The 144,179-nt window shown below is 38.7% G+C and overlaps 3 protein-coding genes across 10 annotated transcripts in view; 1 reads left to right on the plus strand and 2 right to left on the minus strand.

Moving 5' to 3' along the window:
* Nucleotides 1-39,000: 39,000 nt before the first annotated feature.
* On the plus strand, nucleotides 39,001-94,160 carry PKN2 (protein kinase N2). 3 transcript variants are annotated; one of them, XM_075759855.1, is made up of 22 exons: nucleotides 39,001-39,395; nucleotides 63,146-63,446; nucleotides 71,693-71,844; nucleotides 76,436-76,553; nucleotides 77,655-77,800; nucleotides 77,901-78,114; nucleotides 80,917-81,102; nucleotides 81,402-81,511; nucleotides 83,131-83,274; nucleotides 83,413-83,488; nucleotides 83,810-83,984; nucleotides 84,258-84,387; nucleotides 84,837-84,973; nucleotides 85,073-85,148; nucleotides 85,236-85,327; nucleotides 86,400-86,576; nucleotides 87,165-87,227; nucleotides 87,330-87,406; nucleotides 88,455-88,597; nucleotides 89,913-90,020; nucleotides 91,609-91,689; nucleotides 91,770-94,160. In XM_075759855.1, the coding sequence occupies exons 1-22, from the start codon at nucleotides 39,348-39,350 to the stop codon at nucleotides 91,971-91,973; spliced, it is 2,958 nt and encodes a 985-aa protein (XP_075615970.1). In that variant the 5' UTR covers nucleotides 39,001-39,347; the 3' UTR covers nucleotides 91,974-94,160. The 3 variants fall into 3 exon arrangements, with proteins under 3 accessions (XP_075615970.1, XP_075615972.1, XP_075615971.1); XM_075759857.1 differs by lacking the exons at nucleotides 39,001-39,395; nucleotides 63,146-63,446 and adding an exon at nucleotides 71,452-71,525; XM_075759856.1 differs by lacking the exons at nucleotides 39,001-39,395; nucleotides 63,146-63,446 and adding an exon at nucleotides 71,479-71,543.
* Nucleotides 94,161-96,904: 2,744 nt separating this feature from the next.
* On the minus strand, nucleotides 96,905-123,465 carry GTF2B (general transcription factor IIB). 2 transcript variants are annotated; one of them, XM_075759865.1, is made up of 7 exons: nucleotides 123,367-123,465; nucleotides 120,623-120,729; nucleotides 110,185-110,318; nucleotides 100,215-100,361; nucleotides 99,949-100,078; nucleotides 99,030-99,311; nucleotides 96,905-97,395 (listed from the first exon to the last, which is right to left on the minus strand). In XM_075759865.1, exons 1-7 carry the CDS (start codon nucleotides 123,381-123,383, stop codon nucleotides 97,262-97,264), a joined length of 951 nt encoding a protein of 316 aa, XP_075615980.1. In that variant the 5' UTR covers nucleotides 123,384-123,465; the 3' UTR covers nucleotides 96,905-97,261. The 2 variants fall into 2 exon arrangements, with proteins under 2 accessions (XP_075615980.1, XP_075615979.1); XM_075759864.1 differs by lacking the exon at nucleotides 123,367-123,465 and adding an exon at nucleotides 123,000-123,271.
* Nucleotides 123,466-127,249: 3,784 nt separating this feature from the next.
* Nucleotides 127,250-144,179, minus strand: part of KYAT3 (kynurenine aminotransferase 3) — a 29,648-nt gene continuing 12,718 nt past the window's right edge. For 4 of the 5 annotated variants that reach the window (XM_075759858.1, XM_075759860.1, XM_075759861.1 and 1 more), the window contains 10 exons: nucleotides 141,947-142,096; nucleotides 140,634-140,720; nucleotides 139,117-139,239; nucleotides 138,906-139,026; nucleotides 134,847-134,923; nucleotides 133,861-133,950; nucleotides 133,035-133,221; nucleotides 132,149-132,222; nucleotides 131,618-131,704; nucleotides 127,327-129,235 (listed from right to left, as the gene is read on the minus strand). In XM_075759858.1, the coding sequence (XP_075615973.1) occupies nucleotides 129,173-129,235; nucleotides 131,618-131,704; nucleotides 132,149-132,222; nucleotides 133,035-133,221; nucleotides 133,861-133,950; nucleotides 134,847-134,923; nucleotides 138,906-139,026; nucleotides 139,117-139,239; nucleotides 140,634-140,720; nucleotides 141,947-142,096 (1,059 nt within the window). In that variant the 3' untranslated portion in view covers nucleotides 127,327-129,172. Of the gene's footprint in view, nucleotides 129,236-131,617; nucleotides 131,705-132,148; nucleotides 132,223-133,034; nucleotides 133,222-133,860; nucleotides 133,951-134,846; nucleotides 134,924-138,905; nucleotides 139,027-139,116; nucleotides 139,240-140,633; nucleotides 140,721-141,946; nucleotides 142,097-144,179 lie in introns of all 5 variants that reach the window. The other variant, XM_075759862.1, reaches the window with a different exon arrangement.

The following is a 144,179-nucleotide window of genomic DNA, read 5'->3' on the forward strand; positions in this document are numbered from 1 at the left end:
AGAGCCCAAACCAGCATTATATTAAATAGCAAACAACCTACTATCTTCCTCTCCAAGTCCTCTAGCCATAGGCAGGATTCAGTGGTAGTTATAGGTAGGCAAGGAAGGATCCAGATACCAGATGCCACACTGCACATTTCTTTTCTCTCGCCCTTTTCCTCTGCAGGAGTCCCCCACCCAAGAATAAAACAAAAATTCACATTCCTACTTCATCTCAAACACAAGCACAGAAGCCCTGGGGGTGAAGAAGGAAGTGAAGGGGAATGGTATAAGAAGTCCTTCTATAGGCATTTCTAGCTGAGATCTCAGCCTCCAACCATCATATTTTTTGCCCCTGTCAGAACCACACTTTGCTACTTTGATTAGTTTAAACTTGCAGTCTCCCATTCTCAGATTTACACAGCCAGTGCATTCTTCAGTTAAATCTACTATATCTTGGAATCCTTCTGTTTCACAGGAATATGTATGTACCAGTGGAATAAATATGACATAATACGGCATATATTCTGAGTGTTGTCTACATTTCTGTAGTTAACCATGTTTATGTCACAGAATTTCTCATGTAAATAATCAGCTGCTTTACACACACACACACACACACAGAGTTCTTAGTCTAACTAGTGAATCCCCCAATTTAGAATACAAACACCACTACTAAATGAAAGAAGGTCTGCCGAATAAAGATGTACATAATATTCAGAGTAAATCCCATTTAAGCTAGGATACTTCTATTTCTGAGTAGACAGAAAAATGGGTTCCAAACACTCAAGTCTGGTCAGAGGTCTAAGCCACTTACCAGAATGCACTCCTACCAGTTCCCATCCTAACCACTGAACTTCAAAGACTCTTCGAAAGTACAAAATTGAGGGTTTTTTTTCCTGCTAATACTTCCATTAAACCGCTTCATATGAAAGAAATTCAAGTTACTTTTCAAGTGTGCCTGTTGAAGAGTGTCAATTTTCAATCCAATGGGAATTTTAAAACAAAACATAAACTTAGTATTCATTCTTATCTAAAAAGCGTCTCTCCCCTCCCCAAATCTTGCTTATGTACATACATGCATGATTTACCTGAGGTAGAAGGACAGTGGGAAATGTAGAAGAATCCTCTCCAAAAAAAAACAACCTTGAAAGTATAAAAAGAGGAAAGCAAAAGAGTTATGTAAAGTGTTAAAGGGAAATAAAGATTTATACATATCTTAACTGTTAGCATGAGTAATACACAAAATGGATTTGGTTTAGGTTACTAGCTTTTATCCAGATTATCCAGACAATCAGCATCTGGTTTAAGTCCCCTATGAACCATCTGTAGTAATGTCACATGAAGGATTAGCCTTATCTGACATTTGTAATGAATATATGGAAGGAAGAAGAGGAAGGAGTGTGAAATGGGGTACAGGTGTTAAAACTCAAAATCAGGCAAAACCACATCTTTATTTGCTGATTCTGATAACAACTGTGGAGTTTTTTAACTTTTCAAACATTACTATATGTGTTAAAAACCCAACATATCCTCATTAATTTTTTAAAGAAAAGTAGGCAAATTGAGAAAAAAATTATTTTTATATTTGACCTTTTAAACATAACTAGAACATTAAATATAAATAAAGCCTAATTCTACATGTTCGGTTACGACAGATGCATGTGATCACAAAAACATCAAAGGCAGGCTTATCCTAATCCTGTAAAATGGTAAGTGCCTCCTGAAAGGTCCTGAGTGCCTTCTAATCCTACTGAGGATAGGCTGCAAGTGCATCAAGAGGTAATGGGAGTAAGTAACAAGGGTAATAGCGGGCTTTCCTGTCCATAGGAGGAACCATAGGTATCAAAAAGATCTGATATGTTAGGAAATAACCTGATTTATCTAAACACAGAGATCAGAAAGTGGGAAGACGTGTGTTTATTTTCCACTCTCTGTGAGCTTATATTGTATGTATAGCATGGCCTTAGGCACAGAGCATGCGGCTCTAACTGACAAAATCTGGCTTCTCTTCCAGGTTCTGTTATTTGCACAATATTGCACAGTGCCCCAGGCCAGTATCTTTAACTCTTGGCATCAGCATCTTCTTTCCACAAATGGTGAAATTGAAATGACTTACTCTCAATAGATAATGAGGTTGTGCAGAAGTGACAAGACATAAGAATCTATTACCATGATTAGTTTTAATGCATCGGACTGTATGATGAAAAAGCTAATTTTTGAAGCAGAAAGAGAAACTCAAATTAATTCCTAAGAAATGTTTTGATTTGGAGTTTTTCCCTTTGGGTGCAATCAAATATTTAGGAGAGAGAAAATGAGAATAAAGGATCCTATAAACTTGAGGCAGGTAGCACTACCTTTGGAATAACAACTGAATTGGAACGACTTTCAATCAGGTCAAGTTCACCAAGAAAAATCTTTTCATCATAAGATGGCCATGTGAAAGGTTTAAATGAAGATTGGGCTGAGCGTTTTGAGGCTAGGTGATAAGAGAACATAGTAAATAGTACTGCAGTGGAGTGTAGCAGCTAAACAAACAAGGTATATTGTGACAATGCCAACCACTCCTCCTCAGTTTAAAACAAGCCTGCTAAGTCACGCAGCAAAAGTACCTTGTCCAAAGACACAGATGATATCTAGGGTCGCTTAAGAACTAAGCCTCAGCCAGTTTTATCTCATCTCAGTGAAAATCTAGGATGATTCCTACTGGTCATATAAGACATGGATATCTCATTTCCTTTGGTGAATGGCCACAATTAATAGCTGATATTAAAAACAGTCTTCTTCATACATGTATTATTAGATGTCACATGTCCATGAGGTAGCTCAATGCTTTTTTCCCCCCAGACACCCAGATAATGCTGTTACCAGGCAGAATGTCACTAATGACTACATTTTATAAATTTGTGTGAGACATTTTTATAGCACATGCTGTATTGGCACCATTGCCCAATACTGCATGCAATTACTTTGCTGTTGCTGTTGTTGCTGAGGGCCAAGCTCTAACAAATTAAATTTAGAGAAGGGAAATAGGCTTATATGCAAATGGAATTAAATGCTGACATAAGGATAAAACAGCACTGGATTTAGACAGGGCTCTCCCCATGACTTTTTAACCAATCATTAGATTTAAATTGAGCAGACAGATTCATCTTTGATTTAACTCCACTGTAATCAATAGAACTGCAGCAGGGATGAACCCGGAGCAATATACTTTTGACAGTTTTTATGCAATGGCTACCCAGAACAAAGCAGATGAAACAGATTTTTAGATTATTTTTTTTTTGCTTATAATTTATGAAATTATTTCCCCATCCCCAAATCCCTACATCAAGGAAATTAGTTAGTGCATAAAAATGGATAAAGTAGGCAGCTGCATGCCAAACACCAACTGCTGACCACAGGCTCTGTACCGATAAACCCAGAGCCAAAATATTTATCTGATTTACCTGTGATCCAGAAAGAACTCCCTAATGGTGTAAGTACAACTGGATAATTGCATGGTTTCTCCTCAATATCAGTTGCACTGTATAAAAACAATGAAGTACATTTAGTGTTTCTATAATATTAGTATCACATATAAATAATTGCTGAATTTAGAAAATTATGTTCTTTGGTAATCTATACAAGACCTAGGAAGAATAATGATTGTTGGTCTGATCATTGCATTAAATGAGATCCATATTTCAGTAAACTTTTAGAACCTCTGGTTGCATTTTGTGCCTTTATTACATGACTGCTCTTATACATGGCTTCTCCCTTACCTGTCTCCACTGGCATTTCTTGTGGAATTAATACATTGTTTATCAAAATATTTTGTAAATTAATGTAGGACCAAAGGAGTCTGGCAACATGCACTGTATACGGAACTAATGAGGAACTAGGGATCATTGCTCGTACCAGTCTGACAGACCCTGATTTTTTTGGCACCTTGTTTTTTGGCACTTAATCCTCTTCATTTTTCTCCCTCTTTCTAGTTTTTCATTGCTTCTTTTCAGCTGACAGCTTATTGCTTATTCATTTATTCATAGGTCTTTTTTTTTTTTTTTTTTTTTTGGTTTTGAGGATTCTTTATTCAATGGTAAGTTCAGAGGAAATACAGTTTGTTATTCCACACAGCCACTTCTCTGTATTAAAGCCATCAAATGATACAGAGAACTTCTGTACAGGCATGAAGTTTTACCCTTATTGTGTCACAGTTTTCACTCTTACATTACTTTCTCCCACACAAAGTTCTAGCTTCTTTTTCAATGTAGATATATAATACTATTTTAGGTAACTGCTAATGGTTAACCACCTATATTTGAGGGAAGCATAACAGACCTCCTGACATGGTCACCATCAGCCAGAGTTTGCAGATGATCTGGCTGAAATATTAGAGTAGTACAGTGCTTTTTTACTTTGAGGCCCACGGAGCCCCTGGGTCCACAACAGGTAATTAAGACAAGTCTGTTGTCAAGAAATAAGTCCATGCATCAAAAACATTTGTTAACTGCTACAGTAGAGTTATCCTCAGCTGGCAGAGTTGCCTTGGGGCTATAGGTTCTCTAGGCAAAGACAGCAAAGAAGACAAATTTCAAAAAAGCAGAACTAATTTCAAAGCAAGACTGACTTCAGATCAAATAGCCTTAGCAAAACATCTATTTCCTTTGTACGCCTTGTCTTACATACATAAAAACAAGAGGTAAGAATCAAACCAGACAATTACCTTGCATTGCACTTAAATTGGTGGGATTACTGATCTTTGTTTACATTTGCTGTTCTGTAGCAAATCACTAGGGACATAGCAAAACAGTGCTTATCAGTACTATTACACTAAACAAAGGTGCTAGAATCAGGTCTGAGGCACACACAAACTTTCTTCCTTTCCTCGAACACATGTATTTGCTTGTTCCTCACCCATCAAAAACATACACAGATATTTGCTACCAATGCATTTTGCTTACTGGAGATTTTTGAAAGCATAATCAGAATTACTTTGGCAACATGCAGTCCTGTCAAAATATGAACGACCAAGAGAATTACTGTGGTATCATGTATTTTAATGAAAAGCTAGCTCCAAAAAAGAAAGTTTAGCTAAGTTATGAAGACATAAGCCAATAAAAAGTGAGGAAACCAACTGCTTTCATAATACACATCCAGCTTTAAAGAGAAAGAGAAAATACTACCTTTCCTAGTACATAACTGTATAGTTTACAGGAAAATTAAGATTTTACAGTTCAGCTACTAGTACTTTCCAGAACATGAAGCATGAAAGCCTGAGTATTCCCCTTTTTTCAAGCAGTAAAGGTTTCAAGTTTTTACCCCATTCATATTTGTTACCACCTTCCTAGCATTTATATTTCATTGATTTCAAAACACAGAAAATGGTCCATCAAAATAAAACATTTTATAGATGTTACAAACTGTATTACAATCCTTCTACATTTTCACCATGGAAGCTACAGTAATTTTCAAGTAATACAACTTTATGCTTACTTTCTGGAGTTCTAGTTCTAAACATTTTGTTCTGTTTAGTGATTCAGTATGATCTGGTAGTAGTATACTCTAGACTATTTGTTCTTATGTGAAGAAAGCAGAGTTAGAGATGGTAACTAAGATTAGCATGAATTTAAGGGACTAAGCAAAACTAAGATACACGAAAGAAGTCAAATCTGCACTAACCTTACCCTTTGAATATTACTAATACTAGTGAGAAAGTTTTCAACTCAAGCATTATAAGGTTTTTTTTTTTAAATATTTCAGTAGATGAAAAACAAAGATCATTTCAGGGAGAGAAACTTGCATCAGGTCTTACACCCAGGAAGAAAACCTGCTGGATTACTATCAGCCTCATAGAGTAACATTAACAGCTTGCTTTGAAACTTAAAGGTAAGTGGTCCATTAATTTTAGATCTTTCTTCTACTCTAGGTTTGAGTTTCTTCTTTTTGTCTACCAAAATACCCAAATTGATTTGTGGTTGCAAGAATGTTATTCTCCATGTGTTTCTTAGGTCTGCAAAGAATCAGTTTCAAAACCAGTTAGGGCATTCAAATGGAAAAGATGCTGTCCATATAATGAGTTAATCAATTCACAGACATATTACAGGGCTTTAAGTTGAAATAATAAATAAGATGAATCTATTTAGTACTCTTTAAAATGCCTTTTAGTTCAGCAGGGTGACTGGCTGCTGCTCAGTGAAATCTCTCTGCTGCTCTGGAGCCCCCTGCCGTAATGTGAATACATACTTTGCCAATGCCAAGGCGACAGGGGTGGCTGCCTTTGCCTGGCCCCTTCATCTGGAAGAGCTAGCTAATTAAATCCACAGCTGCGAACAGTGCACAGCTCTCAGATGGATGCAATATCTTCTATTCTTCATTTTCTCCCAATGCTAGAACCTTATCTGAGTCTCTCACCCAAACTAAATGATGTTCCTAAAGAAAGTTTTATATTCCTTTGGGAAGAAAGTAGTAAAATGGAGAGTCAGCAAGAGTCTTTTATAAAAATGAAAGAAAGGAAAAAAAAAGGATTTGAAATATTCAAGTATGTAATCATAATAATTAATAAATATTCAAAGTAGAATCCGGAAATGGGTTTATTGTGAGAAACTGCCCCATTAATTGGTGAGCAGCCACAACAAAGATAGAAAAAGTACAAGTAACAGGAATCATCCAAACACAGAATCTGAGACCTACAGTGAAAGCATCATCATCTAGTATGATGAAACATCCAGCTTGCAAATACATAGTCCAAATAGTGGGGGGAACAGGTTAGTTACATTTTCAACTCAAGTTAAAATGAACCGTTAGATGACACTCAACTGTGAAACAGGAGAAACTGGATTCTGTTTGCAGTGCTGTGTCTGACTTGTTATGAAATCTGAAGGGGTCACTACTTGACTCTGCCTCAGCATCTTTCATTCTTATTCCTGACTCTGGTGAGCTACAGAAGGTATAGATCAGTTCTCACAGTGGGCATGTCTATGCTAAAATCAGAAGAGTAAGAGAGAGGTGTCAGTGAAAACAGTCCCAGACTAGCTTTACTCTCGCTGGCCTGCTCAACTCTCCTAAGTGAGATTTTAGTCACCCCAAAAAGCACTCAGGGTATCTGGCAGATTTTTGCTCCCTGTGCTGTAGCCCATGTTTCCTGTCAAAGTCCTTTGATAAAGTTCCTTTCAGTGCCTACCAGTCCTTCATTCCCACCACTTAATCACAGTATGCAAATGCCACTTTGTATAGGTGGCACCTGGATCTCAACCGGATCTCTTAAGTACCTCTTTACAATACATAAAACTAGGTGCTGCTGAAATACAAGCAACTTTCCTGCACCGATGGTTTGTTGATGAACTAGCCCTGCTTTTCTTCAAATTCGGTGTTTAGAAGCATTTTCTGCAATTCTGAACAATTCATACCCCATCTGCCCAGAGTGTACATCCCTGCAGTTAGTGTACTGAGCAGTCAGGGAGGCAGTCCATGTCCTCTACACCAGTCCCTGCAGCACATACACGTAACGTGCCAGGTAGCAGATGTATTGCCTCCTTGCGCAAGCACTGCAATAGCCACTGCACAGGTGGTTGGTTAATGCCAACAATATGATGCATATTTCCTGTGCTGAGGGGAACGACATCTTTCAGGAATTGTATCAGGCTCTGGCAAAAAAAATAATACAGCCAGGGAGAACATATTTCAATATGAGTGAGCTAATTATAATTTTGGCTCCTAAAGCTTTCTAACAGCCAAAATATAAAGTCCAGCTGGCATGTCCTTCCGCCTGCCTGAAGGAAATAATCCCAATTTATAGCATAATCAAAAATCATGTTTCCATATTTTTGGGGTTTTATAAGTTACTGCCAATACATCAGCCTATGGAAAAGCCTCAGATTGCTTTCCAGGTGATGGAGTGCCAGGAAGAAAAAGTTTCAATGTATACACATTTTACTGCCTCTACAGTGGTTTAAAAAGCAGAGAGGATTGCCAGGCTGGAAGTAAGGGGAAAAGAAATATCAGTCAAGTAAGGACTTTGTGAATCACATAGCCTTGTGCAATTAAGGAGCCATTGTTAATTTTCAGATTGTCATAAATCCACTGGAGAATTTGACACAATTCAAAACCCAATTACAATAGAATGAAGAGGGGATTGGGCAATCAGTTGAAATGAAATCCAGCCCACAGAAACAAAATGTTGCAAGAAACTACCCTGAAATATGCTGGGAGAATAAAAGGCACATGGAACTGAGCAACTGCACACATATAGTCTTTTAAAGACCAAGGTTATTTGGCATGAAGGCAGAGGGTGTTGCATAGCACTGAACACAGTTTTGCCAAGTACATTGGGTCTTCTTTATTTCAGTCAATTATACGCTAAAAACGTTGATACTAGCACAGATGTACAGGGAAGCAGCTGTATAGTTTTCACTCACTATGCCTATAGTAATAAATAAATAAATAAATAAATTTCAGAAAAATACTATCTTACTACTTGCCCTGAAATAGCATTTTGAGTACACACCTGCAAGGGCAGATAAGTTTTTCTACATGTCATAACCAAAACACTGCACCACAAATAGCAGTTTGCAGTGATCAAAACAGCATTCATATGTCTATTTTTAAGTGATGTTTCTTTAGAGATATAATTATGATTTTGATTACTTGTGCACTGATGTAAACTAAATGAAATATATTCTAGGTTTTATTGAAAAAATGTAAGGGACCAATCCTACAAACTTTATTAAAATGAGCAAGTCTTAAATAATAAACAACACAGACTTCAGCATGGCTCTTTATGTATGTGAGAAGTTTATGTAGTAACCCTAAGTGACTTAAAGCCTCAACATGTGATCTTGATTAGTGATCTCGCAAACCAAGGATAGGAAACCACATTTACTCTTTGGCTGATAGTCATCTTTTGGGATCTGTAGTATCTAAAGTGTTGTAAAGCTTAATATGAGTTCAGGTTCTGAGACTGGAAGTCGAATAGGGTACACCTCCTGCCTTCTATGGTGCATTGTGACTTGAATGCAATTTTCTTCGCCACACTCATCCACTTTACATTTGTATGCTCAGGTATTCAAATACCTTCAGTCTAAGTCAGTGCTTTTCCAAGCCATCCTGTCTGACACCAGAATCTAGATGGAGAGGGCTTTGCAAATAGAGCAAAGTACAGTGCCTGAAGAAACTGCTAGTTTCAGCAATTTCTGCAATTGCAGAAATTCTGTAACATTCTTTCAGTAGTTAAAAATTGTGCAAACTTAAAGCATGCTCTGGATGGCAATAAAGACAGAATGGAAACCTGCCTCTACACGCTGCCTGCTACTTCAGCCTTTGGCCTTTATATCAACAAACCTTCCAACTGTTCCCTGTGCCTCTCCTCAGTGTGCATTACATAATTACACTATAAAGGGTGTAGATTGAAGTACCAGTATTTTTTTACCTCTTAGTTCAATCTATTGCTATATTATCATGACATATATACCTCTTATAACAGTGAAAAACCTATCAGTCCCCAGTACTAATACCTAGTTATTTACTAGCAACTACAGCCAGAACTCTGATTTTCTCTCAGGATCCCAGAGGATTTTCTCTTTTATCAGTTAAATACAAAATTCCATACATCTTTATACCTCGACTGTCTGGGTATCTTAACTGCATGTCCTTTTGAGATAACATTTCCTTGGTAGGGATCAAGTTTGTGGCCAACCAAAGCTAAGGAATAGCAAGCATTCAGGGACAGTAATCATATAGCAAATTTACTGATAAGATTATACAGGTCTAGCAACACCATGTAGCAGTGAAAATAGCCTCCTGCATCCAGAGAAAGAGAATACCAGGCCACTGAGTCACACGTTTGGGGGTAATGGTGAGAATAGGGGAAGACAGAATCTTCAAAAAGCCATCACTGTAGGAAAGAATGGACTGGTTTCCATATGGACAACAGCACCGACTGGAGCAACCACCAGAGGTCTTAACTCAGATGAGCTCCTGAGGAAGGATGCAGTTCTCCAGGTGTGGGGCTGCAGGGATTGCCAGGGTCCTCTCCCTGGGGCTGAGGCAGGTGGAAGCAGTGTCCTTGCCTGGAGCAGTGAGCAAGCACTGTGTCAGCCCACAGTGAAGAGAGCCCACATCATCCTGGACTGTATTACCAGCATAATCAACAGATTGAGGGAAGGGAATAGAGACTCATCACTTGTTAGACCACTTCTGTAATACTGTATTTGGGCTTGGGATCTTTACCACTAGAAAGACACTGGTAAACTGATGAGCCACCAACATGGTCAGGGACAGAAAAAACCAAAAACAAACAACCCCCCCAAAAAAAACCTGTTGATTTTATATTTTATAAATATATATATATTTATTCTTTATATATACATATATATAAAAGAATTCCACAGAGGGTAACTAACTGCATAGAAATTACCATAGACATTTCTTGACTCACAAGTGGCTGTAGGCTAGAAAAACATACAGGTGATATATTTGATGTATATTTTCATATTTTTCTCTAGATGGGGTTTGGGGGGGGCAAGTTGCTACTGTTAGAACTAGGATACTGGGCTAGACAGACATTTAATGTGATTTAATGTGAAAGCTTTTATAAAGATCATTTTCAACTGTTTCAGTAACATGCTAAGTTAACTATCTCAAAGAATCCGAATAATTTAGAGGGGTTTGGATTAGCTCCTGTTTCCCATGAGGAAAGTATGAGGTTGAGGAGACTGAAAGACAAGATCAGCCATAAGAGAATCAATCTTCAGACATGGTCCTCGAAAGTCTGAGAACTACCAAATCACTAAGTACTCAAAATTGTGTGCAAAATATGAATAAAATATTGATTTCATTAAAAATGTTAAGGACTACTTAATTCAACAACATTTTATATGTTTGCATATTTATTTCCAAATTTGCATATCTGTTTGCATATATCTTGTAAAGCTGAACGTTAATTATACTTTAAAATCATGTATAAATTGTAACCAAGAATGTTGTATGAATTTTTGAAATAAGAGACACACTCAAGTACCATTAATTATAAACTGCCATTTAAAGCACACTGAAGCAGACCTCATATTGAAAAAATATTGAGCCCTTGACAAATAAAAAAGGCAGCAAGAGTTATTAACTGGTCCAGCTGATTAAATGGCATCTCCTACAAGCATAGCACAGATTATTTTTTTCCTCTTTCTCCCTCCAGAGCATGGCTCACTTTTACTCAGAAGAGACACATGACAATTTGCAGGCCAAGATAAATACTGTTGTATACTGCTGGCATGATACACTGGTTTATAATTTCTGTTTAGGGCGATTCTCTTTTTGAAGTTCTCCTCATATAGTAATGACAGTCAGTAATAAGTAACAACAGACAAATAAAACTTTGTGGGTTACTTTAATGGACTAGTGTCAAATGAGGTGACTTGAAGTGATTTTATCACATGCTAATGAGATTTGTGAAATGATTCTGAGTAATTTAAAAAGCATTTACACAAGGTCAAATCTCAAGCAGGTTCCAAAAACACAGACTTGCTAAATATAAAAGATATGATGATCTATCACTTAAAGTGGCTGTGCTGGTTTTGGCTGAGACAGAGTTAATTTTCTTCATAGTAGCTAGTACTGTGCTATGTTTTGGATTTGCGCTGAAAACAGTGTTGATAATATAGAACCGTTTCGTTACTGTTAAGCAGTGCTTACACAGAGTCAAGGCCTTTTCTGCTCCTCACACCACTCCACAAACGAGTCAGCTGAGGGTGCCCAAGAAGTTGGGAGGGGACAGAGCCAGGACAGCTGAGCGCAACTGACCAAAGGGATATGCCATACCATATGACACCATGCTCAGTATATAACTGGGGAGGCTAGCCGAGAGGTGGGATCACTGCTCAGAAATAGACTGGGTATTGGTTTTTTTCTCTCCATAGGCGGTGAGTAATTACCTATGTCCAACATGGCTCTGTGTGGCTAGTGAATATTAATTAAACTGTTTAGATCCTGAGGTCAGCTATATTTTTATATATATGTGTTCAAAAAAAAGCAAGATAGTAACATGTAGAGCTTAGAGAACTTAGTTCTTAACATTAGCAACCAGCACAGCATTAAGCATAGCTGAATAGAGCAAAAAACTTCCACTGTGGTTAAAAACGTAATGACTGAGTTACCAGCCATGTGATACTTTTCTTCCAATGCCTATGTCCTTCACCTACAACTGTGGAACATTTATTTTGAAAATAGGGAAAAGGAAAAGGGTGCTTCAGCTTCTGTGACATTCTGAAACTAAAACATTGCTACAGATAGGAGAGAAGAGAAGAACCTGACAGGATCCTGTAAATTTCATGGCTGTAATTTTCCATTCTAATGAGGATCTATGGAGAATGAATTACTACAGCACTGGACAGACAATAGTACTTCCTCCTGATAGATTACACTCTAATGGCAACAAAATGTCATGGTTGAAGCACTAATGAGTATTAGATAACCGATCTGTTTGTAATAGGAACATTCTGCAGTTCCTATAATAGAAGGTCTCGTATTGCTATGTTGTTACAGAAGGGTCTACAACTAGATTTTTGGAAGAAACGTGATCCAAACACAGGTCTTCATTGTAACAAAGTCCCAATTGCATGGATAAGCCAAAATCCTGATTCAGTGCTATGGCACTCCTCAAACTCTGGTATGACTTTAGGTATCTAAGTACAGAATCCATTTCTTTCACTAAGTTTCCATTACTATAGTTATCTACTTAGGTAAACGTGGAAGTAATATGGCAGAATGATTTTAAAAGATTGCAATGCATGCTAAACTAAAAAAGCTCAACATTTAATTTCCTCTGTTCCTTCATTACGGTTTGCTACTTTGACACAAAACAGCAATTGTATAAAATTTGGGACTAATAAGTAGGTGGTAGTGTATTAGTTAATAATGGTGCAGAAATGTTAATACAGCAATTCACAGTTTGTGTCATCTTTGTTTAATTTTAGTGTAGGTAGGTAATTTTTTAAGGTCTGATAATAATCATTTTAGTTTGACATATCCAAGGCTTGCAAGACTAACAGAGGTAAGCTTATGTCTAAATAAAATCTTCTTGATTTTTCAAGACTAGTTATCCTCAGATGCTTTAGCAGCAAGTAAGTTTCTTAGCTGAAAGTACGAAATCTGCAAGCTCTCTGAACATAACAGTGATCCACAAAGGAAAACACAGGAGTTGTGCTCTTTTGCTGGCTTTGGATATTTTACAGAATGCCAAGAAGACATTGTTTCACAAGATGCTTAAAATCTTATTTTTTGCTTTTTGAAATACAAAGGGAGACCAGGTTTTGCTCAGCACTACTCTGAGGGGATAGAAGTGCTGAACCTTTGTCTTTTTTTTTTTTTTTTTTCCTCACAACTGTTGTTGCTTAGCATTTGAGGCATACTAAATATACTTTTGTTACACTTGTTACAAACTTGAAGTCAGCATTTATGTAGTGTATTATCAATTACTCCTGCTCAGCTCTGTGAATTCTGCCTGGACAAATATAAGGATATAATATATAGAAAGTCTGTGGTGGCAGTCTACCTTTTCATGCACTCTCACATGCAGAGAAAGCACTAAAACAACAAGAATTCATCCAATGATGTCAGGAAAGTCCCTAATCTTCAAAAGCTTGATTTTTGCAACTACCAGGTGAAGCTAAATGTGGTAATACTACTTCATCCTCAAACACCCTGTTCTGTAACGTGTAAGCAGTGATGCCAGCATTGCAAAGGAAGGGCTGTATGACCATTGTAGTGATCCTATCACCTGCTTTCTAGCTAAGTGTTACTTTTTCAATGGTCATAGAAACACTCACAGCAGAGCCTGTCCAAAACTCAGTAGGAATCACCTGATACATTTAACCCTGTGTAGCTTTGGGGTTTTTTTAAAGTGACCATGTATTTCATTCTAACATGAAATTAAAATTAGGCTTATGAAGAGAATGAGAATATGGGCAATAGGAACCATTCATAAGTTGGATATGATAAAACTTTTGCTCAATGTATGGAGGGTTGGCAGACTCTGAGAAACTCCTGTGGACAGATCTACTCTGAGCAATCTGATCAAGGAAGGGGCAGAATCAATGTCATTGTGTATATACAATAGAACAAAGTCTTAACTACATAGAAATAGGTTTTCCCTCTTTTCTTCCCCGATGTTGAAATGTCCAGTTTGATGAAGATAAAACCAATGCTACTGGCTTATTCAAAGATCAGTCAGTTGTACTAATAGAAAAGGCAGAGTTCTCTTGCTTTGAGAAGTGCTTGTGCAACATACAACACCAGCAAAAGCACAGAGTTCAATGCCACTTGCTTTTGCAGGATCGCTTAATTTGGCTCTGAAATATGAATGCATTTATGGCTTTGTAATCTAGTTTTCAGATGAGTATTGCAAGTTAACTGCACACACAGCCTCATACATCTAAATGGTGTACCGATCTAATTAAAAGGAACAGAAAATGAAGGTTGCTGCCTTAATGCAAGATACTTTTCTAAAAGGATCAGTATATGATCATAAATGTATCCATAGATACACAGATATCCAAATATATCCAACAGAGTAACTGTTTGGCCGACTTGAAACCAACAAACTGGGAACTCTGAATGTGGGATTTCCCCCAGTTGTATATTGGAATCGCCTGGAAACCTGTGTCTTAGTCATGTTCTGAAAATTATTTCAGCTAGGGGGCGTTCAACTAACATTTTTTACATGGCTGCACTTTTGACATTAACTTGTTAACAGCAGATGTGAAAAGTCTCTTGATGAGAGCTATAAGAGAAAACTGCTAATACGCTGTGCTGATGTTAAATTTTTCCATTACTCTGTATTCAAGGGCCTCCAAATTCCCCATGAAGTTGTAGCAACACAAGTAAATAAGTATTAGAATCTCATACAGAAATCTTCCTGCTATTTGTTCATGCTATAGCCATACTATAAGCACTCTTATACAGAGTTCTCCTATTGTGAATGTGACAGTGATGTGCATTATACCAAAACAACAAAGCCATAATGCACAGAACAGATTACAGCAGCAACAATTTTGCCAGTATAACTTCATGCACACAAAACTTCTACTGGCATAAAACAGAGATCATATCTCATGTTACCCCTGCTTTTCTACTTGTTAGAAGTGACAGCAGTAGTATAACTATAACCTTAAATATTTACCAATGCAATTATTTTAATTTGAGATATTACATTTGGGGTATTTACAGGGGCAAGAGTTTCATATCAGTTCAAGCCTGGCTCCCCCAAGCACACGTCACATGTGGCTCATTGCTGCTTAAGTTTCCTTGGTGGAAGGAAGTCAGAGACAGTTTCATCACATGTCTACCCACTAGGCTCTGCAAAAGCAGAACAGTTATTCCCGCCTCTTCAGTGTAAGCAAGATGACTGCATCAGCACCTTTTAACTGGCTGAAACAAGGGACTCAGAGTTCAAAGTGTTGGATCTCTCTAAGCATGTACAACCTGGACAATCAACAAACAAGACAAATAAAGGTCTATAAGCATGGATTAGATAAGGGTACCTAGGCACTGAAGTAAGGCTAGTTAAACACTGACATTTGCCTACAGAAACTAAACTCTGACTGGCTTGTCATAGGCTTAGCTGACTCTGTGTTGGGGCAGGGGGTCTGGTTAAGAGAATGCCATGATACCCCTTTGGTCAGTATTGTAAGAGGGTTTTTGCTGCCATCTCCCCCTCCGCAGATGAAGAACACAGGACAATACACATTGCAGCAGGTGACTGATTGTATTACTAGATGCCCTGTATTAAATTTTATATATGAGAATTTCCATAATTTCATGGGTGCCACTTTAAGAAACAAAATACGCTGAACTTTCATTGTGCTGTGGGAAGCAAAGCTGAACAGCGCATCAGCAGTTATGGTATTAGATATGGACTTTTGCTTCCTCCTGGGAGTTGTTTTCCTTAGAAACAAAGCTGATTCCCATTTTCCACTTTGCTGATAGCTCTGTTCCTGCATAGTTGGTACTGTGGTAGAAACTATTGTGCACCCTTCCCTCTCCCTCCCACCTCTGCATACCCACACACTTCCTCTTTTCCAGACAAAAGCCTTTCCAATTATTTACAGAATTTCACAAAATTATATCCCATATCCTTATATAGTGATAAAAATTATTGAAGAATTAGTTCCAAAACATAATTTAAATAGGGAAAATATAATTGTTATCCAGGAGCTATGATACTATGAACTTTGTATTTAATCTTGAAAGAGTCATGAGAGAAAAGCTTTTGGGGAAGATGGGCTCCCATACCCAGTTCTGGTTGCACTACCTGGGGTGAAAACAATTTGATTTCAGAGGATCACTTATGCAACGATTCCAGAATCAAAACTTACTATGAATTCTGGTTACCTTCAGATATTCCCAGTTACTGTCTCATGGAACTACCATTTGGGATTCAGTTCACAGTCTGCACGCAGTAACGACAGAAAATCAAGACAGGGCAGGTTATTACAGCATAGCTATCAGACTCCTTGAAAATACACTATATAACCTTTAGAAAAACAAGCTTCCAGTAAACACAAGAAGCAGGTTCCAGTCTATGATCAAGAATTCTCTTATCTCTTAACCCTGGTTCACAGGCTAATGAGACTACTTTGAGAAAACTGTCTTTAAGTGTCTCCCCCTTTATCCTTTCCAGAATTCTGCAGGCTGTATGGCTCATTACATGTTTCTCGTAATGCTGACTAGCCCCTGCCATAATCTGTCTCCTTGCTGCCTGAGTGCAGGAACTCCTCACATCAAATTAAAGGGCCAGAAGCACAGGACAAGGAGGTGGCAAAGCTCACTGAGTCTACAGGGAGTAATTGTACTTTCTTAAAGGGAAGTATTTAATCTACTCGGGACATCTGGAAGACGTACTTCCTGGGAGAAGGTGGTTCAGTGCTCAGAGAGGTGCTAATATAAACTGTATATAAGACTACTGTTGTAATTTTAAAATTAAGAGATATCTGGCCAATCTTTCAGCCTTTCCACTCTCCCTAAGTCAGTAAGTATTTTATTGTTTTTAAAGCTTTGCGTAGACACAGTGCCGACCAAAGGCAAACAGTACAAAATACAAGCACAGATGCATGTCACAACAAAAATAGAATGGGGAAGAAGTGCTACAATGCCACTGAAAACATTTCCAGGCCTAACTGAAAAAGAAAAAAGAAGACAACTTTAGATGGAGTGAATTCTCCTTATCCTATAAAAAGGAATAGATTGAAACCCAGGCACTGGAAGAAAAACAGTGCCACACAGTATTACATGAAAAAAAAAGTCTTAGCTAAACTCAGGAGCATTTTGAAAATGAAGATGGAATGAAGAATTGCAAGCACCTGAACACTGAAAATTACTGACTTTTGTTACAATCGGTAAGAAAATAGCACTTGAAACCAGAGGCAGAATTTTTTTGTAACATCTTATGAACTATTAACGTGGTTTAAAACATCTACCCACACACACAGAACAGGAGTGGAGTACTTGAGATGAGGGATTCATGGGGCACTGCATTACAAGACACAGCCACAAACTGATCTGTGATTAGGACAAGGTGGTGGAGCAGCCCTTGATAATCAAGCCTCAGAACAGGATTAGGCTAAGACCAGAGAGAACTCTTCTTGCCAGTAGCAACCTTATTAGGCAAAGCACCACCATTCCCTCCATTTCTAAATTATAATAATAATAATAATAATAATAATAATAAAATAAGTATTGATTATGCCTTTCTTTTTGAAGAAAGAGTTTTCAAACAGCACGGTGGAGCTTAATCAGTGCTCACTGTAGGCCTAGGTCAACTTTCAGTGAGTTCAACAAGAGGATTTTCCTTTTACATTAATGGAGCTGTAGTAGGCCTCACTGAGGGGAGTTTACAGAGAGTGCATCCCTGTAAATGTAGTCAAGTTGAAAACAATGGCACTGCTCATACAAGTAATGATAATTTTGTGCAAGTGATGCTTATAGAAAGCATAGGAAGTGTTCAGGATACAGCCCTATTGATAGCTTTCGTGGCACAAAATCATCTTGGCAAAAAAGAATAAGGCTGCATATACTGAAGTTTAAAAAAAGAGGAAAATATAGTTTGTTATATAACAGACAAAACTAGAGAGTGTCTTTGGATACCTCCTTATCACACAAAACCCAAAATATCATGGAAAAATTCGCTCAGCAGTTTCAATCATCCATCCAGCCTGAAAATAAGTGTTATTCATTTCACAACAATTTGTGATGGTTCTGAAACAATAAAGAAAACATGCAAATTACATTGATACAATAAAGACTTCATTATGCAATTGCTTTGCCTATTTCACTGCAGCAATAAGCAAGCAAATAGAGACTGAATGGAGCACAATTTAGCAATCTTCTACTGCAAAAGAATATTCACTTGTGTTACTGGTTCAGCTACTTAAAATAAATAATTTTGATAAATTATCATTATTAGAGGATCTTATTTAATGAATTTTCACAAGCCATATCACAATGATCCCGAGACCAGTTTCATTGAATTTCTGCTCCACTTCCAGATATTCAAGACAGAGTTGTTTTGCTCTCAAAACACGGCAGAATACTTCTTACAAAACATGTTCAATAAATTTTTAAGGGGTCAGCATTCCATTTTTCAGAATTAATATTTTGAAATAATCTTGCCTAAGTACTTTCTAAGTGAGAATACTTACGCATATTAGAATTTACAAGTATATTTTAACTTCGTTAGAGCCAATGGAAGTTAAGTAGAGGCTTAAGTGTGGGGTTTTTTCCTGAATCAGGATATTCCATTGCAATTTAGATTAAGACAGAACAACACTGATAATTATATTTCAGGCAGCTTTCAGAGTGCACATACCAAGATACTCTGTACAAAACATGGCAATATAATATGCTAATAAACTCAGTTATTTCTTTTTTTCCTGCTGTGGCAAGAAAAGACACTGACAATGCTGTCTATGGGGCTGGGAGGAGGAAAAAGGTTCCTTCTATTCACCTGGATGAAATCTAAGAGAAGCTTTCTGGTTTTCTCTCTTCCCTGGTTCCTCTCCCTCAGAGCCACGAATGTTCCCACACCGCTATGGGTGAGAATCTACATTTAAAATTTGATTCATTAATGCTGCTTGAAACATCATTAACTCATCCTTCATGCTCTATGAGCTGCGTCAGAAGGGGTCACAAAGTACTGGTGCTGGCCAGCAGCCAGTGATAGCATGGCGAGCAGCCAGCCATTCTGCTATGGACTGGAGGGGGTTCCTGAGAGAATTTTAGAGTTCTTCCGTATTTCCACCTCTATTACAGCCCAAGGTCTCCTGCAGAGTTCGCATGTACAGGCTAAAGATACAAAAGGCCATGCTCCTCTTGCTGTATTTTTATGTTGTTGACTAAGTTATTTGTTCACTGAATGCTTTCATAAAGTAACCAAATCAGCAGTAAAATTTTTATACAGTTTCATGCAGCTTAAGTGTGCAAACTTTTGGCCAAACCATATCCACACATCACTTTGCAGAATCGATAATTTAAGGTAATTCCTGCTTTCCTTGCAAGCTGAGAAAAACAAATATAGGAATTAACGATACTATCTTGTCTGAGTTCCTTTCTTAGGAGGAAAATAATCATCTTTGTTACCGTTTCCTGTACTTTTTCTTACAAATGAATTACCGGATTTGGTCCTAAAGCATTCTGTAGCAAGATTTGGAAAATTTTTACATACATTATGAAATGACACCTAGTTACACATGGCTTCCAAGAAAATTAATTAATCAGAGCTTGTATAGAAGAGAAATAGGCAGTATGGGCTATGAAGAAAAACAAAATGCACCTTGTACAACAAAAGTCGGCAATATCACAAATACATCATTCTCTCATGCATATTTATAAAGATCCATATGTAGAAGCTCCCACCCACAAATGCACAAAACACAAAAATGCATAGTTCTTTCAGAAATGGACTTTGTATAATCTGATAGAAAAACTTCACTGTGGCATACTTGAAAATAGATTGAAAATTATTGCCCCACTTTGAACATTTCCTGAAATGCCCTGTAATATCAGTACAAAGCTGACAGCATCAATCAGGAATCTTCAGAGATGCTTCACTTGATTTTTCAGAGAGATGAGAAAGCAACAAAGTGACTGGAGAAAGCAACAAAGTGACTGGACCAAGCAATTCCAGATACTTACAGCACATTAATCAATTTGAAATGAACTCCTTTTGTCTGCAGCTGTAATGGTTTAGAAGACATTTCCTAAACAGATAGATAATATTTTCTTTTCTATTACAACTGATCAAACTCTGAGACTTATAAAAGAATTTTAAAAAACCACCACCAAACAATAATAGTATTTTTTTTATTAAAAAGCATGCTTACAAATGTGAAATCATAGTTACAGAAGTTCAAATAAAGCTTATTTTTTAAATTCTATCTGACCTTGGATTTGACAAAACTGTATATGCATCAAGATTATGAAAAGGCTTCCATTATGTGAAGTTATCTAAGTATTGTTCAGACTTGTTTTCAGGATGAAATACTAGCTGAAGTTTGTATTTACTTCATGCGCAATCACTTTAACCTTGCTATTTGCACAGCAGATGTCTTCTTCACAAGACTACAGAAGCTATTGACTATAAATCCTGATAAGATAAGCTGTTCATTCCTTGCTTGTCAGAGTGCTCTAAAAAGTTGCATAAAAGAAAACAATTACTGAACTGAGGCAAATACTAAATGCTGATCCTAGAGTTCTTATGGGAACTTCCATAGGACTTCTGTCCAAGTAAAGTCAGCAAAATTAGAACTATTATACAGAACTATTATATATATTATTCACTTATGAAATTTAATTCATATGAATGCCAAAACTGCAGTTACAATTTATTCTAATTGGCACCATTTCTGACAATAGTTAAAAAGAAGATGAAATGAGCATAGTAATTCAGCTATCTCCTTTATCCTTGCATCTACCCATTCAGTCATCAGTGACACAATGTGTGGCTAAAGCAGAAGTGTGAAAGCTTGTATTCCCCATCCTATGGGGGAAGAGAGTGGCCAAGACTGCCAACTCAATAGTTCAAATTAACAAAAGCCACCACTGGATGCTTTCCACTGTCTCTGGAAATAGTTTTGGAAAGCAGGTTCCATTCATCTTTCTGTGTTACTGAGTTGATTAAGGAAGTTTGTTCCACTTAGAAAAATGACACCAAATCAGCACAAGAAGATGGATTGAGGGCTCAGACATCCTGTTAAGAGCAGAAAGGTATGAAAAATACACAGCAGATGGTATTTTGCACATGTGTGTGTTCACAATAATGGTTAAAAAAAACCCTAGATGAGGTGCACTACCCTGCAGAGATGGGAAGATTGCTTCTTCATTTGGAGAGTTATTAACATGCTCAGGAAAACATTTCTAACTGATCCCAAAAAAGCTTGGCATTTTTGACTTTAAATTAGTTGCCTTCAGAGAACTCACTATAAGGAGAAAAGTCTATCTTCTTAATCTCTGTCCACAAGGTGAAACAGAAAACCACCACTCCTGTTATTTCAGTTGTCTTCTACAAATGAACTTTCTAGAAATACAAACCTGATTCTACTTTTAATTCTGTGATGCTAATGAGCTGCTCCTGAACTTTCTGAAGTTGATAAGCAGTCAGGCTATTTTCTAGGGCAAAACTGACTTTCTGTGGGATAGTAATTCACTAATGCTAAACATCAAAAGATACATTGTGATTGAAGGTCTTTTTCATAGGATTCTATGCTTTGGCCTACAATATTCTACAGCCTTTAAACATCTGGGAATCTCAGAACAAACAGAAAAGTTATCTGCAACCCCACCTTATAAGAAGGCTTAATGGATAAAATAAGCAAATAATTGGCTAATCACACGAGAATGCCGTATGATAGTACCACCTTTAAAGCGTATGTGCATAGGGACAGGCCTCAACATTAGAATTACTATACATATGCTGTTCAGCTAATCTGTGTATACCTAGTTCAATAAATTGGATTTACTCAATTCATACATGGATTCTGCACTGGCAAGACCACAGTCACCATTTGTGTGCTGCAGTTCAGTCTCCTTTGCCTGTATGCTGTTGTCAAAGCCTTCTGAAAAGCAGAGATTCCCTACTGCACTTTCTCGATTAAAAGAAACAGAAATTACAGAAGCATCCAATCTCTACTACACCCTCTTTAATACTTAATTAGCTATCCAATCAAAGAGTGAAAGCAAGCAAGATGATATGACTGACTGAACTGATCCACTTGGACTGTTATTTATCACATTGTTCTCCAAGTGACCACAGAGACTTAACACCATTAATGAAGAGAGCCATTCTTCAGTTTCTTAGAATCAATGTTTAACAGATCTGCTGGTGATTTTCCTAGCTCTCCCTCTCAGTCTTCCCAAATTTCTTTTCAGCAAACTAATTCCCATTCATTTTTGCCAAGTCTTCAAATTTTTACTAAGTTAGAAAAGCATGCCATATCTGTTCTCAGAGACCTGAGTCCACAATTTTCCATATCCTCATATGAGTGGTAGACCCTACTATTTGAGCACCATGACCCAAGTGTTCTTTCATAATTGCCGCACACAGTAAAGCAATTGTTTTGAGGCCATTTCAAAGTGACCTCTTGTGTGGAAGAGAGGAAAATAGTCATAAGATCAGATACGTAACCTTCTGAGGATGGGAGGTTACATGGTGACAGTGATGTGGGTGAGCCACAGAGTTGGGCTTGTAACTGGAAAGCATTCCTAATAGACCTAAAACCAGCAGACTGAATAAATGTGATGGTGAACGTGAAATTAAAGATACAGACCTATTTGCAGGAGAATATGTGCAGAAGTAAGTGCCTACTGTCTTATGGCAAATAAACATGACATAACATTACCATTAGAGGAGACAAATTACAAACTAAGTTAAACATGATCTTGATCTATCCATTCTTTATGGCAAAGCGTCATATCAGCCTTAGGAAACAATCTCATTGCTAGAAAGCCACAGGTCTTGTTTCTATTTCTCAGTAAGTTCCGTGCATTTCCTTTAGCCTTGTTAGACTGCTATACCACCTCCTGGTACACTTTTGTGATATATCACAAGCCTGTTACCTGTTAACAGATACAAGATCATATGATCCAGATGCATCAGCTTTCCAGACTCCTAAATTGTTCAAATACATTAATTACCAACTTTTAACTTTGGTTTGCACAAGACATACTGATACACATACAGCTGTATCCGTATGTATTTTTATCTGCCTCAGTTCCCACAAAAGCTTTTTTTGGGCCTTTAATCAGAAGTTAGATCCCATCTCTTGCATGTTGTGGGCATCATATATAGATTTTTTCCATAACACTGTTATTAAATAGGACCTGTGTGCTTTCTCTCTGTTGGAGCTTCACCTGATAAGGTTGATGACAAACCTTTCCTTTTTTTAAACACCATCTTCTCGCTCTCTTAGCACACACACATACTTGTTACAAAATAGAATCATAGAATGGTTTGGGTTGGAAGGGACCTTAAAGATCACCTAGTTCCAAGCCCCCTGCTACAGGCAGGGACACCCTCCACTAGACCACACTGCCCAAAGCCCCATCCAACCTGGCCTTAAACACTTCCAGGGAGGGGGCATCCACAACCTCTCTGGGCAACCTGTTCCAGTGCCTCACCACCCTCACAGTAAAGAATTTCTTTCCAACATCTAATCTAAATCGACCCTCCTTCAGCTTAAACCCATTACCCCTTGTCCTGTCACTACACTCCCTCATAAACAGTCCCTCACCATCTCTCCTGTAGGCCCCCTTCAGGTACTGGAAAACCACAATTAGATCTCCCTGGAGCCCCATTTTCTCCAGGCTGAACCACCCCAACTCTCTCAGCCTGTCCTCACAGGAGAGGGGCTCCAGCCCTCTGATCAGCTTCGTGGCCCTCCTCTGGACTCGCTCCAACAGCTCCATGTCTCTCCTGTACTGGGGCCCCCAGAGCTGGATGCAGTACTCCAGGTGGGGTCTCACCAGAGCGGAGTAGAGGGGCAGGATCACCTCCCTTGACCTGCTGGTCACGCCTCTCTTGATGCAGCCCAGGACACAGTTGGCTTTCTGGGCTGCGAGCACACACTGCCGGCTCATGTTGAGCTTCTCATCAATCAATACCCCCAAGTCCTTCTCCTCGGGGCTGCTTTCAATCCATTCCTCGCCCAGCCTGTAGTTGTGCTTGGGATTGCCCCGACCCACGTGCAGGACCTTGCACTTGGCCTTGTTGCACTTCATGCAGTTCGCACAGGCCCACCTCTCCAGCCTGTCAAGGTCCCTGTGGATGGCATCCCTTCCCTCCAGCGTGTTGACCACACCACACAGTTGGCAAACTTGCTGAGGGTCCACTCGATCCCACTGTCCATGTCGCCAAAAAACAGTAAATTATTTTCATGCAAGTTGGTCAGTAACTTTTTCCAGAGATTTGGATACTTCCTACAGTACATTCTGACTTCACTGACTTAATTCAGATGTTAATGCATCCATATAATACTTCTATAAAAAGGATACACCTCCATGATCTTCATGCTTAGCTCACAAATTTCCTCTTTAAAAGAGCTTCCATCAAAAAAAAGTAAATTGAGACTTCAGCTAACAAGCAGCACAAGTTTCAAAGGAAAAAGATAAAAAAACCACCAAACATTGCTACATTTCCTATGAAACTTAATCCCCCCCATGCATACTAGTTCTCAAACACATCTCTACAGTCCACGAGGAGCCATCCACAATGTCCAGTTCTACACTTTAATACACGAATCTAACGCTAAACCTGGAAAGTAGACTGAAATATGCTACTTCTGGTGGATATTTGTCTCCATTGCAATCTTTTGTTCTTTTCTATTCCATACCAACTTGCATATTGTAACCCACCTCCTACTCACAGGAGAGAAGGGAAAATTTAAACCCCACATTTCTACTTTGGGAGAATAACAGGACAAAATTCAGTTTAGAGGGAGGAAAAAAAAAAAAAAAGAGAGAGAAGCAATTGAAAAAGATAAGAGTCCTTAAACACCTACATTTTTTCCTACTATGCCTGGTTCATATCTCCAGCTGCCAGTCTGTCAAGTCTGACAACAACTGCTGTGATAGAAATCTGCTAAAGAAAATAGGATGCCGCGAACAGTCTGTTTAATGAAACAGTGGGAAGCTCACATTAGCAATAAACATAGGAAGTGTGAGAAGTTTTGGCAAAAGCCAAGGAAAGTGCCACTTTTCTGCTCTATACTTGAGTAGTCCGTTTTATTGGTTATCTTTACAATGGAGCCGAGAAATTCAGGACTTCTACATGTGGATTCATAGGTATGTTAATGTAATATCATGTGATTCTACCTGTTCCAGAATAAGAATCCTTTATTCTGATTCAGTTGTTCTGCTTCTAAAGCTTTGATTCATTATTTCATGGAAACGAATGCAGACATGGAGAGCTTGCTGGACTCCAAATACACCTTTCAATGTGGACTTCTGTTTTGGTAGCAATAAATCTGGAAAGGAGCACCAAAATAGCCCATGATCTGTTCTGCAGTCACAGGAGAGATGTAATGGAAATAATTTCAGATTAGCTATAACAACAATTGAGTAGAACACTTTTTCTCTGTCAGTAGAGAAATATGTATAAGACAAGAAGGCACATACGGGTTTTCTTTGTTCACAGTACACATCAGTGAAAAGGACATAGTTCATTTCTGGTTAGAGGTGGATCTGAAAATCAGTCATTTTCAGTTAGCTTAGGGAAGGCAACTATGGAAACACCACAGCAGTTGGAATGTCGTACTCAGTGAGAAACATATGAAAGAAGGTTTGGGAGGGAGTTAAACCTGATTGAACTAGAAAAATGCATCTCTGGTAAGAATACACTGAAAACAAAAAAATGCCAAAAATGTTTGCATTTGTTTCATCTGTGGAGTTAGCATCTATGTGATGAAAAAGGGCTAAATTATCAGTAAGATTAGATTTTATTACAATCCAAAATGAAAACCTTTAGAGTTTAGCCATGCTAGAAGACCTAGAATCACCTTCTGATGAAGCAGAAACATAGTTATTTGTCCAATTAAGTCACACAATCCAGCATTAAGCTTATGAAATAAGCAACTTGATATGGTCAAAGATTTAAAATCCAAAATGCCATAGGACAGATTGACAACATCAAAACTTCATGGCCTTGGTCTCATCAAGATGGTGCATGAGATCAAACCCTTTAGAAATTTGGGAGAAGTGCAAGCTCTTCAAGTCCAGAATAAAGCTAAAAAAACCCAACCACCCTGCAAGTCATGAACTGTCCTAATGCAGCTGTTCAGAGAAAAGGCTCAGATGTATATGGATCAGCAGATAGGTACTCCCAGTAACTTGCAAAAAAATAAAAAGCCTGCCACTTCTATATACACCCATAACACTTTTAAAAAGACATTTTCTGCTAGAAACCAGGGAAGCATTATAGGAGCGAGGATGAAGAATAAAGAAAAACTAGTCAAAACCAAATATTTATTTACGCTACATGTGGGTAACAGCAACGTTCTGATAAGTACATTTTGGGGGGAAAAAAAAAAAAAAGATCATCATACATTAAATATCCTTTCCCTCAATGTACACTTTGAGAGACTGTTTCTTGAGACTTCTGTTGATTGGCTCAGGCTTGAAACAAATATGTTTCCTCAGAAAAATAAGGCATTTTGGATGGGATGAGGAATACAATGGTTTAGACATTTTTTTTAAGATCAAAATCAGTAGAAAAGCACAATAAAGCGACTCTAGAGAAGAACAGAATCACACCAGTACAAATCATCGTAAGGCATACTTGGACAATGTATCTGCTTCAGGAAACAAGAAAGAGTACAAAGATTTCATAAATACATTTTTCATTCATTCAAAGGAAGTTCCTACTGTTTTAAGATAAAGAAATCTCAAAACCTTGGAGTGTTCAGTAGCATAGTATACACTTAAAGTTGGAAATCTAAATAATTTAAAAACATCCCCTCACAACTGAGGATCTCACCAACAGGAAAAAGTGAAGTTGTCCCCAGCCACCTCCAAGAAGATACTTTACCCATGCAACAAATGTGACCAGAACATCATTTTTTCACTAGCAAGAAATCTGTACCAGACTGAGAAAATTGGCATTGGTTAGGTGAACCATAAGCCATTTACTATTACTAACATTGCCAAGCAATCCCCTCTGGAAAATATATATCTAGGTTTGTAGCACAGAGAGACAAAAACTTGTCAATTGAATCTTGGTAACAGATTAAAGATGGGCACTTCTTAAAATGTGATGTAGATAAAATGGAGTAATCTACAGCCAGATAATACTAGGAAAAACCCTTCTTTCACAGGACAAGAACGTAACCCCTCCCAAAATTACAATAGGCATTAATTTGTTTCCAACTAGTTGTAAGAGAAGATGTGTCCTTCTAAATTAGTCTCACTTCCCAGTGAAAACTTTGTTTGGAAATATTAAAAACATGCAATTGTGTATGCCAAATGATTTTTCAATAGACAGGATACATACCTGAATTAGCAATACTTACCAAATCCGTGTAAGGTTAGTGTAAAGGCATCACAATTTCAGGTGACAACTAGATGAAAGCCACTATTCCAGACTAAACTTTCTTTGGGATGGGTATTCCAAAGTATTTCAAACAATGTAATTATTCAAGCAGCACTCTTTCTTTTTTCAGTTTTGTAAACCCTTTAGTAGCCGCATCCCTGCCTTGACCCTTGAAAGTCACCAGTTTTAAAAAAAGTCACCTCTCAGCTTCCCCAGTTCAACAGAAGGACGTGCAAAGGCCAAGGCTTTTTGTTCAGTTTTCTGTCAGTATGGCTGTAGATGCCAATACCAGAGAAGGAACTCAACCACAGCAACACTGATAAAGACTATCTGCAGGAACTACACTCTCCAGAAAGAATAGCCCAAAATCCATCAGGCATTAGGAAAAGACAAAAAGAGGGGGTACACCTAACTGGCTTTATTGCCTGAGAAGGCCTCCGCTACGCAAGAACCACAGAAGATGAAAAGCACCATTCCAATTCACGGCAATATTAATTATTTGTTTATGCACTATTATCAGGATGTGTTACCTTGTATTTCAAACACTGCAAGTTCAGCCAAAAGTAAAACAGCTGACGTTAAAACATATGCTGCAAGGAAACTTTAGTTAGCATGTAGGGAAGTTGTGCAATTGTGATATTTAAGGGGCTGATTTGCCTGGGAAAGGAAGATAGGAACAGTGATCTGCAATTTTAAGTGACCCACCTAATTGAGGAGAGGAAGTCTGGAAAAGTGCACTACAAGGTTTAGATGCCATTATTCAAGTGAATAACAACAGTAGTCTTGGAACAAAGTGCAACTCTTCTAGTGTTATAGAACAGTTTCTTAATATAAAAGGAGTGAGTATTCAGGCATAGACTAAGAAGTGAGAATTAATCTATCAGGAAATTAAAGGTGTATAAATTATTTATGTAGCAGATTAACCAAAACTGAGAAATGAATGACAAAAGTAAAGGATAGGGAGTCAGCAAGGTCAGTGCATCTGTTACATTCTCAACAACAGCCAACTTTTTTTTTTTAATCTTATACTTAAAATTTGCGTTTAAACTATTTTAGTTCTTTTTCTTGCTTTTAATTTTTAAATATTTTTGGACTTTCTTTTCCTTTTTCTTCAGCTGCTGGGTGCGCAGTTTTGGGCTCCATTCAGAAAAACAATAGCATGCAACCACTCTGAAACTGATTCATTGTTCTATGATCTTGCATTCTTAAGCGCATGAGTTCCCTTTAAAGCACAAGGGATCACAGCACAGGGAAATATGCAAGCCTCCTCAAAAGCTCCCCTCTTTTTTGTCAAAATGTGTCTTTTCAAGGTGTGCAAAGGAAGAAGGCATCAGAGACGTCTGGAAGAAACCTTTGCTTCAATTGTGTCCTTTTGAGTTTTCTCCCTATTTTCATATGACTGGGAAACACAGGGGTTTTCCACCTTGATTGGCATAAGAACTCCAATTGCTTACAAAGTATATTGACATTAACAAATCATTCAATTTGTTCATTATTATTATGAAAAGTACAGTATCAATGCCAGTTAAGGTTTGAATGAAACAATCTGCAACAGAAACTTATCTCATGTTAGAATGTAAGATGCATCTCAGTATGCTGTACTCAGTACATGATTCACTGTGTATTTTAACTCTTTGTCAAAGAATCATAGACTTCATCTTTCTTGTATTAATTACTTACACAATCCAGCTTCCCCATTTTCACTCCCAGTTCCAAGGAGAACTCAGACCAAAGGTATTAAGGCACTAAGACCAAGATCTCAAAAGCAGTTCAGACACTTGGACACATAAGGCTTGCTTCCACTGAACGAAATAGTAAAAATCCTCAGAACTAACTGGAAGAAAAATCAAGGTTTGTACCTTGTCACATGTGGACCTCCCTTGGCAGAGGACTTCCCATGGAAAAGAAGAACAACTCAGTCTTAAATTCTTGACAGGAATAATAATTACTAAAGAATAGTAACAACTAAAGAAAAGTTATCACATTTAGCAGTTTGCCACTAGATGGAGCAATTTAATATTAAAATATCTATTTATAAAGAAAATCCTCTTGAAGTTTCAGATCTTTCACTAATACAACTTTCCCATTACCATTTTTTTTTTCCTTTTTGTGCTAAGGACACTTAGAAATACTATGTCCCTGCAGATTATGCAAGTAAGAAGAGAGTTACATATCAATAAACACAAATGTTTCTATATTTTACCTGTATTACAGCAAAGACTGGAAACAGTGTGAGGTAAACTGCAATTCTAAAGTACTTCAGTTAAACTATTAATTTAATTTATCTACCAATCTACACCACATAATTTTCAGAAACATTAAGCATTAAGAAATATGAAGCAGTTTATCAGAGTATTATGCTCTCTATGGCACGAGAAAAAGAGACTCTTGACCTCATTAGCCAGAGTCCCAGTTTACATCAGTTGTACCCAAGATCCCTGTAGAACTACTGTGCCTTCTCTCAGTGCAAGACCAAAAGTTCAACCTATGTCTACCTAAATTTCAAATGTTAATTTCAAACAACAATTCACAGTTGCTGCTATCCAAAATACTTCCTACTAACATCCATCTGTACCTTGTAAAGGTGAGGTGTATGCTTAAAAAACAAATACAACAACAGTGTTATTGCTGAATGCAGCTATGAGGCACTAAAGGAAGTAAATCCTCAATGATTACATGGGTCTTACAATCCTTCTTAACTACTGGATTTGCTGGGAAAAAGAGGAAGCAATAAACAGAGTTAAGGACAGCCTGCGAATGGCAACCCCCAACTGACCTCAGCTTCACCTTTTTCTTTTAAATTACTTCTGTTGTATTATACTTATGAAATATTCATCTTTTTAAAGTTTGATTTGATAATGTGAATGTTACGAAAACAAGTTATAATATATTGTCTGTTGTATCTAAAGTTTGCATGCCTCATAATACAGTATACAACTTTATTACCCTGCCTATTATTGCACTTTTCTAATACGAAATCAACTTCTACCTGCACAGCAGGTGTAAATGACAACTGGATTTACTGTTGTGTTTAGGTCCATACTGCAAACACATGCTTTTAGTGTCTAACATGCTTTCTTCTAATAATTGTTACTATTATCTACCATGATTAATAAAAGAACAAACATTAGGCTGCTTAGGCAACTTTTAAGGTAATTATGTACTTCTGTCCTACAGAATTCAGCTGTGGTTCCTAAGATGCTGAGGGCTTATCATTGATATGTCCCCATCATCTCCATCATTATTACGACCACATTCAGCTCAGGTCCAATTAAGCTAAGCTCTCCTACCTCAATCAAATAGTCTTTAAGGACATTGCAGTTCAAGATTGGCCTACTAGATGGATGGCAGGATGGAGAGAAAGAATACAGGACAGGAGGAGGGTAAACCTTATTATTTCATTTTTAGATTATTACACTTCATTTTCATGCTTTGCTCCATCACTGCACTACTTCCAGTAAGGGGTGGGTGTGTGGAGTGCATGGTGTGTGTAGGGAACAGACAGAAGAAAGAAAGGAACAATTCAAGAGGAAAAGAATGAGAGCACACTGAATTAGGCATTCCATTAGTTAAGAGACATTTCTAACAGTTGTGTAAAAGCTCCCCTCATTAAAGCTAACATGTCAACACTGCAGCAAGCAAAGAGGTACATGAATGTAAAGAAAATCCAGGTTATCACATTTCAAATATCAACCCAGTACACTTCAGCCCTCTCCTCCATTAACTGCACTGCAGCATTTGCCTCTGGCTGACTGCTCCTTGACAGCGTAGATACAGAAAACAGATTAAGGCTCCAAAACACTTTTCTACATGTTCTTCAGTAGCTTCTAGCCTCATTTTTCTTACAAAGAAGAAACAAGTTCACTAACTGCAAACTACCTGCTAGGCAGCAAACCAACTTGAAAGTGTTTTATATTTCTATTAGAATATTTCATTATGTGATTATATAAATGATTCAAATTTGAGGCCACACTGACAGTGTGGGATTTCAGTGAATGCATTTCAAGATGCTTCAAAGCTACTTAACCCAAATTGATTCAGCTTAGTCCTTTAGACATCCAGTGTTTGCTTTATAACATAAAAACAGGCTAAACTGTAACATTAAGTCTTTACAAGAAAATGTATTACACTTAAAAAAAAAAATCACTGGCATCTAGGTATCTAAGCAAATTAAGAGAAACACAAGAATTTTATTGTTGTTGCTCTTTCAGATAGCTAATCATTTCATTTTTCAGTCAGAAGAGCCACTCCACAATTAAATTCGCAACTAGTCTCCAGTATAGAAACCTCATCTAAGCCTTTCTACATTGTGCGTATTTTCAGGCAACATGAGAATGAGAATGCAAATTTATTCACACAAGAGAAAAATGCCTTTGAACATCCTGAAGATGCATGAAAGTTTCAGTTACAGCTAGTTAAAAGGTATCCCAATTGAAATGTGTGTGATTAACTTACCTGCTCACCCCTATTATGACCATCGCACTCAAAGCAGGGGGTGGGGCGGGGAAGTAGGGAAAAAAAAAAAAAAAAAAAGAGAGAGAGAGACTATTCTAACTTCCTGGCTTATACTTAAACAACAGTCTAAGTGCAATACACTGTAACAAGCCATTTCTGAACCACAGGGTTCAAAAGCAGTGGAACTGAATCAAAGCAATGTGAAGATGCACTAAATTACATGAGAGCAAGTTTGTTTGCCATAGCATTGGAATAAGAGAATTGGAGATGGAAGAAGAGAGGGAATGAAGAAAAGGAAGAGAGAAGGGGAAGCAGTAACATATTTGGTACCAGCCCTAAAAATATTTTAATGTCTTTCTCTTGACATTGTTTGATGCAATTGCCATTTTCTCTGAAAGTTCTTAAGCTCTCTTCTGTCCTGGGGATGTCAGTCCCAGCAGAGCAAGGAGAATGCAATTAGAGCTAGCTATAAACCTGCCTGGTAACTCTCTTGTTTTAAGTGTTCATTAGATGAAGATAGATCTGCCCTTTTAATTCAGAGACATTGCATACTACGTACAAGTTAATAACTACTTAGGACTTCAATCCCTGACAGAGTTACACATGTAGGCTACAGTCTCTGAGAGGAGATAAAGACATGGAGAGAAAAAACAGCCATCGAGTTAATCATGACCAAAAATCATTACCATCTAAGAGTGAGTGTCTGATTAAGTCTGTTTCAGGATCATTTGGCATAGTTGTTTATAGTGTCCACAAACATATTAGCGCTGAAGAAAACTTTGATGTATGGACACTACATCACTATAGCCGTACATGTTTTCAGGCAAAGGACTTAGTTGCTGTTTCTGTCAGTCTTCGGTGTAGATTTCAAAACAGCAAATTAAAATTGGTTGAGAACAACCATAAGTTCACAAATCAAACTTCCACAGCACGGTGAGACCAATATGTCAGTACCATGATGCAGAGGCGAATGGACACAATCTTCTGCGTCTTGCATACCCTGCTGGGAGCTGTTAGCAAATCTGCAGTCTAGTATTGCTGGCAGCAACAAACTTTCCAATGGCAGGTCAAATCCCACCTTAGAATCACACAACAGAGAGATCCCTGCAGCAGCCTTTCAAGCACAGATCTCCTATGTAGCAAAGATTTCTCTGGGGATGCCCGTGTCTGACTCATCCTTTGCAATACATAACTCTTTCCTTCAAATGCAGACTGGGACTTCAGCTACGTTGTGACTCTCAAACTCTTTGTTTTACATTTGCAAAGGCTTTTGTAGGAATTTGATTTTCCTACAATCATGGAAAGTTGCACAACCTAAAGCTGCATGTGAAAATGCTTCAATTATCTCCAAAGCCTCAATTTTCTAATGTCTATTCATAGCAACTTCAGGTCACAGCCACCTACATTTCTTCAGAAAGTCAGTCTTCTTCATAACAGGATAACATATTTTGAATCACTCTTGAATGCATCTTGCCTTGGTTTTGTAATGAACTAAGGTACTTTAGATTAACCACCATTTGAATTAACGTGCTTGCAATTGACAGAAATAAAGCAATGAGACCAGGAACTATGCAAAGGTATAGTTACCTTGCTTGTACTGATCTATTATTTACATTCTTAGAAAATAGGGCCTTGATGTTGCCAATGTTGCATCAGACCCTATTCACTTCAGTGGATTCAATGAAAGCGCAAGAGTCCATCTGTGCAGAGCTCACTGCAGAAACAACACCGAGTATGTTAAGCTTGATCCTATAATCAAGTTTAATTAGAATCACTGGGACTTAGCATAGGTGTAAAGATCTGTCATGTTGATCTACTTCTAGGATCATAGCCTTAATGTAAAGACATAAAGCATGTTGTTATTACTTCAAATAATCCAAGTTGATCTCCTTTAAAGAAATAAGGTCTGATCTTACAAGCTGGTTCTGCACAGGTAGGGCACTTCCTCTCCACAGAGTTCCACTGACATTAACTGGCATAAGGCAGGTTTTTCCGCATAAGAGAAGGAGGGAAAAGAAGAACAGGAGGCACTAACAAGAATTAAGCTCTTTCCCCTGGAGCACTCTTTTCTCACTGACTGCAAGTCTTCCCAGGGTCCAGAATTAATAAAACAGATAGTAAGATAAGGTGGGGTTTTTTTTTGTTGCACTCCACTCCTCACAGCATCTGCTTACTTGGCTGGGTGATAATATGCCTACACCTAGCCCTGGGTAATAGTACGTAAACACAGAAGACAAATTTTAACTAGAAAGTGTGCGGCAATTGCTAGCAGGGTTATAATTACATCACAGTAATCCACTCAAAAGTTGTAAGATTAGCTATGTAATTAAAAGAGTAATAAGGAATAGTTTAAGAATATGCAAAATTTGCAAGCACCACAAGAGCTAAATAAACTTACAGTCATTTTAGCTTTCTGTTTATAACATGTCATTGTCTTGTCCTCTTCAATGTCAGTGGTACATCAGTAAGAGCCTCAGAGTCACGCTCTCTCTCAGAAGCCTTTTCATACATGGAATTCCTTTTAAGAAATCTGAGTGAAAGGTGGGTAATTTACTTCTAAGAAATACTATGGAAGCAGTGAGTTTTCAAGAAAGAAAACAACATTCTCAAGATAAACACATTAAACTTATCCACACATTTGATTTTTTTTTTTTTTCTTCCTGTTTGGCATTTTCTTTAATAAACACCAGCAAGTAGCTGGTCTAAAAAAAAAAAAAAATTATAATATTAATTTCTTTTTTATCTCAAAGTTTAACCTGATCTAGACACATTTCCTTCTAAATCTATTGCAAGACTTATTATTGGAACCTCTTTAAAGAAAAGATTTCTTCTATTCCCACAATGATTTGAGAAGCAAAACAGGAAGATGAAAAGTACTATTCTTTATTAATATACTATTTTTTTCAACATCTCCAGGCTGAAGTAAACAAAGAAGGCAAAGACGTATGCATACTCCTGTCTCATTTGTCCTGTGCCTGATAGGTCCAGGATTTCATAAGATTTTCAGAGGATTCAACACAGAAGGACAACTATGGGAACACAAGAGTAACACTGCTATGTCTAGAAGTCAGGGAGAATAAATGGTTACATTATTTAAAATCTGTTGTGGTTTGTTGGGTTTTTTTGTTGTTTTTTTAACTAATTTCTTTTAAATACTTGTCTTTATTCCTAAGCAAATGCTTAATGAAAATGCTACCTTGAAGTAGACTTGAACTGTGAATTTTAGCAGAGAGAAAGAGAGGGAATTTCCTTTAACAGATATCAATATTACTTTCAAAATTAGCTAATATTTGCCCCACCTCAAAAGGTCACTAATGCCTAGAGCTTGATCTGTGAAAAAGAAAAAAGGTGGTGGGCTGGCCTAGTATTGCTCTGCCCCCACTCACCTACAAACACAGTGCATGTAGAATGGTATCTATTTTTTTCCTTCCCAAGCGTTTCATTTAGCCCATACCCAAGCATGTCTCTACATTGTTGTCCCTCTAGAATACATCACTAATTTAAACAGGCAAGATTAACCAGAAGCTTAAATAAAAACGTTTTCCTGGTAGAGTCTTGCTGGTAGGAAGCATAATAATGTCATAATTAACACTTGTCTGGTGTTCTTCACATGCCCTCAATCCTCATTTCTACATGCATGACCAGTGAAGGCAAGCTCTTCCTTAGGTGATATATAGGACTAGTTAGACTTATTCTAAAAAATACCCTAGATGCTTACAGTATCCTGGATATTTTTCTAAAGAGTTTTGTACAATGCCCAAGGGTTCACAAGGTGTGCTTTACACCACCTGGAACACAAAGTCCCAGCTATTTACTTTTCTAGGTCTTTGGGACAATGACTTTAATAACACAACCTGAAGAAAAGAAATAATTGAAGGTATTAGCCAATGGCACTGACATCCCTTTCATTCAGTTTGTTTTTCTAGCATGTTAACTGAGTGTAGGGAATAAGCTAACAGAATAATGGCTGAAGAAATAGCATTCTGATGTTTTAAGGCAGAGGCTGAACTCAGGATTCCATATAATGCTAAATTCTTGGACTTACATACTTAACTGCCTTCTATTTTGGGACTCACTTGGAATGTTCTCTCTTGCTCAGTTATTCACTGTCACAGTACTTTAACGCAGAGTTACAATTGTCCAGCACTGCCTTGTGTTTTCCATAGTCTTGAAGAAGGAAGTTTAAGTATCAGATTTAGCTAAGATAATGTTGTTTTTTCAAATCAGTTCCTCTTTTGATTCCTGTACCACTGCACTTCTATGAAAGAATCTAGGACTTTGTCCTTTCAAGTTGTGTAAATAACATTGGAAATACAAAAAAGCTTATAGGTCCTGCCTTGACAAGGATAATGTTTCAGGCTCCACTCAATGGGCAGGCTAGGTTAAGCATGAAATAAAGTCAGCTGCCTGTTTAGACAGAATCTTCACTAATTTTGTTGACACCCACTCATATATCTACGAATTTTCTTTAGGGGCACAATCTGTGTTTCCCTCTGACCACATCTCGTAAAACATATATGCTAGCACATTGACTCCTCTTCCCTTGCAACGGGAGCAGGCTAGTAGACAAGCTGCAGTAATAGACCACATATATGCTGACAAGTATACAAAGTCACTAAATCACAGCAATCCAGCCATTTCTGATTACTTCTATATACCCTTAAACATTAAACAAAGTTTGGCATCATTCTGTCATGCTCAAAATTAGAAACAATTGTATGAATGTCTGCCTTTGTCCCCCTGCCCCCACCTTCTTCCACAATGTGCCCAAAATTGCACCATGCTCCACGAGTAAAGCCAATTCATGCCTTCTGACATGTGACTGTTAAACTGAGACTACTTCAAACGACTGACAGCAAAGCTGTGGTAGCACAATTTTTACTGGATAATGTAAAACTTTGGCTATGATGAAAATTGAGCTAGGAAGTCTGGTAAAGAATAACTAGGATTCCTCCACACAGCCTTTTCCACAATTGAGTCATATGAATGATTTCTGAAATTCTCCTTAGTTATAACTGAGGTATGAGTTATGTACCTTGTGGCTCTTGATCCCATGAAGATGTTTACCTGATGCCTACACTCAGAAAAGTGACCTACATGACCTCCCAAGTTAGCATTCTTCAGGTAGCTTAAAATTGCACAGTAGATTTAAAAAAAAAAAAAAAAATCGTTGAAGAACCCAAACTGCACTTGAGGAATTTACATTCACCACAGAACATGCATGCCTCAAAAATTTTATTCAAGTGCTAAGCCAGTTCCTGATAGAATTGAACACAATTTACACTTTAGCCTTGGATGTTGTATATTCCTTTGTGATAGCTAAGATATGTTTTCCTCACTGGTTGTGTCATATACCAATGCAGCAGTGAACTGTAATTAAAATCTTGCATTAAAACTCTGTTAACCCCAGATTTATGAACTTCTGATATTCTTTGTAAAATAGTGACTGTTAGACAACTGACAGGTAAAGTTTTCCTCCTCTCTACTTTCCCCTTTTTCTCCCAGCTTGTAATTGGCTGGCCACACAGAGCAGAAAGTCATTGGCTTCAAGCAGACTAAGTCTACATGTAGATTTATGTGCAAGATTATGAACTATATCAACACTGTTACTTAGGCATAAGTCACTGAAAAAGTCTAATTTCTGTAAAGATGTGCATTGTTACTGTAGAATTATCTTGATATTTCTTTTATTTGAAATTAACTGTGTGAATATGTCCATAAACAACTTTTGTACTGTACAATAGTACTTCATATTGTTTGGTTTGTTTGGTGCTGAACTGGGGAAGAATAAAAACACTTAAAATGTTTCAAATTTGCTAGGAATAGTACTGGTAATTTACTTCTCCCATTCCCTTTTTCCTGAAAAGGACCCCCCAAACCCACCCAAACAAACAAAAACCAAAAAAAAAACCACACACCCCCCTCCAAAATTTAACTTGCAGTTCTAGAGCAAACAGATTACTATTGACCTGTAGCCATAGAGAGATGCACTAGCATAAACAGAACAAATGCTAATACCCGCATGAAGATTAATCTATCAAAAATGCCTCAGTTTACATGAATTTGACATAAACTGCACAGCTAAAAACCGTTTTAATTGCTCCCACATAGCGTTTTGCATGAATTCAATTAGCCCAATGTAACATCCAATATTAAGGTGAAATGAGAATGCATGTGCACACTAGCCAACAGAAATTATGTGTTTCTGAACAGGTCAAAAGAAAAAAAAAACAACAAAACAAAAAACACACAACCGACACAGGGAGGAAACTGAGAATAAATGCTAGTGTCACATGCTGCCAAGAGGGAAGGGAAAGCACTTCCTCCCAGACACTCAAGTTCACTTTGAAGCTCTCAGAAGCCTATTACTCTGCAGACTAACTGAACAGTGCCAACCCTCCCCAAAACTCGCCAAGCACCACACGTACATATGTTTAGCCCTTTAATAAGAATGGCATTAACAGCCCCCACTCACCACAACCTCCTGGGCCACTGCTCCAGGTCCCCAGGGCGGCAGGTGGCTGCCCTCTTTCCAGGCACTTGAGACAAGCATGACCTCTCCCTCCTGAGCTAGCTGCTTTTGCTAAAAACGGCCAGAAGGTTTTACCCGTTTCCCTGGCCTGGCGGAGCCGAGCCCCAGCAACTCCCAACACCAGGGATGTGCCACACGCCCCCCTCCCCCCGCCACCACAGGGGGAAACGGCAGGACTCCCAGCGCTAGAGCTTTACAGAAGAGGGAAGCGCCGCCAGGGAAGTGCGGCGATGGGGGGGCTGAGGGGACCTGAGGGGCTGAGGAGACCGAGGAACGCACGCGCAGCCGCGCGCGCCTGCCTGCCTGCCTGCCTGCCTGCCTGCCTGCCCGCCTGCCCGCCCAGCCCGCGCTCCGCGTCTCGCGCCGCTCTGCCCGCGGGGGGGCGGGGGCGGACTGCCGGCCGCCTCCAGGGAGCCCGCTCTTCCTCCCCACACACACCATCACGTGTTCAGGGAGCCGCAAAGCAGCGACGCTTTTGCGACAGGGTGACAGCCAAATGGTGCGACATCCGCGGCGGCCGCAGGAGCAGCAGCCGCGGCGGCCGAGCGCTGCCAGGGCCGAGCGCCGCGCCTGGGCGGGGGAGCGCACCGCGGCCCAGCGGGCACCGCACCGTACCGCACCCCACCGCGCCCCAGTGCCCGGCGCGACCCCCCATGAGAGGAGGGGGGGTGGTGGCGGCCCCCCCCGCGTCCCCCTGCCCGCTTGAGCACGGAGCGCTCCCCCCGCCCCCGATGCGCCCTTAGTCCCGGCCCCGGACCCGCCTCCCTCGCTCCCCTCCCCGCCGGCGGCGGCGGCAGCAGCAGCAGCGTCCAGGTGCGGGCTTCAAACCCCAGCGCAATGGCGTCCAACGCGGCCGAGAGGGAGATTCTCTTCACCGAACTGCAGGTAAGCGGCGGCAGCGTCCCTGCGGGCGCCGCCCCAGCCCCGCTCCGGTCTCCTCCCTCGCGGGGAGGATGGAGGATGGAGCCGCCGCCGCGCCCCGCCGCCCCCTGCCCGCCGCTCGGCGCGGGGCGCCCACCCCACCCCGCGGCCGAGCCGGGGAGGCGGCGGAAACCCGTGCCCACCCCAGGCCTCTTCCCGCCGCTCTCCCCCGGGAGCGGAGGCGCCGCCGCCCGGTCACGGCCCCACCCCGCTGCCGGCCGCGACCCGCTTTTGTCTGCTCTCGGCTCCCTCCTTCCCCCCGCCGAGCGGCCGCGTCCCTCCGGCAGGGCCTGCCCCGGGCCGCGCCCCCCACCCCGGCCGCGGCCCCGCCGGATGGGGAGCGTCCTCCGCTGCCCCCCGGGGAGGCTGCCCGCCCCCGCCGGCGCGGCGGAGCCGCTGCGGTAGCTGGTAGCGCTCGCCCCCCCCCCCTCCCCCCGCCGCCCCGGGCACGGCGCTCGTCAGGGCCCCGGCCGGAGGGGCTCCCGGTAGCCACCCCGCCGCCTGCGTCAGGGTCAAGCAAAGAGCCTTTCCCCCGTACGTTGCACGGTGCAGGAGTCGGAGCAGTTTCCTTTATGTAGGCCTTGAACTCGGAGCCTGTGAAGAGAAGAAAACGGTCCGACCAACGTTATTTGTCACACGGCAAGGGTTCTTGTCATTACAAAAAAAACCCCAAACAACCCCCCAACCCTGTAAAAGGCCCGGAAAACTCAAGACTTGGTTGTTTCTATCCCTGCAGTTTGACCAGTTTTGGTTGCCTGTGCAACTGTTACTTTTCTGCTTGTCAGCTGCGGGGTTAGATGCAATTTGGGAGCTTCACTTTTGTGCTCTTACCTTTAAATGTCAGCTCAACATGCTAGCTCTTCAGCTTCCTTGTCCAGAAGAACGCTTGCTTTTTTTGGTTTTTTAATTTATTTTTTTTAATATACACTGCTAAATTTATGCAAGTTGTTATGGTTAACCAGGCAAAGAATGTGTCTCTGAATTTATTAGTTGGACAATTAGCCAAAGAAAGAAGTCCGTAAATGGAAAGCATTGAATTTAATGATCAAGTAGAAATTAGAAAGGCATGCTTTAAAAATGAAAAAACTTATTTCTGAAATGCTATTAAATTCTCCTGTAATTTTAAACGTTAGTGATGTGCTCACTTGAGTAACAGAGGAAAATAAGGCACAACAGAGGTGTAGCAGTCTACTTAATATTGTAGCGTATGAGATGGCTGAAGGCTAAGAATCCATCTAAAATGCTGAACTTTAATCAGTGGCTCATAAGTGTCTAGGAAGAATCGCTATGTTAATACAGACTTGATACGATGATATATAAGCTGGTAAACCTGTTTGAAGTGGTGAGCTGTGTGAATAAGTAACTATGGTAGTGTTACAGGTAAGCTAAATGGAAGCAGAATTTCTGTAGAAGTACTGAGAATGAGGTTCAGATTAATTTAAACAGAAATGGGTGGGGGTTTTATTTGGGGGGACTTTTTTGTTGGTGGGGAGGGTTGTCATTTTGTTTGTTTTTTCTTGGAAGGTGAGACTGATACTAATTAAAAAAACAAACCCAAAATAGTGTGGATTAGATCCTTTGGTTGCACTGTCTCTTCCATTATACGTGGTAACTTCTGTATCAATAAGTGCAGTTCTTTGGGCAAGACAGAAGGTTTACAAAGTTAACATGGAAATCCCAGTAGGGTTTAAGCTTTGTAAACTGCTAACTTTTAGGTATTTTTAAGAGGAACTTCCATATTAGGAAGAACCACTGTAAAGGTGGTGGTTTGTTTGCAGTGGTATATATTAACAGTGGAGTGCAAAGGCATCAGTATCCTTTTTCTTGGGAATTCTTCAAAACAAATTACTCTTCGTATACCTGTGCACAAAAGCTAGTTTAGTGGCATGTTCCTGAAGTAAAGGGAACTGCAGTGAAGTGTGAGGTACGCCATTTCACTCATGTTTCTTCAGGAGGAAACTTCCTCAATCTAAAGAGCTCTTAAGTTAAAAAGTGCTTATATGTAACATGGGCTTTTACTTGCATATTGCAATCTTGCGCAGAAGGATGAGGAAGTTCTAGAATGCATGGCTGAAGTAAAGGTTGAAAGCAGCACGTAGTTGGGTTAATCTAGATCATGAACGATGCGTGATTTAGATGTTTTGCTAATATTCATGAAAACCTACTGAAAACGAGCTAAAGCCAGTGTTAATCCCAGGCTTGATCCTGACATGGAATCTAAAGTGAGTATCAGTCAGTGCTCAATGTAAGGCATTGCCTATTGATATCGTATGTTCTCCACGTGCTTGGTTATGCTAGCCCTGCGTACTCCAGTGTGCTGTCAGTAGTTAACTGTTGTCGTGAATCGATTGAACTCTCCTGATACAAAGATTGGCAAACTTTCACAACTACTGACTAACAGGATGTGAAGTGAGTTCTGAGAAAATACAAAAAATAAAAGGGCAAAATAACTAACTGCTAAGAAGAAAGTGGTAAAACATAGATGTGGTATATGTACTTGTTTCAAAGTGTACTGGGTTTAATTAAACAGGCCTTAGATGGTACTTTTCACAGTGACAGTTTTATATTTAAAAAAAGTGACTCTGTATCTGATAGAGCAGTTTCTTAAAAGCCTTTCCTAGCAAATATCCACTAGACATTTCTGTCCTACTTTTTTTACAAAATATTTTCTCCATTCTTCTATATCTTACTTTAAACATTTCACAGACAGTTAATAGGATGTGGAAAGTCTACCTTGCTTCTAAGCAAGTTTTCACATATGTTTCTTCAAGATGAAGAATGCAACACTTATTCCTCGGTAGTTAGCAAATGCATGGTACGGAATAAACTTGGTAGTAAAAAAAATATAGCTTTACCAGCAAAATTACCTGATTACCAAAGACTGAAAGATTACATAAAGCCGGCTTACCTTTTTACTTCCTTTTATCTCCAGTACAGGTTCTTTTGTAGGACAGGGAAGGAACTTGGGTAAGAACCAGTATTGCTGATGTTGCCTTCCTTTCCAAAATTCTGCTGTCCTTCCCTGGGCTTGCATCCTTTTAGAACTTTGTGCAGCAGGTAAACTAGCCTTTCCAGTGCTTGCTTTCAGGTTAATTGCACAGCCTTTAACTCTTTGCTTCCTGGTGGAAGTGGCAACTCTGTTTTCTCATAAAATTAAACTTTAACTTATGATACTGTGGGCTGTTAAATAAGGAATCTATGAAACAAAATCTTTTAAGTTTTATATGAAAAAAGGTTTTGGATTTTTTTTAATCATTATTTAAAAAAAAAAAAACCCAAACAAAACCACGTTTTTGTGAGGTGGTGTGTATTTCTGAAGATGTGTGCTTTCTTGGCAGATGATAGACAGATGTCAGCATAGTAAGTTGATATGGCTGGGGTAACAGAAATTATTACTTAGAGTATTTAAATGAAGCTATTGTGTATGCAAAGTGATTTCACTTTTGTACTTCTAGGTGTTCTCTGCCACTTCTTTTCTACACAGTAATGTGTTTTAAACTCTAGACTTTTCTCTTTAATATTACAGGATTTATTTTAAGAAAATTTTTGGTTCATTCAAAATTGTGCTTCCAAATCAATACCCGTTTAACACCAGAAAAAACCCAGTATATTACTTGGTTTTATTTGCTTAAATGAAATTGTTTGGTCAAGATAGAGAACTTAGGCTATGCCCTAAAGTAAATAAGCACATAACAGACCCCCATTTACTTCAGTTGGAAGTGTTAAAGGCTCTACTTGCAATGAGTTCTTCAAACTCAGCCATAATACATATTTCTAAAATTACAAAACATTGGCAAAAATGTCTTTATTTCTGTATTGGTCAGAATAAAGGGATTTTTTTAAATCCATATTTTAATGGAAGTCCTCGTCATCTAATTTCCTAAGATACTTTACTCGAGGATCTTGAAGCATAAATTTCATGACAGAATTGTGTTTAAAGGCCATTGGTAACTTTCTTAAAGTAGTGATGAACGGTACTACAACTGAAATATATGTAAATTATGCTTACACAATGGCACATCCGGTATAGTTTTTAGTTTATTTTTCCATTTCATATCTGGGACAAGAATATTCGTAAAATGAATATGATTGAAAAATGCTCAGTATTTTGTTAGTCTGCATGATATAAATCGGACAGTTGAGTCTTAGATTACACAGCTGTGTTTTGTGTATAAAATCAGGCACTTGTACCTCACTGTGTTGGGTTAAACTACTAGCTGGGACTGTGAAGACCTGCATTTCATTCCTGGCTGCTCTGCTCTCAGCTAGGTGACATTAGATGACTTTGCTTACTCATGTCTCAGTTTCCTCATCTTTAGAATAGAGGTAATGATGCTTTCTTTTTTTAGAGATAAAAAGTACTGGGTATTTATTATTAGCTGTGGTCAAGTGCCTAAGGACACCTTAAAAAGGTACAAGTAACCTAATTAATCCGTTTTGAACAGACGTTGTAATTAGGCTGAACACTCAGCAGTAAGACTGCCTTCAAATACTGTTCAGCTAGGACAGATTAGCCTCAAATAATTTTGAATTACTCTTGTTTCTTCAGAACAAAAAAATGTCACATTCAAGTGAAAATATCCTGAACTAGTCTACTGCAGTTTCAACATGAATATGTGTGTACAGCTGCTTGGGACTTCTCAGGTCCCTACAAATGCTTCTAGAACTGGTGGATTTAGGGAAGTACTTCAGGTTTTTTCCATTTGTGGATATATATTACTCTTTAAACAGTACTCTGTTCAAAACTTGTATTAGTAAAATATACATCCTGTTCTCAGTGGAACATAAACAGTCCTTAAAAAACCTTTAGGTAGGTGCATGGGTGGGGGTTTTGGTTTTGTTTTGGTTTGAGGTTTTTTCCGTCTTCTGAATTCTATCAGTCTGCCTGTTAGTGTAGGAACTTATATATGATGTAGGCTTGTATACATTTGCCTGTATTTTCTCTATCAGAGCAGATATCTAAGACCCAGATCTGTTATTTTAACACAAGATAAATTATTAGTGACAGCTGGTAGAAAAGTATATTTGGTTACAGTATGTGTAATAGCTCTGCCGGAACAGTTTTATACATTGTGAATGGTCATTCTTTACAATGCAACCTAAAAGCTGTAGTAGAATAAACTAGATAAACATGTCCTTTACATTGGGAAACTGTGGTTTAAGGGCTTAATGATGGGATTAAGAATCTCTTCGTCAATGTCTCGGTGCTTTGCTGAATTAGAGACTAAGGCATTACATGGCCTCTACTTAGATTCAGAGTAACAAAGCCTTATGGTATGGTATGTGCAGCACGAAGGTCTCAGTCTGCTTTTTGGTTTTGCTTTTTCTAGAAATCACTTGTACAACAGGTACAAATTGGTTGATGGTAGGCTTTTTGTTTGTTTTGTTTTCTCTACGTGGATAAGTGAATGGATGCAAGAACAGACTGAGCTGAAGCACCTCTCATGAGATACTGCTCTATAGCGTGGGCAAGGCGTTTGTATGGTCCTTTGAAGCTTTAATTATTAATGATTATTCTGCAATTCATGGCACAACCAAAATAGCTTCTTTATTAATGTTTGCAGTGGCAGTGTGGGTGTTTTTTAAAAAAATTGAGATTTATGTTTTAGGATCCAATCCATGACTTCTGTTTTATTGAGATATTATTCAGAAGTACTACATTGAAAGTTAGTGCCACTAGTTAACAAAATGTATTTGGCCTGTCCTTGCAGTATCATCATATCTGATTAGTTTATTTGAACTGCAGCAATATAATTATGTCACACTGTCACAAGTCCACACCATTTTTGTTCCTGCCATTTTACAGTTACTGATTACTTACTGTTTGACAGCTCATCGGTGAATTGAACTACTCACATGGCATCCTGGGCATGCATCCTAGGGGGCAAAGTTCTGCTCCGTGCATTTTCTTGTGGTGCTTTGTGGGGTGCTTTCCTGAACCTTCAGGAATTCTGTGACTGGGTCGAACTAATGCAGTTTTGTGGCATCCATCAACGTTGACAGTGCAACTTCTGGCAGCTGGTGAGGAGGATATGGCTGAGTTCTGTGGAGAGCAGACACTACTATGAACAGGATAGTAGTGTGCAGATGCAGGCTTGTGTTCAGCTAAATGGACCAGCTCTGCTGGGAATTTTGCTACTGTTGTACTGTGAGTAACAGAAGAGGCTGAAATCAAGCTATTCAGGCTAATGCATTTAACTTCACAAATAGGGTGAGTTGGGACAGTTCACATGATCAGTTACTATGGCTCAGTTATGGGACTACCAGCCGTGAGTAGTGGTGATCTGATTGTGTTTTAAGAGCAGGCCACACCTATTTTTCTTCATATTAGGTATAGATGCAGTTTCCTATACTGCATATCAACATTATGCCCGCTTTGGCTGTAGTTCCTGTTAAGAGTAGGCCACAACTATTTTTCTCGATATTAGGTATAGATGCGGTTTCCTATGCTGCATTATGCCCATTTTGGCTGTAGTTCCTGTTTGCTGCTACAGTGGCGTACAGAGCACTTCCGGAGTGGATGCACCGTGATGGCAAAAGTCTGCTCTCACCAGCGTAGTTTGCCGCTTCTGCTGGGCAACCAGGGAAAAAACAGGAATATTACCATAAGTGTATTTTTCTAGGACAACTACATCTGTAGTAAAGGCTTTTGTTATTTTATTGTAGATACATAGATAGCTATCAGGTACCAAATAAGAAATGATTGGCTGGGAAGGGCTGGGCTGGGCTGTGAAAGGTTAATATGTTCAGGTTTTTCCTGTTCTTTTTTTGTGCCATAAAGAAAGGTTGATATGTGGCAGGACCCAGGGAGGGTTTGCTCAGGCCCATTATGCAAATCCGGAAAACTGGGCTATATTGGTAAAAACCTTAATGTAGACAGATTACATTAGTTAGGTTTTTCTGCCTCCAGTTCCTATGGATTTCTTGAAGCCTTGCTTTCTTCACTGGTGGTGTATTGGTTTTTAAATGACAGAGAATTTCTGACTTATTCTCTAACTAAGTACAGATCAGAGAGCTTGAATCGAAAGCCTGTAATATCTGTTTCATGTCTGTAGTATTATATATGGTAGTTTGGTGCTGAAGCAAACTGTTTTTTCTGTTGAGGTTTTTCAAACATTTGCTATCCCGTGACATGGTAGCAGGGCTCGTAGATTTGAAGTTTCCATTAAACACAAGAACATGTTAACCTGAAAATGAAAGTAGCAGAACCAGTGCTATTTCTGTTGAGGAGAACCAGGGGGACAGCTTTCCACTAACTTTCCACAATTGTTATTAGAGTGTCACAAAATAGAATCAGCAGCAGATCTACAGCCAGGAGAAGGCATAATTAAGTCTGCGATACCAAGGCACTAATAGATTGTATCAAAGTTCGGAGATAAATCACAGGAATAATGTGAGGCTCTGTCTGTTAGTGTGATAGAAACACTTGCAAGCAGTTCAGGTCAGAAAGGAGAACTTCTTATGTGCATTACTACAAGAGTATTAGTGCTGGGCCTTAAACCCGGAGAATATTGCTCAACTCTTGGAATGTAAGGGCTGATATACCTTTTTTGTTAGCTTGTAAAATTTAATATTCAAAGCATTTAAAGATTGCTATCATGTACTATTTCTTTATGCAATTTAAAAATAAGATACATGTACGTGAACTTCATAAGTGCATATGTAACGTCTTTCTACGTACTCGTGTTTGTTAGACTATTGAAATAAATAGATTATTTAAAGGAGTAAGAGCTAATAGTAAGTGTAATTTTTATTTACTTGATTTAGAAATAGTACTTCCAAATAGCTGTTCTTAAATTATTTTTCTATCTGTATCTATATAATTTTTCTCATATATAAACTTCCTGTAACTTTTGAGGAGAAATTGGGAGTCGATGATTATAAGAAGCGGAAAAAAAAGCTTTTTTTTTTTCTTCCAAGTCCCAAACATGAACTGGCTAATTAAACAGGAAATAATATCGATGATATGGTTTGGTATATCACTGGCAGTATAGTTTGCTTATGAACTTAGGAACTTTAGTATATGTATTTTTGAAATCTGTCAAAAGGTACGTTCAGTTTGGTTTCTCGTTGCGCATGACTAAGATACAAAGCAGGTCTGCAACATAAATTTGGGATGGAAGAGTTCTAGTTGGTTCATTGACTGTGCCGTGTGCTGGAACTGGAAGCTTTACCCATGCAAACTTGAGGCTCTTGTTCAAGTAAAGTGTCAGACTTTGTCAGCTGGTGCTGCTACTGAAAGTAAGTATCTGCCTGTTGTGTTGCTTTACATTTGCACAGACAGCTATACGGTGAACAGATTTAGTTGTAACGTTTTGTTTTTGTGGGTTCCCTCCCCCTGTCCACCCTCCCCAGATTAGTGTTCAGCCAGATCAGGTTCACAATCTAGTTCACTGTGTAGCCATATAAAGGTTTGTACTGGCATATATCAGCAAATGGTCTGGGGCTGGAACAAACTGCTAGGGGAAGATAGGACTGCTGGTTCTTTAGGGTGCTTTTTAGTGCCTGCAATGCTGGTTTATGGAGTAAAAAGTTTATCAGATTACAGGCTGAGATGTACTCTCATGTATGTGGCTTTGAGCTAAGGGACTGTGAAGAGAGTCCAATTCTGCTGCAGATGAAGATACAGATAGCAAACAGTCCACGCGCTGTCTATGGCAATTCTTTTCTAGCTTTGCATTCCTCAAGCAGAAGGTCTCACAATATGCTGTATGTGACAGTAAAAACCCGTTTGTCTGAAAAAGCATTGAAAATAAAATTGTTTTGGACATCATGCGTGGATGGAAGATGAAGTTTCATTTAGTTTGATGTTGAAGGTTGAGAACAGTGTTAAGGTTTTGTAGCAGAACACTAGGCAAATGTGGGGATATGACCACAACTCTATTTGCTAGCTGTCAGAAGTTGCTGTTAAACCTTTTACACACTCGAGACAAGGAGTAGTTTTAAAAAATCTTGAGTCCTTTTGTTATTTAACTTGAGTGAAGGAAAAAGTGAGTGTACAGTTGAAACAGATGGGATTGAATTTTGGAGTAAAGACAACTTACTGTGCAAATAATACTATAAAAATACTGTCCATAAAAATAATGAAGAGTGTGCAGTATTACAGTTCAGTATGAATACATTTGTCAGTTATTGAATAGTTTAATAACTGTGAGCCATTTGAATATTTAGTCAGAAAAACCCCCAAACAATTATGAGTTGAACATTTGCAATAACAGAATACCTCTTAATGGTTACATGAGCATCAACGAAAGCACCACTTAGAGGACTTTGAACTACTGTGTACAAGATTGATGCTGTGCTGCAGAGGTCTAGCCAAATTTGGGGGGAAAAAAGGCCTGAAAATATAGTGTAGAAATAACGAATTTGAGGTAACAAAGTGATTAAACCTTTTCAAAGTTCTCATGATGTTGAATTAATTTTCAAAATTACCAATTCTTTCTCCTTCTCCTTGTACATATTTACAAACTCTGGGTGTGTTGTCTTTATAACTCAGCTATGTCATTAGAATCTGGGACTTTTTTTTCTTAATTTGTGTTGTTGGGGTGAAGGATTGTCTTTAGAATAAACAAAGAGAGTGTTTTTCATTAATCTAGATGTTCCAAAACTCTCTACTAACAACTAGCTAATTTGCGTAATGTGGACAAGAAACTTTATGCCAGTCTTTAGATAAATGGAAAAAAACTTGCTTAGTTCTGTTGTTCTGCGTATCTTTCTTATTTCTCTTCTGCAGGAGAAGGAACATAACCCCTTTTATGATAGATTTTAGGATTTGCATTGTTTACATCTCTTAGGTTATTAGAGATGAGATTGAAATTGCTTTTTCATCATTGTGATGCATATTATCTTATCACTTGGATTTTTAAGTAACATAAGTCCAAAAGCCTCCAAAACTATTGTTGAGAATTTAGGAGGAATGCAAATCAGCTGTGTGGCCTGTTGCTTTTTACAAGCATAACATGTAAAACCATCCACTGCTTTTCTACTTGATGTGTTTATTTATACAGGAAGACTTTGCAAAACAGTTAAGTGGAATGTGTTTTAAGAGGATGTTTCCTTTATAGACAGATCTGCATATGACATGGCAAGATTATTTCTTCTTTAATTCTCAAATCACGTAGGCTAAAATTATAAAACAAATGATGACAAAGAAGTGTCAGCTTTTTTTAAAAATAAAAGACAAAAATACATTATTAACCTTGGAAGCTGTAAGGATGTATGCTGCTGACAACCTGTCCGGAGCACATGGGGAACTACGTGGGCATAATGGGGTGGGGAGACAGAATACAGTAAATTAGATTCTAGCAAAAGATTATCCAAGAGACAGTCAGACTGAAGGCAGGGTTTCAAAGACTTGTATTGAAAAGTACCAAAATAAGCATACTACGGAATATTTTAAAATCAGCAATGCCTTTTTGTAGAACATGTTCTAAACTTAGTGGCAGCAGTAGAAAAGTAAAAGTACTGTAAATCGTACATGCCTGACTACTAGTGTAGCATTCTTGAACTGCTGCCCATTTAGGACTCGGCAATCTCCTTTAATGGAAGCATGTTTTCTTCAATATTTGAGTTTGTTTGTTGCTTATTTATAAGCTCATATTAAGCTAGTGTTTTAGGCTAAGAACGACTGGATGTTAAAAGTTATAATTTGCAAATTATAATATATATATAATTAGACATCCTCAGGAAGATGATTTAAATGTTGTTCTTGAAACTTAACCCATTACTTAGTGATTTTTCTTCAAGTTGCTAGAATTTGTGTCTTCGGTCTCTCCTCTCCTGAAGAGAGGGAGACATGGCATTTTGAAATTTAGAACAGATAGTACTTTAACATTAGAACAAAATAAATTATTTCAGAAGGTTTTTTAATTGTTGTTCCCTACTCCTTTATTCATACCAGTTAGTCTGAGTCAAACTAAGTATTTGTCTATTGGGAGAAAAACGTAATCAGTTTTAACTATTCATCTTTATCAAGTTGGTTCAAGTATGTTTCCCCATCACATAAGCCACTTCGCAAAGTAGTATCTAAATCTGACTTTTTTCCTTTTAATTTTTTATGTGCGCTTTTCAAAAAAAATTACTATCGATGGCAAAGTACATGGCACTCAGCAACAGCTAATTTTTGGTTTTGGGGGGCAGACTCCTTTCTTGAATTCTGCCTTTTGCTGTAACATACTGCAAAATGCAGAAGCAATTTATGATTGTTAATTTAAATGTTTTAAAAATTGGTGTTCACCTGTATTAGGATTCTGTACAAGAGAGTGAGTGAATGTATTCTCAAGCTTTAATTAAACTAATTCTAGCAGATTTTTTAAAAAATTCTTAGAAGTTTCTTAAGTACAGGAGGAAAAAGGACATTCATCTGCTGTAGAGTAGTATTCAGTATCATCTATTTTTTAGGTTAGGAGCCAGCACTAATATTAAAGTGTTCTTTTTTTGAAGTGTTTTCTTTTTGATGGGAGTAACTCAGTGACACAGTCAGGGCAGCTGCTGCCATGCACACGGGAATTGGTTTCTTTAACTCCAATTTGATTCTTGAACCAGATGACCTTGGGCATGAAAGAAAGGCAAGGGAGATGCAAGTTCTGCAAGTGACCTCCCATTTTTGTAACTCTTTCCTTCCTATAATAGACTGTTTTATGGACTCAAAAGTAACATTTCATTTTGTCAGCATTTGTCTGCCTTTCCATCTGTTGCATTTACTTGAATCAATTTACCATCAATTTCAGGTTTCACAGTACTTCAAGTAAACAGAATTTTAAAACTTATCTGCAGGCATCCATATTCTGAATTTATTCACATACATTTTCTAAACTATGCAGTTGAATTATTTTCTTGTTGATTTCCATCTAGCATGTAATATTTTCTGCAGATTTCCTTCACTAATTTTTGTCTTGCTAACCATGTATGTTGAAAATGTCAGATGTTTCTAATTACTTTTATGATTTTTTCCAGTGTTATAAAGTAAGCTATCTACTGTCCTGAAGTATTCAAGTGTTTCTTTGTTGCAATGAATATACTTGAAGCTTAGTATGTAGTCAAGTACATGTACTAGGAATTTCTGCAAATCTGAGTTACAGCAGCAACGAGCAATTTGGTGGCATATACTGGGAATGGTTAGAGATGCCACTTCCTCCCTCAGGGTTAGCAAGAGGAGAAGGGAGGGGCTGGCTGTGGTTCTGCATCTTCAGAAAATGGGGAGAACCTGTGTCTAGGCAGAAGCACTGGCTGTACCCCAGAATGTTTATAATAATGTCAGATTATTGCCCCCTGGCTAGGTAAAACAGTGGGAAGGGTGTGAAAAAGAAACCAGTAATGCTCAGAGAGGTCAGAGAAGTATACAGTTGAGAGGATGCTAGCCTGAGCTAAATATAGTATCTTGTTTTGGAAGATGGTGTAGACAGATCGAGATTGTACTTTATTTTTGTGTAGTTTAATTTCTTTTTTTATTATAGACATTTCTTATTTTTCTCTTGTGACTCTTGACATTTTAATAGCAAGCTTGAGAAAGGCTCAAAACACACACAAACCACCCCCATGCCCCTTTCAAATACAGCTAGAAAACAGCTAAAATTTAAGTTTCCATCAGAATATGCTGATTTCTTTGATCAAGTAGAAGAAGTCTTCCTGCTGGTATTTTTCAGTCAAAAGTTAGTTTATGTGTTTTTGTCTCCTACAGATGACATGCTTTAGATTAGATAGCTCATTATAGAGGAATACATAGTAGATACTCTTGGGAATGCAACAGGTTAAACTTCAATCATAAATAGCTTCTGACTGCAGTAATTTCTTTCTTTAGCTTAAAGGACTTCATGAAGGTTTTGTTGAATGTCATATCTAGAGTATTTTTTTGTAGCTCTTGGTTATTAATAATGCAGAATAGTCTACTTCCGTTTAACACATTTTTCATGCTACAGTTTCAATTACTAACTAAAGGTTTTCCTCAGGCTGCTAACTAAAATCCTTCTGAACTGGAATGAAGTGGAAAACTTTTAGCCTTGAAGAAGAATGTCTTGAAAGTTATGACCATATCAAAATCAGTTACACTGAAATATTGGCAACAAATATTCCTAGAATGTTTTTTAAAATTGTGTGTGCAAAACCTACTCTGTATATGCGTCCTGTAAAATAGGGTGAGGCTTTTAATATTGAAAAATGGATCAATTTAGGATAAACAGAGGTTAAATACCACATTCAAGATTCCATTCACATGATTGGTGCCGGAAAACACGTTGAATGTATGTGTAATCTTACCCACTCTGAAAAAGGAACGGTATTGAAATCACTAACAAGTATGCCTCATTGTGGGCTTTTTGAATACTCGGCAGGATAAAAAGCAACTTATCATTCTCCTAGTTTAATGCAGTTGGAAGGTCAGAACTTTTTACCATTATTATGTAAACTTTGGTTTATAGTATATCCTTCAAGATTGACTTTTATAGGCACATATATACGTGATGCATTGAAAAACTGTAGTTTTATGCTGCTTTACTTCTGATATGTTACAGGTCTCATTGGTGCATTGGTTATTTGGAAACAGGAAATTTTCTTTTTGCTTGTGTTGTAGGTGAAGACAGGCTTCTGTTTCTTCATGAATTCTCTAATGCCTAGGGGATTCTTAAATAGAAAATGGACATTAAGAGTCAGTGAGATATTGCCTACCATATTTTAAGGGTCAGAGAAAGAAGGATTGCAAAAACACTATTCAAATGTATCACAGCATACATCAGTGATGCTCTGTAAAAGTCTCAGACAAATGGGGATGTGAAGTAATGCTTCTATAAATAACTCTGTGTTCATCCATAAACTTTTACTGGAAAGGCATGGAATGAGATGTCTGCATCTCTGCAAGCAAACTTTGGGTGTGGCAATACTTATGCCCCATAGTGAAAAGTGATTTTTTTTTTTTTTTTTCTACTTACCACCTGTAAAGATGAGGAAAGGATTTAAGGAGGCTTTTCTATCCTTTTACTGCTGGAGGTGGAAACAGGAGCAGCATTGCCAGCTGGTTGGAGGTGTGAACTTAAGTAACTTCAGCTATAATAGCCAAAACTACTGTGAAATCAATCCCAAAGTATAAAGACATAGTTCCTTGGTATAAATACAAACATACATCCCTTTCCTGTAATAACAGATTCAATTACCAAACTGGGGAACCCATGAGCTATGTTACACAGTCCTAGAAAGCAAAAAAATCTCATTCCTTCACCAAGATCTAGTATTTAGCCACTTGGCCTGTTGCCTCATAAAACAGATGTTAGTATTATCTCTGATATGTATTGCTGCATTTATAGTGTACAAAATAGTTGGCTGCTAAAGATGATGGCTTAATTAGAGTGGAATGTAGACTCTCAGCTCTTCCATTAGTTTTGCAATGGCTAAAAATAGCTCCTGTAAAATATAGTAAAGTTAAATGGACTAACGTATCAGTTGTCTGTGCTGAAAGTTGAAATTTCCGTAAACAAAGAGATTTTTTAATTTTTTTTTCCAAAAAATCTGTCCATCCCAGAAATTGAGATTCTCTTACATAGATCACTTTGTTGTGGTTTTCAGATGGAAGAAGTTAGTGTATTGTTCTCTAACAGTGTCCTGACACTTGTATGTGTTATTGAGAAATTCTTGTTTACTAGCTGAGGATTTCTTATACAGCATTTCACTGATCAAAGATTTTTAACCTGCACTGAAAGAACAGAGAAGTCCCAAATTGTACTGACTTGTTTTTGTAGTAAGGTGTTTTAGCATTCTTCTCCTGTAGTTTAGTTAGATGTGTAACTTAAGTGTAACACACCACTTACAGATGTGGCAATAGCTGATACTGTAATTTGTGGATGAGCAGAATGGTCAATCTGTTGCATTATCTGAGATAGATAATAATACCTTTTAATTAGGTAATAGTAGCTATTATCTAATTCATTTTTATAATAGAAGAAAACCACCTTACAAATGGGAGTGGGCCTGTTTGTCATTAAGTATTAATAACTGGGGTTTGGGTTCCTTGGGAGTTTTATTTTGATATTTCTGCGTAGTGATTAAAACTTCTTCACAAGCAGAAATTTAACCACACATGTTTATCTTAATGTTAACACTACAGCCATTGAAAATGTGTAGTTGCAATGTTAACTTCACACTAAGGTAAGTATATTTTCTGGATGCACGCCCAAGAAACTGTCACCTTTGAACAGTGTGCGTTGTGTTTGAGGAGGTGTTGTCAAAGTCATGAGGCGTGATTGTGACTCATGTCTGTTGACTGACCTTTTTACCTTTGAAAATCTGTTTTACCAAATGAAATATCATATTCTGTAGCTTGGATAATGTAGTAGTATTTTTTCCAACATCTTGAACTATATGTATAATATTATTCTGCTCTGAATGTTAGACAAAATTAGGGAAGTATTCTATATGAAAAAAAACCAATAAAAGTATTTATATTGGAGTGACAGAAAACAAAATTGTACTAACTTTCTGTAGCAGCAGAAATGTTTTATTTTAGGTGTTTGCTTTTACACACATTTCAACAGATACCTTACTAGTTATGTTTTATTTGGGGAAGGGGGAGAGCATTTATCACTTCTGGACAGGTTACTAGTTTCTGTATTGCTAGTACTTAGAGGCACATTCTCCACACAACGTTTGCATGACCTTAACTTTATCTGAAATATTTCTCTTTCTTCAGTAAGTTTTGTTGGACTTCAAGCATTTCAGAGCAATAGAACAACTGCTTGCACCAAACTTGAGCTTAATGTAACTACAGAGAAATCAATCACATCAAACTGAGACAAGTCTAATGATAAGAATTTCTCTCAAAAAAACTTTGGTTCAGTCTCTAGTAGTAATTCAAAATGAGTATATTAATTTGTAAAAGAAATGGATACCATGCGTACCCATATTTGGCAAGACTATTAAAATATACACTTTATTTTAAAAGTACATACTGTATCTATTCAAGAAATCACTCTAGGCCGTTAGGATGAAGTTGTTTATATATTTACATGATACAGAAAATTGCAGATATTCCCATGAAGAAAACAATAACTCCATGTTTATTTGAAAGTGTTTAACAAACAAACCCCACCAAAACCTTAGTCTCTTTCAATGTTTATTTTTGTTATCAATTTTAAAATTTAAGGTTTTTTTTCCAAAGCAACCTCAAAAGTGTCAAATACACAAAAAATAGTTGTTTCTCTATTTACCAGTCTTCACACTTTTATTTGTGTAATGGGATCTTAAGAATTTTTCCCCAAATTATGTCTCAAAAGAAGATTAAATTTTTCAGATCAGAGTTGGAAAATGCAAAACAAGTTTGTGCATGGAATTCCTGTGTTGGCGGTAGGAGATGGCACACATTCGTGTCCATTTTCACTGTCCAGTCCAGTACATTAAATGTACAGCTCCAGTTCAGAATCTGTGACTAAGGGGCTTCTTTTCTTAAAATATATTGTGCTGCTTTGAACTTGCTTCTTGTTCATTTATTGAACTGTCATTTAATCGACCCGTTTTTCCTCAGCTTTTAAATAGAAGTGTGTGTATTTATCACATGAATACATGCTATGATAATGTTACAGGAATTAGATAAGAAATTATCATTTCAGTGTTTCTACTGCATGCATCCAGGTGAGGCTGCATTTTAGGGAGATTTACTTCAGTCCTCTGGGCACAGTTCTATGATACATCATTATTGGAGATACTTCCAGCATGCAGTCTGGTATGAACAGTTCATAAATTCTTTTTCTCTGTATCTTGAAAGAGGTCGTTTATATTTTGACATTTAATAGAGCTTCTACTACTGTGTGTGGTCTGCTTGAAACCATATTAATTACGTAAAATGCAGTTTTGTTCTGAGTATGTATTCTGCTTCTTTATCTTGTTATACCTACCCAGTTACTGTAGCACCACTGGTAATCATTGGCATTTCATATGCACTTGAGAAGCTGAACTAAAACTAAGACAGCAAGATCTCATGCAGAATGGAGGAGCGGCGTTGTTACAGACATAATTTCATATGCTGAACTTGTTCCTCGACGCATGTAAATAAAAACTGTGACAGCAGGCCTCATTCACTGTAGTGGGGATTTGTGCTGTTTCTTTTGCCCATCTGAAACTGGAGAGGGGAGGGTTTGTTTCCACTGCACTGGGCTCCATTGGAATTTTTTGGCTGGGAGTAGGAACTTGAAGTTACAGATGAAAGTTCGGAAACTGCTGAAGTGTCTGTACCACGCCTGTTGCGAGAATAGCTAGTCATGGTTCTTGGATACTACAGCCATCTGCTGATTGCAGATTCAGGTGCTCATTGCTTGTGCTGTGCCATAGCTTCTGTCAAGTCCTCATGACCCTGAGAAAGGTGATGGTGGGGGTTTTCTATTAATGTCATATTTCTCTGCAAGCTTCCTTGCAGGTTGTTCTCCTAGCATAAAACCATCAGAGGCTGCTACAATGAGAAGCAGTTGAAGGCAGCATTTCTTAAAATGTTTCCTCCCCTTCTGCGGTGAGGACATGTCTCTCTCTTATGCCCCTTTCTATAATGGATGTTGGGACAGCGTTGCACAGACAGAACTTGCAGTTCTGTAAGCGAGTCTGTACTACTGTTGGAGCATCTTTTGGGGAGCATGCTTTTGGTGGTCTAATCAGGGATTGTTTGTGGCCAGAAGCCTTAATGTCAGCAAGGAATACCCAGGGAATTTTATTACCTGTTTAGGTGCAGTGTTCTGACTGAGGCGGCCACACAGCTTTTCATACAGGTGCTGTAAGACTGAGTGCTTCAGCCCAGCAGCTATCTCCTGATTAAAAGCAAACGTTCCTCCTGAAGTGTTCATCGGGGCAACAGCTGGAACTGGGAGAGAGGGGCAGAGGGGACCAGCTGCTTGAGGACTGTGGGTTGGACATCCCTATTTTAAGGAACCTTTTTTTTTAAAATCTATTTCATTTCTTATAGATGCAGCCAAGCACTCGCTGTTTGCAGAGAGGAATTGAACCCCATTTAATCAGTGTCCTGGAATTCATCCACATATAATGCAATGCACTATGGATATTTGTGCCTTAAACAGCCTCTTGTTACAAAGCAGAGAGCTGTGACTTAGATTAAATTTAAATCCTGATTTGTGACATGTTAGCACAGCAAACTAATGCCAAAATCTATTAAGCCTCCAAGGGTTTTTTTTGTTCTTGATGTTGGGTGAGTGCTGAGATCTTGACCACAATCACATTTGCTTCTGGGCAGGAGGAAATAGTCCATGTAGTTCCAGTAATCCAGACAAGCCATCACATCTGGTTTTATGAATGACTTCAGGGGGGGAAGGGAAGTTTGCAATTGATTAACATTGTTCTTAAAATCAAAGACTACTGCAGTTTCAGGAATTACTATAGAGAGCTTCAGGGACCTTGGCAGTTAGCTCAGAAAAACAACTTTGTTTTTCTTTTTTTTCTTCCCCTAAAAGATTATTCAGAAAATTATACTGAGAGACCTAATAATTCCAAATGTGTACTTCCAGCTCTTCAAAATTAAGTGAAAAATTAATAAACATTTCATCTTTCTGGATTATGGTAATTTTTTTAATCATACATAAGATGAAAATCCTGGGTTTATATTTGAATTGATTATGCTTATATTAAGTAGCCAAGCATTTTTTACTATACTTGCCATACAGGTTTTCTTATTGTTTAATTGTCTATTATCATCTGTTGGAACGGTTACTAACATTCAAGAGTATATAAAAATGAATGCTAATAGTTTTAGGAAAACCTATCACATTTTTACTCTGAGTTTTGATATGGTCTTTTTTTTTTTTCCTCTAAAGGCAGGTTGACTGTGTGCTAGTAGCAAGTCAATGTGAAGTGTAAATAATATTGCGTGTGAGTACTCATCAGCTGTTATGCATGCGGTAGTTTAAGGCTCCAGTTATCTTTCTATATCAATTCCTACCAGAAGTCAGCAATCTGAATTCTTGCCCTACTCAGTATTCTGTATGGTGAATACGTGCTAAAACGCAGTGCAGCCCAGGATTTTAGTGTTATCTTTCTCTTCTAAGAGGTGGCAATTCTCATTTTGAGAATGGAGGTGGATAATCTCATTTTGAATTGGAAGTCATTCAGTTTACACAACTTAAGCAGATTCTCTAATATGCTCAGCTTCATGGTACTCTCTTCTATTCAGCAGATTAGAAGTTTTATTCTGAAATGGGAGTTCGGGTGGTAAATGCAGTTTGGCAAGGCACCTGCTTCACCAATTATTTGGCTCAGAATTGACCTGAAGAAAAGTGGGGTTTCATAAACAACATTACTACTCTTTTTTACCACATCAGCCAGAACAGACTCTGTGTATTATTAAAAGACACGCTCAGACCACTACCCATTATTTTCAGCAACTATACTTAAAACATTTCCCAGGAGTACAGAAATTGAAGGCTGGCATCTTGAATTCATCTGTGTAAATAGATAGTCTTTGAGCCAGCAATCAAAGTGAGGTTGAGTCATGAGGCCATTGCAGTAGGAAAGCTATATACATGGGTTCCTTTTTTTTTTTTTTTTTTTTTTTTACCGTAGTATCTAATTTGTGGTCTTTGATAGTTTATTGTAGTAAACATAGCTTCAGTTTCATTCATACTGAAATGTTCCAGAAATCTCCAGTCTGGCTCATAAACATGTATTTTTCCCATTGCAGAGGGGTATGCGCCACTGCCTCTAATGACTTTCCCCACGGCCCAGAAGCAGGTTGTCCCGAGCAGCACTGGGAGCCTGCTGCCCTTCGCTGCTGCTGGGGCAAAGAACGCCATCACCAGCACTCTGCTGTGGTGCAAGGGAGAGAAGGATGCTATGCCGAGTGGCCCAGTCCTGGGACCACCTGACAAAGATTGGCTCCAGCAGTCAAAACACTACCAGAATTAAAAAAAGAAACAGAGAATCGATAACTGGGTGCCCATTCTTTTGTCTTAGATTTTAAAGCAGAGAGGCCTGTTCTCTGTTTTGCCAGCAGGAGTGGTTTAGTCATTATCCGCTTCAGAGCATTTCCAGTCTTAAGATATTGTATGTTAAATGATTCTGGGAGGGAGACTAAAGGAAGTGGCTGTGCAAAATCCATTGATGGTTTCTTGGCATAGAGAAGGTGAATGATTTCTTCTGTCCTTTCCACCCTGCCTGCTTGAGCAGCACAAAGGAAAGGACCAGGCCCCCACCTCCAACCATTGTTTCTTTTGACATACCTAATTTTCAGGTTGAGGAGACAGAACGCCTACGTCCTAATGGATGTGAGGCTCAACCTTAGAGGGAGTTTATCCAAATGGGAAAAAGAATTTTTTGAGGAATATTTAGCTCTAACAAGAGACTTATAATAGGTTGTCATCAAATAAAGCTGGAATATCCTGTGGTTAAGTCATTTCTCAGTTTAAAAGTAGAGTTTGAGTTTGGTGTTTTGGGAGGTGCTTTTCTTAAAGAAAGAATCCTCACTTCTCTTACTCAACTGTTAGACGGTCTGTCCAGTTGTGTGCATCTTGGCATTATCTCCATTTTAAAATGGAACATTGCTGAGGCTGCTCATCTCTCCGGCATGAGGATCTCTCTCAAACCTTTGTTACATCCCGGCAGCAAAACGAGTCAGCGCAGGAGCAGAGCAACTTTGCTTGCAGAACACGCTCTTGCTCTGCATTCACAGCAGCCTTCAGGGTCACCGTGTGCATGGTTACCTCCTTGGAAGACTGCTTATTTCACAGTGACCTTTGTGCCAGGTGACACATCTAGGTAACTAGGTGACAGGATACTTTTAGTTGAAAAGTATAATTAACTGTGGATGACAAGGGACAGAAGGAGCATGATCTGTGGCTTTTGGGGGGATTTAAAGATGACTGCTTAAATGCATAGGCAATGTGACCAGCTTCCAGTCTTCCACTGGAATTGGAATTCCACTGTTCTTAGCTGTCTCAGAAGCAGATTGAAAAAGACAACTCTGTATCCTGAAACCCTTAAGTCCAGGGACAAAGATGCTGCTGAGACTGCTCAAGCTGAGGAGGACTTTAATGTAATTACTGGAAATTTGGAATGCAAATTACTAATGATCACAGAGATTTAATTTAATTGAAAACTTTTTAGAGACTCTATATCTGGAACAAGGGCTCCAAAAACCTGTTTATGGAAGAGCATAACATCTCTTTAACAGGTGTGATATAGGGCTTGTAGAGGGATAAAAACCTCCCCGTAACAAAATACATTACTGTTCAATAGTAAACAATTAACTGAAGTCTCTTTGGGAAACCCTAGTCAAGAATATTTCTGAATTATTTATATTTTAATTACATTGTTCTGTTTGAGAAGTGTACATTCTTGGCATAATTTTAGCATACTTCAGGTGCTATTGGAATACAGAATAAAGGTTTTCTTTTGGGTTTGGTGTCTGTTTGGTTTGGGTTTTGGGGGTTGGGTTTTTTTACATTTACCACTTGTTTTTTTCCTGTGAACTTTGAAAAGTGTAGTATCATGCTTTGGAGGAGGTAGATGAGTTTATTTCTAGGAAGCTTGCAGAACAAGTGCAAAGGATTATGGTTTAAAAATATGTACTTTTTATTTACAAACACTGTTTTGATCTGTTTTTAAAGGCTAAATAGTAGTATGCTAATCTTAAAGCTCTTTTTTTACACCCTAAATTTTTATGTGTTAGACAAACAGGGAAATCAAAGATCTGAATCTAATTGGGATATACTTATAGCTTAAACAGTTTACTATACAGTTACTATATGAATTTATTTTCAGTTGCAGTTGTTTCTCAATCAAAACACTCAACACATGGTGGTTGGTTTCCTTCATTATTGATATGAACCTTTGTACTAGTTCCTCATCATCATTGATTATTCTTTAAAAAAGAAAGTTGATTCTTTTTATATGCCTGGATATGGAAACAATATCATGTATTTCCCAGTACAACTATTAATAGCCTCTCTACTTATGCATGATAAATTATTTATTTTAATCTGCACTAACAGAAACATAGGAATCACAAGTGCACTTGTGATTTTTTCCGCATACATTTCTTAGTTTGTCAATTCTAAATTGCTTACTTGTTGTCTCTTTCACTGATAGACAGTTTCTGTGGCAAGATGGTGATTCCAACTACTTTTAATATTTAAGAATATTTGAGTTGCTAACTTTTTGTACTAAAAGTAGCAGCTATGGGTAGGAATGTTTTAATGAGGGGTTTAAAGATGATTTAGTAAACCTGTAGATTATAGGTGAGGACTAGTAGATTGGGTCTTGCTTATGGAAGCCAGTATTGCCAGAATGTGCACAGCTTGAAATAGTTTGACCAACATTATCAGTTGACACGTATGACCCAGGCATAACCTTCGTGATCCTCATTTCCCCAAATTCTTTCAAAAACAAACAAGTCACTGTAGATTATATCTAGAGATCATGTGTTCTGGGACATTCTTACAGTTTATTAGCCTGATGCTGCTTGAACTCATTCCTGAATGTTTTCTTCTGTTGTTTTCCTCTGCTGTATTGGTGTTTCCAACAGTAAATAGTGATGACAACTAATTTTACACCCCAAACTTTTGAATTTTTAATCATTCCTTCAAATACCATACTGTCCACCCATATATTTCAGCAGTCTAGGCAATTTCTTTATTGTGTTTAAGAAAATTTACTGGAATTTTGGTGGTTTGGGTAGTTACATACAGATCAGGCCGCACATTTATTAAATACATCCTGAATTATGATTGGACCATAGTCTAAGTTCAGGAGAGCTCTTTGATCTTCACACACTTAGTTCTAGCTGAGACTTCTTGGGTAGGACCTAGTGTCTACTCATTGTACAGGGCCCATGTATAAGACACAAAGGAAGTGTTATTACATACGTAATTAATTGTATTTGTACTTTAGTGATGTAGGTTCTATACCATGTCCTTTACTTCTTAATGATATGTAAACATATACTAGGCACAAGCACTACCTCTTATGTACTAGTGGTCTGAAGACTTTTATTTCCCTGCTTCCTTACGGTACCAACTCCTATTCATCACTTGAACTTTTTTTTTCTTTTTTTTTCATTTCAGCCTAGCTTGAATGCACAAGAAAGTAAGATATTTTTATTATTATCTTTAAAGTGAAAGGTTTTACTTGAGGAATTTAAAAACAAACAAACAAAAAAAGCCCAACTAGCAATCTTATTTTCCAGTAACATCTCGACAACCTTTATAAAGATGCCAGTATTTCTTTAAATGTTTGCAAATATCATTAAGGTTTTTTTTTTTTAAACTTTTTTTTTTTACAATCTTTTTAAAAGGAATCTATTCTAATGAATGTATAAAAATTCATCATAGATAATAATTGTCAGAAGTTAGTCTTATTTCCTATATCCATTTGTTCTATTAAAACACACAATTAAATCTAGAAAATTACAAATGTGAGTCATTAGCTCTGAGGCATGTAACAGCCAGGCAAGCAGCCATGACAAATCCAGAAGTATTTAAATCTCTTGGTGTTAATAATAAGCATAGTAAAGATGTCACTAAACTTAAAATAAATCTGTTATAAAATGTAACTCCAGTTAACATGTAACATCTTGTGAGATTGTTGCTTTAGGGCAGCATGAGTGTAGACCCATGGTTAGTAAATGGTCTTACAAAGCGAGTAGTTAATATACAGAGGCCTAAAGCCTAGTTGTTTTAAGTGTGCAGCTTGCGTTGTCAAGAAACACTGTTTCCTGGTAGTTATATTTCTGTTTTTCTTTCTAGGGAGATGCCAAAAATCTTCTGGCCTCTGAGAATGTCAGCACTGGCCAAAAGTTGGACTTTTCAGATACAATGGTACAGCAGAAGCTGGATGAAATAAAGGACCAAATCAAGCGGGAAATAAGGAAGGAACTTAAAATCAAGGAGGGAGCAGAGAACCTCAGGAAGGTCACAACAGATAAAAAGAACTTGGCATATGTGGACAACATTTTGAAAAAGTCAAATAAGAAGTTGGAAGACTTGCATCATAAGCTACAGGAGTTAAATGCGCACATTGTTGTAACGGATCCAGAAGATGTTGCAGGTACCATATGTTATTGTGAATTCAGTTTTTCCTCTTAGCTTAGATAAGCTGTATCCTATTTCACTTGAAAGAATTGCACTGCCAATGAGCAAATCTGTAGCTGGCAAGTTTGTTACTTACACTTGCTTATTTGTTTTGATTCACAAGTAAGTGTCCAGTCCCTTTGAGTTTTAAATTGTTTGCTGGGGAGCGCTGTATTTCATGCACTATTTGATGATGCTCTAAAGACTAACCTAACATGTACCAGTTCTTCACTTTCAGTTATTACTATATTAAAATATTTTCTCAGTCACTGTAATATTTCCTAATAGCTTTTCGCTGTATCAAAGCAAATTTTAGTACCTCTTCCAGCGACTTTCTCTGAGTTATGCTGAAGGCATCAGCATTAATACACCTTTTTATTTTAGGGGGGAAATTATAACATTTGTACTTAAAAGTTTTGGAGGTTTGGGGGGGGTTTAAACTTAAATCTGACTTTTTAAAACTGTTTTTCTGTTATGCTGTTTATCTGACTAACCTATCAAACATTTCTTACTGTGTCAATGATTTGTTAAGTCTTCAGGGTTTTCCACAAGGAAGCTACCATTTTAAAGACAATTTGAAATTGTTTTCACAGAATGGTTGTAATTAATGGTTTTAATTAGTATTTTCTGTGGCATGGCATTGATGTATTTTTTAAAAACACTAGGCTTGGTAACTTAAGAAGGAATGTTGTGAAAGTAAACAGTCCTTTTTTAGCTTTGTGGAATGACTTGGGAGATACTGCTGGCCTGGTGATTTCACATTGCACAGACTCTTCTTGGCATAAAGGTTATTAAATGTGCATGTGCCATCGAAGGTATTTGTGAAATGAATGCCAAGCCTTAAGAAGCCTGGGCAGTAGAATAAAAGACTGCATCATCTTTGTGAAGAAAGGTTGGATACAGTGAGAATTTAGGAGAATGCTGGCAGGTGATGTCAGCAATTCATACTATCTGGCCCCGTGACATGCCACAGAAGTGTTGAAGTGTCCACAGTGGCCTGCACAGTATTCTCTGTATTCTTAGCATTTTTTGCTTTTGATCTTCACAAGATATAAGGGGCAGAGGGGGGAACAGCTGGAACTAGTGAGGCAAAGTAGTTGCTGCAGCATGATATGGGAATGAATACAGTAAAGTAGGGTTCATAGATAGCCATTGGGTTTTTAGTAGGCTTGAAGCGCTCTGTTCCATATCAGCTAAGGTTTATGAAAATCTGCTTCGGTGTTGACAGTAGTGTGGCTTTTAAAGGAACGGGAAGAGTGAACACAAAGAAAATTGTATACAGGCTGTGTATAGACAGAATATAAAAATCTGTGCAGACATAAATTTATGAAGTTAATTTAGTAGGACTTAAAAAGTGGATGAACACAGAATGCTCTTGTTGGGGTGCCCCCTTCCAGTGTAGCGTTTTAAAACTCTTACCACAATGAGTTAATGAGCTCTATTGTCCTTGTGCATGACTTGGGAAATGCAGTAGACCCTAAGAAAGCATTTACTAGTTCTAAAAAGATAGTTTGGGTACAAAGATCTAAATGTTGTTCAGATCCTTAGTACGCTTCTGAAAAGACCAGCAGTGCCCATTGCTTTTGTGAGTAGCTGTTAGCAGCCAGGCTCATCTTGCCTTGTGTTTAAATACCAGAGACTTCATGAAAGGCTCAAGGGATAAAAGATCAACGTTGATAAAAGGCTCAAGGGATAAAAGATCAACGTTGATAAACGTATGTGCTTTTACCTGCTTTTGATGCATGCTAAACTTCTTAGTACTATGTTTTTAACTTTCATTCCATTCAAAGCGTTCTTGATAGATAGCTTTTACAGTTTTAATTATTGAAATATGCAAGGAAAAACTTACTAATTCTGTTGAGATCTTTATATTCTCTTTATAGTATCAATCAGGTATTCCTATAAGACCCGTTTTAATAGAATATATTGCATCACCTTCTGGAAAAAAAAGTAGTCTTTACTTCTTTTAATATATCTTTTTAGATCAAAGATCTACACGCACCCACCCTCCAAAATTGAAATGCTTGAGGGTTTTTTTTATATTATTTGCCTTGTAATTTAGTTGCCTGTCTTCTTCCTCATTCATAGTCACTAATTCTTGGAGGGGGAGTGCTATCAGTAAACGTTCTGTGTGTCTTGAGACAAATGGGTGCAAGTCATCTTGGTGAGAATCTAATTTTTAATACTGAAGTCTTAGGTTTGACTAAAGGTATTAGTGAGCTTGGCCTTTGCAACATAAGGTTGGTAATATAAAACTTATGACATGCCAGCTGTGTAGGTGTGTTTCTGTGTGTTTGTGTATATATACATGCACACATAATATTCAGCAAATACATAGACACATAGCCCTAAAGATCACTGCCATCTGACAGAAGATGCCTCTGTGGAGAGGTCACACGTATCTCTGTTTGGGAATTCTTGCTTTTGCTCAGGATCAACAGTGAATTTAATAATCACTTACTGATGAATATCAAGCTCCCTGAATGACTGTATTGTTTCCAAAGGTTAGCTTTATTCTAAGTTACAGCTTTTCACTTTAGCTTGTGTTTGACCTTTTTCTGGTTGGTTAGTGACAAATTAAAAAAAGAGAAGGAAATACATGAGAAATGTTTAGACTGTGCAGAGTATGAATGCTGAAAATAGGGTAAAGAGGGAGTGGGAGGGCTCTGGGAGTCAAAGTCTGTATTCTCTTTATGTACTTCAATATTTTTTGGGGTGGCCCTATGTTTTTCCCTGTCTTCTAGTGTATATTGTGTAGGGTTTTGCGGGTTATAAGTAGCAAAGTCAGGACTGAGATCCATTGAAAAGTAACATTGACAGAATCAGAGAGATGATCCCTTTGACCTGTCAGGCCTCACCTCTGAAGATTTTTGGACTGTTTCTGTTGACTGGTTGAAAGGTCATTGTGGTAATTTGGAAAAGTCATTTAATCTTTCCTTGTTCCTGTATCTGAAAAGTGGGTGTGAACATATATTTGTAAAGTGCTCCAGATTTAGAACTGAAAAGTGCCATGCATGCTGTTGTGACTCTTACTGTTGCTTATGGTATCAAGCAGTAACTTATACTACAATTTAGTGGTTCGTTAAAAAGGTAATGTAACTTCTTTGTAATCAGCACAGTGTAATCGATAAATGTTAAAACTATTAAATGTAGTGTTAATTAATCTACTAGTGTGGTTTAATAACATTCCATTTCAAACAAGTTAAGATGTTTTGATGGTAGTTTGCCTAAAGCTGAAAGCTTTCCATTTCCTAATGCCATAGGAAATGATTTTCACAACTGTTTGAAGAATTGGTATTAAACCTTAACCAAAAAGTGCATTTTGCCAAGAAGCTATACTACTGAATGTGAGGGTAGATTTGGCAGCAGATACATGATTCGGAAACAGCTCTTAGCACAGGTTTACTTTACACTATGGGGTTGCTGGTGAATCTAGATTTGTCTTAAATTGGGACTTTGTACCCAGGTCTGCCCTTATCGTGCAGTATATTAGTCACACTAGGACGCAGAGTTTTAAAATTTGTATGTCAGCACTTAAAAGTGAAGCAGAACGCAGCAATAGAAAATGAGTAGGACCAGCCTAGTGACCATTACTGCTGACAATCTGATAGATTTATTTTAATGTGTAACATGGGGATGATTACTTCAGTCTTAGAGATGAAGAAATTTTGTATCTTGAAAACATGCTTCTACACAGTAGCACAGATAAAATTGATGTTCTCTTCATGTGTCAGAAAAGTAGCAGTAGAGATTGTGGGTTTTAATATGACTCAGTGAGGTGTTAAGATTGAAATAGCTTACCTATAGCAAGTCACTGATTTAATTAGCATATAATTGATATGTGGGAGATATAAAAATTGAGAAATTAGTCTGTTCTATAGAGCTGAAGTAAAGGTGGATTGATGAGTGATCTCATCATGGTGAGATGATGGAAAAACTTTCGAGGGAATTGAGGAGGCTGGATAAAACATGGAAAACATGAAATAAAAAAGACAAGTTCGTGCCTCTTCCATTCTCCGAACTTCTAAGCTATCCACTTTGCATCAAATTTGGCTGTAGGTGTCACAAGGAAAATAATTTTGTTTAAGAATGTGACTAGCTGACAGGGGAGTGAGAGACTGTTCTGGGGATTTGTCTCTACAAATGACTGGCTTAATCTGTCAGACACCAAAGCGTCCATATAAGACCAGTTGCTGGAAACTGGTAGAGGTAGCAACCAAAGTGGTGGAAGTAGTGACATTTTTAGACAGCAGACTCCACCTACAAGGCTCATATCTCTAGGAATTTCATGGTAACTTTTGAGAACCTTAATGTAGAATAACATTATTGAAACAATCTCTTGTCACTTGTTTAGTAGTTAAAATTGACTGTTTCTGAATTGAAATTCATTTGAACTTCAGAAGTTTCCAGAAGGTCAGTGCTGGATGTTCTCCGAGTGCAGAATGTCCACTGCTGCTTTGGACTTACTGATGGCTTAGTTCAAGTGCTGATGCAACCATCTGACTGCCTGAGAAAAGCCTAATGATGGCTCGCTCTTTCCCTCTCCATCAATGCCTAAACATGCATCACAGGTGTTTCTGTTGGGTATGACACTGATGAGGCTAACTGCAATTAAATATCCTCAAATAAGATTAAAATTAACTATTTACAAAAGGGCACTTGCTGCTAATGGAGTAGCTTAGCAGCATGCTACAATACCATCTGGGATCCCAAATTCAGAACGTTACATGGGATCCTAGATTTTGCACTGAGCTTACTGAAGAAACTGTACCTAGCATCTGGGGAAGAGGCCCCAAAGGAACGAGCAGCAGTCTCAGAAGAACAGAGTTGTGTCACTACTCTAATAAATGTAATTTAGACGGGAGTGCTGGTAAAAGGCAACTTAGAAGCAAGAAGTTTTTGCTGGTGAGCACTATGTGAAGACTCAAACTGAAAAGGTTTTCAGAAGAGCAAAGATCATGGTTAAGATAAACATTTTAGACTGAAAACTGCCATTGTCCTGATGCAATCCAGACATTTTTTAAAAAATCTAGTCAGTTAAAGCATCACTATTAAGTTATTTTAAGTCTTATGAGTATATTTTAATGAAAACAAGATATTGCAGGTGCTGGGAAAGCAGTACTGCAGCTCTTCCAGCAGTACACTGGATGCATGCTAACAAGCTCCACAAAGCTAATTGATGTTAAGCAACAACATTCATAGTTGTTCAGCAAAAATAACATGCTAGTTACTTGAAATGAAGTCAAGTCTACTTGAAATACATCTGTGACTTCACTTGATAGTCGCTGTCAAGAAGAAAATGCCTAGGGGCACTGATTCATACCCTAGCAAAGCTCTTGCTGTCCTATGCCAAGTTGGACTTGAATGCATCCAAAATGGTAAGTCTTGTACTGTCCTTATTGACCCAACAAACATGGCAAACTGGAGAATCTCTTATTTTCCACAGTTCCTACTATTTGAGTGAAACATCAATTTGGTATGAGTACTTAACTCTTGTTTAACTTTAAGCATATGGATAAATCTCATTGATTGCAATTATCTGAATGAATTTATTACTTGTTTGTATTATGAAGATGACTAAATGTCTCCAAATGAAATTTGAGCCCCTCTGCATAGCACTTCACACAAATAGATCAGAGATAACTAGCCATATCGAAGTGATTACAACCTCAGTAGACATTACAGAGAGAGAGGGAAACAGCTAATACAGATGTAGCTCGTAGTGCTGCTGCAAAGATTGTCAACGCTTTCCATAATAGGACCAGTTTGTCTGGGTAATTTAAAACTTTAATCTGAATTCTTCTATAAGAAGCTACCTCAGGCTGCTTACTGAATTATAATGGGGTCAGGGGAGAGGAGGAGTCACTTGGATGCCATTTCTGAAAAGCTGTTGGTAAACTTTCTTTTTTTCTTAAAAAAAAAAACCCCAAAAAAACAGCAACCTTTGTTAAGAAACCACATTGTTCCATGTTTGGGAATTTAGTGAGCAGCTATTATGCCTGAAGGCAAAAAATTACTTCTTCCTAGCAATTAGTCCATACTGCAGAAGAGTTTCCTTTGCTGATGGTTACTAGCAAAGTGTATAGTAGAACCATGTAAACTAAATGATAGAGAGGAGTTTAGGTCCACAAGTGCAGACCAACTCTTGAGATGACCCAGGTAAGTGATGTTGTTACACAGTGCAGACGTGCAAAGGGAGATAATAACAGCTGCCTGGGCAACCTGAACCCTGGTATCTCTAATTAGTCCTTGGCTTGCAACTTGAGTGTTGTTTTAATGCAAAGGAAGACTGCTTGTGTGCATCTCTAAAAGCTGTGAAAACAGTCTTCAGGAGCCCCACAGTCTTCCCAGGGATCATCAGAGGGCTGGGTTCTTTTATGTAGTAGAGGCCTGCATCATAAATTTAAAGTTGGTAAATACTAATTTATATGATTAATCTACTTTGCAAGGAGACTTTTGACACTGTGACTTCTAAGTTTCACATTTGTTCTACTTTTGAATAGACTATTAGGTGAGGATTAGTTGAATGTGAAGACATAAGTGAGAGGAAAGCCTGTTGTTAATCTTTGTTTTATTAATAACACATTTAAGGTAAAAATGTTTAAGTGCAGTTTCAAAGAGAAACCAAGCCAAAACATTGAGGAGAGGATGAATGACAAAACAGATGAGGAATAACACAGATTTTTTTTTTTTTCCCTTTAAAAAAACATCTGATATTTTCTGTACTACCTTTCAGTAGTGAGGATGCAGTAAGAGTCTTGAAGTGACTTTAAGAGTGAATTAGCAGCAGAGGAAATTAAAACTTCTTACATGAAATCTGTATGTAGCCTCAGCAAAGATTGCAATTTAGGAGGAAATTACACAGCAAACTTGAAAGTAAAATGTATTAAATCTCCAAAAGTAGTTATCAGAAGCTTCTGAAGAAGAAATATGAAACGGCAGATAAGACATCTCCTTCCAATGACACCTCTTAATTAATAATTTGTAATTTACTAGTGCAATGCCTGTGTTTTCTAATAACTGAGGATTTCAGGAACTTGATCCATCATCTTAGTTTTAATTCAAGGAAAATTAATTAAAATTGAAAAAAAAAAAAAAGACTGTACTGTTGGTATCAGGTAAACATTGTCTACCAGGAGACCAATTAATGTCATTTGCCCATAGAGAAGGTATTCTCTCAGTTGTTAGGGTAGAAGATATCAACAGCAAAAAACATCATTACAGTGGACATAACTTATCTTCTTTTACAAAAAAGTTTGAAAGACAAGCCATTGGGACTGTTAAGGAAGATAGCTAAAAGGACAGTCATGTTGGAAATAGTTAAGTCCTAGGAAGTAGTCCAGTGGTCACTTATTTTCAGTTCACTAGCAGTTCATGTTGCAGAAGCTGAAATACGAACCAGTGATTAATAGACTTGTCTGGAGGAGGATAGAAAAGTTAAGCAGTTTGACTATGTAATTTGATTGATAAAACTAACTTGCATTCCATTAAATTCATCCAGCAAGATGGAGATCTAAACACAGTAATGTTGTCAAACAAAAAAGCTTTATCTTTTCCGCATACCACAGTTGTTCAATAACTTGTCTGCCTATATATCCAGTTATCCCAGGATTCTGTTATGATTCCAGAGCAAAAATCGTTCAGATTTACAACTAAGGAAAATGTTCATTTTATCTGTGCTTAATTTTGACATAAGAGTGTCTGCAGTGTTCGCACTAGAGTTGATGAGGATCTGCTTTATATCTCTATTTAGACCATGCTCATTAGTATTGAATATTATTGTCCAGGGTTTTTTGTTTTTAAAACACTTAAATTTAAAATCAGGAGTGTAAGAAAGCTTAATGGAAAACTGCATTTTTAATTGACTCAAGACATTCCAGAAGAAATAAATCTCCTTTGAAACGAAAATAGACCTAGCTGCAAACCTGCCTACTTTACCACTCCCGGAAGTGATTCATGTGAATTAGGACGCGTGTAGGAGTCACTAGGCTTTCGTGAGGCTTTTCATGTTAAGGCGCATTTGCAGTGCTGTTGCAAAGTAGCTCTGGACAGGAGGGTCAGTCTTAGTACCTAAGTATGATGTTCCAGCTTTGTTTAATCTATAACTTAATAGAATAGAGTTTAGGGTGTTTTGGAGGGGAGGGGTGTGGGTTCTGTGGTCTTTGGGGTTTTTTTTTCCTTTTTTCTATTTTGCACGCTTTACATCTTACCTTTAATTCACAGATTGTCCTAGGACTCCAGATACTCCAAATAGCGATCCTCGTTTTCCTACTAACAACAGATTGATGGCCTTAAAGAAGCAATTGGATATAGAACTGAAGGTAAAACAGGGAGCAGAAAACATGATACAGATGTACTCAAATGGCTCTTCAAAGGTAAGGCTTTGGAATCCTTAAAAACATTAAATGACTGTGGATTTTCATATCGCTGTGGTGTGAATGTATAATGTAAAAACAGTATACAATTTCAGTATTTTTAGTTTGGGGTATATTTTTGTTAAATAGTTATGTCAAATCTGCTACAAATTACTATACCATTTTTTTTTGTTCTGGTTTGATACCCACTCAAGTAATTGTTTTATCAACTTATCCACATGCAGTTCAACCTAAATAACAAATCCGGCTTACTAAATTTAGTACATCTAGTAATCTTTGATCATGTGTGATTCACTTAGCAGCAAAGCTTGGTATGACACTGGTATCTGATGCTTTTCCTAGCTCCACTAAAAAAATAATCCATTAGTTTAAAGTCACAATGTGCATGATAATCACACAAAAGCCAGCATTGCCAAGTACGCTTCTGAAATCATCATGTAGTTGTAGTTGGCAGTAAAAAGATTTGTACCAAATATTTGTATTATAAGATGTGTATAGTATTCTGGTAGTTGTTATAGTCTGCATTAGTACACATGCACATAAAATACACATAAGAATACTTTTTTTACAGAAGTGGGGTATTCTAGAGGTAGCATCAAACTGAAATTAAAAATAAACCCATGCTTATCCCAAGATCTGAATTTTAAACACATACTTGCTTGCACTTACTCTCTCTTGATAGCACCAGAAGTTCTCCAAGGGCAGGGCAGGGGTGGTGTGTGTTTGCTAACCCCTAGATGGGTTTGACGAGTTACGTAGTCCTAACTATGTAATAAAATTCATCATACTCTTAAGAATCCCTTAACTCAAGTGAAAGACAAGCCAAACCTTTTAAATGAGGGGGAAGAAAAACCCCAACAAACCTCCATCCAAACCCAAAACCCAACAACAAAATCCCTTCCCATATTTTATGAGTGTAAGGGAGTCAGTTCTCAAATGAGAAAAAAGGGGAGCAGGAGGGGGGGATCCTCTACTTACCTGCCCCGTCACCCTTCATTAGTTACTCATTACCTGTTCTCTCCATTTACTTTTACTAAATCATTAAGGAGATGAATTTCCAAACTAAGGGGAAACACAAGCATAGATCTAAAATAGTATGTGGTAGCTTGGTTAGATGTTTCTGTATCCAGACAATAGGAAAATTGAAGTGTGTTAAATTCTTAACTGACTGAGCCAACACCTAGCTAGGTCAGCAAACTTAAGAAAAAGTAGTGTTTGACTTGAAGAGTAGACATCTGTGAATTGCGTTGCTACCCCGTCTAATTGAAACTAACCAGAAAGTGTTGGAAAGGAACTTCATGTACTGGGTGAATTTCTGCTAAGGACTGGTGGAGAGGCAGATTACTTTGCATCTGCCTACTGTATGACTTTTATACCTTGAAAAAATTACAGCAAATGCTGCTCGCTCCCAGAAAAATGAGTTTAGACTGGATGGACCATAGGTGCTATCAAGCTCATTCTGTTCCAGCAGCATTTCTGTTGAACCAGTGGTACTGTAGTAGCTGTATTGGAAAGTGACCTGTAGCCTACTGGCCTGGGCCAGATGGAAGCAATCTCTGGAGTGCACCTTGTGACTCAGGGCCTGGGAATGCTGTCCATGCACCACAGTCCCTCAGCTCCTGGAAACCCTGGAGTCTACATCCTCTGGGCCATGTACTTAACATCAGGTACACTTAAAAATAATAATAATCAGCTGACCTAAATGGATCAAAAGGCATACATGAATTATGTTCCTAATAAACCCTCAGTAAGTAACCTTATAACAGCCCAAAAAAGGTAACTAAACACTCAAGCTATAATATTAGACATTGTTAGCAGGCTTTGATCGGACTACGAAGAAAGGATAAATTCTGGCTTGCTTTGATTGAGGCATGTAATTAAAATTGATGATCAGATCTTGTATTTGCAATTGGTAAATGCTTAGATCAGCGTACCAGATTTGGTGTATATACTAACTGGGCAGGGGAGAGCAAGCTGGAAAACACAAAAGCATTGCCAGCTGCTTCAACAAACAGGATGGAAATGGTGCGTATTAATTCTCTGATGTTCTTAATGCTTAGTAGTGAGTTAGTTAATTTGGCAGGTTTAAACCGTAGGCTTGAGCATGGTGATTACAGTTTTAAAAGCAGAGCTTAAAACAACTCATGTGCCTGGATGAGGTGGGCAAAAAGGGCAGAAAATTCCCAGTTTGAATCCAACCCTGGTAATCCAGTAGTTCTTTAAAAAGTAGTCACAAGATCCTCTTTAAAACAAACTCTTTCGTTACCTTTTTTCAAGTGTACTATACAATCTAATTTCAGATCTGTTGTATTTCCAGACCTAAATTTAATGGAGGGAGGTCATTATTTGTTTCCTAAAAATGAAGCAGCAGTCTGTTAATAGTGATAAACCCATCCTCTTGTGGGGAGGTTTTCCCTTTGTACTTACTCCACATGCTTCAGTAACATTCAGCTCAACCTATTCAGACTTAAGTGTTTCTGAGATACTGATCATCTTTCCTTGGACTTGTGTGGATTCTCTGAGATCCCATGACAGCTTTGCAGATCAGTTTTAAAGGCACTGTCAGATCTTCTGTACTCAGGAGATGCCTTGAAATACTTCGTATTCAGCCTCAAACGCTAAAGGAGCTGCTTGGGTATAAGACATCCATTTTGATTCTGAAGATGGGATTTTCTGTCTCTTGAAAACGTAAGGATATCTCTATAATCCTGAATTACCTCCTTTCTACGCATTGAAGGGCTGATGTTGCCCCTGAGCAAGCAAATCCATTGCAGTAAGAGGATATGAGGGACAATCAAGAGCAGCAAGATCAAAAATAAGATAAAAGTAAAGATACAGACAAAGAAACACTTACAGCATATTTATACATCAGAATGATGCATGGATAAGGTTTAATACAGGGTTCTAGAGTTGCTTGTAATCTGTTACTTAGAGCCTATGCTCTGCTGTAGACACAGGTTGTTTCAAAAGTTGACATTTGTATTTGAGAAGGCAAATTCAGTGTACTCATTAAATAATTGGATAGCTAACATGGAATCTTAAAATATGAAAAGTAGTGGTATCCCTCTGAAATGTTGATTAATACTGAAACTTAAAACCAAGAGTTTTGAGACTATGGTATGCAGGGGTGGCACAATTTCTCCCCATGCAGCCAAAGCCTTTTTCTGTGTATGTCTTGGTGTATCTACCCTGTAGAACATAGGGCAGCATTAAAATATCTGAGTAATACATTAGGCAAAAGGTCATAGAGGAGCTCTATGAAGGTGAATTTCTCTCTTCTCAGACTACTGATTTTTCTCCCAGTATACTTCATGGTGCCAGTATTTCTAGCTCTGGATATCCATGCTACACTGCAGTTCTTTGTCTTGGTTGTGGTAAGGGGAAGAACTGAATTTCATTAGCTTCTTAAATAATTGATAACTTCAATATAAAATTAAAAATATAAGTATAAACCATATCCATGGGAATGTAACTTATCAATGAGGTTATAGAGTGGCTATAAAATGAGTTAACCAAAATACTCTTTGGACTATAACAAGCGTGATATTCATCTACACTGACTACTATTGATTACTGTCATTGGTTGGTACTGCACAGACAGGACAAACAGACTGCCTTAAATTTTCTTATACCCCTTTTTTGTTCTTACTGCAAGTCAGGTCACCTTTTAAGTTATCTGGTAATTCCCAGAACGTATAGAGCGAGCGATGCAGCAGCCATAGAAGTGCAGGCACAGTTCCACATCTGAGAACCATTTGATAATCCATTGTAAGTCAGATATCCAGTAGCTGGAGGACAAAAAATGGTATACCTGGGAAACATTTGGATGGACGGCTGTGCTCCTGGCAATGAAGTGGTATTATCAGTTAGTTTGAAAGTTCATCTTCAGAAATGTTCTCTTCTAAACTGCTGCTTGTGTTACTGCTTTTGAAAACAAAAATTGGTTAGCTTAGTTTATTTAGATGAAAAGTACTGTACTTCATTGGCTATTTCACCAGCAACTTAAAGTAACCCTCCTTTATTATGTATGTATTAATGCAAAAAATCTTCAGCTTTGATTTGTTCAGAAAAACATACTGCAGACTTATTTATAATGTGACATGTAAGCTAAGTTCATACTTCTAATTTCAAGATTGAAAATCAGCTCAAGTGAATTCATGCAATGATTTTTATATGGATTTAGTCTAGCAAATTTGTCTTTTAGAAGAGTTCTTAGCATGTTCACAGTAAATTTGAGTTGTTCTACATAGAGTGGGGGTATTTTGTGCTTAATATCTTGTCCTTTCTTTAGTATCAGCTTATAAAACATAATCTACACATGTAATGTTGCTAGATCATGCCTCCTTTATTCAGCTTTAAAAGGATAGTTTCCATGGGAGTGGCTTACAGTCTTTAATCAACCAGAATATGCGTCTGTCCTATCTTAATTTCCACTAATATCCTAACGTGGTTAGTTGAATTGGTCTGCTATACTGAACAAACTATATAGATTTAGTTCTTGTTCCTAAGGCATGTGAGTTTTGAAGCTTTCAATGTGTTTTGTCCATGCAGAGTTTATGACTTTAACTTGTTTGTTTGTTTGTTTTAATAGGATCGAAAACTTCTTGCCACAGCTCAGCAGATGCTCCAGGACAGCAAGACAAAAATAGAAGTTATAAGGATGCAGATTCTTCAGGCAGTCCAGACCAATGAATTGGCTTTTGATAATGGTGATGGAGTAGAAAGGAATTATGAATAATTAATGTCAGAATGCCATGTAGATATGTACCCATATGCACACAGAGTTACCATAAATTTCTAGAAGGAATGTCAGACAAAGCTTGTATGAACCAAAACAAAATAGGAGACTAGGTATACCATCATGTGTGTTAGGATGCCAAATACATCGGACTTAACACAGAATACCTTAAGCTTAATGAAGAGAAATACAACCTCTCTTTATCATCCTTTTTATAAATGCAGTCCATTTTACTTTGTGGTCTTTGTTCTCCCTTCATGCATGCTTTCTTTTGTCTTAACAATAACTAGTAATTTTCTTTAAAGCATATAATCTTTTCACTATCCTAAAAAAAAAAAATAATCTGATGCAGGTACAAAGCCTGCTTGTCATACTTTAAACAGATTGACCTTATTATTACTAATGGGAGCACAGATGGAGGCGAATTCTTGCTGTCTTTACGGGTATTTAGGCTAGATTAAGTAGTAAACAACTATTTTAAAGACAAAAAAAATCAGTGGTTTTAAAATGACCTGACTTGAAATACTCGTGTTGCATTTCAGAAGTAGTTTTAAACTTGCATTTCTTTAGAAATCTTTAAATAAATTTTTTAAAAAATAAATAAACCCTGCGCTATAATAGCATGAGCATACTATAAAATTGTGGGCATATCGGTACATCTCTAAGTCTTGAACTTTATTCGTATGCATTTCTGAGTATTGAAGTTGTATGACGATGCTCATAATCAGGGTCTGGATATATCCTAGATAATGAAAAACTTGTGTGTGTGTGGTTTTGTTTTGTGGGGTGTGGAGGGGTTGGGTTGGTTTTTACACTTACCACACTTCTGGCTTTTTTTTAACACCCCATCATAGCACATGGATTCCTTCAAATGCAGATGCTTAATACGTTGCTGTTGCTTTTGACATCGTCAAGCTTTTCTTTGGACTACCAAATCTGCGTCTCTCACTTTTCTTTTTTTCTTTTTTTTTTTTTTCTCCCCTCTGTTTAGATGGGGAGAGGGGTTGATATTAAAGAAATTAAACATGGGCGTGGTCTTCAATGAAGATTGTTTGTTTGTATCTCTTTGCAGCAAAACCTGTGATAAGCCCTCTTGAACTCCGAATGGAAGAATTACGGCATCATTTTAGGATAGAGTATGCTGTAGCAGAAGGTGCAAAAAATGTGATGAAATTACTTGGATCTGGGAAAGTTACTGACAGAAAGGCACTTTCAGAAGTAATTTACATCATTACAGTTTCTGATACTTTATTTTAAATGTTCTTTCAAGAAAAAAATGGAAATATTTCAATTTTTTTTTTATTATTATTTTAAAAAGGCACAAGCAAGATTTAATGAATCAAGCCAGAAGCTGGACCTCTTGAAATATTCACTGGAACAGAGATTGAATGAACTTCCTAAAAACCATCCCAAAAGCAGTATTATTATAGAGGAGCTTTCATTGGTCTCTTCACCCACATTAAGTCCTCGTCAAAGTGTAATATCTACTCAAAACCAGTATAGTACACTGTCCAAACCAGCAGCTTTAACAGGTATGATTTATGGAGCTTTTTTACTATATTTTGTTAAATGGTTTAAAACAAGCCTTTAATGCTAACTTTATTTCTTTCTGGATGTATTTCATTGTTGTTCTTTTCCTAGACAAAGGCATTTACAATTTCCAAGTGTCTATACACCAAAAAAATGCAGATAAGTTTCTTTGATTTATTTGTTGACCTTTTTATAATCCTGTTGAAAAAGTGAAGTTCTGGCCTTAAGTTAGGTCACTGTGGAATGATATTACTAGCGTTTACCTAACGCCTTTCATCTTTAGATTATCAAGCACTTTAAAAGGTGGGTAAGTATCATTATCCCCATTTTACAGATGGGGAAACTGAGGTGCAGAAGGGTTAAGTGACTTGCCCTGGTCATACAACAAGTCAGTGGCAGAGCTGGAGATAGGCACCCAGCTTTTCTCCCAGTCCCTATTTTACGCACTGGACCACACTGGCTTCCTAGAAGGTGAGATTTACGCTACCAAAACATGTGTTATATTTCTAAACCAAAGAGGGAGATCCTAACAAACACGCATGGAACTATTGAAGCCTCTGTTTATTGGTATGAATTGTTTTCCTTGCAGTTAAACGTGGAGATTTTCTGATTATTTTTTTAAGACAGCCTACTGTGAGGGAACAGTATATTCATATACATAAATGTAAGATTCAGGAACTTCTCGTAGTTTGGGTTCACCTGGAATTGTTGTCTTTCATTGGAAGTAAAGTATTTCAAGTGAGCCATACATTAACAAAGCTCTTGAACATTTGCCTCCCAGTGTTCTCAAAGAAAAGCAAACACTTTTGACTACTTGGAGGTATGTTGTTTTACTAAATTTATATAATAAGGGGTCGTATAAGAATTACTAATACAGATAGGTTTGGTTTTTTGTTTTGTTTCCTAAAACATTTTACATGTAACTATTAAACCAACTATTAACAGAGTAAGTTTACTACAAAACCAACCTGTAATTCAAATGTTACTCTGGTTATACATGTGTAACTGAAACCAGAATTTAATTTCGAAGTGCTGTGGGTTTATATTTTAAAACAAAAAGAGGAACTCTTCTGCTGAGCTGCAATAATAATAAAATGGAGCAAGTCTCCTTGCCTTCCATCTTAGTGTACTAAGACACATAGCAAAGGGTAAAAAGCATCAGGACCTCAGCCAAGAGTGCTTGTAAAGTTGCAGAGTGGTGAGGGGAAATTTTTTTTTCATCAGATGGAATATCAAATGATCAGTGACCATGGACAGGAAGTATCATGCCTTGGTTGTTTCAGAACAGCTTTTTTAAATTCTTTTCTTGTAATAAATAATCATGGGCCAGATACATTATAGTGACAAATAATTCCTCTTTAAATGTGATTTACTGATATATATGAACAGTTTCTAATAGGAATTATCAAAACAGTGCTACATGCTTGTAAAGTTCTTAATAGTTTCACTTTCACATTGGCTACACAAAGAGCTTTTGTATTGAACTGGATATAAATGAACGGTGTCTTTGTGTTTAGCCTCTAACACTTTGTGAAAAATAGATCAGTACTACTGCCATACTTTTTAAAGTGCATCAACAGAGCTTTCTGGTATGTATCCAGTCCTTATACAAGATTATAGCCTTTCTGCTTATTCATTTATTTTATTTTTTTTAAACAGAGTTTGGGACTGAAGTCGTCTTTTACCTTTTTAAACTGGTTTGGGAGCCAATAGCATCTCTTTGTCTTCGTAGCCTAATGCATAGCTGTCACTTACGGCTGTTAGTTCCCCATAGGATGGGATTTCTTCTCAGACTGGTTTCCTGGTGTATATCCTGTGGAATGTAATGTTGCCGGACCATTTTTAGGTCAAGTCTGACTTAAAAGTACTCTTGTAACAGAAACTTAAGTTCCACACTTAAGTACGTTTCCTGTCAAAAGAACACTGTATTTAGGAGCTGCATTTCTAGCTGACAGTATGATTATGACCTGGCTAATTTCACCACTTCTAATAGTTAATTTTGTTAGTGTCAGTGATGTCGCAGTTTTACAGATGCTATCTTGTGCAGGATGAGGCAAGCCTACCGTTCTTGTAACCATCTGTGGTGTTCAGATGTTTCTGTGCTGCTGGAGGAAACTCTCTTAAATTAGAACAGCAGTCTCTATACCTCATTTGGTTAAAGACATAGAAGATTTTGAAGAGTAGCTTCTTGACTCAGCTTTTATAAATCCAAATTCAGTCAATGGGCCTGAAGTTGGAACAATTCAATGATTTTAAATTATGTACTCTGATTTGACTTTAGCATGCAGCAGGCAAGTGTGATTTCTGAATGTATCTTAAACAAATCTGTAGTCTCAATAGTCAATGTGTTCATTTTAATTACCAAAGCGATCTATCCAATATTAATTGGTTATATGAAACTCATGGAAAATTGTTATTGTCCCATCTGCAAGATCCATCATTTTGATAAGAAACCTAAGATTTGTCATCTTAAAAAAATAACATCACTTACAACTTGAACCCAAGTCAGTTAGGTTACTAAGTGAAAAAAACAAAGATACTTGAGAACAGAACAAAAACTTATTTTGTGTTATTTTGGTGAACTGTTGCTCCTTCTAGAAGGTCGAGTCCTACGTGTTTGACTTTTGATGCTTATGTTCAGTATATTTGTCTGTCTTGGGTCCGTCTCTTGATTTCATCTGATAGTTCTGTTCTACCCTGCGGGGGTCAGAATGTGAGCTATTGCCGTAAATCAATCATTAGTCATTCGCTCTGTACACTTAAGAACAGCAGTCTTTGATAAATCATGGTATGTCTTGTTCTAGGTACTCTGGAAGTTAGGCTAATGGGCTGCCAAGACATTTTGGAAAACGTCCCTGGTCGATCAAAAGCCACATCGATTACGCTGCCTGGTTGGAGTCCAAATGAAGCCAGATCATCTTTCATGAGCAGAACCAGTAAAAGTAAAAGTGGGAGTACTAGAAACCTCCTGAAAACTGATGACTTGTCCAGTTCAGTATACTCTTACTTCTCTTATTTTTATGCATATCTTTTATTTACATTTTCATGTGCATGTTGCATTCTGTAATTTGAAATTCTAAATTGATTTGAAGCTTTAAACTTACCTGTTTCTTCATCTGTCAGGTTGTTTAAAAAAAAAAAACCCAAACAAAACCACAACCACACTATTATGCCATAAGAACCAATTAAATATGAGATTATATTTTTAAGGGAAACTTACTGAAGATTTTTTTTGTTTGTGGGAAATCCTCTTAAAGATTTAAGCTGAGTTTGTGTAATTTACTTACAGATGAAGTCTGTGCTGTACTGAAGTTGGATAACACTGTGGTTGGCCAAACTAGCTGGAAACCTATTTCCAATCAGTCATGGGATCAGAAATTTACACTGGAACTAGACAGGGTAAAAATGTGGTCTTGCTTCATTGACGGCTGTAATCGATTCTTCAGATTAATTTCATGTTGTTTTATTTATTTTTTCCTGTTGTGGTTATGTTCAAATTTCATATGTGTAAGTATTCCCACTCTTAAAAGAATGACCAATTCTGATCAATTCTTCAGGAACAATAAATAAATTGTCTAATAGTTCTTTCCTAGAACTTTAAATGTTACTTGGAGGACGCAAGTGTCTGAAATGATACTTGATGTTTCTTTCCTCACACCTTTTGAAGAGAATTTATGCTATATAGGTTTAATCAAGCATTGTTTTTTTAGATACCTGATAGTTGTAGTATTTTAAGGAACAAGGATTTTTTTTCCATCAGTGTTTAAAATAGACTGAAAATTAAACTATATTTTAGGAGCCTAAATGTCATCTCCAGTATGTATTTTAAGCAAATGAGAAAAAAAAAATATCAAACAACACAAAAAACAAACCCACCTTCCTGCTCTTGCTCTCTCCCCACCTTACCCCACCCCTCCAAGCCTAAAACCAGATTCCTTCCATCTAGGAAGGAAATCGTTTTAGACCTGCAGGTAGAAAAATTTAGGATCCGGTTAGGAGTAGCACAGAACAAAACGTAGCAGGGGTGGAGCCCTGAAGCCTTGATTCTTCTCAGATTAAGACTAGAACAGGTCAAAGTTTAGCAGCAGCTCCTACCAGCCTAGTATGTGTCCTGTTCGCTGTTTAAGAACTCAGTATTAGATGCTTTTTGGTGCCAGAAAAGGACCTTGCTTCTGCTGGGTGTGACCACACATCCTTCCGTATTTGAAATGCATATTCCAAACCCCATCATGTTTTTATCTGTGGCTTCTTAACTGTAACCTACTTAACTCTAGGTAGGTTACAGTTAGGTTTTAAAGCCTACAGCTGTCATATAAAGACAGTAAATTGATGCATTGTGATGGAATTTAACTATGCTAACTGAACTTAGTAACATACAATGCTGCTGTTACATTGCATTGCAGGATTCTTCATATTTTGTAACACGTTTGTAAGACACACTAAGATTATATAAATCCCACCGGCAAGATAAAGCAGTAGTTCTTGTTAGTTTAAAGTTTTTAGCCCTTCTTCACAACCATATTACAAAACCTGTATGCATTCTAGAGATACTGTGAAGTCTTGCATCATGATGTGTATGCATGTACTGAAATGTCACTATGCAGCCATGAAATATAATTGATATGTGTACATAACATGAAAAAATAGTAAAGTTGAGGTTTATAAACACATGTAAAAGTTTGTTGTCAGAGCTTGAGCTCAAATATCATGAACTAGCACTGTTGTTAGACTGACTCAAAAAGTCTGGTGACTGTGACTCTCTCATTCTACTCTTGGTGGAATTTTACACTTACACTTTTATTTGAACACAAGAGATCACATCTGAACTGAAGTAAAATGCTACGATCATCCTAGTGAGAGCTTGCTGGGTATGGCTGCTTAGCCCTGGCACTCTTTTAAAAAAAGTAACAGCTCTGCCTCTTGGTCCTTGAGTTGCTAGATCTTATGATTGTACAGAGGTAACTCTTGGAGAACAATTACTAATAAGTAATTTCCTGTGTATATGTTTCCTGTCATAGTCACGTGAGTTAGAAATCTCAGTTTATTGGCGTGACTGGAGATCTCTGTGTGCAGTAAAGTTTCTGAGGTTGGAAGACTTCCTGGATAACCAACGGCATGGCATGTGTCTCTATCTCGAACCCCAGGGCACTCTGTTTGCAGAGGTAAGAATGTTTCTTTGAAACACTTGAGCACACTTGCAAGTATTATGTTGCAGAATAGTTTAAGAAGTTTTTCTTAAACTTAGAAGAATACATTTTGTTCTGAAACTTGAATTATAACACACATTGTTTGAACTGCAGGTTACGTTTTTTAATCCAGTTATTGAAAGAAGACCAAAACTCCAGAGGCAGAAGAAAATTTTTTCAAAACAGCAAGGTAATTGTTTAATATAAACATGTAAAACTTAAAAACTGTACAGATCTGTGATACTTTTTATACAGAGACCTAATACTTGTCTGTGAATAGAGCTGTTGGTAATGAAGGATTTAGCATTGCATTTAGAAATGTTTTAGAATTCTTTATTATGTATTAGCATTTAATAGTGAATAATTAGGAATTGCTAAGGAATATGACAAATTCAGTTTGTTCTTCATAAACTATAAACTGATTAATATGAATTTTTTTTTTAATTATAGCTTTTGGTAATAAGTAAGGAAATTACTTGCATTCTATTTTCTTTTTTCACAATATCCACAGGCAAAACATTTCTCAGAGCTCCTCAAATGAATATTAATATTGCTACTTGGGGAAGGCTGGTAAGAAGAGCTATTCCAACAGTAAATCACTCTGGCACCTTCAGCCCTCAAGCACCAGTGCCTGCTACCGGGCCAGTGGTTGATGCACACATTCCTGAACTAACCCTGCCAGCCAGGTAGGCCATATCTGCAATTTTTAAGTACTTGTAAGAGCAAGAACAACAGTGAGATGCTTATGCCCTAATGTACATGGTGTATGTCAAATCTGTTTATTCTGCAAGACTGCAGACCTTTCAGTGTTTTAATTTTGGACATCCATTTTATAGACAGATATACACACACAAGATTTGGGCTGGGAGAGGTCTACCTAAGGTGCAGTTTTAAGGTATTTTTCATACTGTTAAATCAGTCTCTGCTGTGCACTGACAAGTTGCTTATTTTCTTGCCAGTGACTCTCCTGTAGCCAAATTGGACTTTGAACTTGAGCCTGAGCCTCCACCTGCTCCACCCCGTGCATCTTCCCTTGGGGAAATATGTGTATCTTCCTCTGAGATAAAGGCTCCTGATGTGACATCTCAGGCAAGTAACTTTAAGCATTTTGGGTTATACAGTTTAACAAAGTTGTGATATTGGCATCTTTATGATGGATTTCTTCCCTTATCTTCCAGCGTATGCTCCCTTAACTTATACAGAATCGTTGCAACGGAATGCTCTCGTTACTCTTAGTGGGAAACTGTTTCCATGGTTGGTGTGTTTAACTCTCCATGTCACTGGTTCTACCACAGAAAAAACAAAAGTCTGAGATCATTTGAGTATTCATGAAAAAATGGGTTTACTAACAAAGAGCAGAATGACTGGAGCAGTAGGTTTCATTAGTCTGTTAAAAGCTTATCTGTATCATGTTAAACTTAAGCCATTTTAGCTTAGATAATTCTTGTGTTAAGAATTTCACATGCTTATAGTAGATTTCCTGCATTCATTTGCCTTTGCAATCAGTTTTAAAATGTCAGACTTCTTTTTCTTCACAGGATGAAGTAACAAGTTTTGATTTTGAAAATGGCAGAAATAGTATTGTCCCAAAACTCCAGCCTGAAATAATCTGTGAGACTGATGCTCCCCATTCAGACATAAAATACACGAATGCCCGAGAGCCTGAAGATAGAAGGTAAAAGTGCAGTGGATTTGCTGTTGATCTGAATAATATTTCTTAAAGTTAACAAACTAGAAGTTTTTTGACTGGGTTTTTTTTATTTGGTTTACACAGATCACAACAAAGATTTCAATTCAGTCTGAAGGATTTCAGATGTTGTGCTGTACTGGGCAGAGGACATTTTGGAAAGGTAAATGTCAAAAGGCTACATCAAATGTCAAGGCTGTATCAAAAACTAGATATAGCTCATAAATTAATTGCTTATCTTCTGTTTTAGGTGCTGTTGGCAGAGTACAAAAACACAAATGAGATGTTTGCCATTAAAGCCTTAAAGAAAGGGGATATTGTCGCTCGTGATGAAGTAGACAGGTCAGTTTGTAAAATACAATACATGGATTCCATAAAGCAGTTGTGTTTTTCATTCTGCATGCAACACAACTGTAAGCTCTACCAAACAGTAGTTGAATTCAGTGAAAAGAGCAAAACAAGCTGTCAGCTCCTTGCGTAGTGGCCTGCTGCAGAGGTGTGGTCTTTCTTCTGGGGCAGGGAGGGAGCAGGGTAGCCCAGGAATAGTGATTCCTTTTAGTGCCCCTCTTACCATGCCTCTATTAGAGCTCTGACTTAAAGTTGATCCTGGTTTTCATTTAGATTCTCTTGCAATCATTTATTCTAATTACTTGTTTATAGACTTCCATCGCATTTCAGTAGGACAACAACTATGTTTTCTTTACTGACAGAAACACCTATGGTGGTGTTTCTCAACCTGTAACACACTGTTATACTTTGTCCCTCATATTTTCCCTTAAGTCCTGTGTATATTCCACTGTTTGTTGGGTTTTTTAAATTGTTTTGCCCCAAACCTCACATTTTTCTTTGCTTGGAAGTGAAGCAGCCGTTAGAAAACTGTCTAGTTTTAGTGCAAGAAGGTGTTTTTATAACTGTTTAATAGTGACTATGTTAATTTAACTTGCAGGAAGGAAAGATAGCTGTATTAAGATTAAGCTACAAATTAACCAATTGGCTTAAGGAGAAATAATCTGGAATTACTATAGATAGATGTCTATAATATTGTTACTGTTTTTCCACTGTATGTATTGTATACCATGAAATTAAAAATGGATTGAAGCTAATGTCCCATGGTATCAATGCATACTTAATGCAAGTCTGAATATTTGGAGGGAAAATTGGCAGGGTACAATTTTCATAGACTGCTAGGTTTCCTTTTTCATTTGTGAAAGCTAAATGCAGCTTTATTGAAATTCTGGCATGTACTTCATGTGTGTGCAAGTATTAAAAGCTGTCTCTTGAAACAAAAAACGTTCTTACCTTATCCTGAGGAATAGAGGAGGAAACATAAGGTATAAATTACCAATAGTTTCTGAGTTGAAAATTTGTGGTTCAGGATTCAGCTTTAAATTTTTACTGATTTTTCTGTTTGCAGCTTGATGTGTGAAAAGCGTATATTTGAAACTGTGAATAGTGTAAGACATCCCTTCTTGGTGAACCTTTTTGCTTGTTTCCAAACCAAAGATCACGTTTGCTTTGTAATGGAATATGCTGCTGGTGGGGATCTGATGATGCACATTCATACTGATGTCTTCTCTGAACCCAGAGCAGTGTGAGTATCCATCCCTTCTTGTGCCATGAAGGGAAGGGCATTTTGGTCAGCGGATAAGAACTAAGATCTTTATCACCACATCTCTACATTATGTTATTTCAGTAAATACTCTAAGCTTTTTAAAAGGGTCAGAGATTCTAACTGATTTTCTTAGGAAGACACATGCAGGTTTAATGTGCCTGAATCCACACTGAATTCAAAAACTATATACAAATATTTAATGTTTATAATGCTTTTTTTTAAAAAAGATTGTGTAAAAAAGCTAAATGAAAAGTTAAAATAGCAGACAAAGCTAATAAAAGGAAAGAATAAGCCAAATTAGAAATCCTTCAATGCCATGGCAGTGGCCACTACAGAAAACTTATCCTCCAGGCCAAGCAAACACACTACAGCTTGAAAGTTGCAAGTTTAAGTATTTTTGCCATCTGGCTTTAAAACTTTGACCTTGTATTAAACTAATCTGTACCCGAAAAAACAGTCGGTAATCTTTAGAGGATGCTTAATAAAACAGATCAATAATAATGGACTTCACATTCTGAAGAGCAAGGCTAAAGTCCACTGAAATTTTAACTTTAACTTTTCCAACAGATTCTATGCTGCATGTGTGGTTCTTGGACTTCAGTATTTACATGAACACAAAATCGTATATAGGTAAGTAATTATTGACCCAATTCCAACAGAGAAGTTTCAGCTATTCTGAATAGTACTGAGGAACCATCAATGATGCAATTTTATTCTCAAACATTCATTTAGAGATTTGAAGTTGGATAACTTATTGCTGGACACAGAAGGCTTTGTGAAAATTGCTGACTTTGGTCTTTGCAAAGAAGGTAATGGCCCTTACATTTTTCTTTCTCAGGAATTCCATAGTGTGTCTTACTCTTGACTGTTCGTTGAGACTTTTGGACTGCCAAATGTGTATGAAGTATACTTACCCTGTATCACCTGAAGGAAAAAGTACATCTCTGTACAAATGTGGAGATAGGAGAAAGTTCCTTAGTAGGGAAACATCAGGAGCATCTGAATATAGTCCTATTTTTCTTTTTAAATTTTTTTGTTGTTGTGAGCATCACCTATTCTGATTCTTACTTCATCATATCTCTGCTTATTAATAAGGCATACTGCTGCATTTCATAAGGCCGCAGAAAAAGCATTGGGTGGTTTTCCTCATTCTAAACATGTTGACACTGTGCAATGAAACCAAGTCCCATTATAATCCATACCTCACTCTTACTTTTTTACAAATTCATTATCTACTTTTTTAACTCTGAAGTAGTCGCAATGCTAAGTATATGGAAATGACATGCAAAGTATACTATAGTTAAAATAGAGAAACGTATCCCAAAAGGGAAGTCTAGATGCTGGAAAGTTACTTGTAGTGTCCTGTCAGTCTGTGTGGTGCTGATGGTCCAAACTGCCCCTCTTGGACCATAACAGGGCTTGTTTTGCTCACAGTTGTTTCACTACACTCCATGTTTTACTTTACTAGATACAGTTTTGCCAGTACAGAAGCATCCATAGTAGGCATGTTTGACTAAACTAGCATACCACGTTTTCTTCTACTAGCTAGTAGAAATATAGCATAGGATTGTTTGTATCTTTCCGAGCAAAGATAACTGGGTGACAGAGGTGTAACCAGAAGCTTAATTTGGCTCGTTGCATATAGCTGGGGATAGAAAAACTTAGAGTGAAGCACAGGTGGAACAAGGGTGTGGGAGGGGAGAACGGGGGCATGTTTCACCTCAGGGGCCTGAGCCTTCAGGGTAGGAACTACAGTAGTGGCTGAAGTTGCTCTAGAGAGGAGTTTTACTTGCTGGAGGAATAGGTTGTAGAGTGGCAGAAAACACTGCTTGCTTTTCACAAACTGTAACTTTTCAGGAATGGGATTTGGAGACAGAACAAGCACATTCTGTGGCACACCAGAATTTCTTGCTCCAGAGGTGCTGACAGAAACTTCCTATACAAGAGCTGTAGACTGGTGGGGTCTTGGTGTACTTATCTATGAGATGCTAGTGGGTGAGGTAAGTTCTAGTAAGATACAATAGAGTCATAAAACTAATACGTGTTTAAAAGGTTACAAAACTCGATACAAACCTGTCAACATAGAATATGCCCTTCCTTCAAAGTTGTATCAATACTTGTACACACAGTACATATAGGCATACCTAGTTTTACAGTGAACATCTTACCATGTTTCATCAAAACCCAGAAATATTAAATACAGAGCAGCTCCTTACCTGATACTAGCTGCTCTAATGCTAAGTTGATGGGTCACTTGAATCATCAGCAATTGTGGAGGCAAATGAGTTGTAGCTGGTCTAAGACTTAACCTCTAGATTTTTGTTTTATTTTGTTTTTAATTAAATCACTATGCCTTAAATCAAATTACAGTAGTGGCACGTTATTAATACCAATGTCTCTCAGCAAGAACATAGCACATCTGGGTTTGGGGAGCTCAGTTTCCAGCACACGTTTGTTATCATCAAATTTGGATGTGTACAGCTCTTCTGCTTTCAAATGCTTTTGAGGAGAAAATAAACTCCTTAATGGAGTAGCTTAAACGGCAGTGAACTTTAATGCATAAAACTGGATAGTAGTGAAAGATGATACCAAACACAGTGCTGAATTACACGTGCCCTAAAATAGAATGTAAATGAGCTAGTATAAATAAATTATTATCGAATAGTTATTTACCATTGTGTATATTGCTTTTCCTTCTGGTCCATTTTGTTATAGTGTCTCCCAGGTAGCACAGTGATGGCTTACAGGCTGAAAACCAGAGGAAAAAACTATAGATTTGCTCATCATTTTGTTCTTTTTCAAAAAAAATATGATCATTCAACTTACTTTCACTTCCTTTCAGGTAAAAAAAGGACAAAAAACTTGTTGGGTGTTGCCTACATCTGTCAGGCCACTTCAAAACCACTGGAAAACCCTTGAGCTGTAACATGCTAAAGATACTACAAAACCAAATGAGTCCTGACCATGTTACTTGTGAATGGCAGCTGTCCCAAAGAAGAGCTGATACGTACTTCCCCCATTCCCTGTATATCTTGTGTAGAGTTCAAAGATTATTCCAGTTTTAGGTGTTTGAACTTCTAAAAGCACACGTTTAAAGCATAGTCCTTCAGGAAGAATTAAGGGATAAAACAAGCTTGCCTTACTCTTCTCTTTTCCATATGGAAAACTACCATATCTGTTTCTGGGAAAAGGAAGACTTTATTTCAGGGTGTCTAATGCCAAACTGTCAGTTGAATATATGTTGGTTTCAATTCTAAGTGATTTTTTTTTTTTAAGCCTGTTTAATAGGGTTTTTTTTAATTACTTTCATTATAGTCTCCCTTTCCTGGAGATGATGAAGAGGAGGTGTTTGACAGTATTGTAAATGATGAAGTAAGATACCCACGATTTCTGTCTACAGAAGCCATCTCTATAATGAGACGGGTAAGAACATAAGAATAATCCAGTATTCCTCTCTCATCCCATTTTCTCCCCACCATTAAGGGCATTAATTACTTTTGTGCAGAAGAAAATACTTTCAGAATCTATGCTTGGTAGTTTTTTCTGCAATTAAATTTTGGACTTCATTTATACTGTGCTGCCTGTCACCTTCTATGAGAATTGTCAGTGCCATTCCACTTTAATCAGGAGCAAGTTTTTCTTTTAAAAATGTAAAACACTAGAGGCTCTGTTTTCTCCCTGAGCTAAGTAAGTTTCCTAGTCATATCTAACCAGAGAAGTTCAGCTCTTTTCCTAGCAGAACATGGCTGCATTGACCTGTTTGGTAGATTAACATTGTCACATGAATATTTTAATTCAAAGACTTCTAAATCTTTTTGGTTTCATTCCAACTGGGGCAGGGAACAATGCACACATGGTATCTGCCATCCCATTCTCAGCAAAGAACAGCTGATTTTGTATATGATTGTTATTAGTGTAATGCCTCTGCTTATCTAAGGATGCTTGAACCTAAGTTAGCAGCTTATCACAGGTGGTAGAAAGGCAGCTGCTGGAGGGGGTTCACAGCCTCTCCGCTTAGATGTCTGACACTGAGTATCAGTCTAGCACCCAATTCAGCAATGTGCTGCACCCTCTAAGTTAAAGCAGGTCACAGTAACTACTGTGACATAAGTAATAGCATAAATATTCTATAGCTTGAAATGATTACTTACTCCCAGAGAGAAACTGTGCATGTCTACAGAAAGAAGGGTATTTTTCCTGTGAAAATTACTATGCTGATGCCCACAGAAGACATCTGTGCTGCACCCAGAACGTGTGTATCGTGAACTTTGTGCTTGCAGCTTACCGGTTGCGGCTGTGTGCGCACTGTTGCCATCTGAGTTGTTCTTACATGACAGAGTAGATATTATTTTTTGATGGCTGCATCGTGAATCTCTCAGCTGTCCCTGATGTTGGGCACTCTGCCTGAACAGGGTCCGCTTGCAGCAGCACCATTCACAAGTGGGAGCATCTGACTTCCAGCGTTGGCTAGAAAACTCTTACTTGGCTGGGCGTGTAAAGCAGCACGCAGTCCTCTTGGTAAATCAACTGCTGTGAAATAGCTGGGCACAGGAAACAGCACAGTAGTCTCTCTTATGAGCCAAGCAAAAAATCCTAGCTTACGTAAATTCTGTATCTTCCCCAGCAAAAAGCAGGCTCTTCTATTGCCCTGCGCTGAACCCCTTGCCCCACAAATCACCTCAGTGACCAAGACTTGGTAGCACAGACCTGCAGAGATGCAGCTGAGCCTGCTCTCTGTGCAGTCAGAGCCATGCTGCTGGTGGAAACAGGTTGCTGGTTGTGCAAACAGGTTCAGGCACCTCTAAAAGAGCACTGCGTTCTCTCTAGCTGTGTGCATCTGAAGTTCTGTCTTTCCTTCTCTTTGAGGACCAAGAATTGCCTATAGGTCAGGCACTATGAATTTCACTTGTCCCTCCAATCTTGGTGTTGGCTCTTACACAGTAGTACTCATCCCCCCTAGTTCCTCCCCTGCCTCTCAATTTTTGCACTGAAATCTCACATGTTCTGTCAGCTGCTACGAAGAAATCCAGAGCGACGTCTTGGAGCTGGAGAGAAAGATGCTGAGGATGTGAAAAAGCATCACTTCTTCAGGGTGAGTACAGGCTGGTGTTATTTCTAAGGACACTAAGGAACAGAGACAGGAAACTAAATATCAGTTGGTTTATTTTACAGCTAATAGATTGGAATGCTTTACTGGCCAAGAAAGTGAAGCCTCCTTTTGTACCCACCATTAGAGGACGAGAAGATGTTAGTAATTTTGATGATGAATTTACCTCTGAAGCACCTATCCTCACTCCACCTCGGGAACCAAGGATACTTTCAGAAGAAGAGCAGGAAATGTTCAGAGATTTTGATTACATTGCTGATTGGTGTTAACTTCTAGACACTGTGAACCCCCAGCTGACTGGCTCACAAGAAGGCCTCTCTCTGAAGAATACCGACCCTTCGATTGCTCTCTGTGCCACCTGTAGCTTCTGGTTTTTTTAAATCACACGAAGATTCTTTTAAGTACTGTTTTAACACTCTTGTGAAGAGTGGCCTCTTTGTACATTGTTTTTTATCTGAGCACTGGAAAGCAGGTTATGGAGTTCTTAAGCTGAGTTGGTGAACCCAGGCTGTATCGAGCTTCCCACACACAGGCACACGTGGAGCTGTACTGTTTCTCTCACTCTTCCACAGCAGATAACATCACTTTTTAAAGTATCTGCCTCAAGTGGGAAAAGCAAACTTTGAGCTAGGTAATCACTTATCTCTACTCAGCCACACAGAAAGAGAGGTTTGGGATACTGATGACACTCACACAGAATATGGTTCTAGCTGGAGAAGGCAAATTATTTCAGTTAAATATTATCTTGTGCAGTCTATGAAACTACACATTTCTATGTACACCTTCATCTTGTGTTCTTAAAATAATGGTGTTGAGAACAGATATGCCTTGTTTTGTAAATTTTCTATGGTATTTATTAGGAAAACTGTTAAACGCCTTGCCTTTGAGATAACAACAGCGTAAGTGCTTCCATTACAAAGAAAAATCCAGAAAAATCCAGAAAGTTTACCAAAGCCACTTGCCAAACAGTTTTGCCTTCAAGCTTTTTAAGCATGGCTTAAAACCCTGGTTGATATGAAGCATGTAACAAGGATGTTGCTCAGTCTAACCCACAAAGAGCAAAGCATATGCATTTCCCAAGCCCATTCACTTTTGTCCTCAAACTCATGCCTTTCCCACTCACTGAGTGGACAGATAAGTTAACTGGTCTGTATCCAACCACCTAGATCATCCTCTGTCTGCTGTACAATATCATATCACTTTTAGGAAACATAAGGATTTTCAATGTATACATGCTGTGAACATGTATATTTGGAAGTTGTAATGTATTCTTATGTCCAGGCAAGTAATTTAATTATACCACTTCATTAATTTTGCACAGTGGCCAAGTGAACGAGTGAAAAAAGTATTTGTATACATACAGGCCACTGGACTCCAGAAATTAGATTGGCAGTTACTGAGGGTAAAAGCAATATGTTGTAACAGAATGTATAAATATTTTTGATAAAAACAGTGTATATTTTATAAACCCAACACTAAAAGCTGTACCTCAAAAGTTGAAAAATAATTTAGACCAGACACTGTGCATACCTGTAAACCAAGGCCTATTTTTGGCATCTAGTGTTCCATGGGCAAACATTAATTCTTGGAAAATGAATTTCCCATGTGGTCCTTAGCTCTAGCCCCATGCAGAGCTGATTGCATATGTAATCTCACAGGTTCATCCCAGCCAGGAGTTTGCTGTTGGTGGGCTAAGGCAGTAAATTCAAAACTTGTAGTTTTATTCATTCAGAGAAGAAATGCAGACCACTGGAACGTGTAACGCTGTGGTGGTGGCTTAAAAATCATGATGCTGGACAGACCTGCAGGGTCAGGCAGGGGAGAGGCTTCGGGAGAAAAGGACATGGTTAATAGGTCCAGATCAGGCACCCCCCCAAGGAACAAGGCGGGCATCTTTACTGGCTCTACCAATCGTGGGTGGCAGAGCCAGTCAACTTGCCAGCATTACTTGTTTCCAGAATCTAATTAAGGAGAAACCAATTATGTTCCTGTATCTAGGTGAAATCAATACTTTTGAGGTACAGTCAGCTCACCCGTTTTGGTTCCCAAATACATATATACGAGCATCTATAACAGGGTGCTTAACACTTACAAAAGTATCCTCAAAAATACCTTTTTGTAACTACGTCTTGTACAGAAATCTTTTTTTTAATCTAAGTAAATCACTTAAAAAAAAAAATTAGAGGGCAGGGTATGTTCACCCAGTTAAGCTGAAAGAAAGCACTAATTTTATCTCTGTAGTTTTTTAAATATTTTTAGGCAGATTAAGATTTTAAACCCTAGATTGTAAATATATTTTGCTATACTTTATCTGTATGTGGCTGCTCAAGCACTTTGTAAGGAAATTAGGATATTTTAGAATGGTACACTATGCATTAAAATGAAATGTGCCTTTAACAAATGTCATTCTAAGTGTTTTGCAGTCATTAATATCACAAATTAAAGTTTTAAATAGAGTAATTTGTAAATTGTGTCCCAACTATGATTTTGCTGCTTCTTGAAGTGACTTGTCATGTTTTCTCCACAGGTAACTTCAGAAAAGAACTTGCACTCAGGAGGGGACTTACAGAAACCCAGTCTCTTAGTGGTAGCTCAGTGTACTTCCATTTGGTTTTTTTTAAAAATCAAAATAAATAATTACCTTCTTTCAGAGGCTGAGGAAAGCAGCCTCCTCTTGCTTGGGGGAGCAGTCCTTCTGAAGGGAGCAGGAGATGACCACACCAATCTCCTGAAGTCTGGCCAGGCTGAATCAGCAGTGCCTTGCCCAGGCTTCCTCTGTGGGCAGGGGCAGACAACACTCAACTCCCCTCCTGGGTATTTTCTCATTAGTCTCCTTCCTTACCCCCAGCATATAGGAAAGCTCTGTAAACAAACAAAACCTATACCTGACCCACAACGAGCTTGTTCTTTAAGCAGAAAATGAAGCTTTCTTTTCTGAGTGCATTAGAAAAAGAAATCTTTACTCTTAAGAACAAACTAAAGTGTCACATGAAACCATTGCCTGGAGACACTACACTTCAATACTTAACTAACCAATCATTCCAGAAAGGGCTGGCTCCAAATGAAGATACAGCCAGTTTCAAATATCTGCTCTAAATTGCAGTTGAATTAACATAGGAAGTGCCTGAAGATACCATACCACTGCCTTTGTGGCATGTGGGGAACGAAGTCCTCTAGCACTCCCAGGCTCACTGCTGAACCGCCTCCCAGCAGGCCCTAAAACCTGCCCACACCCAGCCGCAGCCTCCCTCCCCAGCCTGCTTTGGGCTCTACTTGTCACACCGCCTTTGCTACTGTGTAGCTTCAGTAACACCAGGGGGTGGTAATTAGCTGAAACAGGCTGCAGAGCTGCAACAGCCTCGGCTCCAGCTCCCCGCACCTCTGGCTGCTGTACCACTGCACACAGCCATCCCCACGCTGCCCAGCAGGAACAAGGAGAGCTCATTTCTGAATTAGAACCTTCTGCAACAGAAGCCACGTTCTTTTGCTTCATCACAGCAGCTTACTAAAGGGGTCATAACTGCCTAAAAATTAATTCAGAGTTATACTTTTTCTTCCAGAATGCTTCACATTAACCATAGTCTACTGGGACCAGTAGTAACTGGTTTTCAGAATATCTGGCCCCTTCCAGTATATGCTTCATTCTGCCTCTCTGGGCCGCAGTTACCACCCTCTCCACGCCAAGGGAGGTACAGCAACTGCTTGCAGAACTGCAGGCAGAGGCAGGGCTGAGCCAGGGTAGCATGTCCCTGCCTCCATCTGCTGAGCTTCCCACAAGATGTGTTTCCATTTCAGAGCAGACAGCTTTGGCCGTACATAACAGTTTCAACTGCAAACACCCCTCACATGTCATGTGCCTAATACCTGAGAGTATTTAAAATAAGAGCATCACTGTAAGTAAGTTTCAGCCATTTTTAACCTGCATGAGTTAACATACTGATCTATGCTGGAAAGTACACTTGCAGTAAGAGAACTTTCACCTTTGCATTTCCAAACTCTAACAGTACATTAAAGGTCAGGTCCTGCCTATTCAAAGCATCATGCCTTCTCCCACAGAGAGGTAGAGAAGAGTAGCTCAGAGCACAAGACAGTGAAAGCCCAAGTAAAAGAATATGTTGCAACAAAGCTTAAGGAAATACATTAGACCTTAGAATACAATCCCTCTGAACTACCACAACCACCACCTTTAACATCTGCACCAGAATTTTTCATGACTGCAACCGAGAGCTTCAGTGGTGTAACAGAACCGTATAGCCTTTGCTACTTGTTTACAGAAGAAAATCTTGAGCTGCCACATTTCAATAGTCTCAACCGGCAGAAGAGGATTAAAACTGAACCAGCAAGAAAACAGTGAGGTCTATTGACAATGGCTGCTATTAGCACTGGACACATCACACCAGATGTGTAGCAAGCTAAGCCCTCAGCTGTTCATTTCCGCAACTGAAATCAATTTGCACCTGTGACACAAAATTAACCCGGGAACCAGAAGACTCCCAGATAACTACATTTGTTGCTCTGCACACAAAGGGACACTGTCAGGAGGCAACTAGTTTCCAAAGCTGTTAGTTTGGGGAGGGCTGAAGAACTTGTGGTCTTGGCTCCTTGGCACCTGGTGCATCATTTCAAACAAGCAAGTACTCACTTAGAACAGAACTGTGTCAAGTGCTTAACCACGGGGCAGCCAGCCTGCGGGGTGGACCGACAGGTCAGGACATTTAACAGAAACTTTTACTAGAAATACTTTTTACCTTCCTTTGTACAGTACCAAGCATCATAAAGTTGTCAGGAATTCACCTACAGTAAGTAGCAGTTCCCTTTACCTGCTTTGTCATTATGTCAAATGCACAGAAGCAAAGCAGAGAGACATCAGTGAAAATGAGGGAGATCGTGCCAAGGACGTGACTAACACTTTCACAACAAATCTGGAAATCTTCAGCAGCAGTTGTGCAAATATTCAAACCGCTTTGCAGTGACTGCTTGCATTCTGGTTTAAGTCACCCACACGCTACTGTACAGCTAACTACAAATACTAAAGCCACACTAGAGGTGAGAAATTGCCAAGAAAGCAAGCATTTAAGCAGCCTTGTGACCAAGTCCATAAGTACGAAGCTAACTACCGTTTCATAGACTGCACTCCAGTTCTCAGCATGTGGAACAGTATGTGCACCTCAAGTTGCAGTCATATTCACAAGATGGTAAGTGTTTTTGGAAAACAGTTTATTTGGGAATTACATAATATTTTAAATTTTCCAAAATACATCTTACTAGATCCCTACAAAAAAAATCTAAATAAGTACAACAATATGAAATTAAGGTTTTTTGCAACAGTCATTAAATATTTACTTCCACTAATATATACATACAAAATGCCACACAATGAGCTTGTTTACCCTTGGAATGTGTGCTGCAATCCAGCAGTTATTCTCCATCTCCTCCAGTTGCACAACATGAAGACTCAATATTAACACTTTGTACATCCTTTATTATAGGCAAAAATCAAAAGTTTGTTGTTGTTGGGGTTTTTTCTAATAGAAATTAAATGCAACCCTCCGCAATTTCACAGCTGTGGTAGTTTGTCTACTGGGGTATCAAACTTGAAGTCTGCTGGGAAGAGATCTGGAGCTCGAGGGTAGATCAGCCTGTACGATTGTCTAATCGTAACGTCAGCAACACCAGCAATATCACCAATTTCTATGACAAAAAGCAGGTAAGTGATTAGTTTTTACTTTTGCCATTTGTACTGAAGAAACCAGCAAGCATAACTTATCAAGTGCTATGCACTTAGCTTAATTCCTAGCTCTCCCACAAGCCTGGTAAAAATGGGCTTAACCATGGTGACTAATATTTTGCATACGTAAGCCTGTCTTCTCACATGCCATAGTTCAACTTATGATATCAATCTTGGAATATTATCAGTTTCAAATCGGCAGAGGGCCAAGAGTGCAAAAGTCATTAGAAACATCTACGGCAAACTCTACGTGTGCCCAGCAATATTCTAATAAATCGTCATCAACATCAGGATCTTAATTTCTGTGCTTTAATGAGATATAAGCAAAACCAGCAAAAAACTTAAGCATAGACAAAAAGCGGTATCTTCAGCTAAACATGAAATATATTTACCTTAAAATGCACAAAGACATATGTCAAAGGCACAGAGCACTGTTTAACGAGCAAAGGAAACACTTGTTTGAGATTTATTTATTCAAGATTTATTCAAAATTCAACCAAGTTTGCAATTTAAACTTTGGAATTTAAGCTCCATGAAAGCCTTCAGTGTCATCTGAGGACGCTGAAGGAGTATGGAGTCATGTCTGTATCCATGGCAAGCAGCTGTATTTTGTTTTAATGATCACTCTTAAGAGATATAATCCAATAGCTCAAGGCGAGTAAGGATGAAGGCACTGCACTGCTTGGGCTCTAGATCACTCACATGCCCAGGAAACTGCCAACGTGATGAAAGCTCCAGGGACAGAATAAACAGTGATTAATGCAGAACAAAGCACCACAACCTGACAGGTAAAGGCTATTCTTTACCTAAAAGCAGCTCTCCACTATGAAATTGCTAGATTTTTTAACATTGCTGCCCTGGACTGGACTAGACACATCAAAGGATCTTCTGCAGCCAGCTACCAGCGCTTGGATCCATTTGTCACACAAAGTTCTAACCACCACAACAGCCTCAGCTCCCTTCCTTCCCTGTGCACTGCCCCCACATAGCCCTGATTCTCCTCAGTCCCGGTGGCTAATTCATGCTGCTCTCCAGCTCAAGTACAGCCCTGGACTCCTTGCTGGCTTCCCAAGGTCTTTCCTACCAGGAGAGAGTAATGCCAAAGGTCATCTATAGCCAAGCCTGCTCTCCCACCACTCCCATCTTTATGACAGGCTCACAAGAAGTCAAGGAACATGTACAAATTTAGGCAATTCTGCGGCTGCTAGAATGATTGAAGACTCAATATAATCTAAAGACATAAAGCCCCCAAGTTTGCATGTGGAGTATTTTAGAGCAGCAGAACGTACACATGCAAATATTAGCATAGGTGATGTTAAAATTATGCTTATTTGAATGTACTGGTCTATTGCATTCAAGAATCCAACTCCTAGTGCCAGATGAAAGTGAACTCAGTTTACATCAAGCATAGCTAATTACTCAAGTTTGGTTTTGGGAAGCGGGAGATCCTGGTTTGGTCCTTGCTGTACACAACTAGAACGGCAGCTTGTCACTACTTGCACAGACCTCAGCCAAGCTTTATAACAACACTGAATTCTCTTTCAAACAGCAAGATGTGGGGAAGGAGAAGAAAAAAAAAAAAAAGGTGAAGTTTTACCTTTTTGTGTCCTTTTCTCTGCAGAAGCTTGTGATGCCATGTAAATAGCTGCAGCTGCTACAGAGATAGGGCTTCTCCCAGGAACCAAATCTAATTCCACAGCTTTACGGGCAATGTGTGTTGCTGCCATTTGTACTTGTTTGGGAAGACCCAGATTGGAACAGAATCTTGACATGAAGTCTCCAGTTGTAATCAGATCAACACTGGTTTCAAGAGCTTTCAAAATAAGTTTAAAACACCGGCCTATTTCCTTCTTTGAAATCCTGGACACTGCACATATTTCTAAACAAAGAGTAAAAATTGAACTTTAGGCTGAACAGTATTTGCCCTCCAAAATAATAAAAATTGATTCTCAGTATATTAAGACCCACAAAAAAGGCCAATCTCATGAAGGCCCTCATGAGTAAGTAACCTTTGCACATTAGTGAAACTTCCAAATCACTTCAGTCAGTGCACCATTTTCATTAGGAGCTAATTAATACAGCTTGCTTAGAAAGGGAAATTTAGTACTTAGCATCAAAAAAGTTATATTCCTGTCAGGGAGAAGTTGCACATATTTACTGCACATTATTTACTCCAGAACTGTTGGTTCAAATTCAGTTACAACAGTCCCCATCATCCTCCAACCAAAGCACTACCTTTTAAGTTTCACCAACACTCAGAATGCCTTTCAAACACTTTTTTTCTTTTTTTTTTTTTTGTAATGCATTATGAGCAAAAATCCCACCCCTGAGCACCTACTCACTTCAGGAATATAACAAACTTCCAGACTCCCTCCTGCCCTCCACCCCAAAGGTGAGCTGTAGCTGAGAACAACCAATTCAGCAAAGTCCAGGGATAAGAAAACCAACCTCCTACGGTGACAGTAACTAGACCTTTACTTCATAGCAAAATTGAATCTCTATCACTGAAAACTTACCTTTAAATGTTCTTGGAACACCCTCTTGCCTACAGGCTATGTAGAGACAAGCAGAAGCAATAGCATCATTACTCCTTCCCTTCAGGCTCTTTTGCTCATACACTTGCTTGAATAAATTATTTGTTCGATCCTTCAAAGCAAGAAGACTAAATTTAATTAACTCTAGGCCATTTAATTAGCAGCAATATCAAAAATTCATGTGCTCATTATATTATGCTAACTAAGTCAATGCCAGAACAATTTAAGGAAGGGAGACATGAACTTACAACTATATTTCTAGGGAGGTTGATTCTGTCTGCCATGTTTGTAATTTCTTTAAAGGCATTCATCATCGCACGATCAGAGCTGCTCATTGTTCTGCGATTTTGGTACTTTGAATTCCCAAATTCATCAAAACTTGCTGCACCTGTGCCCTGAAAAGAAAAATTTTTATTGTCAAAAAAACACAAGCAACTTCCTCCTCATTTCAAGAGCAAACTTCTTCCAGCTTTATACACCTTAATTCAAGGCCTTCAGTTCAAACAGTTGTGCAAATACCACTGAAGTAAATCGTACAATCAAGCATTGCTCCAAACATCAGGTTCTATACTTTGCACAAGTCTCAAATAGTGAATTGATTTCCAAGGACCACAGATTATGCAGGGATTTTTCTTTCCTAATGCAACAACATTTTAAAGAATAAAATGAGTAACATGTAGCCAATGTGTGCATCTCAATATTCCTGTCACCAATGCTGAGGTCCAAGGTTAGATTTTATGCAACCCACGTGTCATTTGGGCTGCATCTGCACTGTGGCAGACCGGTGAGTCAGAAAAACAAAACTTTATGGCCAGCTGGAGACCAGTTGTTACAATGATAACTCAAATATGAAAACGAAGGCAGGGGCAAAGAGAACATCCAAACCAATGACCTATTCAGAACCAATTTGATACTGTGGCTGCTAGCAGTACCAAGCCTTGTGGCAAAATGTAAATATCCATATATTCTGCCTTTACAGAAAAGCCACAGACCTCTTAAAAGAAAAGCTTGAGGCCTTAGGAGAAGTAAGAGCCACCAACTCAACCTGGTAACTTCAAGACAAGCTTCCAACATGCATTTTTTTTTTTTGTACCTTACAACTGATAGTACAAATTGTGTACTTCTATTAAATACGCAATCAATTTTGCCAAACTAAGAGGGTCTAAAACGTTTAAGGTCTTCAATTAGCCATCAGTTTGTAACATGTCTTTAACAAGTAATGCTGTGTCAGATTAGTAATAGCTGATGATAACAACACAACCTGTTAAGTTTAGAAGAGCAATGTCCATAATTTAAATTGTCTACTTATGTGTTTGCTGTCACAGCATGCAGGGCCATGAGTTCTCTCAAGTGGAAAATGCTTCTTCACAACAATTCCATGTCATTAGTAGAAACCAGGATTCCCCAAATCAGCAAGCATTTATTTCTTGCTGGCACCTTCAAACAATTTAGCTGCGCAGGGGCATCCAACTTTCATTACAGATCCAACTTTCATTGCAAACAGATTTCTTCATTTAAACAAGCTGATACGGTGGCTGTTGCAGACACAGACTACTACACTGTTCTGTTCTGTGCCAAAAACTGTGAGCATAAAGCAGGTCTTGATCAATGACTGACTGCTAACCTGGCTATTCACATCCAGCACTTGCACACAGGAGTTCTCAAGCTGAAGACTGAGCAATGTGTCAGGATGAGCAGGTGGTACAAAGTGGGGCCAGGAGACAGTGAACAAAGGGCAGACCACACCATGGCACCACCTTGTTCCTCTGAGCTGCCCAGATGGAGTCAGAGCTCATTTCTTCTTTGCTGATGCATGTTCTTTGGAATTGCCCTTCTATTTTAAACTCACCTCTAATTCTATAATCTCTTCTGCTGCACATCTGCATTTCTTTGGTTGACACTAGTAACACTCACTCTTGACCATTCACACTGTTCCCCTTCCCTACACCCAGGGACTCCAGTTACACCCCATTTCTGATGAGCTCAGCAGATACCTCTACTGTTGAGACCCCTATCTGTGGTGCACACACACTTCGATACTGCTGTGGAGACCACGGACTCAGCACAGAACCCACCCTCACAAGATTCCCTGGCCCCCTGAATACGCCCTCTAGGACAGATGCTAGATTCCAAGATCATTCTTGGGGTTTTTTTTCCTACTCCTTCAACGTCCTTTCGAATGAAAGAACCGCCCAGAAATCATAGAATCTTTAAGGTTGGAAAAGACCTCTAGGATCATCAAGTCCAACCATCAACCCAACACCACCACGTCTACTAGACCATGTCCCGAAGTGCCATGTCTACATGCTTTTTGAACACCTCCAGGGACGGTGACTCCACCACCTCTCTGGGCACCATGATCCCAGCACCAACACAGCAGAGGGCTGCTCCAAAGGCAATCCTACTTCCTTGACTGTATGAACACCTCCAATTATCCAAAGGTTCCCAGTAAGGTTTAAACAATGAGCCAGAATCAAAACCAACAAACTTCAGGCCACAAGGAGCATTACAAACATATCTGCAACACTAGACCTTCCTTTCAGAAATTATGCCAGAACAACTTCCCTTGGCCCAAAATATACACAAGACTGAGGTCAAAAGGCTACTTCCTGGCCATCATTCTATCCCTGTTCCCTGCAATGTGTTACAACATTCATGTGCATCATGGCCACCTAGACTAGTGCTACGCACAAATGCTTACTGGAAGTGCATGTGCTCAAAATCTTGTAGATGCCAGAAGAGTGACCACAAAGGCCTATCAAACCTGACAGCAAGTCCAGAGTCCTTGTCTATTCAGGCTTCACACCAGATAGTCCTTAACCAGGAAACACTGTTCTGTCCTGGGGCCATCAAGTATTCCCCTTCACCACAGGGATGTTCCCTGGTCCACTATACAGCACTGTGTTGGTTTTGCGTGGCAAGGTTTTGGTAGCGGGGGGGCTACAGGGGTGGCTTCTGTGAGAAGCTGCTAGAAGCTACCCCTGTGTCTGATAGAGCCAATGCCAGCCGGCTCCAAGACGGACCCGCCGCTGGCCAAGGCCAAGCCAATCAGCGCCTCTGTGATAACATATTTAAGAAAGAGAAAAACAGTTAGAGAGTGCTTTTGCAGCCAGAGAGAGGAGGGAGAAGATGTAAGAACATCTGCAGACACCAAGGTCAGTGAAGAAGGAGGGGGAGGAGGTGCTCCAGGCGCCGGAGCAAGATCCCCCTGCAGCCCGTGGTGAAGACCATGGTGAAGCAGGCTGTTCCCCTGCAGCCCATGGAGGGAGGATGAGGGGGTGTAGAGATTCCACCTGCAGCCCGTGGAGGACCCCACGCCGGAGCAGGTGGAGACACCTGAAGGAGGCTGTGACCCCGTGGGAAGCCCGCGCTGGAGCAAGCTCCTGGCAGGACCTGTGGATCCGTGGAGAGAGGAGCCCACGCCAGAGCAGGTTTGCTGACAGGACTTGTGACCCCGTGGGGGACCCATGCTGGAGCACTTTGCTCCTGAAGGTCTGCACCCCGTGGAGGAGACTCACGTTGGAGAAGGCCGTGAAGGACTGTCTCCCGTGAGAGGGACTCCATGCTGGAGCAGGGGAATGATGAGAGGAGTCCTCCCCCTGAGGATGAAGAAGCGGCAGAAACACCGCATGATGAACTGACCGTAACCCCCACTCCCCGTCCCCCTGTGCCGCTGAGGGGGGCGGAGGTTGAAGCCGGGAGTGAAGTTGAGCCCAGGAAGATGGGAGGGGTGGGGGGAGGTGTTTTAAGATTTGGTTTTATTTCTCATTCCTCTACTCTGTTTTGCTTAGTAATAAATAAGATGAATTCCCTCTCTAAGTTCGGTCTGTTTTGCTCATGATGATAATTAGAGAATGATCTCTCCCTGTCCTTATCTCGACCCGTAAGTTTTTTTTCATTGTACCTTTTCTCCCCTGTCTAATGAAAGAGGGGAGTGATAGAGCGGCTCTGGTGGGCACCTGGCCCTCAGCCAGGGTCAACCCACCACAGTCTTTTTTGGCGCCCAACGTGGGGCTCGAGGGGTTGTGATAACGGCAAGTCTGACCCAAGTGTGTTAAAACAAAGTTGTTAAAAGCATTTATGATGTTATTGAAACAGTCACTGGTCATAATGATGTTCTGTTTGCTCACATGGCTTTGTTTTGTAAACCCATGTTTACTCTGTGCAATCCCTGCGGTGCTGTTTATCACCTCTGGAAGAGGGGTTCGTGTTCTCATGTTGTTATATTGTGTGATAATGACTTATGATAAGATATCATTGACAGTCATGGGTCTGAGCTGGTATGTGTATGTAGCATTTAGGTCAGGCCCATACCTCGGTCAGTATCTTTCAGAATTGATTAATAATTGGACCCAATCTATGGGGAAGACAGGGGGGGATACCTTCTCCCACTCTTTCACCTCCTCTTTTCCCTTTTGGTTGGTTACAACAATTTTTGAGTATTTTGAATACCCTTGGAATGTTCAGGCCATTATATTCCTATTGCTAGGTCTCCTGAATGCCTTCCCACTCCTGTTCAGGGTTAGCAAAAATCTTTTCAAGAGTACCACCCAGGGATCTTCCCCAAGGCTGAATGGTCAGGGCTGGCATGGCATGTGGGAGAGTATGGGTGGGTATCTAGAGACCTTTTCACCCCCAATGGTTTGGAGCTTCACTCCTGAACAATTGCAAGACCCTGATAAAATGGTAGAATATTTGAAAGGAAAATGCTGTGGGGATTCTAAGGAGACACAACTTACTGCGCTGTGCTGGGCCCTGGCCACAATCTATCAAACACTGCTGGATAGTAGACAGCACCATCCAGAGGAAGAGAGCGGACCCACAGGCACTGCAGCTGCCCAGGCCCCTGCGACAGGCACTGCAGCTACCCAAACCCCTGCGACAGGCACTGCAGCTACCCAAACCCCCGCAACAGGCACTGTAGTCAAGCCAAAAGATCAACCCACACCAGTATCAGTTGCCCCTATACACAAAAAGAAATACACAAGGAAATCAGTTCGCTTAGTGAAAGATGATGATGAACCAGGGCCATCACGAGAACAAGAAGAAGAGCCAGAACCAGAAGTGATTACTCGATCCCTGTCCCTGAGTGAGCAGTAGCAGGACCTGTGGATCCGTGGAGAGAGGAGCCCACGCCAGAGCAGGTTTGCTGACAGGACTTGTGACCCCGTGGGGGACCCATGCTGGAGCAGTTTGCTCCCGAAGGTCTGCACCCCATGGAGGAGACTCACGTTGGAGAAGGCCGTGAAGGACTGTCTCCCGTGAGAGGGACCCCACGCTGGAGCGGGGGAACAATGAATCCTCCCCCTGAGGATGAAGAAGCGGCAGAAACACCGCGTGAGGAACTGACCGTAACCCCCACTCCCCGTCCCCCTGTGCCGCTGGGGGGGGCGGAGGTTGAAGCCGGGAGTGAAGTTGAGCCCGGGAAGATGGGAGGGGTGGGGGGAGGTGTTTTTAAGATTTGGTTTTATTTCTCATTCCTCTACTCTGTTTTGCTTAGTAATAAATAAGATGAATTCCCTCTCTAAGTTCGGTCTGTTTTGCTCATGATGATAATTAGAGAATGATCTCTCCCTGTCCTTATCTCGACCCGTAAGTTTTTTTTCATTGTACCTTTTCTCCCCTGTCTAATGAAAGAGGGGAGTGATAGAGCGGCTCTGGTGGGCACCTGGCCCTCAGCCAGGGTCAACCCACCACAGCACCTAAAAGATTTATTGGGGTTTTTTTGCAATGGTCACCATAACCTCCCATTTTTTTTATTTTCTCATTGGTACTTATGGTTACCTTTTCGTTCAAACACTTGCTTATTGATATTAGAATCATAGAATGGTTTTGGTTGGAAGGGACCTCAAAAATCATCTAGTTCCAACCTCCCTCCCATGGGCAGGGTTGCCCAAAGCCTCATCCAACCTGGCCTTAAACACTTCCAGGGATGGGGCCTCCACAACCTCTCTGGGCAACCTGTTCCAGTACCTCACCACCCTCACAGTAAAGAATTTCTTTCCAACATCCAATCTAAATCTACCCTCTTTTATTGGTAGTTTTTTATATTGAAACTACCAATGCAGCTGCAGGCAAGTACTGTTAGCCAAAGGATTTTACCCTGTCAATATGAACTCAAGAGCCATACCCAATATACAGCTCACAACTATAAAAGGGTTGGAAAATACTCTTCCATCTCAACCACTTAAATAAACCACAGCAATTCTCCCTGCATTTGCTATTTAAATGCACCATCTACTTTCCTTCTGGAGCTTTCAATTGAGAGACAATGCTTTGTTGGCTTCAGCCCCTGACAACCATGTTAAGAGTCCCTTTCCCTTCATGGAAAAAACAGAAGCCATACAGTTTTAACTGAAATCAAATAGATTTTTAAGAATTGTGCATTCTACTGTTGTGGCCTTTGTGAGACATCTACTTATAACTTCCCCATCTCAGCAAGAAAGGTACCTGTCAAAGTAAGTCGTTCCACCTGTTTGTGAGCAGAAATCTCACACATACAATCCTGGAAACAGCCCCAAAGATAGCTACAGTGCGAAAACACAGTCCAGTAAACAGTGGGAATCTCTGCTAGGGCTCAGTGGAGGTTAGGTTTACAGTGCTGGCAGCCAACAGCTTTGTGCCCCAGTATATCCCCTTTAATAGCAGAAAGTAGAAGTATCATCAACATCATGCACATCATTTAGGTTATCCACAGCACCAAGGAATGCCCCCAGATCCAGCAGTCTTCTTGCCCAGTACAACCACCTCATTACACAGTCTGATGGATCCTTTTCTTCTTTTTCAATCATCAGCCCTTGACATCTTGCCAGTGCTTATCAATATAGCACTTCCAGATCCAGGCCATGCAGTCTGACAACAGCCAGCTTCCTTTCAGAAGGATCTCATCAAAGCATAAGAATTCTATACCAAGAGATTGCATTAGTTTCTTGTTTGATCAACCTAAATTCTCTTGTAGATGCAGTCACAACAAAAAGGAATAGATTAACTACAAAGGGTGACAAAAGACAACTTTTTCCACAAGATAGACAGCAAAACTTAAAGTTTTCTTTTAGATTCATAGAAAAGAGTTCTTTATATCAAGGCAGATCTAGAAGCTGCTTGTTCAGTTATTTTTCTTGAATTTTACATGAGGATTTTAGAAATAACTATAACATTCTGGCAATCAAGTCACAGCTAACACCAGACTTCACCATGTCTCCAATTGATCTGCTTTGTCATCAGATCAACTGCAGCACACAGTATCTACTTTCAGCAAGATACAGTTCTGTGCCAATATCCTAAAGATCTGCCTCAAGAATGCAAACCACTTCCACCGCAGCCAACTATGCTATTCATCCTCCTCTTCACAGACAAATTAATCTTTCTTCCAACACAGGCTGTTGCTGCCTCAGACAGATGGGTCCCTTAAGTACTAAAACCAATTAGGAACTAATCCCTTTGCATCGACAAAGCAGGCTCTCTTTTGCTGCGAGCAGATACAGACCACATATCCCAGCAGAAAGGAGTCCCAAAGCAGCACCTCCTGGTTTCAAAGGGGAAGGAGTGACAAACCATCCTGTGAGGTGGGACTGCCCCCCTTTCTTTACTATTGCAAGGCAACAGCCAGCCACCAGAACTTTACTGCTGTACCTGGCAAGCGGAGTGGTTCGGACTCCACTTTCACCTACATTCCCAGGAGTTTACAATAGATCTCTAATATGATGTACCATGAGAATTATCCATGTCCTTCTCTTTTGGATTTTCTACAACATGGGTTGTGATTTGAGGTTTTTTGGTGGAGGTGGTTGTTTTGTGTTTGCCACTTTTTGTGGGGGGCCTAGGGGTAGAGGTTGGTTTTAAGATTCTATTATCTGCAGCTCTACCTCAAGCAGAAAGGAATACCTGTGTTCCCTGTCCCATGCGAAAGGCTAAAGCAATCTCTGGCACACAAATCTGGGGTCCACTCCCAAGCCATTCTAAGAATTGTTGTTAACTGAGAAAATACAATCTTACCCTGCTTCATTCTCTGAACTTCCTGAAGGCTGCTCTGTACTCTGTTGGATACCACTATCTTCCTCATGACTACACCAATTTCACCTTTGTGCAACTACTGTGCACATCTGGGTCAATCCTCATCCCAGCCTACTGCTGGCAGGGACTTCAGAGGACTGCTTGAGAAATGTACTATTACTTTGGTTTAGTTACATCTCCTGCAAAATTCAGGTCCTTTCTGAACCGACAGGAAATTTCTTCAGTATCTTCTGATATAAGCCATTCTCTTCCTTCCAAATGACTGAGGAAAAACACAGCTCCTGATAGAGTTCACATCAACGAGCTGACATACCAGAGCTCCTGCTCACTAGCAAGACAAACACAGGAACTCTTGTACAGAACGCATCCTGGTTTGTCAAAGAGATTCACAACTTCCTGTAGAAAAAAATGTCTCTCTTCTGTGATTCCTCCCCATGAAAATAAAATATCCACAGTAGGATAGACTGCCCCCTCTACATTCTCCAACGTGATCCTGGCAGTGCCAGTACTTGGACATTTTTACTCACAGTTCTTATAGGTTAAATCATGCCACACTGACATTCTCACATCTTGTCTTCACTGAATGGCACTCTTTGCTACAGCAAGTTTCTTCATGCCTATCCTGGGATGTTTTGGTTAAACAGCAAAACTGTTTCATTAGATGAATGCCCATCTCTGAAAATTTTTAGTTTTCACTGAAAAACAAACTTTTCACAGACGTTTCATTATGTCTTTAATTCTCTCACTGAGTCTGCTATCCCTCATACTCTAAAAGAGGATCTGAACCTCCAGAGAGGTCACAGCACAAGTCACTGTTCACTCAGATACAAATTCTATCTTTAGCTTAAATATCTTTTGTCTTTTCCAAAATGCAGGTTATAGAAGAGCTGAGAAGGTCATCCTACCTACTAAATCAAACTGAGTGCCCAGAAACAAACCCTGTATTTACACAGTCCCAAAATGAGACAACAGTGTGAACCTGGAGCAAACAGTCCCTTTCTCCATCTGTCTATAAAGGTGTATTTCTGATCTTTATCATAGCTGACCAAATTGGTGACAGAAATCCAAGCCCCAAAATCTACACTCTTTCTGAACCTATACAGGTGACATTAAAACTCCAGTGATGACTTCTGCACTGCTTCACAGAGCTACTTAGCAATGTCAACTTTTCTGATGGAGCAGTGCAGAAATTTGTTTGCTTGAACAGATTCTAAAAGCCACCATAAGGCATCCTAAAATCTGGTGGGCAGCAATGCTTGGAGTTGTCCAAAACACAAGCACCTACTTGGAAAATCCTTTGAACAGAAGGTTTATTTTTCACCTATGGTGAAAGATCAGCTGTCCATATCAGTATTCGCCAGTTGACTTCATCTCTTTGAAGAATTCTTGGTTGAGAAGTATGGTGCACACTTCCCTATATGTATACCTATGTATTTAGGTATGTCTACTTCTTCATCCTAGAAACATCACTGCAACAAACACTTCTGAGAAATCCTGGTGTGCATGTACCACAACACGCAAAGCAGCAATACATTTTTAACAGTTATTTATCAGCAACTGGACCACTTTTCATGAAACACTCAAGAAATCCACAAAAATCAATTTGGATCTTGCAGTAAAAAAATACAGCACAAAGTACAGGAATGAAAACTTACCTGGGTCACTACTTCATTAAAGGCAGAGCATCTGCATGATTAATCTTGCTTGCTCTCTCATGGGAAACAACAGGATATGGCTGTACCACTAAATTTCAATCCAAATATACATGGAATACTTTCTTCTGGAGCACTCACACCATGAAAGAACTCTACATTTAGTGCTTTAACACTAACTGGAAGAACTCGTACAATATGCATGTAGATCTCCAGGTCTTCAATATGAATCTGACGCAGATTTCATTACAAAAGATGATAGTTCAGAACCATCTCAAATACACATGCTAAGTCAAAGTATTTCTTTAAAGATTGCAACATCAGCCTTTCTATTTATAGGAGTATACCTAAGAGTGGCAAGTAATTCCACAGCACTGCAAACTTTTCTTTTGTTGAAGAGGTGAGCCCTTTCCTGCTACCCCCCAGGGAAGAGCTCAGTTTAGACAAATCTGTTTGTAAATACGTTCTCTGAATAGTCTCCTTATGGATATGCAAACATGTACTTAACATAAAGACATTCAAACTTAGTAAAATTTAGTATTTTAAGTGTTACCTTGCCAATCATTGTACTCAAGTCGCCATCGCTCAACAAAGGATTCTGGGTATCCCCAACTCGAGAGGGATCTTTTGTTGCTTTGTCATTGCTGAAAGTTCTCCACTCTGACCCTACGTCTATGACCCGGTCACCTGAGTTCACAGAAAACAACAGTCTGTGTTAATGTAACATTCTGAAATATTTCATGAAACTTAAGTTACACATCTGAGCTCTCCAATATAAGAATGCAGTTTATTGGCATTCCCAAACAGAACAGTAACTTGCAGGACAAGGTACCACAATGCTTGGAATTTACAAGTTAAGTTGAAGGCAACAAGAAACAAAAAACGCAACTACAGCTGCACAGGAAACAGCTGCACAAAAAAATAACTAGTGAAATGCATCCAGAACACAAAGAGTTACAGTTATCCGTAAAGAGTATCATGGGGTCTTCAATACACAAAAGGACCTTGATTTCAAGCTGGAGGTCATGGTTGCATACAGATGTTCTCAGCCCTTACACAAATGAGTAAGTTACTGTAACATAACAAGTTCTCTCACATTTGCTCTGTGTTCAAAGCGCGTATGTGAATTATCTATCGTGCACAATCTCATTAAGCTATAGTAAATCACTTCTGTGTATGAGCTCCAGGTACTTGGTGCTCTGAAATATGCCACCTTCTAACCCACCACAACGACATTTTGCAGCTCAATTCTTGTTCTTGAAGGGAGGTCTGAACCTGCGCAACTCCATTTATGATGTCTGACAGTATCAACACACAGTATATACGCATAACTACTACTTCTTAAACTCAATGTTATTCCTGGAAGAATTTAAATACAGATTCAGAGTAAGCAGAAAAAGCACTAAACCCACGTTCTCTGAATGAAACAACTTTCCTTGCAGTCCTCTATTCATCTCACATTCATCTAAACCTTTCCTACAGCAACTTTTCGGATGGAGAAATAACTCTAACCAACATTCTGATGCAGGCAGAAGCCCTACAGTAATCACAACAATAGACTCTTAAGAAACAAACAAAAAATCCACAAAAAAAAAAAAAAAAAGAAACCCCACCCCACATCCCCTGCTATTGGCAGTGCAGTTCATTTTATTCACAGGTCTAGTAAAAGCTGCATCTCAAAGGTGTTGCCTCCAGAGCAATACTACAGAATTATTAATAATACATGTACAGAAAAGCACAAAAAGAACACTTTTCTTAGTGTTTTGCAGTAAAGCAGATTACAGCTCTGTGTAGGATATCAGAAGAAAGTTGAATACAATTGTCACCCTGTTTTGCTAAACCTGAGTGTTACGAAAGAAATGTCTGCAAAAAAATAAGTAACATTGACTGCAAGAAAATTTTCCGGTATGGAAGTCTCAGCATGAAACCACAGAGGCTGATTTAACGTGGTAAAAACATCAAAAGCACTCTGCAAGCAACAGTAATACAAGATATGAAGCTGGAGAAAATACAGGAGCAATGGACAGAGTGGTGCAACTGTACAATTACTGGGGGGTGGAAATCTAGTCTGAATTAGGATCTTTATTCTTAACATAAAATTACGTAAGGAATATGCCTGAAATTGAAAGCTGTGAATGAGCCATAAGAAATCATGACAACCAAAAACAGTAAGTTTAGGTTAGAGGTGTTCTCATCAATATTTGCCAGACATGCTCACAACCATGCTCCACCTTTATTTACTGCTCTAATGAAAACCAAGAGGGGGAAGGGGAAAAAAAAAAATAATCATCAAAACCTAGAAGGTTAAGAATATAGCAGAGCAAAAGAAGGCACAGATCCATTCTTTCTGCTACAAAGGTCTCTCCCTCCTTGCAAGCTTAAATTAGCAGACAGCATGCTCCTCTAGCTCCTGGACTCTGTAAATATTTGATTCAGCAATGCTCCTTCTATGGCTTAGTCGTAACTTTACTTTAAGACAACCCCCCAATACTGTTTACAGCATCTAAAAAAAGCAAAATGTACTTAAAATTCTGGCATGGTATAAATAGAACACTGAGTACAGGGCAATGATGTAATATTTTTTCCACACAAGTGGGAATGACCTAAATGACTCACTCAGGGATCTGCCTCTTGTGAGTTATGAACCACTCCTGCTCTAACAAAAAACGTGTTATATCATTGCCTGCTTTGGCAAACATATTACAAACAGAGGATTCAGACTACTATTTCAGAGCGAGAAAAGATTAAGTAGAACAAATCACTGAATATAAAGCATTTGTGTAATTAAGATGCAGTATACAAATATCTTTACTTTGCCAAGAGATCTGCTATTGCAGAAAACAACTTTCTGTATACTCTCGGTGTCTTATTTAAAATATACAGAGGTCCTAGGAAGTGCATTCCACTTTTCAAAAGGCTTCTATAAGTGCGACACAAGCTAGAAATATTAACAAAAACAGAACAAATAGTCCAAAAGGTTTCCATAGATGGAAAATATACTCAGCTACAAGCAGTCAATTATCCCATTCAACACACACACACAGTGTGGCATTTAACTCTTGAAAACATAAAACACATTTTAGAACTGTGACATTAGTACAGATGCAATTAAATCCCACTCTAAGTGATTGAAACAAAACCTTAAAATACTGAAGCCAGTCTTAGAAAAGCAATGTAAAGAATCAGCCTTGAAGATGGGTCCTGAGTTAACACTTGAAGTCCTAAACTGAATTTGCTGGGTCATACACTACTGATTGGCTTTCCTGAACCACCTGGAAAATGGGTCTGACAGTCAAACATCAGCGTAAAAAAAGCTCCCAATAAGTACTTTATAAAATCATCTCTGCTTTCTCACATCATCATTATATTGGTTTTGGCAATGGTGTCGAGCTGTGATAAGCATGGGAGTGGCTGCATATTCCCTTCACTACTTCCTTTTGATGCAGTCCATTTGAACAAAAATAAGCTTCACTAGATATGGTTACATTAGACACTCCTTTATTTAATTTTCACCAGATGAGTTCGTCTCTTCAGCTTCCTCCTCTGAAGTACTTGCAGAAAACACCATTTACATGACCAAATCTTTATGGAACCCATCTCCAGACTGCTATCCTGAAGCATCTTTCTGAACATATGAGTTTTTCTCCATTATGGCATTTAATTTCATAAATCATTCTTCCAGTATTCAGTTACTCTTTAAAATATAGTCTATAGACTGACACACAGGCTCTAGTGGAAATACACACTGCAAACTTCACTGACTCAGGATACCCACCGTCTGAAAAGCTCATTTAGTAAAATGTAGAACTGTGATTCAGAACGGAAAACCTCAGACCAAGGTTACTTTTCTTCACAAGTGCCAAATGCAAAGAGCACACACTACAGAAATGCAAAGGTAAACTCAGGTCGGTATCAAAAATTAAAATATCATTTTGAACAGTTTTAAAAAATAAACTTAAAATGTCTAAACATCACCAATTATGTATGTTTAATTCTTCCTCCAAAAAAATAGAAAATGATTTCTCAAAGGAAAATATTTTCATTCAACAAGGCCTGCATTTGCAATTATGTATTTATAGAGAAATAATACCAGCTATTTTAATGTTGTACTCCCCTTGCAATAACTTATTATACACAGATATTTTATTCTCCTTTTGCATTCTGTATTATCTGTTATATGAAGACAATATAGCTGCAAATTGAAAATGTTTAATCAAAACAAGAAATAGGATGAAATTCACGCCTCAAGTAACATTATCTTCCATTTCAGTCTTGAAACAGTTAGGAGACGGTATGTACTTAAGTCTTTTTCAAAGGAGCTCTAATGTTAGCTGTATATTGCATCAACTTGTATGTATTATCAACTAATCTTTTGATCTTAACATAAATATGGTATTAAAAGTTTATTTGCACTTTAAGTACCAAAATATCTCTTGTTTCTACAGTATGTTTCATTCTTATAGTTAATGCATCTGCTGCCATCTAGTGAGCACATTTATTTTTAATTAAAAGCATTCTGCAATGCCAAATTTTAAAAAAATGGAGAAAACTACAATTAATTTCAGTCAACTCCTTATTAACCAGAGTCATGAGGTGCTGAGACGAACTACAATGAAAAACTTAGGTAGTAGGCTACAAGCTGAGGAGAATTGTGAAGACTGTACCAAGCCAGGCTGAACTGAGCCTCCTCCTTTCCAGGCTAACAGTCCCAGCTCTCAGCCTCTCCTCTTATGGAAGCTGCTCTAGTTCCTAGATCACTTTTGCAACCTTCTCCTGGACTTGCTCCAGCAAGTCTCTACCTTTCTGGCACTGACGAGCCCAGAGCTGGACACAGTACTCCAGATATTTACTCCTCCACATTCTACTTATTAGCTTACGAATTGCCCCACACAGTAGTACTCAACTTTATCGTTTCCAAAATATAATTTTTTTTTTCCCAGTTTTCAGCTTTAGAACTTTTATTTAAGACTAGATGTATTAAATGTAACCAAAGAACACACTCTTGGGTAAAAAAAAAAACCACCCACATAATTTTACAGTCACAGCTTTTTCTACAAAATTTCTAGCCTTTTGTAAGATAGTAATACTCTTCGCAAAAAGTTACCTTGTTTTCAATAAATTGTCAACACCACAAACACATCACCACTAACAGCAACACCAGCCTATTCACAAGACTCTGCTGAAATAACAAACAGAACCAGAGCAGGCTTTGAGATGATGTTAAACAAAAACCCAAACAAACAAAATACCACCAAATCCACAGAAGACTTCGACTAGTTTCCAGACATCAACAGCATCATACCAGTACCAATGGGCAACTGTGGATCAAAACAGACACTACAGCACTGCAGGCAAATGACTGTTACAAGAACAAAGGCTTAGCAGCTCCCGCATATCAAAATGATGACAAAGCCAAAAGGACTTCCAGGCTTCCTAAGCCATCAACTTGTAATAATTTTGGATGAAGCAAATGAGAGTAGAAATGTTAAACAGTCTGGTGAACAAGTCTGGTCAGTTGAAGTCACACCTCTTCAGGACTTGTGGCCTTTAAGAGACAAACAGCTCATGTACTTGAAAAGGATGCTCCAAACTACAGACTCTCAATGAAAAAGCCTGTACCTGATCTACATTACATCACAAAAATAAGAGGCCTTAGACTCTTCTTCCATCAGAGGAGTTCAGATAATTTCTAGCCTTTATTTGCCTTAAATCCCTGAATAGGATGATTCAAAATGTTACTGTTAATCCACTAAATAAATCTAGTACTTCAATTAACAGAAGCATTCTTCACAGTGGCTCTCAAACACCTTTGGTTCCCAGCCTAGAACCCACTAACTAGAACATCTCCTCCATCCTCCAGAAAATTTCAAGTTAAGAGTGGTGCTTATTACAAAGCCTGACAAAAGATGCCAACTTTTGACATCTAAAGTCTATGTTTCCACTGTTACAAGCATTACTGCTGAAACAGCTAGAACGGTCACCCTTGTCTTTAAAACTGAAAGAGGTTAGACTTAAAACACAGACTATTTGAAATGCTGACTGGAAAAGGCTGGCAAATTACTTTCTTTGTATTGCAAACTCCCTGTGTAAATCAAGCATCCATGAATGCTCGTGCAAAAGTCAACTATTTAGAATTTCTTTAAGTATCAGCATCCTTTTTACAATTAGCTCTCCTGTGGACCCAAAGAGTTTTATTTGCAAGGATTAATTTTTGTCAGACACTTTTTAGTGGTCTGGACACCAAGTGTGGAAGCAGTAACCAGATATAAGGTGCTAATATACATCCATATCTAAAGATTTTTGCTTATTTATTTAATAATTTGAGATTTCACATTTTAGTTTTAAATGTTGGTAAAACAGAAAGAAGTAATCATGAACATACACCCAAATATGAAAAGATTTTTCACCATTTGGAGGTATAAAAAGGTAGTAGAATAGAAGTAACTGCACAACTGCCCTCTACTGGATCCAAATCAGAAGTACTTAAGCACCTTCTCCACTTGCATGATACTACCAACAGCTGAAAAAAAGGTTTCTTTGGTTTTCAGAAAATAAGCATCTATGTATAGACACAATCAATCTTACCCCTAATGACAGACACCCTGAGTAAGGGACATGCCAGCAAAGAGGCAATCATGAAACCCCTTCCTAGTCATTTGTTATATTGTAGAGAAAAAGAAGAAAAAAATTTGTGGTACAGTTAAATCTTATCTATTCTTCATAGACCATACCTGAATTTAAGATGCACCATTTAGATCTCAAACTTTTCAGAAGCATTAGCCAACCAAATATTCTGACAGAATTTTATAACAGCCTTACTGCTGACCACAAGCTATTGAACATTCTTCCCCAAAACTATTTAACTGAAGACTCAGGTATACACAGAACATGGAATAAACATCTGAATACAGGTCATAATCTGATTCAATACTTTAACAAGTTGATACGTGCCCAAGGATTCTCATCAGCTGAAGACCGACTTCTGCATTTTTATTTAAGAAGGCTACTCAAAAACACTCTATAGAAGAGCATCATCCTTCTCTAAACCATACCTGCCTACTGAAGCAGAGCTAACCAGTGAGAGAAAATCACTTACTAAACGTGAAAATAAACTCCCCACTGCTCCAACTCCTGCACACTAAGACAATATCTAACAAAACTACATGGAAGTTTAAGGAAAGTCTTAGATGAGAAAGGTATTCCTACCCAGCTGAGAAGCTACACAGCTGTACACACCACTAGACTCATTCTTATTCCCCTCTGAAATTCAGCTCACCACCTTGCTACATCAAGAAAATTCAGTGCTCTGTATTCCACTTCCATTCTACTTTCTTCAGCCCCTTCTGGCATATCAGCTGACTTCCAGCTTTTTTTACTGCCTAAAAGGCAGTAAGCAAAATATTTATCTGTCAAGAACCAGGATCTACTAGCCTTGTGTTCTTGAACAAAATGCTCCTCCTCCACCAAGTCTGTCTGAAGAATGAGATATGGTCAATGTTTTAAATGAACATAGAACTAGTTCTCCAAACCCTAAGAACTCCAAGAATTCCAAGCCAGCACATGAACACTTACGGTACCATATATCCTAGTATGATTTGAGAAAAGTATGATTTGAGAAAAGACTTATGACAGCACATGAACTTGGACTTGTATAGTTTCAGATGCATGTCAATCCAGATTAATATCAAAATTCCATGGATAACTGCAATTTAGGTCTCGAACTGCCTTTCATGCAAAAGGCAATTAACAGGAGGAAAAGTTAACAAGCTGGAAACAATTATCATGAAAAGATGGAACACAAGCTAAGCCAGTAAAGGTAACAGTGAAAAGGTAGATGAGAGTTTTTAGTAGACTGAAGCTGTATTTTGAAGCAATAATAAAACAGCCATCAGCTCCAGTCATACTGACATTACAAGATTTAATTGTTTTAATACTGCACAGCAAAACACCACAGTTTATTTAGAACAAGTGAAAAATGTTGTGCAAAGAAAAGTCAGTATACTGGATAGAACTTGAATTTTCAATCCTAGTGAGACGCTAACACCACCACCTACGAGTACAAAATTTAACTTTGATTAAAAATCTCTCTCAAAAATCCCTTTCAAAAACAGTACTTCCAATATACAGCTCTGCCTAAGACATGGAATTCAACTGTTAGATATCAACTCCTCCTTCTCCGCCAAACTCTTCCATTGCTGTACCCTTTCAGCTACAGACCTGATAAATGCATCCTCAGTCATAATACTAGTAATAGTGATTTCATCTCATATTCCCAAAAGATTGATTACAAAACCTGAAAATTATCTACACGCCAGCTATTTTATCCTATTACACTGTTTTACAATTAATAAGCTCACACTTTTTCCACAAATGTGAAACTTCAGTACTTTGCCATAGCAAGCAAGAAAAAACATCAAGTGGAAATACACTTAGTTTAGCCAAAGACTCTTTGCTCTAATTTCAGCCAAATTGTACTACCAAAAAAAAAAAAAGTGAAGTCACATCACTATGTACTTTGCAACAGTAAAATAAACACCCAAATTCAGCATTTACTATTCTGCCCCACATATACCAGCAGTGCTCTACAGACACCAAAATCACAGTATTTTTAAATAAACCTGTAACACTTCTTTAGCTACAGAGCATATTGAGTCTTTTGGGGTTTTAGACTGTTCTAATTGATCCCATTCAGTGATAAAGATCTCACTAACTTCCAGCCCACCTCAAAACACATTCTCAGTGGGCCTTGTTCACATCAGCTATATATCAAGCTTTGAAACAGAAATCCATGATTTTTCTATGTAAGAACAGGAAATTAAATCACTACACTCTTAAGGGGAATATGTATCATGGAATCTGCAACAAATACATGAAAGTTTTCTCATTTGCAAACAAAATTACATCTTCATTCCTTTAAAACACCCCTCCTTCACACACATCTCCAGAAAGCAGGCATCAAGAATTGGATCCGTTTCTCTCCTCCTCTAAATTTCTTACCAGACCAGAAGAGAAAATGCTGAATGTTCACACTTCCGTTTGGTCATGCACTCTTCAATTATTTATCTTCGTCTGATTTAAGTGGTTTTCCAGACTAGCTGCTAAATACCCCAGCTAATAAATTGGACATATGGAGGTAAACTAAATTGCTGAAGAAAGCCAAGACAGAATGAGAATAATCAGCACAAGGGAAGTACATGTTAAAGCCTTTCAGTGATAAATCCATAGAAAGGCCTACTAAAAAACACTGCATGCTTAAAGAAAAAACACTTTTTACCCTACCAGTAATGTTGGCTCTAAAGAGGACTAAGATCATTTTAAACACATTTTAAAAATTCAACTCAGTAGAAGTTTGTATTAATATTCTAATGATTCTGCTCATCAAAAATGCTGACAACTTGAACTAAAGAAGTCTCCAGTGCTATTGATTCAGAAGAGACCAGAGAGTAAGTCTCTAATGCAATAATAGGTTCTGACCAGGTATCAGAAGGTACATGAACTGAGATTTCTGATAAACTCCCAAGTTCCTAAAAATGAAACATCAAGCAAAACCCTTCCCTCTTCTTCTAAAGCCAGAATTATCTTAAAAGTTATGAACTGCTCAAGATGGGCTTTTCTAAACTTTGGTTCAACTTCTATGGCAGCCATGCAAAGAGCTCAACGTGGACCAAACTATTTTTAAGCAATAAGCCTATTACCACATTTCAATAGGAAATATTATGTGGACATTTGAATTTTTAACCAGCAAATTTATTATGATTCATTTATCTTTATGATAATTTATGCAATTTAATCCATCCCTTCTTTTAACAAAGCAAGTAACGACCCTCCCCCTAGCCTTTTAAATGGTTTCATAATTTTAAAGGAAACTGGTACTCAGGTTCAAATAGTTTATCATTTACTTTAACAAGCTATGTGGAACTTTGCTTTTTGCATAAATAAAAGACACACATTTTAGTCACCTGGCTAAATTAGTACTACTTTTGCTGTAACTTATTAAACATTTAGCTTTATGCTAACAGCTATACAAAAATTTTTAATTCAGTGCAAGACAAGAGTGAAAACAAAATCACCACAATCTAGGAGAGAGGGATATAAAACCATCTGAAATATTTAGCCCCCCCCTACTACTGAATGAATCACCTGAATGTGCACCCTCAAAACAGGGATTTTCTTTGGGTTATGGCACATCTAAAAAAATGTAATAGAAATAAATGAGGTTTAAACACTAGCATGAAAAGTTTCCCATGCAAAAGCAATAAAGGCAATAGGATGCACAGTAAGACGCTCATCCTAGAAGAGATACATAAAAATGCATATGCAGCATGTTCTACAACAACATGATTCTCCCCCACCCCCATTCAAATGAAAACAATGCCTAAAAGGCCTTTCATTTTGAATATTCCATTATACTTAGAAATGCAGTTTAGCCTGTGGAAGTTGCTGCCACATGAACCAAGTAAAAGAGCTCAGCAAAATTCCACAGGAAAAAATGGATATTTACTTTGGACAGTATTAAAAGCCTTAGGAGAAGTAATTAACAAAAACAGGTGCTGGCAAGGATATAAAGAAAAATCCTTCAGGGCAGAAGATAACTTCTAACTAATGGGAAACTGAGACTTTTTTTTTTTGTAAGCTCTTTGACAAAGACCTTTTATTACATTTCTTACTTTCCTGACTGAAACAACAGTCATGATTAAAGACAGAATACTGGACTAGACAGCACAATATTCTAATTCAAAATCACAACATATTTTAAATTTTCAATCTTTGAAGAGAATTTGATTCTTTTAATAATGCAAAAAGTTACCAGAAGACAGACTATTCAAAACAGTAAGCTTTTAGCCAACAGAATATCATCAAGTAAACCATTTAGGCATCAAGAAAAAGCCTTTTAATACTTGAATTATCATATACTAGTTTTGTGGAAAAACAGATCTACAAGCACAATTTAAGTTATATGGTAATTCATAAAAATTCAAATAGCTACTTACCTACTACTAGTCCACACTCAGAACAAATCATATCACCAGCTCTGTAATCCTCTACTAAAATGGAGTCTGGATGATTTGGGCAAGTCACTCTAGGAAGTACATCCAAACTAAGAAAAAAAATTAGAAGTATTAATTACTTTTAATCAAGCAGGCTGCATATCCAAAAGTATAAAAGTTCCTTGCTGAAAGGAATTCTTTAATAATACAGAATTTACAGTGATTTAAATGATAGAATATTAACCTAAACACCTGAACTTCACCTTTTATTTAAATGCTGTAACACTACATTTGACAATCAAGACTTCAGGTCACCTTAAATTTCAAATTTTGGGTGATATACCTCGTACTAAACCCACTTCAAATTAAAACATCAAAAATCTAAATATCAGACTTGATTAAGTGTAGTCTAACTCGCAGTCTATCACTAAATGAAGTTAGTGTTGATTGCTTCATTGCAAATAAGTGTTCTCACTCATTCTAATCAGATCAATATTGTTTACCAGGTCCTTAATTCAGGAAGTAGTGCACACAAAACATGTGTCTTTAGAAAACAGCTGATTCTACCACTGTTTTATTATTTTCAAATATTTGAAGAAAAAGTCCAATTTTAAATTAACTCATTAATTGTGAGATCTTAACAAAAACAAATCAGCTCCTGAAAGGGATTACATGACAACTGCTTCCAATAACAGGGATCTGTGCCCTTCACATTCATGCATCTTCCAGAGTTAGAGCAAATATAAAAAACTTCCTACAAAGCATTAGCAATATTTAACACAACTTTTAGTTACTAACTAGAGTAATAACCAATTGCTTCTAACCAAACATTTTAAAAATATCTCATTCAAGCTACTAGTGACTGACTGTTCAGTAATTCTGTTAAAATGATCATTTCAAAACTGGAATAATAATAAATAATAAAAGTTTACAATTGGGGTCCCTATATTCAACAAAGCCATTTTGCTTGAGCTAAAAAGCAAAGGGTTGATCACAAAAAATTTTTCATGAGTACCCACCAACCTCAGTCTGATTGTGCTAAAAAGTAACTTCTAATCCTTTCAATTGTATAAAACATCCCATTAAAAATTTAATTAATTCGAGTTTCCCCCTTCCCACTAATCCATTATTTCAGCCTAACCTATACATTCCACTTTATTGTTTACTTTTTAGATATTTCTGATGAGTCAAAATTACAAAAAAACCCAAACATTTTAATCCAGTGACTGTTCAGAAAAATATCTAAGACTTGAAACCAAAATTGAAAATCAACATCACTCAATATTAAAACCTCCAGAAAGAACATACGCACACAAGATCTCCAGATGTAAATTATGTTCAAAATGTTACATAAAAGCTCTTTAAACTACTTTCCTTCTCATTATTCCCAGCCAGTAGTTTCATATGACAAGACAAAACTGTTGACAAAGCATGTGCAATCATCTGACTTTTGGCATTACGCAAAAGGCTAGCGACACACTAAACAAAACAAAACAAAAAAAAAAAAATCCAGAAGCCTGAAAGAATACTAAAGTGTTTTGTTTCAGACTTTACCTTCACAAAACATTGTAAAAACTAGTCTTCCTATCCAAGTTTTCACTCGTTTATCTAGACGTACATACTCTACTCCTTATAACATCCAGGTTCAATATAGTAAGCCAGCTACACTGAAGGAAAATGCATGACACGTGTAAAGGTCCACCTGAGCAAATAGCTCCTGAATTGCAATAAGACTACTAGGAAGCACTCCCTAAAGGCTAGGACAGGTTTAGCCGGAGTAACAGAGTCACTGCACAGTCCGCTCCGTGGGGCCTGCCTTCACTCCTGACTTGAAAGAAAACCTCGATACAGCTCCAGGGAAAAAGACCAATTCGGAGCCCGAGACCCGTTTGGCCACTGACTAGTGCCGGTACAGATTTAGGGTGGGAGCCTAAAAGCTGTTTTCAGGACCCGATAACCTGGAGCCCAGCCAGAGAGCAGCCACCTCGCCTCAGAGGCGGCGCCGAGCGTGAGCGGCGGCCGGCCGGACGCTGCTCCGTGCCGGGGGCTCCGGGCCCAGGCGATGCCCACCCGCGGGACACGCAGGAAGGCGCTCGATCCCCGTAAGCAACGCCAGACCCGGGACTGAGAGCAACCCTCCCTCCGACAGAGCTGCGCTCAGCGGCACGAAGATAAGGCGCTACCGAGTGCTTGGCCCTACAGGAAAAAGAGCTCGATCACAAGCGCCGATAACACCGGGCTCTCACTAACAGGCGCTCCGGAATCAAGTCACAAATCGCCACGAAACCCACTAAAACGCTCACTTCCTCTCGGAGCGCTACCCATTAATAACTAAATGAAGAAGCAGGGCGGAAAACTCAGCCTGCCCGGCACTCCTGACCTCCGGCCGCAGACTGCTCCTCTGAGGCCGCTCGGCCCACACGAAGAAGCCCAGGGAGGCCCGGCCCCCCGCGGCCCTCTCTGACCTCCGGCCACCCCGGGAGTCGCACACGGGGCGGCCCCAAGACACGGGAAACCGGAGAGGGGCCGACCGCACGGCGAACCGGGAGCCGCGCCGAGACGGGGACACGGAGGCCAGGCAAGGACGGCGATGGCCGCCAGTTTCTCCCCGGGTGGCAGTAGGGGCAACGCGGCCATTTTCTCTCCTGTGCCGCGGACACAGAGATATGGCGGAGCCCCTCCCGCTTCCTCCCTCGTAGCTCTCCTCCGCACGGGCCCCTCCGAACGCCCAGGCCGGCCTCCCGTACCGGCTCGTGGACGCCATCTTGCCTCCCTCCTGCCGCAGCGCCTGTGTGAAGTCAGGCGGCTAGCCAACGCTCCCCCTTATATACCGACAGGGGTAGGCGGGGCCAGCCGAGGGCTCGCTACGGGTCGCGCGAAGGGACAAACAGGGGGAGGCGGCAGGCTGGTGCGGGCAGGCTCCGCCCTTCCTTACCTTCGTCCCGGGCCTGGCGGTAAGGCGGGGCGCTTGGGGCGGCACAGCCCAGCGGGGCCGCAGCGGGAAGGGCGGAGGCAGGTGCGAGCAGGAAGACAGCCAGGGCCCCTGCCACCCGGAGTGTCGTTCTAATAAATCCAGCGATGGTGGGTACCTCGGGGCTGCGGGCTCAGAAAGCCCTTGTCACCTAAAACACCTGCACTGGGCGAGGCTGAGCCAGAACCTTCCCCTTGGGCACGGCACAACCCAAGGCCCAGGCAGGAGCAGGACGAGCACGACCGTGTGCTGCCGACAGCCCTTCCTGCAGCAACTCCCGCCTGCCAGCCCACCCTCGCCATGCTGCCGCTGCCGCGCCAAAGCAGAGCAGCCCTGGGACGTGCCGCCAGTTCAGCTGTTTCTGTGCAAACTCCAGCAGTTTGGTGAAATACCACAGAAAACGAGTTTAAGCAAAACCGTGGAGTTTGCACAGAAGTGTCTGGGGCACAACATGTTCTTGGCTCTGGAACTGAGACCAAGCAGAGACCAATTCCCAGAAAGGGGAAGAAAAGACAAGTTTAGTTCCCCCTTAGGGGCAGCATCTGCTACAGCTGTTCTGGTTTGCCACTCAGCTGCTTCGACCATGAGAAAAACCTTGGCCCTTCTGCAGGACCTGCAAGCATCGGGCAGCCTGGCTGTGACTCATGGAAGCTCTTGGCAAACGGGCCGTGCACAGACACTCAGCCTGACTCAAGCAGCCACACACACACAGGCTCACGCCTGCTGGTTTGTGTGGGTTTCCCGTGTTTCCCTACACACTCCTGCACAACGTGATTAGCTTCCCTTCTGTCTCTGCCCTCGCACCCACCTTGGCAGCAAATGTCAGGCCAAGGAGAAGGAGAAACCCACAAGAACTGTTGCAAAACCAAAGCTCTCCAGAGATTCCCCCAGAGATCATCCATATACAAAATAAGTCTGTATATTGAGCAGCAACAAGTTTTCAAGGCCAAGCTGTAAAACAGTTGAAAAAACCCTATTCCTTTGGTATGAGCCCCTCCTCACTCATAAAGAGAGGGATGAATAGGACAGGAGAGCCTACAGATTTCGTAAACTGCCATTACTTCAATGCTTTAAAGTGATCACTATGAAGTCCCTGAACAGTTGTAAATAGGCTATCTATTAATCGGAAACAAAGGACTGTTCGCACCACTTAGGACCATGTTTCCACTAGATAACAAGAATATTTTTTCAATTTGCTAGCTCAAAGGAGGCAATTCAGTGGGGTTGAAAAGTTCCCTTAATACTTGCTAATATTGAGTCAAATTAACTATCACACAACTTCTAAACACTTTTCTGTGGACTGAAGTGCTGTGTCCTGGTTGAAAACGAGCTTGTTTGAACTTACCAACACATTCTTTAGATTTAAAAAAAATATATACCTTTTAGGAAAAAAAAAAGCTGAACTAATAGAAGATCTGGATGCTAAGATACACATTTAAAGCTTCTCTTTTTTCCACTTGCAATGACCCTTTTCACAAATGCTCAATAAACCCAAAAGATGAAATAGTAATGAAGAAAAAAAAAACCAAAAACACTGTAACTGTCAGTGTGAATACAGCATACAATATTAAGTTTTACCATAACCTCTGAAATGTGTATGTCACCGTGTCTGCAACAAATGTGCCACATCAGCACTGTCAGTCCCATCACGCTTTCCAGGTTTGTCCCAGCTTCTCATATAATCTGTTCCATGAAAAAGATCTGCCAGCAATCACTGTCAACAGCGGGTCCCTCCTGACCCTATTCTCATTAACTCGAATTGAAAGAGTTTAATTTCAACCACAGAAAGACAATCACTTTCAGAAATGTTGCAAAAAATATGATAGATCATATCTCAGCATTTATTTATTCCCTGTCTCCAGCAATTTTTCAAATGCTTTGTCCACAAGCAGCAGGAAAAAAGTAGTTGATGTGGCAGACAGGAATACCGCTATTAAGAGTCTCTGTCAACAACCGATCATTTTAACAACTTATGGAAAGTTCACCTTGCTGTCCCCTAGCTGTATCTGTTATTTCTCATCACTGTAGTTAGAATAATAATCCTATTTTAAAACTTACTTAATTGGTCATTCTGGAGTTTCCTAAAACTTCACCCAAAGTATCTCATGCTAGCTACTGTCAGTAATAAAAACGTTTAATAAATTGCAATTCTTACATTGCTAATATTATCAGCATCATTTCAACAATAATGCAATGGAATATTCAGATGCCTTTGCAAACACAATGAACAGTACATTAATGAAAACACGTCACTGATCCTTACTTGTAAGTCTAAAGGTCCTTTGTAATGGTTTGTTGATTTAGCCAACGGTCATTTTGTTAAAATAGCAGATGTCAGTCAAATGCCTCAAAGAAGCAAATGAAGGAAACAATAAATAGCCAGAGCAGCTGAATTATGCTTGGTATGTTACTTCATCTCTGTGCTGCATCTTATGTGTTCAGACATTTGATGAAACAAAAAGATTACCTCATTACAGCACCTAGACAAAATAGGAAAAAAGAAATTTAAACTACTCAAGCCTAATACAATGGGTCCCATAACATGAGTGTTGTGGTTTAAACCCAGCCTGCAACTAAGCACCACACAGCCACTTGCTCACTCCCCACCCCACGATGGGATGGGGGCAGAATTAGAAGGGTAAAAGTGAGAAAGAAACTTGAAATAAAAAGAGTTTAATAATTTAAAAGAAATATTAATAATAAAAATTAAGAAAAAGAGGGGGAAAATTACAGAGAGAGGAAAATAAAACCCAAGAAACACAAGTGATGCAAATGAAAACAATTGCTCACCACCAACCGACCGATGCCCAGCCAGTCCCCGAGCAGCGGCCCTCCCCATCAGCCTCCTCCCCCAGTTTTATTGCTGAGCATGACCCCATATGGTATGGAATATCCCTTTGGTCAGTTGGGGTCAGCTGTCCTGGCCGTGTCCCCTCCCAACTTCTTGTGCATCCCCAACCTACTTGCTGGCACAGCAGCCTGAGTAGCAGAAAAGTCCTTGGCTCTGTGCAAGCACAGCTCAGCAGTAACTAAAACATGTATTATCAACACTGTTTTCAGCACAAATCCAAAACCTAGCCCCTTACTAGCTACTATGAAGAAATTTAACTCTATCCCAGCCAAAACCAGCACACACGAGTAAGACTCTGCACCTATACACAATAGAGAGCTATTTTAAACAATGGCCACCTGTGTGTCCCAACTCAAATTTGGTGCTTTAGCAGGTGAGTTATTAGCATACTAATGAGATCTTTGAAACAGTCAAACATAACAATGGAAAAATTATTTTGCTATAGTTTTCTTAATTTCCTCTTCAGCCCTGCACATCATTTTTCTTTCATGCATATTTTAGATTGATTTTACACAGGGTGTCCCACTTGCCAATGAGAGTAATGTAAGTGTGTTACATCAAGTCTTTTGGAAGCAGAGAGGTGCTTTTTTTAACAGAGCAAGGAAAGCATTGTAAAGAGAGGTGAACAGAAGAACCCTTAATACCTTACCACTGTTGTGAGGCCACATAACCCAATTATGTGTGTGCTCACATGCTAACAACCCAGCTATCTCAGAAAAATCTTAGATCATAGAAATAAGGTTTTAAAAAATACTTGCAGAATTGTGGTCTGTAGCGGTTATGTTCAAGAGAAGTACGATGCAATGAGCTTTAAAACTGTTTATATATAACAATGATGAAAATAATATTACTTGCATAAGGTTTAATTGCATTAAGAAGCACTTGTTTCAAGGACAAGAAAATTGAAGTATTTTATTATTTTGTATGATTTCAGAGGCATAAGAAACTAGAAAATTCTGATTCACATAATCATACAAACATTTCATAGAAGCCTATGTTTTTAACATGGCTAATTTATGCTAGAAAAATTTGCTTAATTTTATAAAAATTCACTTCTCAATTAAAGTGGCAGACTTTTACATTTTCCTTTCCCAAATTATCATGCAGCTCAACAGATTCTTGCACTACCTTCTTAGTTCCTGCAACAGCACAGATCCCCAGTGCAACGTACATAAACAGATTTTAAACTCCTTATAAAATAGAGTGTAGATTTCACAGAAATTTAGTACCTTAAAAAATATAGTTCCTCCTGGAATTTAACGTAGGAATCTCCACATTAAATTCACGCTGAAATTTCAGTTAAGTCATTTTAATTACTGAATTGATTTTTCTACACAAAGACTATACACCACCTTAAAAATACCAGCCAACCATTTCCTGGTGAGACTTGGGGAACGGCAGTGCAAGACAACTACAAGGACTACAGAAGTCCCAACTACTCGACTCCCAGAGGCCCAAGAAGTACTAATGACAAAGCCTGGCAGCTGCTCTCACAGCAGCACTTTCTATACTTTTTTTTAAGGCCCTGGCCATGGTCACTGTCTGATGGAATTCAGTTAAGATTCCAGCTGTGTGATCACAAAATGAGTAAAATATTTGCAAAACTTGCTATTGAATTTGTTCAGGCTTTCCACCATAGGGCCTGAGGGAAGACTATAGAAACAACATGGAGAATACAATACACAACCTAAAAGGTTACCTACCTGGATTGCTTCTGCTAGTGAGAGAGAGAACTGAAATAGGAGGCAACTAGAACAGAATTCTCCATATTGAATTCTTTTGAAACAGTCCTTTATCAACTGAGCTTGAAACAAAGTTAGCTGAGCTCCACAGCAGAGTATCAGGCCCATCTCCATGCTCCCCCTAGATCTAAAGAGTTTGAGAGAAGTTTAGTGTGAAGTTACCAATGCTGTGAACATGCTAAGAAAAAGGATGACGGGATTAATTATGTCACTGGACATCTGATTGTGAAGGAGCTTCTAAAGCAAGGTCTTTTATTTTGCTTTGTAGATTCAACCACGTAATAAATAAATAGGTAGACATGAGTAAATAGAATTCCTATTCTAGATGCCACTGTTATAACTTTATTGAGGACTGAATACTTTTAGAACAGCACACATGACTATTGTGGGAAAATAAAATAGTAATTAGGCAACTTAGCACTTGTCAATCTTGCCTATAGTATAAACACTGTATTGATTTAACTCAATCATTTTATTTAAATTGATGCAATTTGTGCATGGATAGAGTAGGTAGGTACCTATGTAGAAAGTCACTGCAATTATCTAATATGAGGCATATCTTAATTTTCCTCCACTGCAGGCTATTCGGTTTCACAAACTGTGATGTTTAAGTCTCACCCCTAGTTCCTGTACTATCTCATACCAAAACCACCTCCCACTTTTTTCTTGTGAGCTTTAAAATACCTATACCACCTATTTATTTTACACAGAGTCCTACAATTTTTTGTCTTTCAGTAAAAGAAGTGCATCCCATGGATTTTTTATTTTTTTTTTAGGAAAAAAATAAATTATTTTGAAAAGACTGAAAATAACCTCTGAGTTGCATTACATACATTTCAGTAAATCATTGTTTTAACTCCTCAGCAGCTGGCAGCACAAATATGTTGACAATGTCATATTAATTCTGTACTAAGTAATTTGTTCTTAAATTTGCAATAGAAACCCTACTATTAGATAATTATATCGGATGGAAGAGTTAGTAAGAAAAATCACGCTGTCTGTTTATTCCAGTTCTTCAGGATCACTTCAGCTGCATCTAGTGTGCTGTCTTTCTGCAAAACAAGGAGTATCACTATTAGTGCAAGTAGGGAGTTCTTGAAAAGAGAGTAGCAGTAATAATTGTATCATCCCAAATCAATATTTGGCAGTTTCACTTGCATCCTGTAAACATCTGTCAGTTGGTTTTTGATTAACAGTTATAGCTACAAATCTACACTACATGAAGAATTCAATGCTGATTCCTTGCAAATATTTATTAGGTATATTTAAAAGATAACATATTTTCTCAGTATTCATACTATCAAATTTAATGAAAGCAATACTTCTTATATAAATGTCTAGCATTTATACAGTGATGTACTTGGCAGCTCTATATTGGAGACATGCTAGCATAGTTTCCTAATCTTTATGTGTAGTTGGGATCTTTAAATCTCCATGCAACCAAGTCATGCTGTGAAGTATTTAAACCCTCTAAATATGGGTAATCTATCCACTGGCCAGTTGTGTGGCTTGGCTACAACCTGGTGAGTCATACAAGTAGTCTTTAACTTGACATGATTAGAGCTGTTTGTCCTGGGCAAGCCACATTTACAACCAGCAAGTTTCATCCTGGTTGTTACTGGCTAGGTTTATATCATAGTCTTTATACCTCATCCAAAGAATGAAGTAACACAAGCAGAAACTCTCCTTCATTACTGGTTCAATCTTTATGCTAGAACAGTTAAGGAGTTGCACATGTTCCATTATGCTGACTCTGTTACAGAATAATTGGAAAATATCTTAGGGCTGTGGGCTTATCAAAGCTTACGTACCTGTCCCCAAAATCTTTCAGTCTTTTCAAGAACAGATTCAACAGGTGGAAGAATATGTGAAAAGGAGGTGCTCACAAAATGGCAAAAGTCAGCCAATTCACAAAAAACATGTAAGATAACTTCCTGCGTCTTTGGGGATTTTTGTAATTTGGCGCTTGTGTGACACCCTATGTATCTTCAGGCAAGTGAGCTAAACCTGAAGGTGACCTCTTCACTGTTTTTCCTGTTGGAAACTGAATGGGCATAGGCTATACCACTCTGCTATACAATTATTCTCTGCTCTGGATTGCAGAATCCATGTTAATTGATAGTGTGCCTGTGTCATTCATTTTCAGTCACCAATGGTCAAGAACGTTTTTAAAAATCAATAGACTAAGCAAAAAAACCCCTACCCATCCGAGTTGTTTCCTGCCAGTTGCCCTTCTTAGCCATGCCACCCACATTTATGGTTTAAAGTCCCTCAGCAAAAAGACAGTTGAACCACTGGAGACCAGTGACGAGTGGCGTTCCTCAGGGGTCAATATTGGGACCGGCACTGTTTAACATTTTTGTCAGCAGCATGGACAGCGGGATCGAGTGCACCCTCAGCAAGTTTGCCAACGACACTAAGCTGTGTGGTGTGGTCGACACGCTGGAGGGAAGGGATGCCGTCCAGAGGGACCTTGACAGGCTGGAGAGGTGGGACTGTGCAAACCTCATTAAGTTCAACAAGGCCAAGTGCAAGGTCCTGCACGTGGGTCGGGGCAATCCCAAGCACAACTATAGGCTGGGCGAGGAATGGATTGAAAGCAGCCCTGAGGAGAAGGACTTGGGGATATTGGTTGATGAGAAGTTCAACATGAGCCGGCAGTGTGCGCTTGCAGCCCAGAAAGCCAGCCGTGTCCTGGGCTGCATCAAAAGAAGCACGACCAGTAGGTCAAGGGAGGTGATCCTGCCCCTCTACTCGCTCTTGTGAGACCTCCCTGGTGTACTGTGTCCACCTCTGGGGTCCCCAACACAAGGAGGATATGGAGCTGTTGGAGTGAGTCCAGAGGAAGGCCAGGAGAATGAGGCTGGAGCACCTCTCCTATGAGGACAGGATGAGAGAGTTGGGGTTGTTCAGCCTGGAGAAGGGAAGGCTCTGGGGACACCTTAGAGCAGCCTTCCAGTACTTAAAAGGAGCCTACAAGAAAGCTGGAGAGGGACTGTTTACAAGGGTATGGAGTGATAGGACAAGGGGGAATGGCCTTAAGCTGAAGGAAGGTAGATTGAGATTACATATTAGGAAGAAATTCTTTACTGTGAGGGTGGTGAGGCACTGGAACAAGTTTCCCAGAGAAGCTGTGGATGCCCCCTCCCTGGAAGTGTTCAAGGCCAGGTTGGATGGGGCTTTGGGCAACCTGGTCTAGTGGAGGGTGTCCCTGCCCATGGCAGGGGGGTTGGAACTAGGTAATCTTTAAGGTCCCTTCCAACCCAAAATGTTCTATGATACTTTGTGCTGAATTTTACACCAAGCTAACTTTCTGTGCCTAAAACCATCCAGCTCAGGAGATCCTGGGGGAAAATGTAACAATCGGTCTCGTGCAGGTTTCTGTACTGCTTTGATATTTAGGAGTCTTAAGTCTTCCCAGGACACAAATTTACCTTAATGAAGCAAAACCGTATATATTTTTCAAACTGCCTTTTCGTCTCAGGACCACAGAATGCTGAAAGAGGAATTGCTGACAGCTTCTGAAACATAAAATAGAAATAGTATTTGCTTATTTTATATATGTATTAAAAAAAATCTGTTCTAAGCATGATGATTTTACTATTCCATTTCTAGAACTCTCCCAACATGTGAGTGAAACACAAGGTTTGGTTTTGTATGCACTAGCTAGGTTTAACTAAATTCAAATAACTTTTCTTAGGTAAAACATTTCATAGGTACTTTTGTACAACTAGCATTTAAGCATGCTGAAAGAAAAGTGCTGGGATGTAACACAAACCTACAGGGTACATTTTCAGCTGAGTTTAGCAATATTTTAGCCACGTAATTATCAGCAGTTACTATAAACACCGAATAATATTTTGAGTGGAGTATCTCTACTACATTATTTAATACATACAGTTGCACTGCTCTTGATTTCAATGGAAAAGCATTTCTAAAACTAGAGTATGACTAAGACACTTTACCTTAGATGTTATCATCCATTTGACAAATTTATAATCATAAGGTTCTTTCTCATCTACATCAGAGAGATCCACATCTAAAAAAAAAATCAAAACGAACATGTAAGTTTTCCTAGACTCCATTGGGAAGGCATTCATTAACAGCACTTCATTATAGTTAATATTCAAGAATAAACATGTATGCTTTTATTTTAAAATATAATTAAAAATTATAGTATAACAATTAAAATAGTCCAACAGATTGAACCTTTCCATTCTGACCTCAGCTCTTGCTTTCCATTCAAAGCAAATTCAGACATGTAGCTTAGAAAAAAAATGATGTAGCATTCCATGTCCTCCAGTCTGGATTATTGAGGGATCAGGATTGTGGAGGGTACTGAAGAGTGTATTTATTGCATGGACAGCAATAATCACTGCAACTGCAGTTTTGTAAATTTTGGTAGCATTTTATAGTGTTTAAAAATCAGAATGCGTCAAAGAGCTTGCAGGGTATGACTTCAGATTAAGAAAAACAAACAAAAAAACCCAGGGGAAAGTATAAATGGGTACGAACTCAGAATATAAACCCAGGTGCTCCACTTTCAAACTTTTTCATAATTATAGACCTTTTGAAAATAAAAGTGTTTATCTACCTCCTTTATCCTGCCGAAAACCTTGCCAAAGCTTTGCAAAGCACGGAGAGTAGTCAGGATCACAAACAAAGGCTTTGCTGAAGCTTATAAAATCTGCCTCCCAGGCTAAGGTCGAACAGAAAATTTCAGTCCCAGTTAGTACTTCTGACAAAGTTATGCAAACATGAAATGAGAATATAGTTTAAAATGAAAGCTGCATTTTCAGATTCACTATAATATTTGCTTTCCACACCCTTTTTAGTAAACTTTATACTAACTTAATGTAGAAACATCAACAATCATAAAGTATCCTCCATCTGGAATGACAGGCTTTAGTCCAGCTTCTTGAAGTAGCTGAGCCATCCGATCACGCTTGCTTTCCAGCTCTCGAGACAGTGAGTAAAAATAGCAGTCTGGGTCATCCATGCGTTTATAGTCTATCCAAAATGCTTGCGCCAATGCCTCCTGGAAACATAATCAATGTTTTAAGTACTCAGGGACACTCAGTAAACTCACAGACACTCACACACTTCCTACTGAAATCACATGGATTTTTTCCTTCAATTCTGGCCCTTATTAAGCGAATCAGCATATACAAAATACACAAGCTACATCCAAGAGTGTAATTTGTTTATTACTTTGTGCTGTGGCAACACCCAAAGCACCCAATCATTTGCTAGGCACTAATCATATACAGACACCACAGTCCTTGACACAAGGGTTTACAATCTGAATTGAAGCTAAGTTTAAAGGCTTGATAATAACGTATCATGGAATACTGGAAACAACTAGACAGAGGTAATGCTCAGTAAAACAAGACCTTATTGCAACAACTTTTATTTGTATTTGCTAGGAAACCACTAAAATTGTCATGGTCTATGCAAGAAGCAGCAGTTTGAAGGTAAAAGAAGAAAGAAAGAATCTGCAAGACTGATTTATTTTTTTTAATGTCTGTTGAGCTGATCAAATTTGTCTCCTCTTCTTGCACCCCAGCATATATATTTTTGACAACTAAAAATTCATTGTTGTGATTACACTTTTATTAGTGAGGCCTACAGTTTTGCTACACCAGAAAATAACCTCCTGTGCTCCATCTGTACCTACCTGTAATGGAGTTGGGCAAGTATACAGTGTATTTTGGTGAACAACTTGCAAATGCTTAATCAGGTTCTGGGGGCCAATAGACCAACCAAGCTAAGGGAAGAAAGCACGCATATGTTATACTTACAGCAATGGTGTTACTGAAAATAAACCAAGAACTAAATTAGCCAATATCCCAAGTTTTTCTATTTTAAGAATTGGTAATGAATTTGTTCTGATAAAGATTTCAGAAAAGAGCTAGTTTACAAAAAGTTTGTTGAACGATGCCCTTAAAATTCTAGATTTGAGACAACAGCTACAGTTTCACTTATCCCTATCTCTCACAGGGTACTGAGCAAACTCTTACCTCTTTATTAACAAGGGTTAGAAACCAAACTGAGCATTTATTAGGAATGTTATTCCTAATTGTTTTAGAATCTTTCCATCTCATAAGCTCCTTTTTCAAAGGTGATTTGAGCATAAAAGAAAAGCTCACGACTGATTCATATGTCATGGTTCAGTTTGAAAACAGGTGAAGAAGAAGGAAATTAGTTGCCAAATGGTTAAATATTTTTGTTTCCTTTCTGATATGTATTTCAAAGTCAAGCAAAATATTATCATTAAATATTTTACAGAAATAAAAGACATTCCAAAACATACCGTTATCAAAATCTGAATTTTTTACCACAAAACAGGAAAGTTAAAATATAGTAATATCCATGTTTGCTCCAAGAATCTTGACTCATTTTGAACAAATCACACTGTGATTTCTTCTTTTTTTTTGGTATGGTTTTCCTCACAAGAGCTTATTAATCAAGAGACAAGAAGAGAATTAAAACATGGGTGTTCAAGACAGGTAATTGCTCCACCTGAATTCTGTCTTCGTGTTTTGAAGACACTGAGATTTGCCAGAAGCTTTCAAAAGACAGGTCATAAAAACAAAGACTTTAGTGTAATAAATGCATTCCGTTATTTATATAATTGAACTCTTTTATATTGATTCTTCTTACCTTCCAGCCAGTTACACTATATGTTTTTCCAGCACTTCCTATAGTTACTGTTCTTTCCCACATACCTGGCAATGTAGCTGTATATAAAATAAAATTAATTTGGTACAGGTGCACTCACATATTCCATGCAGTTAGAAAAACTGTAATGCCCCTAGCTTAGAGCTGTATGTTGGTATATCATTGCAGCATATTAGCCAAGCAATGACAATATGGTAAAATTATAGCAACTGTAACAAATGAGAAAGGATATATGGGCCAGTGCTTTTTGGCATGAAAAGAAGGTAAGGATTAATGAAAGGAGAAGGAAGAGGCAGAAAGTGAGAAGCACAGTTTGTGAAAACTACATCTTAGTTATCCTCAGCTAAAATGCATAATTATTCATATGATATGATCTAAGTAGTTGCTACCCATTCATCTCGGTACAGCATAATTTCTGATGCCTGATAATAGCACCATACACAACATTAACTAGGCACTGCAAGCCATTTTAATAGAATTGTCCAATCCAGTGTCACTAGCTCTCTCAGATATCAGAGAAAAAAAAAAAAAAGAAAAAAAAAAAGAATTACTAAGACTTCTAACCCAGACCCAAACACCACAAGAATCAGAAAACCAGCAGAGTGAGTAAATAAACTACGTTTTGTTATATAATTTGAACAAGCCTGGCACTGACCAACAATAGCAGCTAGCTAAGGATGTTTGCAACGAATAAGGGACGCATGGGGGCCTGTCTCTGTATTTGTATCTGGTAGGAGACCAAAATCCTTTGTTTTCTTTCCAAGGAGATGACAGAGCAAAGATGTCTTCCCATAGTTTGCAAATTTTTTTTCTGTACACTGCTTTAGGGGTGCTCTATTTGGACTCTAACTTAATTAATTTTCAACAGAAACAGATAAATCAAGACACACTTAAGTTTGAGACACAAAGTTAGACAAGGACATACCACTACTGCAATTGCAGTGGTCAACGTCCAGCTCCACCTCATTTGTACACTAGAACTATTACCAATGAATCTGTCAATTGTTAAATCTCCTCTCTAGGGAGGCCAATGAAAAAAAATAAAATCACTGAGTTTCATAAGGAAGTTTTTGCTGCAATTATCTGCATTAGACATGGTATAAGTCTTTGCAGTTATTTGAAAACATGTGTTGTAATTTTCGTGAGCACACTTGCCAAGAAGAGAAACAAAACAGCAGGAAAGAAGTTCATATTCCTATTAGCCCACCCATATTCATTCAACTGCTCTGTGATCTTGAAAACATAAAGGCAGTTTGAACAGATGCCTCTTTTCGCTAGCTAGGTCAAGAGTATAGATCACTTCCTAAAGGCAACCAAACTAGCTCTCACAGACTGCAAAAAGAATTGAATTTCAAAGCTAATGCCCTCTAGTGAGACTGTTTTGTCACATAGTCATAGGAATTTAACCTTGGAGATGGAATGTAACAGCATTTCAAACAATAGCAGCAGCAGCAAAAGGGCACAGGGGAAGAAGCAGCTCCATTGCTTTTACAAGCAGCAAGTTCTAAATAGAGAGGGAAATTCCTCCATGCCATATGGCAACATCATTATACAACACCATAACGAAGTCTGACAACAGTTTAAGACCTAATGAAGTGCAAGCTAACACATATAATAAGCCTGTTACCTGGGATGGCACTCAGCTTAAGAGGCTTGTTCAGAATCCTCAGTTATGAGACACAATCTCTAAAACTGCCAGTGCACCCTAATCATTACTTAGAGGAAGTCCACAGTTTTACGGAAGTCAGATAATGATGAGAAACATGATGAAGTGCTCTGCACTACAGAAAACTGCTTCAGTGACAGCACAAAGACTACTAATTTTATGATCTGTGGCTAGCAACCCCTGTTAAATTTTATTAAGGAACCACCATCAGACCCTGTAAATTGATGCAATATCCATCTTGCATCTCTCACAAAAACATGTCACTGCATTTGATAGAATATGTAGAGGTTAATACGGAAAACCAAGAGTTTTTAAATAGTGAAATAACATTCATTTTTTCTTGTATTATCTTTTGCAGACTTAAAAAAAAAAATCTAAGAAACTTAAGTTAGAAACAAGATCTGCTCTTTTTATTACTGCAATATTATTATTGTTTACAGTGTTACCCTGAAGGTTTTATAGTCATTTTAACACTAAAGTTAAAGATGCTCTCATGGGATCTGTTAGAGAATATGTATGTAAACCTAGCTGGCTAACTGTCCAGGTTTTAACTTGCATTATCATTACACGGGATTTTTACATTTTATGCTAAACTACAGAATGCCTTTTGTTCAACTGGCAATGTTTTGGTTTGAAGCACTAAAATTACAATACTGATACTAACAATAGAGTTACTGTGTCTTAATAATTCACCACCTGTCCACTAAGACAAAGTGTAACTGACAACATGAGTGTTCAGACCTGCTGCCATTGCCAAGGAAAATGTATTACCTTACACCACCCACAGAGATTTTGGTTCTGAGGACAGCTATTTGCATGAACCACCTGCTAAGCCCATGAAGAAAGCTTAAATTTAACTCATTTTACTTTGCAATTGGGACACAATAAGCCACACATGATCACTTACTGTGGCAACTTGTTAGGATGCACTGACTCAGATTACTATTGCGTGAACGTACCCAAAATGTTCCCCTTCTTCCATGTCTGAAGGTCTTCGAGAAGGTATCACTATCAAGGCACCACAACAGCCATGAAATGAGGCCACTTTCAAAACAGACTCATATTCTATGCATGGCCAATACAATCAATGTACTGCAGCTGTATGATCAGCAACTGTGTGGCTCAGCTAATAAGTATGGCAAGGTCATTTAGATATCGTTTCCTTTTTATTACTTATAAGATTCAGTTTTTAGAATGATCTAGCCCCCACTAATGGAAAGTTGCCTTTATTGTCACTCTACAGATATGATATTGAAGCAAAACAGCACAGTTGTTCAGCATTCAACCAGTGGTATAGCCAGGAAAAAAAAACCAAGCTTTTTCATGTCTAAGTTATATTTATGTCTTGATTTCATTGTTAAATCTCAACTAGATGTCTCTATGCACATGAATGAAATGTGCCTTCATTGTGACAGTAAGTACATCATAACAGATAGTTCATGCAAGATGCTACTATCAGAAAGAAAACATCTATACATATAAGAAGGAAGTTTGGGACTTTAGCCAGCTCAAATACATCAGCAGATCCAAACCAAGACCACCACACTAGACACTTTTACATAAATGCTTAGCTGTAGCATTATAGGACTGGGGAAGGAGTTCACTAACCTGCACTAGATTCACTTGTTCTAAGACAGTGGGAGTGATTCCACTAACTTCAATTCAAGTTGAAACTTGAATCAAGAAGTAAAACAAGACAGACAGGGACATAAGATCATATGTGGTTTTCTGGTTTGTTCTTGCAATGGTGCTTTACCCTGTATCAATACTGCCTGAAGATTTTAGCATGCTTTCACACTGCCCATGCAGCGACTTACTGCATTGAATTCAATGTCCGTTATTTAAAACTGTCACTGCACTTTGTAGTGTCAGTGTTCAGGCCATATCTCTGCACTAACCTTTCTACTTTTTACTTTCTTTTTATAAATAGTGGAGCGAAAATAATTGTGTTCCTCATTATGCATTTCCCTCATTGATTATCTCTACAATGCTTTGAGAAGGAAGTTTTAATCCCTGTTTCTTCTATTAGTTCTTCAGCAAAGCATAGTCCAATATACATACATGGTATGTCATGGCCAAAGTAACTGAATAAGGATGGGATATTCAGATGACCATAACTGATTTATGAGCATCAGTCCCGCTGCTTTCTATGGATATCTGCTCCACAATCACTTAAGAGCTTTTGGAAATTCTATTTGAAAATTATTCCTTAAAATATTTTTCAGAAAAGGGAGGAGCTCTCCTCTTACTAGTCTAAACATTGTAAAATAGTCAAAGCTTGAAGTTTGAGCTCCTTCCAGCAACCATCGTCTCCAAGAGGCACATTTACAACATCATTCTACAACCATTTCTAAGATGCCACAAAAAATCAGTACCTATTTTAATGTGTTTATTTCCTTTATACACCAGCCATTCATACACCTCATCACTGATGCACAGAGTATCATGTTTAATACAGAGATCAGCTATGACCTGGAGCTCTTCTCTGGTAAACACCTGGGATACAAGAAAGTAAGGGACAATGCATTAATCATAGCATTTAAGGCTTACTCTGAAATCATAGCAGTGTTAAAGCAGGACTCTTACCTTGCCTGTAGGGTTGTGCGGGGTATTCAGAATAATCGCTTTTGTTTTGGAATTAAATTTATTCGCAAGTTCATCAGGATCTAAGACCCAATCAGCACTAGATGCAGAGTTTCCATTATTTTTCTAAAAAAAACAATAAATTTATGCATTACTTGAATACAACATGTTACAGCCTAAGCAGAGATGCCCAACTTACCACTCTCAGACACTTTCATAACCATATCTGACAACCTATCCAATCTGTCTTGCTTTCCTGGGAGAAGACACTTCTAGGAACAGGCAGGGAAGCTAAGAGCAAGGTAAATTATTATGACAGTGGCTGTCCTCTCCTCGCCACTGTCTGTCTTAAAGCCTCCCTATGAACTGGTTTCCAGAATCTGGTTACACACACGCTGATTATAACAGTGTGTAATGCAGGAAGTCCAGCCACATGACTGGAGAGTTTATGGCCTTCCCAGACACTGGAACAAGTATGTCCATGCTTGGCTGGAAAGATTGATCACCACTGCAGAGATTCAAGGTCTTTTCTTCCTCCTTGTCCATAAGAAAATGGCCAAACGCTTAAAAATCTGCATCACTGAGGCTCTGGAGTTGCTGTGGTATTACTCAGGGACAACAGAAGTTTGGGCTAGTTGTTGCAGAAAACAAAGAGCATGGCCACACTAACTTTCTGACACCTGCGCATTACTGGGAGAGAGCGAGACCAAAAACAAGAGTGTGAAACAGAAAATACTTGAAAGAACCATGTCATTCAAAACATCCCTAGAAGGAGGGCACTCAGAGAAACAGTCTCACCTACTCACATTGCAGTCCTGGAGGTTTTGTCACTCTGTATTGTTCTAATTTCACAGTGTTTGTGCAACAGCCCTGCCTAACGAGCCCCTCAGCCCTTCCCATGCAAGGCTGCCAGTCACCCAAGGTAATGGTAACAGGATCAACACTTTGCATTCAGAACAATCCTTGCAAGCTGCCAGCATAATGCCAGCAGCACCAATTTGAAAATTAACCCATACCAAAATTATTCATTTTTAACAATAAAGGCAACAGTAATTCTAGTATGTATAGCAATGTGTCTACTGCATGATCACTCTTTATTTAGTAAGCAGATTTTGGAAAAGAAATTATATTCTGACATTGTAGGAGTTGCTGAAGGGATCAGAAACCAAATTTTTTAATTTTCTGCAGATACTGGAATTGCAGATATGTGATCCTCCTTCCCTTATTTGCACCAAAAACATTTTGTGATGACATTCAAAAAAGGAATTTTGATCAGCTTTCAGAATGCACCAATTAAAGTAAATGAAAAACATTATCTCACCTTTTCCAACACTAATACAATATTCTATCTGCTCTGGATTGTTATTGTCTCAGACTTACACTATAGTGATCTATCTCATTTTTATATAATTGGCTATTATGAAAAACTATACAGAAAGTATCGTCTAGAAGGTTTTCAAACTGCATTGAGTATGGATGAGAAACTTTATATGATAAATAATTTTTAAAAAGCAACTCACATATCTCAGTGGGATAAAAACAGGCTTTGCACCCGCCATCTTTACCATTGGTTCATAGCAGTCATAAAATGGCTCTATTATTATTACCTGAAATTACAATCATTAGTATCAGAAAGAGAGAATTTACCGTGCATGATACCATTGTATTTTCAGATTTACTTTTGTGGTATAACATGATAACTTTTCTGGCACTCCATCCTGATCTAACATTGCAGAACGTTCCCCCTTTTAGAACATCATATAACAATACCCTCAGTCTAAGTATGATAAGCACTACTCATTTTTGACAACACACACAGGCTGTTCTTCTATAGTTACAACTATTAAAATATAATATTAGGAATGTTTGGGTCCTACACACAGATTTGAAGGTACAAGGCAAAGATGGGAGATAGCAACAGCAAATTGCTGTACCACAGCATAGCTGCCCTAATTCTGTCCATGAAATTCCAGGATTCCCAAGCATCTAGGAATCTCAGAAGAATGGCTTAAGTCCTCAGATTTTATCAGAGGAAAATTTCCAGGTAAAAAATGAGGATCAATTCAAGAAAAATTGTATAGAGGCTAGATAATAGGAAAGCAAGCAAACAAAACCAACAAAAAAACAAAGGCTAATAGCAGACAACCGTAATACAAAAAAGAGAAGTGAATATCAGAACAACAGAAAAGGAAGAAAAGATACAGATGAGAATACATTACACAAGTGAAACCAACAACACACTGAAAACAAAATGCATGACAACACAAAAATTTCTTGTCCACTACAGATACAAACAAGTATTCCCGCAAAATGACTTCTAATATCATTGCCAAAAGGCAGACATCAGTAACAAAGGGATGAATCATCACAGCTAGTACAGTAAATTATCAATCCTTTAAAGGACTTTTCTGCTTTTCTGCTACCATACAATGGTCCAAACCAGAACTTGATACACAAAGGTTATTCAAACACCAACCATATTTTGCATCACCCTTAGTCTTCTGTTGCAGACAAAAGCCCACAAGTTTTCTCAAATAAGAAATCAGTATTTATTGTGTCACCTAACTGTAATACTGATAATGAAACTGTTACAGGTACCGTAAGTATGAAAGAAAGGGGTTTGTAATTTGGTGAATGACAGCAAGACATCCAAAGGATAGTCTCCTGATCATAGCTTCTGAAACTGTAAGTCAGATGTGCAACTGTAACAAATCAAACTAATGGAGATCGGAAAGAAGCCCCAACATTAACTTATATTTTAAAGCGGACAAATAAAAAATAGGCAAATTCTCATTTCAGTGAGTATGCATTAATATTTCAAATAAAAACTTACTTCATCTCCTTCTTCAATTAATGCCTGTATTGTACTAAAGAGAGATCCATAAGCTCCCACGGTCACCAGGATATCTGTGAGAGGATCAATCTTTCTTCCACAAACTCTCTCGTACACTTGAGACAAGGCTTTCACCAGCGGTGGATGTCCCTGTTTAAAGCAAACAAATGCAACTGATTGGTGTGTTCCTGACAATGTACGAAGCCTGCGTTTGGGTTTTTTTCCATGTATATCAAAATAATACATTTTGAAATAAAAAATATGAGATAAGCCCTAAGTGTTAATGGCTGTTAACAAGTAGCATGGTTTAAAGTTTTTGCATATTAGGGAAGAAAAGTTATTTCAATTTATTCATATCTACTAGGAAATTATTTTTGTGTATCTGATTTTTTAATGTCTATCTTATTATCACATCTCAGGATAGCTCCAGGTAGCCTATAGAAGCGCTAAGACAAAAGACAGGAGGAGAGAAGGGAATACTCTGACACCAATTCATCCTAACCCCCTTTCCCACCTGCTCGTATTTCCATCTGAAGCTCCTTCTGTTTCTTTCCTTATCTTTCAACTAAAAACTATTTGGTGCAAGGAAAATCATTTTATTCTGTTTATATACTGCTGATAAACAGCACTTGTGATCAGAATGATGATTCAGATAATCCTTTCCCAAATCTTAGAGCACCATTCACGATTTGTGTCCCCTACAGGGACATGGCAGTTAACATACTCTTCTCAAAACATGGAAAGAACAAGAAAACAAGCATGCAACAAAGATCATATACAATACGGAAATAAGAAGGCACAATTCTGTTTACTCAGGAAGACTACAAGTTTCCTGCTGTGAAAATCTTTTTTCTTTTTGGCTACTTGGTAGAAATAGAAAACAGCTCATGAGAAAATGCAGCTATGTAACAAAAACCCTTCTCTAAAATACTGAGCACTGTACCTCTACACACAAGGCATAAAATCGTGAACACTTCTGTAAACAAGAAAATTACCACAAATTAAGGCTTACAAGTCATTGTTGATTCAAATGACAACAATTTCTTGCCACAAATGTGTCAGCTACACAGGAATGCTGCAGCACCCAAGTCACGTTAGGTTACTCTACAAGCCACAGCCCTACAGTCAATGAGAGGTCCAAGTGCCACAGAGAGCTGAGACAATGTCTCAATTATCAGATGGATGTGCATCCTTCATACTCATCCTGCCCGTATTTGCTACCACAAATATCTGTGCTCAAAAAATTTACAAGCGTAGAAGTTCGTAGAGGAAGTGCAAAGGCTGAAAATTGGAATATTGGTAAAAATTCCTCTTTAATTACTATATACAGTATAATATATCTGCAAACATTCATAGTTATCACGGGAATTATCAAATTATTTGGAAATAAAGAACAAAGTGAAAGAAGTAAATACTGAATAATTGCATGCAATGGAAAAAATATATTTATGCTTTATTTGCAAAGTATTTTAGAAAATCAGCCTGTGAACATTTGCCAGAAGGTAGGCTGTAGCCCATTCTCTCTGTAGTCTTTCCCCCTGTGCCAAGGCTCCTCCCCAACCTTGTCTGCCTGGTAAGCAATGATGTTTGAGGTGCCTTATTGTGGCTGATGAACACACTAACGCTGAGCCCAGAAGTTCACTAAATCCCACCCATCTTTTGCGTGTGTCTGCCACTAAAAAATTGCTTTATACTTTCAAGTTATACATATATATATTCTACTTGCAGACACTGCACACAACTAAAGGTGATTGAACAAAGTGACCCAAAGAAGGATGGTAATGAGGCTACATTCACTGGGTTTTGTTTTGTTGTTTTCATTTTTCTGTCCTTGTCAGGCCCCTAAGTGTCCTAATGGCCCCGACCAGCCACACGTGGGGCCACTACCCAGAGCTGTGCCCCTGGTGCAGGAGCTCCATTTAAGTGCTATGCAGTAGGGTTGCTGGTCTGCAATTCAGTTACAGCCACGCCTGTACCTGGCCACAGGCCCTGTTGATCCCAGCCTCTACCTGTAGACTGATTCTGTGGCTTGACCTTAGACCTGCCTTGTCACCCTGGACCTGCCCAGTGATCACTGGGTTATGTCTAACCATGGTTAACATTGCCAGGCCTGACTTGTGGATTGACTTCCTGGCTTGACCTCAAGCCCACCTCACCACCACAAGCTTACCTGGTGATCTGGGCTGACTTCAGCCACTGTCTCTGGGCCTGCCTTGCTCAGGTGCTATGAGAA

This window comes from Balearica regulorum, chromosome 8 (genome assembly GCF_011004875.1).
Source record: "Balearica regulorum gibbericeps isolate bBalReg1 chromosome 8, bBalReg1.pri, whole genome shotgun sequence".
Classification (NCBI taxonomy): Eukaryota; Metazoa; Chordata; class Aves; order Gruiformes; family Gruidae; genus Balearica; species Balearica regulorum.

What these genes read in the sequence shown, in the direction of transcription:
- PKN2 (XM_075759855.1), top strand. Translation starts at nt 39,348, where the DNA reads ATGGCGTCCAACGCGGCCGAGAGGGAGATTCTCTTCACCGAACTGCAG. An exon ending in GAAAACTGATGACTTGTCCA is followed by an intron (nt 81,103 to 81,401) that starts GTTCAGTATACT and finishes ATTTACTTACAG; the next exon opens with ATGAAGTCTGTGCTGTACTG. An exon ending in CGAGAGCCTGAAGATAGAAG is followed by an intron (nt 84,974 to 85,072) that starts GTAAAAGTGCAG and finishes TGGTTTACACAG; the next exon opens with ATCACAACAAAGATTTCAAT.
- GTF2B (XM_075759864.1), bottom strand. Translation starts at nt 123,256, where the DNA reads ATGGCCGCGTTGCCCCTACTGCCACCCGGGGAGAAACTGGCGGCCATC. An exon ending in TGAGTGTGGACTAGTAGTAG is followed by an intron (nt 110,319 to 120,622) that starts GTAAGTAGCTAT and finishes CTGTGAACTCAG; the next exon opens with GTGACCGGGTCATAGACGTA. An exon ending in TGAGTACAATGATTGGCAAG is followed by an intron (nt 100,362 to 110,184) that starts GTAACACTTAAA and finishes TTTTCTTTTCAG; the next exon opens with GGCACAGGTGCAGCAAGTTT.